This window comes from Amphiprion ocellaris, chromosome 10 (assembly GCF_022539595.1).
Source record: "Amphiprion ocellaris isolate individual 3 ecotype Okinawa chromosome 10, ASM2253959v1, whole genome shotgun sequence".
NCBI lineage: Eukaryota > Metazoa > Chordata > Actinopteri > Pomacentridae > Amphiprion > Amphiprion ocellaris.
Window position 1 is genome coordinate 28,446,546 of NC_072775.1, and position 135,361 is coordinate 28,581,906.

Genomic DNA, 135,361 nt, shown 5'->3' on the forward strand with positions numbered 1-135,361 from the left:
CAGATACTGCATGTTTACATGTGGGAAAAATGCTTTTATTGGACATGTACCTTCAGGGTTTCAAATTGATTGTCAATATTTATTAAATCTAAGATAGATACACACAAAGGGTAAACTTCTCTAACACTACCCCTCTCAAAATAAAATACAAAGTGCTGCTTCATCTGATCAGCTTAAATTAAGTATACTGGCTCTTGTAGCATCAACAAATCAATATCATACTTGAATGTAGAGAAGAGTTTAGTACAGCCTCATATAAAAGCAAGAATAATGATAATAATATTATAGCAAATAGAGCAGTGGTATCGGAATAGTATCAGTATCAGCAGATATCCAAATTCGGGTATCGGGATCAGATTGGAAGTGAAAAAATGTGAATCGGTGCATCCATACTACTAACAACGGCTAAGGACGTTACGGTGCATAATGGTCATGCTCCTGCTGTTCTGGAAATGTTCATTGGACTTCCTCACTGTCAGGCCTCACCTGGCACCTATTGACTGGTAAGCTGAACATAACCACAGCAAGCTTAAGTTCAGCTTACCAGTCAATACTACATCTGGATACCCTGGCTACTCCTGCCTGTGCCTGCTCCTCTCTACTCCCTTGTTTAAACCTCAGGTAAGTTCTTGGACCAGCCCTGGCCTCAGTGCTACCAATCTTTGCTTTAGCCAGAATATAATCCAATGTGTGTATGCAATAACAGGAACTGTACAGTACTTAACATTACAAAGGCATACCTTGTTTCCGGTTGAGTTTGGCATAACCAGCTCCATATCCTCGGCCATATATTGATGAACTGCTGAAGGAGCTGTAGGGGAGAGGAGTGGCCAAACTGTCCTCACACTTCCCTGAACCACAGACAAAAACAGACACAGAGATTGACTTTGGTTACCCTCCTGATTTTTCTTCTCATTATGCTAGCAGGTCAAAATATTAAATAAGTCTACAGCTATAAGTAATACATTGGTTCAATAAATTATTCATTAATAACAGTAAAATTTTTAGCATTCGATCAGCGGTATATTTTTTATAAAATGCGAAAACAAAATGTTTGTATGCTAACTCAGTAGTATAAGATGGTGAATGAGGAAAACAATAAATAATGCCTTTAATTTATAATGCACTTTACATACAAAATCTCAAAGTGCTTCAATAGGGAAAGTACAAAATACATTTCAATAACATTTCAAAAACAGTAGCAACATGTCAAAACTTAGATAAGAACGTCTTTAGCCCTTTTGTAACCCTTTGATGTGTAGACCACATCAGGAGATACCCATTTTCCATTGGATTTGGGTCACTTTTGACCCAGGTTATGCATCAAAGGGTTAAATGACTCCAGGGACTGTGGGACCCTTAGGGGTGGTGGTAATGTGTTCCACAGTTCAGGAGCAGCTGTCTGGAACGCTCTGTCGCTCATTGTTCTTAGGTTTGATCTTGGAGTGAACAGAAGGTTGATTTTGGTGGATCGAAGTTGTTTGGAAATGGAGCGAAGGGTTAAGAGTTCTGAAAGGTAGTCCAGGGCATGTCCATGAATGCACTGGTAGGCAAGTAGACAGACTTTGTACTGGATGCGTTTTGAGATTGGAAGCCAGTGGAGGTTACGGAGAACAGGTGTAATGTGGGCGTGTTTGGGCATCCTCGTCAAGATCCTGGCGGCGGTGTTTTGCACATGTTGGAGCTTTAGGAGGCTTTTTGCTGGGATCCCGACGAGGAGGGCATTGCAGTAGTCCAGCCTGGAGGAGACAAAGGCATGAGCCAGCTTCTCAGCGTCAGAAGGGAAGAGAGTAGGACGAAGTATTGAAATGTTTTTTAAATGAAAAAATTAGATTTTACAAAGATTTTGTATGTGGTGTTCAAATGACAAATGTGGGTCAAAGAGGACTCCCAAATTTCTGACAGAGGAAGAGAGAGGAATGGAGAAATCAGACAGTGAGATAGCAGAGATGGGAGAGGATTTGAGCTGGTGAGGGGTCCCTATGAGAATGGCTTCAGTCTTAGAAGCATTCAATTGCAGGAAGTTGTCTGCTAACCATGCCTTTGTCTCCTCCAGGCAGGCTATCAGGGCTGATGGTGCTGAAATGGAAGTGGGGTGAGTGGGGTCAAACGATGCACTTGCTAAACATCAGCATGACGGCCCCATGCAACTGTTGAAATGACTAAAGATTTTAAGTTTTGCTGCGGATTAAGATTCAATGCCCTCTTCACTTTTAAGATAAGGCGGTAAACTTTTTTGACAAGGCTTATAGTTAGTGCTGTCTCAGGTGAAACCATCCATTAATTATGCTGCTTTTGAATTTTTCTGAGAAAAAGCACAACAGTTACCACAGTCATCTTGAATCTCAAAACATATGACATACCGTATACAACAGGATGTTAATATACACTGCCTGGCCAAAAAAGTCGCCACCTGGATTTTACTAAGCAAATAGATAAGAGCCTTCCACTGGATAATTACTGCAGTGATGAATACATTTCAGCTGGCGACAACTTATCTAACCCTAGCTAGTGCAGTGAGGAGCTTCTCATTTCAAAAACAACCATGTCAGAAGACATATTTTGTGGTCATTGAAAGGATGTTAATCTGTCAAATTATTGGCATGCATCAAGCAAAGAAAACAACTAAGGAGATTTCTGAATCTACTAAAATCAGGTTATGAACCGTCCTACGCATTATTAAAACTTGGAAGGATAGTGGGGAACCATCATCTTCAAGGAACAAACGTGATTGGTCATGTGGTCTGATGAGTCCAGATTTACCCTGTTCCAAAGTGACGGGCACATCAGGGTAAGAAGAGAGGCAGATGAAGTGATGCACTCATCATGGCTAGTACCTTCCAGCCTGTGGGGGTTAGAGTTATGGTCTAGGGTTGGTCAGGTTCAGCAACGATATGTCTCCAAAGAATGATGTCAGCTGACTACCTGAATGATCAGGTCTTTCCATCAATGGAGTTTTTCTTCCCTGATGGCACGGGCATGCTCCAAGATGACAATGCCAGGATCCATGGGGCTCACATTGTGGATGAGTGGTACATGAGGCATCATTTTCACACATGGATTGGCCTCCACAGAGACCAGACCTCAGCTCCATTGAGAATCCTTGGGATGGGCTGAAGAAGACTTTGTGCAGCGGTCCAACTCTCCCATCATCAATTCAAGATCTTGCTGAAAAATTTATGCATCTCTGGATAGAAATAAATGCTGTGACATTGCAGAAGCTTATCAAAACGATGCCACAGCGAATAAGTGCCATACTCAAAGCTAAAGGCAGTCCAACAAAATATTAGAGTGTTCCAATTTTCTTTTTTTTTTGGCCAGGCAGTGTATATGATAATGTTACAGATAGAATAAACGAAATTAGTGCATTATGCTTCTAATTTATGCAGAAGTCTGACATTACTTTTAAATTTTTTTTGTGTGACATTTTCTATATAAATGGACAATCTGTATAAAATTTTGGTTTTGAAAGGAGAGGAGTGCACAGTATGAGTGTTTCAGTGTGTGTGTGTGTGTGTGTGTGTGTGTGTGTGTGTGTGTGTGTGTTTGTGTGTGTGTGTGTGCGTGCGTGCGTGTGCGTGTGTGTGTCTGTGTGTGCATGTCTGTGTGTGCATGTGTGCGCCAACGGCAGGTGCAGGAAATGGTAATGAGCTTACTCATATGCATTACAAAATAAGCTAAGCATGACTTAAGCAGTTTAAAAGAGCAATAAAAAGATTATCTGCATAACAGACAGCCGGGAAGACAAACTCAACACTTCACCAACAGCTTATCCTTTTTAGGAGAATACTTGTTTATTTATTATTTGATCATTTAAGCAGCTTTGTCCATCTGGACATTTTGCTTTTAGTTTTCAGCAAAACACCACATGCAATGTAATGGTGATGTTTTTGGACATTCAGTTAAAAATTTCTTTTAATCTTTATAATTCTGCAAAGGTGAAGGGAAGCTGACCTGTTTGACAAATGTTGTTGCATGTTATCTGTTCAGTATGTATCACCTCAGACCTCTGCTCAGAAGGATATGTCCTGCAAGCAACAGCTCCTAAGGAGGATAGCTGCAAGACAAATTATCCTCACTATGCAGACTGATAACACATATTTACAGAAGAAATGGGCATTGCTTTTATTGTTTAACCATTTTTATTTTTCCATCTAGTACAGGAGCTTTTTCAAATGTGGTATTTATGTTTGGGAGCTGTCACTATCAGTGAAGCAAGCCATCACTAGGCTGAAAAATCAATACAAACCCAACAGAGGCATAGCAAAAACATTTGGCGTGGCCAAATCAACCGTATGGTACATTCCTAAAAAGAATGAACATACTGGTGAGCTCAGCAATGCCAAAAGACCCAGAAACAAACGGAAAACAAGTGTGGTGGATGGCAGAAGAATCGTTTCTCTGGTCAAGAAAAACACCTTCACAACAGTTGTCTAAATCAAGAACATTCTCCAGGAGGTGGGCGTATCCGTATCAAAGTCAACGTATCAGAGAAAACTTCATCAGAGTTAATATCCTAGACGTTATCATACAATAAATAAAAAAATAGAATTTAAAAGTAAAATCAGCTGGAAACTCTTAAGTTATAATTTATTGATTTATCAACCATCTGGTAATCTTCAATTATTCAAAAGTTGTTCATATGTTTAGATGTTTTCAGTAAAAGTAAATTTGTGCTCAGAGTTACAGGTTGACTGCTGCTTATAATAATTTGAGATGTGTCTGTTGCATAACAGGAGTCAAAAAGAGTCAGGTATGGAGGTTCAGTATGAAGAGACTGCTCGGTCAACTTATGGAATGTAACTTTGGCCACAGGTCCTGTCAAGGAAATGGCTTAGTGTCATATTTATATGCTGTTATTTATAAGGAATGCAGAGCTGGAAGTGTTACATGGTATGGATGATTACACAAGGAAGTTTCAAATTACAACCTATTAATATGTTTGTAACCTATATAAATGTTAATAAGTTAATGTTATAAGTATATGTAAAACACTATCCCTATTCTTCTTTGGAGTGAGAGAGAAGTGAGGTCTCTCCAAAATGAAATGAGCCCCAGTGCTAAATTTTACCATAAAATCAATAAGCTTTGACATTAATGATTCTGCTATCAGTACTTTACAGATTAATGTCAATGTTATATTGTACATTCTATCTCACTAATGGTATTGTCAGTGGTGTATTTTAACTTTTCCAATTCAGAAGCGAGTTCTCTCTCTTGGAGCCTGTATGTTAGGAGACAGAGCAGCTCTGAGACATGCCTGCAGCTCATTGCAAAAACTCTGCTCTCAGTGATGATGGAGGAGACTAGTAAACATGTATTGCCTGTTGATGCAGACAACGTGTAACAAATCCTTTGCATGTAATCTTCTATTGTACACCAAAATTTAAGAACATTTTGTTGACTTGTCATGAAGAGAAAATACTGAACATACGCAGTAAAAATAAGTATTTCACATTTGGATATTCGTAATAAATTAGCAGTTGATCTGACATAATAGTATCCTATTAGCCTATAGAGACTAGATGCTGGCTCTCTAAACTAGATGAGACTCTTGCAACAGATGCTTTGAAGTCTTTCTCAGATCATTCTGAAATACAACCAGGTTTCCCAAACTGAGCAGCACATAAGGTTGCTGTTGATCTGCATCAGTGTTCTGAAACACGAGATGCAACAGGGCTGGTGATTTAAAGCAGGCACTACATTTTTCGATATTATGTATTTTGCTTTTCTGAGCAATATCTGGCTAACGAATTTTCTTCTGGATTAATAAAGTCCTTATCTAATTTTAACTTAGGTAACACAGAGGTGTTTAACCATTTAAATGGCTCCGCAAAGCTCTGTCTGACAAGTACAAAACCAGATCTGAATGCCATACAAAGCAAAAAAATATTTTTTGTAGTCTTTGTCAAAGTTACACCATATGAGAGAAAACACTGATGCAGTAACTTTTCACCTTGAAAGACATGATACCAATTAGCACTGTCACCAAATATTGCATGTCAGGTCACTTGATATGCAATATCACCACAAACCAATTTTTTCAGGTTGCCATCCTAGAGCCGTATAAAAAAATCACAAGCTGAAACAGAAGTGTTACAAGTGGAATACTATGCAGCTACCATGGACTTGTGGTCCAGCAAGACAACGGAGGCCATAAGTCTTACTGTCCACTCTATTGATGACTAATAACTAAAAAATCGCTGCTTCCAAAACGTTTAAACGATCATACAAGTGACAAAATTGCAAAGGGGATTAAAGGAACCGTTTGCTGCTTGAGGTCTCAGTGAGAGAAGTAATGTTTGTATAACAACAGACAGTGTAATGAACACAGTGAAGGCTGCCATCCTGAACAAACAGACTACCAGTGCCTGAAACACTTACTGCATCATGCAATTGATAAGTTAGACACATGCAATATCTATAAGGTATTTTACTTAACCTATCCTGGATAACAACAGGATTCATAAATTTAATCAGAAAAGTAAATGGTATTTGGTTGTAGGTCGTGAACTCTCAGAAGTTACCGAAAGGCTGCTGTCATAAGTGACCAGACCCTGAGAGTGCAATGTAACACAACAAGAATGGCATGTCTAATTGTACTGTGTTTTTCATCTTAATGGTTGCTGGAGTTTCTTAAAACAAAAGCCAGCTGTGAAATTGAGCTGTATGCAAAATAGATGAAAGGAAAAAACATTTTAATGAGGTCTGACATGAAAAACTGTGATGGCACCAGTATTAATCACTTTATTTTTTCAAATGAAAATTGTTGCATTCTTCCCCAAAACACACTAATCACATTTTAGGAAGCTACTGTAGATGGGAATTATTTAAAAAAAAAAACTGATCATGACAATATGACAATTTGTGGCTGGATTTCAAAAGGCTGTTGACTCATGATCCCTGTACAATCTGGCAGTTTTGGAAAGAAGAATAGGGTAAAACTGCAGTGTCCAAATATGATTGAGACCTATCCACATGGGCTCAATGCTGCAACTTTAGCCTGAAGTGAGTCTGCTAAATACTGGCTTTTTGAAGCTAAATACTTATGCAATCACTTATTTTACACGCAGCAGGCTTTACATGGACAAAACTACCGCTTAAAGATTGCAGGCCATTTTGATATTTTTAAGTGCGTCAGAGATCCCAGACAAATTGATGGGTCTGTGCAAATCATTTTTACTTTTGTAAAGAAACCATCACACAAAATCTTCCACTATCTGTCAGTTTAAGAAACTGCATCTAACCCACACCAACTTTGATATGACAAATATGTGAACTACAAAAAAAGGCCATATACCACATATGTGTGTATGAACTATGTACATCAGATGTAAACCTTTACATATGTAATGATTCTATTTCTGTACAACTACATTACAGTTGTATAGCAGTTTATAAGCAAATGTAAATGAACCGTGCATGTAAATTAGCAATTCATAAAAGCTTTGAAAAACAGTGAAATCATATTTCATTATGTATTAGAAAACAATTATTGTAGAATTCGAAGAGTTAAAACACCACAAGGCAAGCTAAGTGTTAAAACCTCCTACTATTTTTGGACACATTTGTGGAGCACCCTTGAATGTAACAGATAGTATGGGAGTTACACCTTTCATATTATTATTCTATAACTGCTGTTGTTGTGTCGCTCATAACTACAGTAATAATAGACTGGTTGCTCTTTTTTATACTACCAACTGTTGTGCTTTCTAGAAGTTAGGCAAAATAAAGACCTCACAAATGCATACAACAGCCTACAGATTCTGCTCCTCCTTGAGAAACACGCATGTCTTTTCCCCTTCAATAACTCAAAAACCGTGATAATGACTGCCTTCAATATTTTACAATATTTTATGATCCCCTGCCCTGCAGCTGATCCTGGTTATTTGGCTTCATGCGAAGTCTTGATTCTGATCCACATCCCTAACTGCATAGGCAGCTGGACTGGCCCCGGTAAAAGCAAGCTTCCAAATTAGCCACGACTGCTACTGTGTATGTGTGTTTGCGTTAGCCTACTTACGGGATACTGGGGATGCAGCGCTGGAGATGCTGACGATGCTGTACAGTACTGGCAGCAATAGCATCGCGGTCAGATATGACATCTTCACAGAAACTCACACAGTTAAATAGACAAAGACAATAACACGGGTATAGGCGGGTTGCGGTTCCCTCCCCTGGACTGTCGTTGTTTCAGCGATTCACAATCGAGATGCTGTTATCTTCATTAGAAAAGAAGAATCAGCAATGGCTGGTCGCCTGATGCGCTTTGTGCGTGGCCTTTTGTCTTTTCTCTCCTGTCCTATCAACCTGCCCAGTGACGGTCCAGCAGGGTCTGACCTCCGATAGTAAGCCTGTGAACAGAAAGCGGTCGTGCTGCGTCCGGGCCTTGAGCTCCAGGTGCATGGTCAGAGAAAAAAGCAGACAGACCGTAGCGGCACAAACACTAAACTGCCAGACCAATGAGTACACCCCCACTCTCTGTATAATTTGGTACGGTCCGATATTTACAACAATACAGGAGTCCTTCAACAAAGGAGGGGGCAGAGGGGAGCAAAAGGGTCTGCAAGAGAAAATAAGAAAAAGATCCTAGAACTGCATAAAGCACACATATTTGAAAAGGGAACACAATAGAAATAAAACAGAAATGCACTGCCCACAGAGTTTTGAATCTGTAGGATGCAATATACTACACAAAATAAAAAACGGTAACACAAAAAAAAAAAAATACATGGGTAAAACCTACAAATTGTAATCATTCACAAGAACTATTTGACATTCACTCAGTGTAAAGAATTTATTTCGTTTAAGCTGGATTTTCTTTTGGACCAACCCGGTTATTTTAAGTTGTCCTTAATTAAAATGATTAATTGTCTTAATTTACTTAATGAAAGTGGTCTATTCAGTGTAAGTGGATTGTTTACTCCGTGTAAACCATTTTTGAAGGTTGACAAAATGATTTAAAACATTTTCACATTCATTAAACAATAAATTAGTAACATCATAAACAGATGTACAAACCAATAACAGTCTCCCTCTGCTGAATACTAGAGATACAACGTCCTCAAGAAAATAAATCCTGAAGCTGTTCCACTGACACTGAAAGAACTCCTAAGACATCATGGTGATTTTACTGGGATATCAGTATGATTTCTATTTCAGAGGAGACCCCAATAATCAGCTAAATATATGGTCCATTTGTTGGCCCAGCGGTTGATATTTTCACCCTGCTGAGCACACTGCTCCACCCAAATCTCAGATGTTTCTCTGAAAGTACCAATAAGGTCTGACTATGGAAAAATGAAAGTACTTTCACATAGTGGAGCCAGTAAAAGAATCATCTGTCTTTTTTGTTTGTTTCTTTGTTTTAATAACACTTATTTGGCAGTATTGGCTTAAGCAGAAAATTCTTTGAGCCCCTATTTAGTCAGTAACTAAAATTATCACTTGATGACAAAACAAATTTATGATCAACACTTAAATATTTTTCTGACAACATATTTCTTTTTAGCAACTTAAAAATCTAATTATATTATTAAAACAATATTAGACGTTAGTTTTGCATTTGTAGAATCTCCTTCAGCTAAACACCAATGACTACTGATGATAATAAAGAAAATAGCATACCTATTGCTACAGATACCTTCCAGTGTCACGTGTCACCCCTTCATTCCATTTCCCATGGTTATCCACAATTCTTTTATCTTTTGTTATTTGTTACTGTCTGTCACCCTTGTATTTACATACAGGCCCCTCCCTACCCTCTGACCCACTCACTGACCATTCCTATAAACTATCTACTCTGCAAATGTTCTGGGTTGGCTTACGTTAACAAAAAACCAAACAAACAAAAAAAACAATGATGAGGACAAATCCTGGAGATGCCCCAAAGATATTTGAACAAATGCAAAGACACTATGACAGTGTTTCTGTTCCAGAGCAGTTTCAATGTACTCATAACCAAAGGAACATTGGTGAGGACATAAAGGTGGTGACTTTCAAATGCCACTTATAAATAGAGATAGATGAAATCACAACTTAAGAACATTCTTCTGACTAAACAGAGTTGCTTTGACACCAAAATGTAGACAAATAAATTTCCTTATGAAAACTAGTGTCTTCTGTTCTCAACAGAGAAAATTCCTGGCTCACTCCCTTAATCTGAAAATGTAACTTATTGACCATATAAAATCTGTTCTAACTTTGCAGTGAAAATAGAGTCAGGTCTCTCCGGGTCTTTGAAAAATTCAGCCTATTTCAGTTTGTGAGGTTGACATATTTAAAGACACTGCCAAGGACATGTAGTTATGTGAGTGCAATGTCCAAACACTTTAAAATTAACTTTTGAAGTTTTGATCACACTGGATCTCCGTTGGCCTGTGAGGCTGGTAAGCTCTGAATATGTTTGTAGATACTGCAGTGAACATGCAGTCAGGCAGATACAATTTCCACTGCAGAGTGTGAATACTTATCGCATGTGATATTTAAGAGTTTTATTTGTTAAAAAAAACAAACAAAAAAAAAAAAAAAAAACGTGCAAGGTTGCCTTAAAAAATCACTTTCTAACTATGGGGTATTGTGTATAGAATTTTGAGAAAAAAATAATTTAATCCATTTTGGAATGAGTCTGTAACATAACAAAATGTGGAAAAAATGAAGTGGTATGAATACTTTCTGAATGCACAGTATAGTCACTCCAGTTCACACGGCTAGTGGCCAATAAACAGCAGAGGAATCACTTTCCTGAAATCATGAATTGCTGTGAAACCAGGTGGTCCACCAACAATGACAGCAATCAAACAAACAAACAAAGATTTTAAATCTACTATGTTATGAGTAACTGGAGATGTTAACGATGACACAACTTTGTGGGGAGAGACCTTATCACTGCATTATAGATATTTGATAAGTGGTGTCACAGACCTCCTCCTCTATTTAGAGATGGCTGTTTCAGTTTAACATAAATGGCTTCCTTTACTCCTCTCTCAAACCATCTGTCCTTTCTGTCCAAAATGTGTACGTTGCTGTCCTCAGAGGAGTGTCCCTTATCCTTCAGATGCAGGTGGACAGCTGAGTCTTGTCCTGTGGAGCTGATTTTACGGTGGTGAGCCATACCCTTGTAAAGCTATTGTTTGGTCTTCCCTATGTACAAGTCTGTGCAGGCTACACTGTATTGGATTCCATATTGTCAGGCTGGCTGCTGCCAGGCCTAGATAGTGCTCTCTCCCTCTTTTCTCCGCCTCTGTTTCCTTTTTAGGTTTGTCAGCAGTGCAGTTGCAGCGGCAGGTGTCTCTCATTGACAATCATCATCAGCTGGTGCAGGAGCAGGTGGAGAAGTTGCCAATCAAGCTCCACTCTGGCCACAATATAATCAGACACCACTCACCTCTCAGTGCCGGATCGTGACACAGCCAGTACTGAGTTCTGCATGTTACTCCTGCCACACGTTCCATGATCTCGTTCTCCTGGTAACTCTGTTTGTCCTCCTTTGTTTCAGTCCCAGTTCCACCTGCTCCTATTTTTGCTTAATAGGAGAATCCTAAACAATTAGCAGACCTGCATATTTTAAACACAGCAGGAATATTCTAATTCATACACAACCTCCAGGTAAACTCAATTACATTGGGTTTGTCTCCTGTCCACACTGGCCTGGATCCAGATTCTTATTTCTATTTCTTCTACATTGGTTTGTCATGCTTTCATAAATTTCTCTGTGCCGGTCAAATTTTCAGTTTCAAGCTGTAGTACTGAACTTTTCGCCCCACTGTCATAACTATGCTTACTTCTTACTGCACTCTTCTGAGCATTTTCTCTTGCAATCTCATATGCTTCTTCCATGCCCTGCTTCCACTTCCCCATGTAGCTCTAAAAATTACTGTCACCCTGCTCTGGAGTCAGAATGAAAACCACATCAACTGGCAGCCGTGGCAAGCGTCTGTACAACAGACAGAAGGGTGAGAACCCAGTCACTTTACTATGACTACAGTTACAGTGGCTTGCAAAAGTATTCATATCCCTTGAACTTTTCCACATTTTGTCATGTTACGACCACAAACATAAATATATTTTATTGGAATTTTATGTGAAAGACCAACACAAAGTGGCATCCAATTGTGAAGTAGAAAGAAAATTATACATGGTTTTAATTTTTTTTTTTTTTTTTTTTTTTTTTTACAAATAAAAAACTGAAAAGTGCGGTGTGCAAAAGTATTCAGCCCCCCTGAGTCAATACTTTGTGTAAACACCTTTTGCTGCAATTACAGCTGCAAATCTTTTGGGGTATGTCTCTACCAGCTTTGCACATCTAGAGACTGAAATTTTTGCCCATTCTTCTTTGCAAAACAGTTCAAGCTCAGTCAGATTAGATGGAGAGCGTTTGTGAATGGCAGTTTTCAGATCTTGCCACAGATTCTCAATTGGATTTAGGTCTGGACTGTGACTGGGCCGTTAGAATGGCCAACAAAACAAGTATAGAGACCAATCCATTATCTGACGCTATGAGAAGGTCATTAATGGCTTTTACTAGAGCTGTTTCTGTGCTATGATGCACTCTGAAGCCTGACTGAAACTCTTCAAACAAGCTATGCCTTTGTAAATGTTCACATAATTGATTTACAACAGTTCCCTCAAGAATTTTAGAGAGAAATGAAAGGTTGGATATACAGTAGGTCTTTAGTTAGCTAAAACATCTGGATCAAGAGTAGGCTTCTTAAGTAAAGGTTTGATTACAACAACCTTAAAAGCCTGTGATACATAGCCTGTTACTAGAGAGAGCTTGATCAAATGTAACATTGAAGAATTAATTAAAGGCAGTCTCCTTGAACAGCCTAGTTGGGATGGGGTCTAAAAGACATGATGGTTTAGATGAAGCAGAGACTAATTTTTTTCTCTGATCGTAACAATTTTGTCTGTAAAGAAGCTCATGAAGTCATTACTGCTCAGAGCTAAAGGAATATAAGGCTCAACAAAGCTCTGACTCTGTCAGCGTGACTACAGTGCTGAAGAGAAACCTGGGGTTGTTTTTGTTCTGAATAATACGCAATCCTGGAATTAGGAAGAGCTTTTTTGAAAAATTAATAGACTATTTTTCCAAGCTACATAAACTTCCTCTAAACTAGTGGAATGCCACTTCCTTTCCAGCTTTTGTGATGCCTGCTTTAAAGTCAGCAGCTGGGAATTGTAACAAGGGGCAGGTCTTCTCTGAGACATTGTCTTTTTCAAAGGTGCAACACTATCAAGTGTCATACGCAGTCAAGTTGCAGCACTATTAACAAGATAATCAAAATAATAGTGCAAAATAATAATTTCTGTGGTGCTAAAGTTAGAATAACTGCCCTCATTTTATCAGTAAATGGTGATAAGGTAAATAGTGATGGTGTCACTGCCGTAAATTTGGTTACAGCATTGTCAGAGAGACATCTGCTGTAATTATATTTATTCCCAACTGCTGTACAATCCATTGTTGTAAATTGAAATGTTAGAAAAAAACAGTGAGTCAGAAGAGGGTTCTGGGGAAATACTATTAACTGTTCAGTTTCTATGCCATATGTCAGAACAAGGTCAAGGGTGTGAACAAAATCTATGGGTCGGATTATGCACACATTGAGAAAAGCCAATTGAGTCCATTAATGAATTAAATGCAGTCATAAGGCTGTCACTGTCAACATCCACATGAATGTTGAAGTCACCCACAATAATGACTTTATCTGAACTGAGCACGAAGTCAGATAAAAAGTCTGAGAAATCTGAAAAAGACTCAAGAGTAAGGAGCAGACGGACGATACACAACAACAAATAGAACTGTCATGGCATTGTTGGAAACCCAAGGGAGAAAGTGCACAGCACGATAGAGACCGATGCGAGAATTGCAGGATTTATTTAACAGAATGCAAATAATGCGAACAATTTGAGGGGGGGAGGAATAATAATAACCTAGAATTAGATAATCGCTAGGAGAAACTCAGAGGGAGAGGGAGAAACCGAACTAAACTCACTACGGGCAGGAATGAGGGTCGGGAGGCGGCTGGCTCCTGGGGGAACGGCGATCCAGAGGCCCAGCCGCTGGATGGAGGGAGCTGGCGGCGGAGAGTGGCAGTGGTGGCTCAGGGCTGTGCCAGGAGGGAGTCAGTCCACTGTTGGAAAGTGGGACAACCAGGGGCCGGGCAGGGCTGGATTCTCCAGAGGGTTTGGGCTGGTTTCCTTCCCGGAGGCTAGGCAGGTGTTCTCCAGAGGTTGGCGGGGCAGGACGGCAGGACACACAGGCAGCGTGACCAGTGAGACTGCTGGAAAAGAGACTTTCGTTAGAAGCAGGATTGAGCAAACAGTAAACTGTGCAGGAGCCGATACTGACTGTATAAACAGACACTACAATCTGGCAGGGAGTGGAGAGTGAAGCCGGTCTTTATTGCAGAGGATGATGGGACCTGGGTGCATGATCACAGCTGCCTGGAGTTACTGCTGATGAGATAATTAGTTGCAGCCACCGCAGGGAGTGGCACAGGAGAGGATGAGAGGTAGGAGGCACAGAAAGAGAGAGAGAGAGAGAGAAAATGGAGAGCTGGGATGGAGAGAAACAGAAGAAGGAGGGACAGGGAGAATAAAGGGAGGTCAGGTGGGGGCTGATGCAGGGACCGGAGAGGGGGCCCTGACAAGAACTGGTTTCTGAGCTTTCCAAGCTGGGCGTGAACAACTAAGAGTCAGACTTTCAAATGAGCTGTAACCACGTTTAGGTCTCTGGTTCGTTATTAAGGTGGAATGATAGATTGCTGTCATTCCTCCTCCTTTGCCTGTGATTTGAGGAATATGACAGTTAGCATGACTGGGAGGAGTTAATTCATTCAGGCTAACTTATTCTTTCTGCTGCAACCAGTTTTCAGTCAAACAAAACAGATCAATCTGGTGATCAGTTATCAAATTGTGTACTAACAGAGATTTAGACGAGATAGATCTAGTAATTAACAGACCACATGTAATTGTCCTGTTTCTTCGCTCCGTTGAAATAGTGGTATTAATTTTTATTCTATTTTTATTTATTTATTTATTTAGTTTACTTTTGATTTGTTGAAATGATTGAATTTTGGTGGTCGGGGTACAGGCACAGTCTCAATGGAGTTAACTGTGTGGCGACAGCCAAAATATATTGTATGAACTGTATGGAGAAAAATGTATGGTTATTTTCATTCGCCTGACCTCCATGCCCCGTCAGCATTCCAGCCAGTAGTATGGCTTAAGAAAAGTTCTTTATTTCTCCCCACGCCAGGGGAAATTCACATTGTTACATCAGCTTATGTAGCAATAGACGTAGTAATAGAAATACAATAATAATAGAACAGTAGTAATATTTACAATATGTACTGGGATGAGAAATGAAGTTTTTCCATGCTCTTGGTGAGCCCCTGCGCCTGCGACTTCCCCATATCTGGCCTAATCCACAGCAGTATGGCGGTGTTACGTCAGTGACAGAATGTTTCCTCTGCGTGCCGGCCTCCTCGGGCAAATCAGTAAAGTTATCCGCAGTCCTCAGCCCCCTGTTGCCGACAGAATTCGGACTTCCTCTGAAGGACATATAACTGCAGCATGACGCATTTACACAGCAAAAGTGAGTCGGCTAGGCCAGTGAGTTCTTTGTTTGCTTTCCTTCCGATTTTTTTTTGTTTATTCCTGTTTCTTAACCAGACAGCAACGCTTTGAGTTGGATTATCCTTTTCTCTGGAGATGAACAAACAGCATTAGAGTACTTCCTTGTTTTGATTCTTTTTTTTTTGTTGGATTACTGGAAACCCTGGAGTGAAGTATTTAAGCTGACTGTTCGAACTGCATAAAAAAGGTATCTAAAAAAAAACCCGGACTGGACTTCCTTTCTCTTTGTGGTCATAAATAGATTGTGTTGATTAGTGCAAGGTTTTGTTCTTTTCCTGAATTGCTGTGGTGGAGATTTACCTTGTGGTATTCTGAGCGAATTTTGTGCAAACTAAATCCAGGTTCATGGGATAACATTGAACCTTTGTGGGGTTTGACAATACATTGATTTTGATTGAACCGTGACAACTGAGTTACTATAAGTATTTAATATACTGTCTATAATAGCCCAAAAGTCCCAAGATTGCCCATAACTCTCCAACATTACTTGGTGGCTTCTGTTTCAGGGCTGTTATTGCTGCAGTATCAGCAGGATCCATCCCACTTCTCAAAGCTGACACAATCCTCCCAAGGTACCGCACTTCCGTTTTGAACACATCACACTTTTTCTGTTTCAGTTTGATCCCATGTTCTCTCAGTCACTGCAGTACTGTTCTGACATGGCTAACATGGTCCTTAAACACCAGAACGTCATCTAGATATGGGCACACATATCCCTCAAGCCCTCTAAGCATTCCTTTATGCAGCGCTGGAATGCTGCAGGTGCATTCAGGTTATCTATTATGTTGTGTACTCTGAGGATGGGGTGGCAATTGGGGAATGTCTTTCTGTTGAGCTAGTCGATGCATAGGCCGGACTACCATCCTTATTTCTCAGACAGACAACAGGGGAGGAGTAAGAAGATTGGGATTTTTCAACCCATCCTTGTGCTATCAAATCCTGTAAATAGTCCTTCATCTCTTTATGCAGTGGTTTTGGCACAGAAAGATAGGTTTTTGAAACTGACTCATTGTCTCTTAGTGTGATGTCCATTTGCAAGTTTTCCACACAGCTCATGTCATCATCAGACCTGGAGCATGACCCTGACCCTCTCTTAGCATCTGACTGGCTCTTTGTTTCTGTTGTTCATTAAGATGACCTGAGTCAGCAGGAAGGTCCCAGTGTTTGCGGGTAGGAGTGCTTCCACTGGATCCTCGGGCCTGGATGTAGTGAACAGATATATTAAATGGTCTGTGTTGAATATGCTGATTGGATATACTGACTTCACAGACTGTACAATTCCAATGACTGTCCTCCCTGGGTGTGCGATGTTTTGACGAGTTAAATTTTGCACACTTACAATGATTTTTGGGGCCCTTCCTGCTTTTATAGACACAAGGGTATCATGGAACTCCAGCTCTTCTGGCCACTGCAGGTTCTTGTGGGCCCCAAAATCAGGGTGTTGTCCTCTCTAAAGGGTGGGGCCTGTATTTGACACTTAATCTGAAGAGAGCTACATTTTGGTACGCTGACCCTCACGTTCACTGTCCTCACGTTGTGTTGGCACATCTGTTCTACACTCACAGCACTAATCAGGGCATTTGCTTTGGTTTTCTTAATGTAAGGAAATGCAATTTTAACTGCATTCACAAGCCTGTCTTTGCCCCCATGTTTATGTTTCCATGACTTTAAAGCCAATTTTAACACACTGTTGTTGATTACCTTTTAGCACTAACATAAGGATTAGCATTTCCTCATCATCGGCAGTAAATTTAAAAGTAACTTTCAGCCAACCCACATGTGGCATTTCTCTCCCATTGGTTGCCTCTATCTGTAAGGGATCAGAAGAGCCAATAAGCTCTTTTACATCTCCTAGCTGCACATCTGGTAAGTGGTATTCTTTCCAAACCTCATCTATGGCACAAACTTTGTGCTCTACTGTGTGGTGTTCTTCCTTTCCACCGATGCCTCACTGGACTGAACTATAGTCATATTAGTTACTTGTGATGGAGCTGCGTGTTTCTTTTTGTCCTGTCTCTCCTTTTCATTGGTGCATGCAGTATTCACTTTCTCGAACAACAGTTCATCTGTGGTGTTCATCTATAAGAGGTAAAATCGCAGGTAACTTTTAATGTTGTCATTGTGTAAGCCAGTCAGGACAATATGCATGAATAAATTCTGGACTAAAGCTGGGTCATATTTCACACTTGATTCTGCTTCCTGAGAAGAAAACAGTATTTTCTGCCTCAAGTCTATTGCTCTTATGAGGAAAATCTGAGGAGACTCTTTACTGCTCTGGACCTCAGAGGTTGTTGCTTGTATAATTCTGTGGCACTTCTCTCTTGGTAGCGTGATCTGAGAATCCTGTGAAAAGCACACAGTGTAATGCCTTCTTTCCCTTCAAGATAGTTTTGTAGCTGCAAACCTGGTGTGATGGCACAAATTACAGCATCATTGATGTCTAATTCTGGGTAGCCTTTGATGAGCCCACTTTCAATTTGCCTGGTCAGAAAAGAAAAGGTTAGCTTGTCTTTTGTTCAGGTTTACCTATTCGGCCAGATATCTTAAAATCTTTGCATCATATATAATGTGATACTGCGCTCAAATTACTTACTGAAATTCTGATGCTTGCCATGGAGTTCACACTTTTGTTCACTTGTCTTGCACTGCATCCTCAGTTGCTTCTCATGTCACTCTGAGTGCCTCTACCTCTTTCTGGAGATTCTCCTGTTGGTCAGTTTGGCCAGAAGATTCATCTTCACTTGTTTCTAAGGTCATTTGTATGTTGGCCATTGTATCCTGAACACTAAGTAGGTATGACAGGCCCTCATCTTCTAGAACGGCTAGCTCTTCTCGTTCAAGATTTTTTATAACGTGAAATCAGCTGACCACGGGTTTTACCAGTCACATGCTCTTTAACACGTCCTGAGATCTGGGGTGCATCACAAAGTGCATCTACAGTTAGTGTGTATTGTGCTCCCGTAATTTCAAGCTGAAGCTTCTCTAATTCAGATTCCATCTCTCCCATCAGAAAAAAGATACAATCAGTAAAGCAACTGACTTAGTTGGCTGTTGCTGCTCCCTAGTGGTCACTTTGCTCACTTTAGGACACAGGTTGCCACCATCACCTTTTTGCTGATTCCTCGGTAGTTTGAAGGGATGGTAGATGAGAGGATTTCACTTACAGCTCAGGGACAGTCCTCAAGCCAAACATCCCAGCGATCAGTATTGAGTGCAATTTCTTCATATTATACAGAAAAGAACTCTACTGTATTAAACAAATACACGTAGAAAAACTACACATTTACTCACAAATGAATGCATTTGATCTTGATTCATGTTGTTTAACTTATCTCTTAACTAGCTTACAGACCAACTGAGTTGCTGTAAACTCTTCAGATAGTACAAAAGCACAAAACACAAACTCTAGAGGCACAGAAGACATGTCACAAACACGATTTTTTAAGTTTTACCATTTTGTGTCTAGCAGCAGTTACCTTAAAAAGAGGAGTAGCGAGGGGAGAATGGTAAGAAATACAGCACACTGCTCGTCCGCTTGCTCGTCTGGTGTTGAGAAAGGGAAAAGATGTGCGTTCACCCCCTGCTGAAACCTGAAGGCATTACTAGCAGATCGATGCACATTTCAACCCTATAGTCAGTTACTTGTATAGATATGAATAAGTAGATACGACACGCCCTTTTGAGCTGCGTGCCTATGGCGAGGCTAAGCTATGGGAGCACAGTTTCAGTGCATTCTGTTGATGTAGATGATGTGAAAACGGAAACAAGTATGCCGTCTCACTGTGCTGCATACAGTTACACACTGCATCGTACGATTGAGACAAGGAAACTTGGAATGACTTTTCATAGGTAAGAATAGTTTTTGGCTCTGTTTTCATTATTAAATCTTGAGAGCTTCCAGTCTATGAGAGCTAACTAGTTAGCCACTAGCAAAACACTAATGCGAGCTAGCAGCTTGACGACCAAATACCAGACGATTAATAGTAGCTGTAGTATAGTTGTACAAGCAGTAGTAGTAATACTAAAAGTACAAGCAGCAGTAGTAGTATAAGTAGCTATTAGAGTCGTAGATAGGGTTGCCACCTTTCAGAAATGAAAATAAAGGACACCCACCATGGCTCCTCAGGGCCACAGTTCAGTAAAGTTTGAAAGATATTCACAGTTTCGGACTTCCGGCATCAATAACTCAATAAATATACTTTGTCAAACCATAAACAATGCCTCTTTTCCATTGTTGTAAGGTAGACAATGTGCTACAAGCCCAGTTTTATCAAAAGCAGCTGTCTTTGAAGTTGCAGGAATAACACTGGTGTCAACAGGAGCCAGTTGAAGGCTGCAGTGATTTTGGTGACACTACAGTGTATAAGAGTGAAGTTATTGAATATTTGTGTCTCTTTGTTGTATCTTCTTGTGTAGCGATGATGTGAAGATGGTGAAGAAATTCTCTGCCGACACTGTCTTGTTTATATATCAAAGGTTTATTAAAACAAAGACAGCATCACAGACACCATGGCATGCCTGTGAGAGGATTCAAGACCAAATAGAATCACTCTGCAGAGCAACTGGTTCTCCTAGCTTATATAGGTGGGTTCTTCACATAAACCCAGCAGGTGCCTGGACATATGGTTACTGGTACCGCGGTGTCTGGACAAGCAATAGCAATAAAGCAATAAAACAATAAACTAATTTTAAGAAATCTGGTGTTTAACTTAGGGATTTTTAACATTCCCATCCCCTAACTTAGAAGGCCACCTGGAACAACAGATACCACATCTTCACTGTTGCAGCGGTTTTGCAATTTGCAGACCATACCTGTTCACAGCTGGCTGCTCACAGACACCAGTGTTATTTCTGCAGCTTGAAATACAGCTCATTTTGATAAAATTGGGCTTGTAGCACATTTTCTACAGTACAACGATGGGAAAGAGGCATCATTTATGTTTTGACAACCTATATCTAATGAGTTATTGATGCCAGAAATCCGAATCTGTGAATATCTTTCCAACTTCACTGAATTCGGGGCCACTACCACTCAAGGAGTGGTATGTTTAATTCTGAAAAAAGCATTTAGCCATACTTAAAGCTTCAAGTGCTTTATTAACATGAAACAAAGAATTTTGTATTGTTTTATGATCACAGGTTCTGTCTGAAAAGAACTGGCCTCATTTTAAACAGTGAAACCATACTAATAAAATCTCATGACCAACCAGCGTGCAGTACTGTATTCTGTAAAAACATAAACAACTGAATGCAGAATACTGTACAAAGAAATTCTCTACATACATTTTTTCCATCTAAATCTTAACACAATGAATGTATTAACTTATTTATGTGTGTATGCATGTATTTATTGATTTAGTTGTTTAGTACTGCTAACTTAGATTTCTGAGTGAGTTTTTCTTTAGATAGGCAAAGGCCATTTATTGATTACATATAGGCTATTAAATAAATGTTTATTAAAAACAAAAAAGCATTTAAAATAATAATAAACAACTAGGGCATTTATTTAGTCACTAAAATACTGTACAGTCTATGGCCACATCAGCATGATTATAAACATCCTCTGGTAAATTCACAACCATATCCTGTAGGAAATCTAGTTGATCACATCATGATGTCCCTTACTATATCAACTTCAGGAGATGATTGGGGATGAAAAACTGTGAACTGCTGGTTGGGTCCTGACTATTGTCATGTTTCTTACATGTTGGTCCCCTGATGCTGCCTTACTTCAGCCAGTCCATGAGCAACAGAAAACACGGTTTGCCTTGTACCCATTGCAGGGGTTCCACTCTTCCCACTCACGTCTGTACTTTTGCAAATGTTTTTGCTTCTTTGGACGTGGTGGAGTTTCAGGTGTAGACATTTTTAAACGTGCGGGTGCAGCAGTGTCTGTAACCAGGAAACCCGCGACAGGAACCAGGCAGGACCAGACAGGACCGGGCACACAGAGAATTCTGAGATCTATCTGCTGGACCTCGCAATGGGTCCTTGTTACATAGGTCTAAGGATGATGAAATTGGCTGTCCTTAATATTTCCTGTGTTTTATTTTGTTCATTATACAGTTTTGATGAGTGTGTGACAGACGTGCATGGGACATTTATGAAAATAAGCAACAATTTGGGTCCCGTATTGATTCAATATGGGACGCAACAATTTATTGTCAAATAAAGGACGATTCCGTATTTTAAGGGATGGGTGGCAACCCTAGTCGTAGAAGTAGTATCAGCATTTGTAATAGTATTACAAGTTGTAGTAGCAGTGCCAGTATCAGCGGCAGTAGTTAGTGTACTACCACTACTACTAGTAGTAGTCGCATTGCTATTACTATCACCAGTACTACCAATAGTAGTTATAAAGCCTAGCTCATATATATCCAGATTACCATCTATGTTCTTCCTCAAACCGATTTTATGATTGGGATTACAGGCAATTCTTTAGGACTGCCCTCAAATAATTGAAATGTTACTAAACAAGGTTATACTTATCAAATTAAATAGCTTTGGTCTCCAGTATATTGGCAAATTCAGTTCTTTGTACTTAATTTATTAGCATGATTTCTTTTTAAACATGTTGTTGTGTACATACTTATTTACTTCTCTGTCTACGTTTCTTACTCCATATAGGTTTCCCAAAAACTATGGGCTGAGGAGGAAATGGGGAAGTCGCTCTGAGGAGAGAGGGGTTTGCTGCAAATGACGAGTGGGTGCTCTGCAGTGATCATTTTAAACCTGATGAGTTTGACAGGGCTGGGCAGATTTGCCGGCTTAGACCTGGGGTCCGTTTCACAAAGCAGGTTCAACAAACTCTGAGTGTAACCCTGAACTCTGAGTTGATGTCCTCTGAGATACGAAACGGAGTTTCCGGTTCCAAAACCTCAGAGGGGGTTGGTTTAATCAACTCGGAGTAGTTCCACCCGGAGTTAAGCGCGTGCACCACAACTATAAAAACACAGCATCAGTGGGGCCACGAGTCGATGAGTCACCATGGCAACGGGGAAGTGGAGGGCTGCATTTTTCACCCCACATGAATTGGAAATCTTAATGCACTCATATGGCAAGTTTGAACACCTTTTTAGAAAGAACTGCAACACCACTGCAGCTGCAAAACAGGGAGAAGGCGTGGGAGAACATTGCTGCCCGGGTCAATGCGAGGGAAAACTGTTTGAATGGTAGCCTATTAAGTTATTTAATTTAGGTGCAATCCCGCGGGGGAGAAGTGCATGTGGCAGCCGTTTAAGATGAAATATAAAAACACTCCCTGGGAAATCCTAAAAGAAATTAAAATTACTAATCCCAGTCTGAGGTTGCAGCACAATGTCATTAACAGAATATGATTTAAAATTAATTTAACAGATCTCGACATCATTCACCTGCAATCCTGTGGAACTCCTCCTTGATGACTGACAGGTTTATGTCCAGGGAAAATGAAAAAGATGCATAAAAGCCATTTCAGGGCCAGGCACACTTTTCTGACCGCCCTGTAACTGTATAGTTGCCTTACTTAAGTGCTCTGCATCTCCGACATTATACAAAAAAACTTCCATTTGCGCAACACACAATATCTGCTGGGATGTCAGAGCATGACTGTGGTTGGTAATGTTGCAAATGTAAGGATGGATTAGGTTGTGCAAGTAGATTATGGACTGTGACGTGAAACGGTGCCGCGCAAAAAGATAATTGTCTGGAAATGCAAGAACATCTATGCGCGGTCTGAAAACAATCTCCCAACAAATATTTAACTCTCCATGCAGTAATGCTGCTCCTTCATCCACTGGATCGTTAACGAAAGGACATGACATTTTGACAGCAGAACTAGGCTACGCCAAAACTCGCCTGCTGACTGAATGAATGAATGAATGAGGAAATCAAATAGCGTGTGTGGCTGAAAGAGGGTGGAGACAGAGAGAAACTCGAGGTTTACTGAGAAAAACCTGGTCCCAACCTGGTTAGAGTCAGAGAGTCTGTTACTATGGTAACTGACCGAGAGCTTAAGTTTCCTCTCTTTGTGAAACAGGCTAGAGTTACCCCTCTTTCTCTGGTTTGAGTTACCTCCCTTTGTGAAACAGAAAACTTTGAGTTTCCTTCATTTCAGGGTTAACAGACCCAGAGTTTTCACTAAACCTGCTTCATGAAACGGACCCCTGGTGTCATTCCATCAGTGTTTAACTTCTCGGCTCATCTTTGAAGAGTAGGTGCATCCTTGACAAGGATGCAGCAACTCAGTTTTATTGAGTTGCATTATTTTCATGAAAATGTACAGTTTTACGGTTTCTTTATACATTAGATGACCCACTGTGACCCAATGCACACTTATTATTCACCCTACTTGTGTTTGTATCTAAATAAATAATAAATATCTGCTTGTATCCCTGCTTTCATGCTATTAGCATTTATATGCTCATTATATGTCAATTGTGTGTATGTCTAAGTATTTTAAATTATTTTTGTTACGCTTAATGATTCAGTTCAATGTACCTGTGTCTTGTAATTAGCAATAAACTCTATTCTATCTCCAAGTGATATGTATATAACAGCCTACAGCTGTAGATAGAGAGAGAGAGATAAATAAATATAAATTATTATTTGATTACCTTTACAATTAAATCTTTTGATCTAAAAACATTTTCTATATATGTATATTTTTATCTTTCTCTTTTTTGTTCATATAGCTATTTAAGTATTTACAAAGTGAAGTTTACATTTATACATGTAATGGCTGAACATAAAAGTGTAGTGTACTAAGGAGCAGAACATTCCAGAGAAACACACAAAGATCCAAAGATCCTCTCCCAAAGCTGTAAATTTGGTAAGACCCCATTTCAGGAGACAGCTAACCCAAAATTCACCTCCAAATGGAACATCTGCTGATTGGATGTTTACTACCGAAAGACCACTCACGGCTCTCTTGGAGACAACAGGATGCCTCCTACCTCCACTAGAATCTGATAAGGGTCATAAAGTGTCAACTGTGAGGACAACCACACTTCTGTAGGATTGGCATTCTGACTTTCTGTTCTCCCAACCTAACACACAGAACTTTCTACACAGGAATGAATAGAACAATTTAAATCAGAGCATTAAGGAAATGCACCATCATCGGAATGATGATCTGGACTCAGTTTCTGATACCAGATGATCAGGACCAGTATGGAAGAAGAACACATGGAATCTGAAGTGTTTGTGGAAGATGCACACATGATACACAAACACCCCCTCCTCTCTCTCTGTTACAGACCACAGCCATAAAAGACACAGAGAGACTTTTCACTCTAAGCATATACTCTCCCTATATCTTCTTTTTGTTATTATTAGTGAATGTATATGCTTTTGTGTGAAGTTATAAGTTTAACTTCATGTAGCCTAAAGTCTACAATTTATAAGTTTATTCTTATGTTTACACATTTTATTCTTATCTCAGGAACCATATGAGATAAACGTGTTGTGTTTGGTGTCATTTTAATCATTTATTCGGTGTTATTTCAGATCTGTGATCACCATAAATATTGAACAATTGGAATTCTACATTTAAGAAATGGACTAAGAGTTAGTTTTAAAGGTATTTGGCCTCTGATCTCTCCTGGACAGTGAAGCTTAACACCACCTACTGGGAGGAACACATCCATGATTGATTAGATGCTGATTTGCATTTGGCCCCAAAGCTTTCTATATAGAGGAAAGTAACTGGAATGCTACTTAGTTTTTAGTTGTTTTAAGTTTATTTTTTTTAGTTTTTGGGTTTAGTTTTTGTTTAAGTTCAGGCCTTGTTTTTGACCTTTTTGAATGTAACTTGGGCTTTTAGGGAAAATTCAACTTGGGCTTGTAACTGTTCTTGTGAGAATGGGCTATTGTAACAAAGGATCTTAGAAAAATGCAACTTTTAGAAGAATGCAACCGGACTTAAGAATTACTTAAGAACTACAACAGCACAAATATTTTCTTGATAACTATGAGCTTTGGCTCTTAGTGTTTTTACTCTGGCAGACTTTTGCAATCCACACCTGCCGATGTTTCTTCTGCGTTCCTGAACGAACTCATCCAGCAGCTCATCACAGCTCCACATCATGCAATGGCCTCTCTCTCACTATCACAAAGACTACACAACTATTACTTTCCTTCTGCTAAACGGGTGAATTTACAAATTATAATTTGTTTTCCAATTCCAAAATTCATCACCTTTTCTACCAACTGCTTCCAGTGACAATCACAGTTCATTAGTTTATCTGCATTTATTTGCTGTCTGTTGTTGTCATGTCATTATTGTTTGTTTGTAGAATTAGTTAAATGTTTGTGTATAATTGTCATCTGTTCTACCGTGTATTTCTTTGTTTTGGGAACTGGAGGTCAATGAAATCAGAGTTTACGACTTTCAGAATGAGACTGACCAACTTCATTTAATCAAAGTCCTTTTGAGACTTAGCTTAAATTGATAATTTCCTCAGGCAAGCTGAGGATGGTGCCCCTAAATTAACAAGTGCAATTTTTCATCATAAAGTGTAGTTGCCACACATTCCGCTACAAAAGAGTTCCTGGCCTCTAGACCTAGAGAATAAGATAACTAAAATTGCAGGCTACTTTGGTAGAAAGCCTTTTTGCAGTTTTAAAAATTTTTCGTTAAATGTTCTGTATTAATAGCACATTTTGACATTGACAATAAAGTAAACCACATGAAAATCGGTTGAGAAATGAGCAAATTTTGATTTATTATCAATGTACATGGATTGCTTTTAATGGGAACGTTTCCCCCTCCAAGATGGTCGCCACGTAGGCACGTCTCTTAGCCTGCTGCTACAGCGCACGCGCGAAATCAAACCATGCATAAATTAATCCGTATCACTACTTACTATGTGCCACATATACATAAATTCGGTTTACATGTTACGTTTTCCAGTTTTATCAATGTTAGTACTAGAATCTGATTTAAACATCCTATTCACCTACTTTTAGCATTTGTTCAATCTCAAAATCCCACAACAAAAACCTGAGTGTTATGGTGCGTGTCTACTAGATGCGATTTTCCTGCATGTAAACATGCTACATCTGAAAATCGCACACTTGGTGGGTGAGTCATTAGCAGGCCACAACCTTGTCATGTGACAGCGCTTGAGCTTCAGTGGGCGCTATATGACTATGCGACAACACTTTCAGCTTGACGGTCCAGCAGGCATGTCTGAAAAACACAGTAGCTTAGCCGCAAACTTTCCCCTTTTATTACTAGTGAAGGTCACCAGTGATCTTCGCTTGAGACAATGGACTCGTGTCTGCACTTGTTCGACTGGATCTCAGTGCTGCATTTGATACAGCATCTTATTACAGAGACTAGAACATTGAGATTAATGGAACCACACTAAACTGGTTTATGTTACGAGGAGGGGTCGGAGAACCCAGGCGCAGACAGAAAATGTCAAGACAGGCAATATATAAATGAAAGAGAGCTTTTATTAAAAAAATAAGAACCAAAACTAATACAGAAAAGGGAAAAACAGACTGAGGGGAAACTAAACCAAGCTGACTGTCAAATGGTCTTAACCTCAAATAAAACTTTAACAAAACAGCAGAAAAGTAGCAAACAGGAAATTACTCACAAATGAGAATACTGGTGAAGGAAAACACAGAAGTGAGACTAACCAAACTAAATACAACAGGGGTGGAATTACTAAGATTTCTACAAACAGGACGTAATCTGAAGGGAAACAACCTGAACAAACTAAAGACACACTAAGGAACCAGGGAATACTCACAAAAACAGGGAGACTAACATGGCAGACAGGGTTGGGAAATCTGGGAGCAGAGCTAAAGCAGAGCAGGTGGTAGACAAAGCAGAGGACAATGGAAATCCAGGGGGAAGGACAAAGTCCAAGTGTGGGGGATCTAAATCTAAGTCCAGCAGGGAGTGAGTGAATGAGCTGAGTTTATATATCTGGAGGTGTGATTGGGAACAGGTGAGTTGAGTGAGCTGATTGGCACCCCTGACATTCATCTCAGCAATCATCAGGCAGCAAGAGCAGGAGGGTGAGTGAGAGAGAGACAAGGGAGTCAGGCAGATAGACGCAGAGACAGACAGATGCAGAAAGAGGGTGCCAGAGGGACAAGGACAGAGAGGCACATGCAGGAGAGACAGACACAGGGGAAGAGTGAGGGAGAGAACAGGGAGAGACAGATGACGTAGACAGGAAGAAGGAGGGACAAGCAGGGAGAAGGAAGGAGAAGAACAGAGGCTGGAGCAAAGATCATAACAGTTTAAATCATATTTATCAGACAGATTCCAGTTTGTACACACCAGAATTAGTTATGGAGTTCCATGGGTGTGCCAGGACCGATGTTATTAACTTTGTACATGCACAACAATGCTTAAATTGTCATTGTTGTGCAGATGACACCCAGCTATTTTTGTCTATGAAACCCTTTAAGACCCACCATTGTGCAAGACCGCCAGGACATATGTTTACATTGTTACATGCTGTAGTGCCATTTTTTGGAGTATTTTTATTTGCTTTACATCAAAATAACCCTGATATCCCAAATTTTAATAATATGTATTGACTTACATCTTAACTACTACAAAAAATTGATTAAAAGTGCAATACACCTTAAAAAAATGAAAATCGTTTTTGTTTTGTCACATACATTTCAAAATACAGAAATTGCATAGTTGTATCCCTCAAATTTGTAAATGTAAAAAAGTTGCACAATATCCTTTGGAACCACAGGAAATTTATTTGGAGTCTGTACATCACTTGCTTTTTGAGATATGGTCAATTTTGTAACCTGTAAAAAAAACCGAAAATAAACAAAACTGCAAAATTTGCAAAGAGACAACATTAACATCAAAACAAATTATTTACAATAGTGCAATCACATTTCTAAGTTTGCCAGATACTTACAAACACACATATTTTATGTACAAAACCATGGTCAGACCATAAAAAGTGCATTTGAAAATAAAAGAAAATCGTTTTTACTGAGTTGAATCAGAAACCGGGGTATGATGGTGCAAGAGTTCTGCTAAACAAGATGCCCTTAACCCCTTTAAAACCTTAGAAATAAACAGTAAAATCATAAAAAAAAAATCAATCCTGAAGCTGAGAGGAAGCCAGTGTTGAGAGGCCAGTGCTGGTGTTATGTGATCATGCTTTCTTTTCCCTTAACAAGAGCAGCTGCATTTTGTATCAGCCGAAGTGATGACTGCTTGACACCCACATACAAAGAATTACAATAGTCTAACGGCGTGATAATAAAGGCATGAATAACTAAAAGTCTTAACAGGAGAAAGTTACTTTTGACAACTGAGCTGAGCTGTCTTTCAAACCCCAAGGAGCTGTCAAAAATCACAACAAGGATTTTTTCACAAAATCATTCTTATAAAACCAAAGGACCATATAGATGGAACTAAAATGCAAACTCAGGATGCAAATCAGCCTCTTTTCTGACTTTGAGAAACAGTTCAGAATCTCATTTCTGTAGTTGGGGTTAGAAAAAACGGTTTAATTTGGCCAGTTGTGCACAAAATGTACTTGAGCTGCTCGTCCGGAGACAGATTCTTGACTATTAAGTTACTCTGCTCAGGTGTGGCTTCGAACGGCAGTAACTACACAGCGTGACTGACTCTATAATTTATAATGTGTTTCTGCAAAGGTGAAATCTCATAGAAAAATATTAGGGTTTCATCATCAAACAGTGCAAAACTTTTCTAGTATTTTAATCATTAATGTGTGTCACTCGTCACTCATCAGTCTTTTTCTTCTTCATGGTGAAATTCAGGAAATGTCAATGAAATTCTCTGACCCAAAGCTATAAAATATCATGTAGATGGTTTTGTATTACTGACTTACACTGTGAAGCATTGTGCAGCAGCAGATTGCTTTTAGGTGCCACTCAGAATAGCAGTCAACAACAGTGTTTTGTTTCTAATTTGGTGACATCCTTAACAGTCTGAGTTGAGTTCGGGAGGGTCAATATAAAATTGCGGGACTTTTTTGTAACATAGTTGACATTTTTGCTGTTTTCAGGCCTAAAATCAAAATGGCCGCCTATAACCAAACACCACATGGCATTTTAACAGAAAGATTCTTCTAAAATATCATATATACAATTAAGTAAAATTGAAATTGAAAGTTATTTATAAAGATATTGTAGTAAACCTGTTGACATGCCATAAATCCACACTTGACTCACACACTATATTAAATAACTCAGAAAGCCTTGGAGTCTTTCCAGTCTTTTCTTCAGAAGGAAATGACATCATGTGGAGCAGGTCATGTGATTTGGAATTAACACACTTCCTTGAGAGGTGTTTCTCAGACACAGACACAATTTGTTATTTTCCATATACAATTTGATATATTGCCAAAAAAGAAATATCTGTCATGATTATCTCAACTTAATAAAAAGAACACAATCAAAACAATTTTTGAATAAGCTCATTTTAATATTGTTTGGCTAATTAGAAGGTGGTTGTTACTAAATTGGGATGCTTATTTAGTTAACATTTTAGTGATATCCAGTTATTTTTTTATTAAGTGATTGTTTCCATAATAAATAATTCTGGAATTTGTAAAGACATGATCATGATGAACATCAAAAACATTAGTTATTTTTACTTTTAATTAAAATATATGCAAGATCTATCCCATGGACTTCAAAAGCCCCTCAATTATATATTGAACTGGGAGAAGGCTGGTTGGTTCCACAGACAGATGGATGGTTTTATAACCAAACAGTTCTGGTCTGCTGCAGCTGAAGACCCTGCAAAGCCAAAATTGGAGGCTGCTTCATGTTGTTTGCCTCAAGTAACACGAGCGCATGTCTAATGTGATGAAAACCTTAGTTAAACACAATTTAGATCCTTAGATTTCCTCAAAAGCATTGCTTCTGTTCAGTAACACTTGCAAGTTAATTTGTAATAAAGAAATTTTTAGTTAAATCTGCTAAATGTGCATCTTTGCACTGACATTTTTATTTTCCCTGACCTTTCTGCAACAAATGTGATTCTTTTGATTCCTGTGTGTAAGCAGACAAAGATAAAGAATAACCTGACCAGGTGCATGAAAACATTGCCCTCTCCTGGGGTCCGTTTCACGAAGCAGGTTTAGTGAAAACTCTGAGTTTGTTAACCCTGAAATGAGGGAAACTCAGAGTTTTCCGTTTCACAAAGCGAGGTAACTCAAACCCGAGACAGAGGGGTAACTCTAGCCTGTTTCACAAAGAGGGGTAACTTAAACTCTCGGTCAGTTACCGTAGTAACAGACTCTATGACTCTAACCTGGTCGGGGCCAGGTTTTTCTCAGTAAACCTCGAGTTTCTCTCAGTCTCCGCCCTCTTTCAGTCACACACGCTATTTCATTTCCTCATTCATTCAGTCAACTGGCGAGTTTTGGCGAAGTCTAGTTCTGCCGTGTGTCAAAATGGCATGTCCGTTTATTAACGATCCAGTAGATGAAGGAGCAGCATTACTGCACACAGAATTAAATATTCGTCGGGAGATTGTTTTCAGACCGCGCATAGATGTTTTGGCGTTTCCGGACAGTTATCTTTTTGAACGGTACCGTTTCACATCACAATCCATAACCGACATCCACAACCTAATCCGTCCTTACATTCACAACTTTACCAACCGCAGTCATGCTCTAACGTCCCATCAGATGTTGTGTGTTGCGCTGCGGTTCTTTGCAAATGGGAGTTTTTTATACAACGTCGGAGATGCAGAGCACCTCAGTAAGACAACTGTATGCAGAGCGGTCAGAAAAGTGTGTCTGGCCCTGAAACGACTTTTACCGATCTTTGTCGTTTTCCCTGGACATAAACCTGTCAGAGCCATCAAGGAGGAGTTCCACAGGATTGCAGGTGAATGATGTTGAGATCTGTTAAATTAATTTTAAATCATATCCAGTTAATGACATTGTGCTGCAACCTCAGACTGTGATTAGTAAATTTAATTTCTTTTAGGATTTCCCAGTGTGATTGGCTGCATTGATGGCACACACATCCCCATCACAGCTCACAGCTCCCTCACATAATGAAGCTGATTATGTGAATAGGAAGTCCATTCACAGCATAAATGTGCAGGTAGGTTAGAGGTAGATTGACTACGGTTTCAAAATGTTAAAGACTGCATCATAGTTCAACATCAGTCATTCTCTGCACTGTCAAGATCATATGTGATGCTGCATACATTATTTCCAATGTGGAGGCCAAGTGGCCTGGGTCTGTTCATGACTCGAGGATTTTTCGAGAGTCTAACCTGAGCAACAGACTGCAACGTGGTAGGCATCCTAAAGATTTTCACAACTTAATTCACTTGTCTCCCTCCTTTAATATACTCCAATGTATCCACTATACATTACAGGAGAGTTTGATGGCCTTCTGCTGGGTGACAGGGGTTACCATGCCAACCTAGTCTGATGACCCCATACCCTGACCCTGAACCAGACCCCCAACAGAACTTCAACCGGGCTCACTGCAAGACGAGAGCCCTGGTGGAGGTGACCATAGACCTGCTGAAAGCCTGTTTCCAGTGCTTACGTCACCTCAGGGTGACCCCTGAGAGGGCCTGTGATATTATTGTGGCATGTGTTGTTCTTCATAATATTGCCACTATTAGAGGAGAGCAACACCCTGCCGTACAATTTGAAGACCCAGATGATGACCTCATCCACCTGCCAGCTATCCAGGATGGCAGAGCAGTCAGAGACACTATATGCAAGAATCACTTCAGAGTTTAAGTCTCCATCATCACCACCACAGCAGTCAAATAAACACATGATACACATTTCATTTGGTCTTCTTTATTTCCTACAAATAAAAGAGCTAGTTTAGTTCATGTTCCAGTAGTTAACATAATTCACCTGTGACCTGCACCCACCTCTAACTTGTGCTCCAGTATTTCAATTTCCAGATCTGCCTTCTTAATCTGGTGGTCCAAGTACTGCATTTCTTTATCTGTTTTTTGTATTTTTCTCAGCAAGTGGATTTTGTATATTTGTTTTGCTGGTAACTGGGAATACATAAAGGACATTAAATTATACAGTTGCACATGAATTCCATGGACTGAACCTCTGGTGTTTACTGAACATCCATCTCACTGTGTGAATCTGTGCAGTGGAAGTTGAGGAAGCATCCTGCTGCTGTCCAGCCATGTTCTGTTAAGAAGGATGAGAATGTGCAATACTTCAGTGTAGGCTAAATGCCAGTCTATATTCCACCAGAATGTTCAGAAATGTGAATGGGAAGAGAACTATCACTAACATACCTCTGTATGCCTTTCTGGATCCCCCTCTGTAAAGGCAGCAGACACAGTTTCATCCTCTTCATCCTAGATGAGTGATATGTTTCAGTGGACTTAAACTACCATTTGGCAAAATCTTTGGAGTATTGCCTACTTACAGTTACAAGGTCTGTTGTGGCGTGAAGGGGCTCCACCAGGCAGATAGTACCATCAGAATCTGTTGGGCCAAAAGAAAAAAAGACCCAAAAGAGAAATGAATATTTGTATGAATATGCTTGAAAACATTCCATATATACATATACATGGGCTACACACACACAGACATATTACATTTTATAAAAGCACTTGTGTCTTGGGATGTGGTCTCAGAGGATGAGCTCCCTCCAGGGATTCCCTCAGCCACTGGCCTTCCCAAATTCTGGCTTAGGACCAGCTCCTCTGCCTCCGTTACAGGTGGTGGTGCTGGGCCACCTCCCTTTTTACAGGCATCTCCTTTCTTTCTGTTGGCTGAGTAGAAGTATGTGTTAGTTTAAATAGGCTTAATTGTTTGACAGAACATGATATGGATGCAGACATTTAGGCTATGTGTGGGATAGAACCACTGTACAGTCAAACAGCCACCTAATATTTAGGTTACTGTACGATGTAAAACATGATCAAAATGAGGTAGCTCCATGAGATTATGCCGACTTCTTACCTGTTTGAACAATGTTTTTATATTTCATCTTCAGCTGCTGCCACGTGCGCTTCACCCCCGCGGGATTGCACCTAAATGAATGAACTTAATAGTCTACTATTCAAACAGTTTTCCCCTGTAATATTATTGTGATTTAAACTTACGCATTGACTCGGGCAGCAATGTTCTCCCACACCGTCTCCCTCTCTTTTGCAGCCGCAGCGGTGTTGCACTTCTTTCTAAAAACGTGTTCGTAGTCGCCATATGAACGAATTAAGATGTCCAGTTCAAGTGGTGTAAAAAACGTAGCTCTCCGCTTCCCTGTTGCCATGGTGACTCGTCGAATCGGGGTTCCATTGATGCTGTCTTTTTATAGTTGTGGTGCACGCGATTAACTCCGGGTGAAACTACTCTGAGTTGATTTAACCAACTCAAATCAGCCGTTGTGAAACCGAAAACTCTGAGTTTTCTATCTCAGAGTAGATCAACTCAGAGTTCAGGGTTAAACTCAGAGTTTGTTGAACCTGCTTCGTGAAACGGACCCCTGGACTTCTGTTGTCATTTAGGTGTTCCAGCAGGTCTTTATACAGAACACAGTGCAACACAGTCAGAGGTGAGTTCCCCAAGCGTTAGCACATAAAGCGTAAACTAAGCTAAACTTAATATATCAGCAAAAAAAATTAGAATAAAAAATAAAAACAAATTTTCTAAAAAATAAAAAAAAATGCCTTTCTACCTAAAAGAAAAAAATAATGTGATGTTTATCTTAGAATGATTGAATACCTACATATAAGCAACAATTTAAAAAAAGGAAACCAAGTGTCCTATTGTGGCCCTCGAATCTTGGGCAGGTGTAATTGCTCAAAAACCTTTTTCATTGTAAAAAAGAAAAACATTATCTCTACCTACCTCCTCTGGTTTCAACGCCTTCTTGCAGAATATAAAGGTGAAAGAGAAAGAAATATGCACAGCAGTTAATCATTGTTCCCAGTGGAGTCATAGCTTTTGAAGGTTCAAACAGTCCCAAGAAGAACGGAGCAAAGTTTTTGATTTCATTTCACAGCTGATGCACTTATCTGTGGCCTTATTAATAAAATTAATAATGTTTTCTTCATTATAGTAAAATCAGTTTGTACAGCATAAGACATAGAGAGAAATTTTCGCAAAAAAATTCTCCCAGAAATACTTCCAGCGGTTGACTTGTTACCAGTTTTTACAAACATCAAGACGGTGCAGCTCATGTATCAGAATATATTCATGTTTTAATGCTATTTATCAATTTGTGTTAATTTTAAAGCAACAATAGTGTTTGAAAAGCCAGAGTTTTAACCTGTTTGACTCATCGTGACTTTTCTGTTGTGTTAACTTTCAAACAACAATGTTTATTTTGATTCCTGATACAGTTTTAAATAGTTTTTTTCATTCAGTAGAAAAAATATTGTTTGCCTCTATGTTTAGAGGAGGTTTTGAGGATTTAAGAATCACACTCACAACAGCCCTAAGTGATTTTAGATACTGTTTCACAGTATTTTCCATTTATTTTTCTGATTGTAATATCTGACAAGCAGTACACCTGCCACTTTTCATAACAGACTACAGTTGATAGTTGGAAAAGCTAGAGTGTGCTGTGTGAAAGACATGGCAGCAACAGTGTATTTCAAAAATAAACACCTTTTCTGCTGCTGGACAAAAAGGCACATGTGACATTCTAAAATCCTCCTGATGTCACAGCCAGGTACAATTGTGATGTCACATTCCGACATCATCAGGCAACAGCATAAACAGGGCAGATTCAGATCAAATCAGGCATTCGGTTAGTTAGAAATATCTCCATGAGACACAAACTAAGCCACAGAGTTGAAGGACAACGAACCTCGAGACAGACTAGTCTTCTACAGACCCAACATTTTCACAGATCTTCAGAGAATCTTTGCTTGTGCATCATGGCTCAAAGATTCAACCAAAAACGGCAACAAGGATACGCTAAAAATCCTCGCCACGGTGCTCACCAAAACCAAGCTCAGGAACTGGCTGAGCTGCGAAAAGCCTTGGAGGCATGCCAGGCTGAAAACCAGCATCTGATGGAGCACAATCACCACCTGGAAGAGCACATCAACATGCTTGTGGATGATAATAAGAAGATGAGTGAGAAACTGAACCAGAACAACACCCTGTTCGGCATTAAGGATGCTCTTGTGACAAACAGGGAGGTTTTGATTAAAGAGCTGAAAGAGCTGCTGAAGGCTGAGAGGCAAAGATTCACCAAGTCCAGCAAGACCAAGGATCAAGAGCTGAATCGGCTGAAGGAACAGCTCAGACAGAAGGAAGAAGAGATGGTGAGACAGCAGAACCAAGAGGAAGTGAAGGAGACAGTGCAAGAGTCAAAAGACCTGGAGGACAATACTGTACTGCAAAATGAAATGATTGAGGAAGAAAGAGTGCAGGAAGTAAAACACCTGCTGGAAGATGAAAACCTGCAGGAAGGGGAAAAAGTGCAGGAAGATGACAAACTGCAGGAAGTAAAAAACCTGCAGGAAGATGAGAAACTGCAGGAAGATGAGAAACTGCAGGATGACGACAAACTGCAGGAAGAAAAACACCTGCTGGAAGATGAAAATCTGCAGGAAGAGGAACAAGTGCAGGAAGATGACCAACTGCAGGAATTAAAAAACCTGCTGGAAGATGAAAAACTGCAGGAAGAGGAAAAACTGCAAAAAGACGACAAACGGCCAGATGAGGACAAAGACTCAGAGGAGGAGATAAAAGAAATTGAGGAGGAACAGGAAATCCCGGAGGTGGACAACCAAGAGGTCCCTGTCAAAACCAAGAAAAACAAGGGATTCTTTGGTTTCTTCAGAAGACTGATGGCAGGAAAGACAGAGGAAGAGAAAAGGAGCAAAAAAGAAAAAAAAGAGAAACATGGCCGTTGGAGTTGGTTACACTGAAGTTCGACCATGACAGCAAGTTGAGGAGGCTGCTCTTTCATCCTCCTCCCCTCTTCTCCCTCTCCTCACCCTTTCTCTATCCTCCACCTCTCCATCCTCCACCTCTCTATCCTCCACCTCTCCATCCTCCACCTCTCTATCCTCCACCTCTCTATCCTCCACCTCTTCCATGACTATCCACAACCATTTCCATCTCCTCCACCCTCATCCCTCCTCTTCTCTTGGATCCTTCCACCTACTTCTTTCTCCATCCTCACTCCCTGTCTCCTCTCCATCACTCCTTCTCTACCTTTCTTTCTTTATTCCACCCCTCTTCCATCTCTATTACCCCATCTCTCACTTTCCTTTCACCCTCTATCTCTCTCAAAAACATTAAAAAAGCCAATAAAAAAGAAAAAAAATAATTCTAATTGTAGTTGTTTGAAAGTAAGAACAATATCAATTGAAAAGAAAGCAACAAGTTATCTTTCTGCATGTTTCTGCTTCACTGAACAAACATGACTTAATCACAATTCTAGCTGTTGTTGTTCAAAAATTCACAATTCACTTCATGCAGTTTGTTGGCTGAACAAAAGTTCATTAAATTAAATTCAAAAAGGTTGATGCAAATAGTTGTGTTATATTTATTTATTTTTCAAACATTTCAAACATTGCTTTCTAGAGTGGATGGTGCTCAGAGTTAGAATTAGATTATTGAGAAAACTTTCACACCCATGAGAGTGAGTGGAGGAAATTCTCAAAAGCCTTTTACATGTCTCTGTTGGTCTTTATGTCAAGTTTGTACTATCCTTTCATTCATAATAAGCTTTTGTTTGTCATCTCCTCCTCCTAGTAGTTGGAGTTGGGATGGATAACATCTAGTCCAGTTACTATACCAGTGCTTTTCAACCTTTTTCGAGCCAAGGCACATTTCTTTGGTTGAAAAAATCCCGCGGCACACCACCAGCTGAAATGTTAAAAAAAATGCTTATATTAACAATATAAGTGTTATATTGTTAATATAAGCATTTTTTAACATTGAAGAATGACGTTATAACGTCTTGAATAGGAATCAAATAAACACTAAGAAAAAAGTATTTTATAATCTTTCATTATTCACTCAGTGTGAAACCTGGGCCTGTTTGGATGAACACAGAGCTGATATCCTGGCAGGAATCGATGAAAGACACACACGAAGCTCTTCCTCCACAGCTCTCAGTCTTTCTCTGTTTTTAGTTTTTACAGCAGTCAGGCTTGAAAAGCTCACCTCACACAGATATGTTGTGGAAAATGGGAGCAATGTCAAAATAGCTTTGTTGGTCAGCATGGGGAACTCCTTGGCAGCTGCCAACCAAAAACTGTCCAAAGGTAGATCAGCAAAGCTTAGCTTGAGGCCACGATCTTGTCTCAGTTCAGTTAGTTCCTCCTGCTCCTGTAAAGTCATGTCCTTTCCAACAGCTGATGCTGAGCTGAATGGGTGCCTAACCCAGTCAAGGCACTCTGTGGAGGCTGAAGAGAAATAAAATGACATCTTCTCCTCAAGAGTTTTCAAATGTTTAACTATTATCTCACACAGTGCAGCAGTATTAACATCTTGCCATTTATTGGTGAGTGGGAACATTTCAAGATTGCCGCTTTCCACATGTTGCAGCCAGAGTTGCACCTTTGAACGGAATCCATTTATTTTATCTGTACTTGTAAGCAGGTTTTCATTTCGGCCTTGCATTCGTGTGTTCAGTTCATTGAGATGATGAAAAATATCTGCCAGGTATGCCAGCCTTGCACACCACTCATCACTTGCAAGTAGCTTTACGTAATCGGACCCCTCATTTGTCAGAAACACTTTAAGTTCCTCTGGCAGCTCATACACATGGGCCAGCACCTTGCCGCGCGGCAACCATTGGACCTCCGTATGAAACAGCAAGGCTTTATGCTCCGCTCCCATTTCCTCACACAAAGCCGCAAATATGCAACTTTTCACAGGTTGTGACTTTACAAAGTTTACCGTGCACAACATCATCCAACACAGGAACGAGGTCTGCTGGTAAAGTCTTGGCTACGAGGGCTTCGCGGTGTAAAAAACAGTGCGTAATGATCACATCCGGGTTTTTTTTTCTTCGCTCTGCTTACAAAGCCTTTGGTCCGCCCGACCATGGCTGCAGCTCCATCTGTGCAGACACTCGTACAGTTTTCCCACTTAAGTCCTCCTTTTTCCAGATATTCTGATGTGACCCGAAAAATTTCCTCTCCTGTTGTTTTTCCTGGCAAAGCCTTGCAAAATAGAAAGTTTTCTCTGATTGTGTCCCCATCCACAAAACGCACATTGGACAGGAGTTGAGCATGCCCACTTATATCAGTAGACTCATCGAGTTGCAACGCAAATTTATTACTTATACGGATCTTGTCCAAAACCACACTTTCGATGTCTGCAGACATCTCATCAATGCGTCTGGAAATTGTGTTATCTGAGAGAGGGACTTTGGCTATTTCTTTAGCCGCTTCGGGTCCGAGCATCTCATTTACAATGGCTTTGCAGGCGGGAAGTATTAATTGCTCTGCCACAGTGTGGGACTTTTTTGATTTAGCCACAAGTTCAGCGACATGGTAGCTAGCTTTGAGGGCTCTCTCGTTTACCTTTGCGGTTTTTCTCATGAAAGTTGCTTGTTTCTCCGTGTGTTCACGCAGGCGAACAAAATACTCCACATTTTTGTTTTGAAGTGAAGGGTGTTTTGTTTGGAGACGGCGTTTAAGCTTACTTGGGACCATAGCACTGTTGGAGAGCTTTTCATCACATACCAAGCACAACGGAGTCGGTGCCGTTGCATCTCCGGTAAAAGTAAATCCAAATGAAAGATAGCTTTCGTTGTATTGCCTCGCGCCAGAAACTTTGCTGGACGTCTTTGCTTTCTTTTGACCTCCACTCATACTAGGGCCTTCATCTGGGTCCAGATTTTGTCCAGGGTCCAGTTCAGAGTCAGCATTTTTCCTCTTCAAAAACTTATCCATCACTTTCACTGTCGTCCTGCTATCCACAATGCCACCGTCAATACCACCTGTCGCTGCATCCATGCGTCACTAATTCGCTTGTCTTCAAGCACAAGGCAATTAGCTACCTGCTGCTGCTGCCACCTACTGGTATGGAAGAGTACTACATGATTACTCTGCCAGGCGCGAGACCGCATAGGCACACAAATTGGATAATTTCCCACGGCACACCTGACAATATCTCGCGGCACACCGGTGTGCCGCGGCACAGTGGTTGAAAAACACTGCTGTAGGACAACTGTAACTGTAAAGACATGTGATACAATTAGAAATCCTATTTCTTCCCTAGTCTATATTCAAGTGGCCTTGAGCAAAACTGACATTGACTTTTTAGTTTAAGTTTTTCTTTGATAGTGTTTTTATTTTTGAATATGGTTTTATTTTATTTATTTTCAAGTGTTTTATTGCCCTGCTCTTTTAATATTCTTCTTGATAGAACTATGTTTATGTGTGTATATGTGAATGGTACGTGTATCTTATATACATACCTACTTTTATTTATAACCATTCAGCACTTTGTTCGCCCGTGGACATTGCATATGTGCCATATAAACCAAAACTGCAGCATTCTGGTGGATCACCACATTCCATTGGAACAAGCAAACCCCTCCCATTGGTGGGTGAAGGGTCTGCTTGAAACCACCCTGGAAGGTCCAAACATCAAGATTCAAGATTATTTATTTGCATGTCCCAACTGGGCATGTAGGGACATGGTTTATATGGCACATATGCAATGTCCACGGGCAAACAAAGTGCTGAATGGTTATAAAAAAAGCAGGTATGTATATAAGATACACATACCATTCACATATACACATAAACATAGTTCTATCAAGAAGAATATTAAAAGAGTAGAGCAATAAAACACTTGAAAATAAATAAAACTATATTCAAAAATAAATACACTCTTAAAGAAAAATTTAAACCAAAAAGTCAATGGCGGCTTTGCACAAGGCCACTTGAATATAGACTAGGGAAGAAATAGGATTTCTAATTGTATCAAAAGTCTTTACAGTTACAGTTGTCCTACAGTACATGAGAATAGGCAGTGTGTGTTATTACAAAATCATGTGGGTATCCCTTCACATTTTCTGTTGGGCTGATGCTGATGTTTGATGTTGTGTGTGTGTGTGTGTGTGTGTGTGTGTGTGTGTGTGCGTGTGCGTGTGTGTGTATATATTGTTGGCTGAGTAGAAGTCTTTGTTAGTTTAAATAGGCTTAATTATTTAACAGAACATGATATGGATGCAGACATTTAGGCTATGTGTGGAATAAAACCACTGCACAGTCAAACAGCCACTTAATATTTAGGCTACTTTACAATGTAAAACATGATCAAAATGAGGTAGCTCCATGAGATTATGCCGACTTCTTACCCGTTTTAAAAATGTTTTTATATTTCATCTTAAGCTCCTGCCACATGCCCTTCTACCCCGCAGGATTGCACCAAAATGAAATAACTTAATAGTCTTCCCCTGTAATATTATTGTGATTTAAACTTACGCATTGACCCGGACAGCAATGTTCTTCCACGCCGTCTCCCTCTCTTTTGCAGCTGCAGGTGTTGCACTTCTTTCTAAAAACGTGCTCAAACTCGCTTTATAAGCGCATTAAGATTTCCAATTCAAACGGTGTAGTCCTCCGCTTCCCTGTTGCCATGGTGACTCGTCGAATCGGCGCTCCATTGATACTGGCTTTTCAGAGTTGTGGTGCACGCGCTTAACTCCGGGTGAAACTACTCCGAGTTGATTTAACCAACTCAAATCAGCCGTTGTGAAACCGAAAACTCAGAGTTTTCTATCTCAGAGTAGATCAACTCAGAGTTCAGGGTTTGTTGAACCTGCTTCGTGAAACGGACCCCAGTTCTTGGAGATAGAGAGGTGCATGGCCTGGGATGCATTTATGGGTCGGTAGCAGGATTTTGAAGTCAATCCGGAATGAGACAGGGAGCCAGTGTAGGGAATGGAGAATTTGGATTACGTGGGCATATTTACAGGCACTCAACAAGATCCTGGCAGTGCAGTTCTGGATAAACTGAAGCTTCAGGATGTTTTTACCAGGAATCCTGATGAAGAGCCCATTGCAGTAGTCCGACCTTGAGGAGATAAAGCACTAGCGGGCTACTGGTGGGTCACATCACAGGCACTTATCCTTTAGTCCTGTAGAGCTGTTGGGCCAACATAGTGGCTTGGTCACAAATGTTCTCTTTTATTACAAAAAAAACTTCAATGAAAAGTATTTCTGACAGCATTTGAGGTGAGAAATGCCATGCAGTTGCATAATCTGTCCTAATTTTAGTTCAACAAAGGCTAGATTAGAGGTTTTATGAAAGTTTTACGAGGCATTGGACTGCCGCTCGACGCATCTCATTTGCATGAAGTTGAGGTCAAGGCTACTTTATGCAAATGAGGTGAGGGCAGCTCGTGGGCAACGTGATGCCCTGTCGCTTGCATGTGACATGACGCTTTCAGAATGCAATGTGGGGCATGTCACATTGAGACAATGAATGGAAAACGTTAAACTTACAGATCCTGTGCACACATATCATGATCCTACCCACAGCCTGCCTGTGCCTGTCACCGGCCATTCCATGGCATTTTCAGTTTAATACCCCTGTCCTCAAGTTTTGTTAGTGTTGCTTAGTTTATTCTTATTAGTTTTCCTGACATCCCTATTCTATTGTCGGAGTTTTGATTGATTTGTGATTACTTTTTAGGTCAATAAAACCTTTCGTTTATTCTCTACCTGTCTCCACCTCTTGGGTTCAGACACCTGCCGTGACACAATCTTAGTAAACTGACAAATCATTATGGTGATGATATGGTCAACAGTATGTTAATTTTGAACGTAGTTTGATCTAGTTATAAATTAAATTTTCATTGCTTTTGGTAACATATTTAAAATTTCTGCAGATTATGGTGTTGTGATTTTACGATCAAATAAGTGTTTTATGGAGGAAAAGATTACCTGCAAATATTTATACAGCAGATATTTTTTCATATGTGTCTATATGAGAAGAGGAGGGTTTCTATACAGGAATACATGACAAAACAAGAGTCATATCAGTGCTGGTATAGGGCATAGTATCAGTAAGACTTTGGACTCTGCATGTATCACTCTGCTTTACAGTTGTATTTAGGCAGTAATATGCATTCTACCAGACAACCAAACAGAGCTCAACAGCATCAGCTGCTACATGGACTTTGGGCTGGTTTAAACTGTTATGTCAACGAGCCTCTGGTTAGCCACTCATGGTTAATATTGCAGTACATGCAATTCATCAGTTATTACTGTTTTAAATTGTGTTGTAAAAGACATCAGACGACCAGTGAAACTTAAAATATTATTAACACTAATTTCAGACAATTTCAGATAATTAAAAAAAGATATATTTATCAAGGGTAAGTGTGATATGATGCTGTAGTCTAGACACAGAAGCAAATAAAGAAATCAGGATCTGAAATCTGACTCATTCATTTGCGAGTGACAAGGATCAAGGAAAGTTTTTCATGTTCAATAAAGAAGTGTTCAATAGTGAGAACATGTAAATTCCACACAGAACGATCCCAGACTGAGACTCGAACCAAGGACCTAACCACTGCAGCTCTGTGCAGCTCAAACAATAATGTAAACAAAAAAATTCTTAATGTTGCAGGTCTGAAAGCCTGCTGAAAAATCACTGGAGACTATCCATGGAGAGCAGGAAATGATGGAGCAGTGAGTTGTTTAATCAAGCTGTTAACGCAATATAGTTGCACATGCAGTGAAAACTGTCAGCAGATTCTCAAACCATGATCTGAGTGACCTAAACTGCAGACACTGACGACGGGGGTAAAATGAACAAAAAGCAAGCTTTAATCCAAGTTGATTGCCTAAAAGCAAGCCAAAATTCAGATGTAAGAAAAGCCTAGGGAACAGTCAAAAGTAAATAAAAAAATCTAAAAAATAAAAGCATGGAGTAGACAAAGGCAAGTGATGAAGAAACATTGCAGGCTGTCTATCTGGGCACACAGTTAACACAATGAAGATCGCACAGAGAAAAAGGGCTGGGACACTGGCGGGACAGCACAAAAAGAACTGGGAAAGGGTGGGTACATATACACTAGGGCAAGGAAGACAATCACACAAAAGCGTAGCAAATAGGGTAGAGCAGGTGATCACACAGGTGGGAAACACGTGTCTTTGTCACAAAAAACAATCATGCATTCTTTCATAAACCAATTATTGGCCTTCTGGAAACATGACAGAATCTGCTAGGTCAAAAATGTACATGCAACAATTTCAATTATTAGTTTTGGTGATATAGAAATCTGTGTTAATGAGATGTTTTTAATAGAACAACCTCCTAACTCCTCATGAGTGATTATAACTGACTGCAGCCGATGACTCCTCTGAGCCAATTTAAATACGATTTGATACCAACAATGCTAATATTTGGTTAAATGTCCCCTGACAGTTTTCACTTTAGTGAGGCACTTTTATTAGTCACCCACAAGCTTCTAGTTAGTTTCTGGTGGTAAAGTTGATCACTCCCCTTGACAGAATTTGTGCAGTTGAGCCAAATTTGTTGGCCTTCTTGGTTCTTCAGCACAGTTCACAGGTTCTCTGTGGGGTTTAAGTCAGGACTGTGGGGAGGCCAGTCTAAAACCTTAATTCAAGCTTAATTCTAGGCCAACTTTCAGGCAGATAATGCTGGCCAAAAGCTCAGTTCTTGCTTCTTCTGACTACAAGCTCTTCTCCAGAAGGCCTTTTTGTAATCCATATGATCAACAGTGAGCTTTGGTTGAGTCTTAAGGGGCCTGCTTACTCTCAGCCAATGGTATTGTAAAACATACTTGACTGTGGAAATTGACACCTGTGTCCCAGCAGCTTGTAATTCATTACAGAACTGTTTTTTGTTGTTGGTTAACTCTTGACCATCTGTCTCTGGCAGCCAGTGATAGCTTGCATTTTCTTCCTCGTCATGGCAGTAACACAACTGTGCCATGCCCTTAATACTTGCAAACAATGGTTTGCACAGAAGATTTTGTTATCTGTAGCTGGTTTGAAATGGCTCCAAATACCTTTGCTGATTTGTCCAAGTCAATGATTTGCTTTTTCAGATCTGTGCTGTTGTCCTCAGACTATCCCACTGTAGAGTTTGTGGCTGAGTGAACAAATCTATCAACTTGGCCCTATTTAAATTGGCTCAGAGAAGTCTGTAGTCAATCTTAATCACTCACAAGAAGTTAAGATGCTATGCCACTAAGAAAACTGAAATGACAAAACGTTTTACATCACCAAAACAGATCATTCAAGTTGCTGTATGTATATTTTTGACCTAGGAGGTCTTGTTATACTTTCAGACAATCTGTACTAAATTTGGGGGGGAGGGGAATGCATGATTGTTTTTTGCGACAAAGACACATATTTTTATTATCCGTCATAGAAAGAATTATAGGAATCATTGGAACCTCAAGGATGGCATGATGTGCCAGATCTTTAAAAGTGTATGTAAACCTTTGTCAGTAGCTGCCTTTTGTTTGATGTCCAGTAATCTAGCATGAACTTATTTAAATCAAAGTTAGTTTTTTTTGTCACAAACTAGCTGCTGGGGTCCTTACCTGATAGTCCCCTGACAGTGAATGACAACTTCTAAGTGGTTCCAGTGAACATGTCTTTCCACCATTCTAAATGAATGCATTCAACTTATATTTAAAGTGGGTAACCATAACAACCAGGACACTCCATTAGTTAGAAAAATGAGTGGATATCATTTCTTTTAATCTTCTTGGAGAAGATGATAACTTTGACTGGAACGCATCTGTAGCAAGAGAAACTGAAAAGCAAAGCAAAAAACAGCACATGGAATTAAAACTGCAAGAATAAACACAAATAGAAGATACTGCAGGAGTTTTATACAAATGTCCAGTCTATCAAGTTAGAGGGAGAATCCAGTGTTGTCAAAGTTTGCTGAGGGCTGGTATTGAGCTTCATTTAACTGAAGGTAGTATAATGACCAAGTGGGTAGTAATGAGTTAAATTTACTCCATTACATTTACTTGAGTAACTTTTTGAAAGAATGTAATTCTAAGAGTAGTTTTTCTCTGCCATACTTTTTACTTGAGCTGATTTGTGAAGATGAAATGCTACTGTTACCCTGCTACATTGGACCATTACCATTTAGATATTTACCAAATTAGATATGCTTTATTTGTGCCAGAGAGATGCCCCCAGTGGATCTACCTGTCAGGGCGTCCTCCTCTGTCCCACTTCAGCCTCCACCTGACCTCCCTCATCCTCCCTCTCCCCCTCCTTTCTCCTCTCTCTCTCTCCATCTGCCTGCTGAAGCCTGACAGAGCTGCTCTGCCCAGCTGCCATGCATCTCTAATCACCCATCAATGGAACTCCGGGCAGCTGTGGTGCAGCACACCTGTGATCCATCTCCTCAATAAAAGCCGGTCTCACACTCCACACCCTACCATGCAGTCAGTTCATCTCGTCTTTGCACATTGCTGTGTTCTCTTTGAAAGAGTTTTCCCCCGTCTAATCCTGTTCTCCTTGTTTAGCTCTGCTGGCCCAGCTGCCTGGTCCTACCAGTCCTGCCTCTCGTTTCCTGTACTCCGGATTCCACCCTGACCAGCTGTTTTATTCAATGTAGCAAGGTTAGCACAAAGTATAGGATAAAAAATCTAAGTTTCTGAAATTTGTTCTGCTGGATGAGTAGTTCCAGTTACAATGCACAGACCTAATTCTTTTGAAAACTATTTATCTTTCCACAGGCCTCATCTTCATCACCCATCACCTAGACACAGATGTGGATGATATCAGCACAAACAGCAGCCTCTCTGATGAAGATGACTTCTTTGGATCCATGGGGTCAGGAAAACCAGAAGCAGGAGAACTGGAGAAATACCTTGTCCATCCAGTGGAGCTATGGATCTATTGCATATCTTCCCTCACATCAAGCAGCTGTCACTTAAAGTCAACACAGGTCTTCCTGCGTCTGTGACCCGCAAGAGACTTTTTAGTCATGCAGGACTATTGTTCACTGCTAAACGGTCACAGCTTCATCACAAGAACTTTGAGAGCCGACTACTGCTGAAACTTAATCTTCACTTCACCGAGTGCAAGTGTTTTAACCAAACATGCACACACACCCACACAGTTTATGGTAAAGAGAGACTTCTTGTATGTACACAACCTGCCTTGTTGTAATGTTATTTTGTATCTACTGAGCCTGTGCCATTTGGAGAGAAGTGAAATATAGAAGTTTGCACTGTTTCAACATACAAACCTTACTTACTACAGGTATTTGATTTGAAAATTTGTGTTTCTTGTGCCTTAATTTGTTATTTTGTAAAGATGTTCTTTATTTTTGCTAATTTCTGATTTTATTTTTTGGAAATGCGAGAATTGGCACATTATTTCACATTTTTGTCTGATCACATCATTTCTAAAAAAGAAATTGGACATTACAATCAAACAGTTACTCAGTACTCGAGTAGTTTTTTCACTAAATACTTTTTTACTCTTACTTGAATGATTTTTTGGATGACTACTTTTTACTTCTTCTTGAGTGATATTACTCTGGAGTAATGTTACTCTTGCTTAAGTGCAATTTTGGACTACTGTACCCACCTCTGATACTGACTAACATCAGCCTCAAGATGAGACCCTCAAGTGGTTAAAATCTTAATCTGGCATCTGACATATGACACAGCTGGGAGCTGAGGGGTATGCATGACCTCAGGAACTGATGAAAAGTTCTGCTTCTTGTATATCAGATAAAAAAAGACATGATAGTCTATTCTTTTGGTATGAGGCTACATTTTGTATCCTTTAATCTCTAAAATACAATGAATATCCTTATGAGACCTTTTGGGTTTTTCTTTAGTGGGTCTTCAGAAATTACAGTCTTTCAAACATTGCTGTCAGCTCATCAAGTAATGTCATGTGGGCAGCCTGTCAGGGCTCCAATCTGTGGAGGAAAATGAATTGCTGACATGTTCCTTTACATTATAAGCATGAATTATTGAAATCATTTGACAAACCCATGACAACAACGAAGAAAAGCAGACTACATGCAGTCAGCCTATCTAAAATGAAGTGGGCAAGAGCATATGTTAAATGTTAGAAGCATCATAGAAACAGTTAAGTTAAAATAATGTTGCACTATACTGTATCCAGTCTGGCTTTCAATTTGCTACTTCAGGCAGTTGAAATAATATTTACTGCTTGTTCACCATACAGAATTATATTTTTTGAACCTTGCTAGCATAAATGCTAGCAAGGTTCAAATTTTGGTTGAGCCATCTCAAATTAAACAATTTCTGCTTGACCATCTCTGATTTTTCAGAATATTGTATGGCATAAAACATTGATATTTATAAAGCCGTTTGTGGTATTTATGTTATTTGTGAAATTATAGATTAGAATATCAAACACTTCAGAGATGGCATTAACCCACATATATATATATATATATATATATATATATATATATATATATATATATATATATATATATATAAATTAAATATCACGCTTTTACATATGACAGTATTTGTATTTTTGTAGTGCATTTTTTGAGTATGTTGTTCATGTACTCAGCCAAAAAAAACCAAGCAGTTACTCACTATATGTTGGCCCATTGTACAGCTTCTTCCATCACACTGTTTCAACACACTGTTGGGCACACTATTTCAACATATTACCACCGTCTGCGTTTTTTCATGTTGTCCAGACATATTTGAACTGATTTACTGGAGGAGTGTGCTTAGCTGACAGGAAACAGCTGTTCTATCAGAGAAAAGGGAAATGATCCACAGAAGTCATTGCTTAACCACACACACACACACACACACACACACACACACACACACACACACAAACAGTTGCACTAAAAGCAGAGATGTCACTGGGGAGCAGCTTGATGTAAGACTTTATTTCAAAACTTTAAAAGTTTGTAAGCGCAAGCACGAAGAGTGTATAACAGTATGTTTGAATATTTCTACAAATAAACTAATACACAATAAATCAACAATAAGGGATTACTACCACTGAATCACTAAGTTCCTTGAGAAAGGCAACCTGTTATTATAGTTTCCCAAAAACTGTTTGTCTGTCACAGAGCTGCTGGCTTAACTTTCATGTGGCATTAAAGCTCCTACTGGCCGGTGTTTGAATAGTGCTGCCTAAAGGCCAAATGATCCAGTAGTTTAGGCTAATACATTCAAGGCTTTTTAAACAATAAAAAATAACTATGGTGAGTTTTTGAAGATATATCTCTCCAGTGGGAACACAAAGGCTTGGGACTGAGAGCTAGAAAGTAACAAAACACAGAGAAATACATTGTTGCTTTTGGCCTTGTCACTCATGTTGATGACAAGAAAAGTATAGAATCACCTTAGTCCTAGCCTTGCTAATGCATATTGTGTGTGATGACAAATGATTAAAGGATTTGAATGTCAGAACTAGATGATTAAGTAGTCTGGATAGTGACAAACCTATCTAACATGATAAAAAGAAGATTTCATTGTTAAGTGATTTTACAGTATTGAGGCGTCTGACAGGAAACAAGCATTGAGAAAACAAGAATCAGATTTAACTTAGGGTGAGGCTATGGGTTTGCATTAGGCATTTAGTTGTGATAGTTAGGGTTAGGGTAAGTGTTAGAGAAGGCCTTACATCAATGAGTGCCTCCACAACAATAGTAAGACCAACATGTATGTGTGTGTTTAGTATTCATAAGCAGAGTGTGGTGACCTCTGTGACGTAGTTCTGGTGCTCTGGCTGCTGAGGTTAATGTGTCTCTTCAGACAGGGAATCTTCTTTGTCATTAGCCTTTTAAAATGACTCTGGAACTTCTTCCCCACAAATGTGTAAAACACAGGACTGATACAACAATACAAATAAGCTATGTTTCGGGTCACATACAAGGCATAGTCCAAGTTGTCTGACTCAGAACATGATACTTCGTCACTGGTGCTGGAAATCTGAATAGCTCGAAGGAGGATGACAACATTGTAGGGCGTCCAACAGGTGAAGAATGTGAAGATGATGACAAATATTAGCTTAATGGTGCGGCACTTTTCCTTCATGCGGGTGGACAGGATGCGCACTGTGATGCTGATGTAGCAGTACATCACCAGAATTAGGGGGAGGAGGAAGAAGAGAAGAAATTGTTGGTAGTAACTGACAAGGTGCCAGCGGTCCATGGTGCTCTCAGGAAATCCAGACTCTTCACACATCAGTCCATTTAATGGATTCTTCCACACATTTCTAAGAACCAGCTCTTTTACACTTGCTGCAACACTCACGCACCAAACTGTCACTGAGGCAATGAAGGCATAAGCCTTTTTCCTGCTTTTGGCAGCTGCCACTGCATGTACCACTGCAAGGTATCGGTCAAATGTCATGAGTGTGAGGAAAAGGATGGAGCTGTAGAAACCAATGAAGTATGCACTACTGACCATCTTACACAGAACCATGCCAAAAATCCACTCAGACAGATGATATGTGGCCCAGAAAGGGAGACTGGAGGCAAACAGAATGTTGGAGAGAACCAAATTCAGGAGGAAGATGTTTGTCACTGTATTCAACTTCTCATACTTGTAGATGATGAAAAGGACAAGCCCGTTACCAATGTAACTCAGGAGGAAGTTGACGTAGTAGAAAAACGGGATGAATTTTGCACCAAATTGGTTGACAGGCGTCTTTGCACATAGCTGGACAGTTTTACTGACCACGTAGCTTGAGTCAGTTGTGTCATAGGTTTCATTAAATAAATCCAGGAAGAGCTGATATTGGTCTTCATCATCACTCATGGCTGAGATTTGTCCTGTGGGACGAGACACATTCGAGGCCCATTTTAGTCTGTTTGCCTAAAAAGATTGCTCATAACAACATTACAACTAGTCTTAATCAAATAAACTAAATGAGACTTTGGCTCAGCCTTTTTACACAGCAAACCAACCAGATGTATTGTGTATTCTCCACTATATTCAAGATCGGTCTCCAATGCTGGCGTGGCAACATTTCACATTACACAACTGGAAACATATTGATAAAGGCCAGAAAACTGAGAATGTGTGTTATTGTTTAATAATCTTCAATAAATATTTCAATTTTCTTTGTGCTGTCCTGTTCCTCAAACTCAGATGAAGTTATGTGCCTGTATACTACTGTATTCTGTGTTTTTAATGTTGAATTAAACCAAAATGTTTTTCAGGGGCTCTCTCTCTCTATATATATATATATAGAGAGAAATTAAATAGAGCCACTGAACTGAGTCTTAAAGGCCAAAGAAGAGCCTTCGCTGTGAAAACACTGTTGTGTAGTAAAAAAAAAAAAAAAACTCCCTACTGATAGATATAACAGAATACTGTTATGAAATAACTGACTGTTAAACCAGTGATGTTAGCATACTTCACCATACCGCACTGATGTTTTTTCTGATTGTTTCAAAATTGGGAACCAAAACTGCTGACTGAGCAAGTAAAAAGCCCTGACTCTTCCCAGAAATGATTCCTTCCCCGCTAAACATTTTTAGGTTTTATACATGTTGCGGAGTTACCCCTCTTCCCCTCTACCTCTGTCCCTCTACCTCTACCTCTACCCCTCTATCTCTATCCCTCTATCTCTACCTCTCTACCTCTTCTGTCCCTCTCAACCCGTCCGGCCAGCAGGCAGATGGGTCCCCCCACATTAGAGCCGGGTTCTGCTCGAGGTTTTTTCCCTGTTAAAAGGGTGTTTTCCTTGCCACTGTCGCCTTTTGGCTTGCTCTGGGGGTCAGGCATATGGGTTCTGTAAAGCGTCTCGGGACAATTTGACTGTAATTGGCACTATATAAATAAAATTGAATTAAATTGAATTGAATTGAATGTTACATATTAGATACATACATATTGGGCAGGTTGCAACTGACACTTTTCCCTTCAGGCCTTAGTTTCCTGCCAGACTGCTGCTGATACTAGCATTTAAAGCAGAATTGATGCCCTCCACACCTTCTGTATATTCTGAAATGCAGCATGTACATCCAACAATACCTAACAGACCACTTGGGGCCTGCGGGTCTCACCTCAGTCATTCATATAACAGAGTCATAGTGGACTCGCCTGTAGATACTTTGCTAGACTGCATACCAGTCTTTGTCAAGATTTTCTGCTGCAGTTTGGTTAATTTAGATTTCTCTGAAATTTTAGTGCCTGTTCTGTATTTTGATTAAAACACTTAAAAAAATATTTTCACGATACATATGTACTTTTTGCATTAAAAGAATCGCCCTACAGAATTATCACAGTAAGTTCAACGAAAAATACTGTTTACATGAAGAAAATGATTCTTGCACAGAAAACAGTTTGGGAGAATTTCACCCACATTTAAATGAGTTATAATTTCTGCTAATGAACAGTACAGCACATCTAAGGTAGCTTCCTCTTTTCAGCAGCTCTCTTTCTCTTTAAAGAAATAGGTCAACTGGTCAACATTGTCAAGAGAAAATTTGCTTGTAAAAATAAACCAAATCTGAATTTCATGTGGAACATTCGTGTGAATTAATATTGTGCCCAAGAGTTCATTTGAATTAATAAATTTCATTGTAATATTTTGCCATTTTAAAGATGGGACCAGGCCTCAACTCATTACAGGAATGAGGAAGCAGTTCTTCATCTTTCTCTCGCTCTCTGTTTCTCCTGAAAGAAGAGCTATGTAAAACTCATATTCAAATTCTCTTTCACTTCTGTTTTTACCCTCAGAAAACTGTGCATTTATTTACTTATATATCTTGTCTAAAATATAATATTATTGCAAGGGCAGTTTGTACTAGTAACTGATGAAGTTGGGTTGCCTTATGTGACTGATGCTTGGTCAGCCAGTGGTTTGCTCTTAGTTAAGTGTGGACTTATGAGTTGAGAGTTAATGGAAATTAGATTTTTATATATATATATATATATATATATATATATATATATATATATATATATATATATATATATATATATATATATATATTAGATTTCCATGGTATCACTTTGAAAAGAGCATGGTGGCCTAAGGTAGGGGCTATTTGCAACATCATTAATATCAGTTTTAATCAAATATTTCTGTATTAAATATCTGTTTCTACATAGCTGTAGATGTTGACAATCCATTCATTAATACTATAATAAACAATGAACAATAAATGTTATTCATGTAATTAACCTTGCTACCTGTCAAGATTAATTTTTCCAATTAATAAATCAATAAATATATTTTGGACTTGTTAAAAGAAACATAGTATATAGTATATATAGTACAGTTGTAAGATCTTAATATCAAGACATTTATCATTTCATAATGCCATTGACTAGTGTCAACTGCGTCTTATTATTCACTATTCAGCAATTTAGTTTCTTTGCATTTAAAGGTCCTTCAGTGTTTTATATTTACTTGTACTGCACTGCAAATATAATCACAATGTATTAGTGTTACTATTTTCACATAAAAGTAGGAAACTCAATTTCTCCAACCTGAAATTAGCAGATGAGACTGTAAAATTAGTTTGATTCAGGTTAATAGGACTGGCACTTTGATTGCTCATATTTTCATGTATTAAAAAAACAATCCAAAACAACGGTGAGATAGGTCCCTTGACATGAAAATAACCTACGAGTCAGTATTTTGCACAGAATTAATCTCACTGCTCTGTTTGGTCTGATGAAAAGTCCCCTTTAAAAGGACATTTCATCTTCATTGTGTATCTCGTATATCACAAAATCCCCAGTTTCAAATCAGAATTAACAAGCAAACACCATATGTACCTTTCATAAAGAAGCACAATATGTTAAATGCAGGAAAAAAATAATGGAAAGAATGATCTTTGTTGTCAGTGTTCTAATGGCTGATTAAACTCACCAGTGTAGATCTTGAGGCATGCAATGGAAGAAGCACAAGTAAGGATACAGGAAAGCAATGACTGACTCTAGAGTGTTCGCTGTGGCTGACTGGGTTGATGACAATAAGGCCAGCGTCAAAGGAGGCAGTCCTACAAACAGACTAATGTTCTTCAGTATATGTGTTGTTTGTGTTGAGGTAAGACAGTATTGCTAGAGAGGGAGCAGTCATTTAAATTGTAGCTTTAACTGTACTGTATGTTTGCCTATAAACAATGTTGACTAAAAGCACTGCTAGCATACACAAAGCTTCATCTTTACAACTTGTCATGTGCCTTTGTAGAGATGAAATGGTGTGTAATAAGTGTAAAGTGCAAATGCTTGATATAAATGACTGGCGATTGTTTCAGTTTCCTGACAAAAACATAAATATGGCCAAAAAAGTATATATATATATATATATATATATATATATATATATATATATATATATATATATATATATATATATATATATATATATATTAATTAATCGGAATTAACGCGTTAATTCCGATTAATTAAGCGAAAATAACGCGTTAAAATTTTTGTCGCAATTAATTGCACCCTCCTCAGTTCCCTCATTTCTGGCACACTGGTAACTCTGATGAACACTCCAGCCCAGTAGGTGGCGGTAATGAACCTAAAGTCTGTTTGTAGCCATGAAGAAGAAGCACAGAAAGCACTGAGTGAAGTCAGGCACTGGTGAACAGTGAAGGAAGATGAGACTGAGCTTGTTGGGCAGAAAGTTTTCTATTAAAAATCTTCCTGATGGCAGCTTGGATAAAAGCCTGGTTGTGTGTAAATTGTGCAACAAAGAGTTTTCTGATCACTGCGTCACTTCAAGCCCACAGTATCATCTCAATGTAAAACATGTTGCTGTTAGCACCAGAGCTAACGTTAGCTACGAGTCATGCTAACGGCTAACGGTGTAGCCATCCCATAATAGACCACTTTTCTAGACAGTGCTTGAGTTTACAGAAAGTCTTAAAATGTTAAATAAAATCGCTATAATTGCACTTAGATTTGCAGTAATCTGTGAATGTAGCAGACAGATGAAAAATGCAGATAAATAGAAATGAAACATTTTTGTGGTTTAAGTTTTTACTCCGTCGAGGCTCTGCCTCCTTGGAGGAGGAATAACCTAAACAACAAAAACATCTCTTTTAATAACTTAATTATAAAGTTTTTGTTTATAAAAAAATTACATAAATAAAAATTTTATATTCTTATAAAAGGAACCATCAAAATTACACCATTTATCAGACCCAGAAAAGATGAAAACAGAATGAATCTCTGGATTTTCAACATTCTGAAGCTCCTTGAACTACTTATGCTGATTTTATGTGCCATACAGTGGAAAAAACAACTAAATTCAGGCTTTAAGTCATCAAAATCACTTTTTTCTATATGTCCCATTTTCCTTTTTTAAAATAAAATTTAAATTATAAACACGTATATGTCTATTCATTGATTCAGCTCTCAACCACAATTTTATTTGAATTGAAAAACTTTACTTATTGTGTCAAATATTGCTATTTGACAAAACTGCAATTAATTACGATTAATTAATTACAAAGCCTGTAATTAATTAGATTAAATTTTTTAATCGCGTCCCACCACTAATTGTTTAGCAACCAATCAGTAATTGACATGGAAAAGTACAACTGGGCAAACAGTTACAGTGTGTGGGATTTCTATGATATTTCTAAATGGAGTTCTTATACTGTTTTTATACTAACTGCTTGCTTTTGTAGAATCATATGTTTTTATATTAACTGCTTGCTTTTATAGAATCATATTCCTAATGTTTTACACTGTTTATGATGATATTTTACACTGTCTATGAAGAAGGAAAAATAGTGGATGACGGAGGTATGCAAGAGTGGAAAAGAACTAGGTGAAAATTTATGATGGAGACTCTGTTTCAAGGTTGTGCTGGAAGACTCTATTTCACAGATAAGAACAACTGCTGAGGTTTCATCCTCCCCCACAAAGAGGCTGTGAGGTTCGGAGCATCCAGATCAGGACATCACAATGGCTGCTCATACGCAAAGGAGGGGGTCAGATGCGCAGAAGACACCCAATCAGAAGAAAGACACACCCTGAATGCTTATGCACCTGTGAAACTAGATATAAGGCTGGGTCAGGGGAAGAATAGTGTGTCAGACTTCGTGAACTGACAAGAACTCTGTTGTTGTCAGGGATAGAAGTTTGGACCCAGAGCTCTGTATGCTATATTCAATCTATTTGTAATAAACATACTGAATGAGACCTAAATACCTTCTCCTATCGCTTCATTCAACGAATGCGCGGGAGCTATCTCACACATAGTCTGTTTTCCCGGTAGAATGAGATTGTGCTCCAACAAGTGCAAAAAATAAAAAAATAAAAGTATAGTTTATAACAGCAAACTATAGTTCAGTTCAAATAATAACAAAAACATTAAATGCTCATTTCTAAAATGCTGGTGCTATGCCATGTGTATTTATGGAACCAACATGCTGACATGACACAGAGAGTTTTGACAAAGCATTTTTATCTTCAGTCAGTTATTTACACAGATTAATGAGTGGCTGAAATTTGGTGAATGACAAGCTGTGTTTTGCAATGAACGAGCACACACGTTTTTAAATCACAAACCCAGTCAGTCTGATGTCGGTACCTCAGCGGTGGCTGTTGCTTCCGAAAACCAGTTGTGAGTTTCAGAGCAGACAGCAGCTCTGTGGGTCTGACTCATGACATGACAGCACTTTTTGCCACTAGTTGCGTACATGAGTTTTTTTTTTTTTTTAACACTGGTACAGAAGCAAGCACCAGGCTAATTCAATTTTTTTGCACCAGCAACCGAAGGGCTTGGCGTCTCTGTTTAACTCCTCCAACCTCAGGAAGCTCCATTTATTTTTATTCACTCTGCCAAGGAATGCGACAGAGTTATGTGACGATCGGCGTACGTTTTACTTTCTATGTATTTGTCTGTGCACAACATTACTCAAAAAAAAAGCGGAATAACGGATTTGGATGAAATTTTCAGGGAAGGTCAGAAATGACACAAGGACCAAGTGATTAGATTTTGGCAATGATGCGGCTTATATCGCTTTGTCACTGTAACCATGATAACAAGGGTGGATTTCAACTTCATTCTAAGACCTGCCCCTACTCTACTTCCGATTGGCAAGTGATATTACTTGGGTTGAGAGCAAAAGCTGCGTTCCCCTCATTCCATTGGTAGACGACCTCGACTGGCAATGTAGTCCTATCTTTTTTTTTTTTTTTGAGCCAAATGCCGGTGCAGCACACGGGAAATCCAGCACGGTTGTTTACATGCAGTTTGATGATGTGATATTTGCGTGCCAGTAAATGCCGGCAAAATCCAGGCATTATTTTATCGGTGTTCATGATAGGCAAAAAAAAACCTGATAACGATATTGACCGATAATGCATTTTTATGCCAATATCGGTGGGCCAATATTATCAGACATCCCTAGTTAAAACATAACTGAAGTCTTGGTGACACCTCCAAATCAGCAGCACTTCTGTGACAGACTGCCACAGCTGTGGTATTTTGGTATTTTTTTCCCCCCTAATATATCTGTTTTATTTGTAAAGAAAACCATGAAGCCAAGAGCAGTAATGACATTAGCTTCTTTAAAAATAAAACTGCATATATATATATATATATATATATATATATATATATATATATATATATATATATATATATATATACATATTAGGGTGGTCCTTAAAATTGAAAGTCGTAAAGTCTAAGCTCCAACCCCCGGAATTCGTTGGAATAGTCGAAAAAAACTCTCCTGGTGAATTTTTTCAAATTCCAACATCATTTACTCCTGCCTCATCGACCTTGAACTTTTGATCCGTCTTTGCTGAATTTTGAAAGGCTCGTGTATTGTCCAGTCATCTCTTTTAATGTCATACGTCAATCTGTGTGTTTGTGTGACGTGCATAGCTCGATCTTCTCACCACCCGGGGGCGCCAGGGGCGGTGAATCCTGGTGAATTTTTTTCTCATTTAGACAATATTCACTCCTCCCTAATCAACCTTGAAGTTTCACCCTGAGGATCCCAAGACAATTTTTATATGGCAATAAATAAAGCGTATAGTGCCGCATAATGATTGAAATGAGAATAAATATAAAAATGAATCAAAACACCAATCCTTGAAAACAAATTTTAATGTCAAGATCAAATCAGATTTATATAATTAGTCTGCTTCAGAAAAATAAATTTTTCTCTTCAAAAATTTCGTTAAATTTTTGAAAAAGTCTAATATTAGGGTACATGCATCCTGAACCTCAGGTTGTTTAGAGCCAATTATGCAACATTGTTATCTGACAAAACATAAAAATGCATTTCCCTAATACGTTACAAAAAGGTTAAATAAAACATTCCAGAGTCTGTTATCCCTAATAGGTTTAGAATTGTTTTCTCAGGTATATAAATCCTAGATACATTAGGACTCCATCTGACCAAACTAAAGCTTCTGATTTCTGATTACAGCGGAACAAAACATCAGATAATTTTGTTAATAAATAACGAAAAATTACATAGTTTGTATCGGCTGTAGAACCAACTTAAAACAACTGTAACAGCAGTATATTTGGCCGCCTCCCGTACAGACTTCTTCTCGGCCTCAATTCGATATATCAACAGTCCCAGCACTTCTTCTTCCGAGGGAATTTGAGACCCAGCAACGTTTTGCAACGGAGCAATCAAATAGCGACGGTTCAATGCTGCCATGCTTGATAGATTGATGACTCAACCTGACAAAAAAAATGGAAAAAAATGTGAGGGGGTGCCCGGGGCGGTGAGCAGAACGAGTCATACACATTATACAAACACATAGATCGATGTATCACATTAAAAGAGACGACTGGACATTACAGGAGCGTTTTAAAGTTCATCACAGGCCAATACGTAGTCGTTCTAATGCCAGCCACCCCGAGGTCAAAGTTCAAGGTCGATGAGGCAGGGGAAATGTTGTTGGAATTTGAAAAAAAATCACCAACACAGTTTTCTTGACTATTCCAACGAATTCCGGGGGTTGGAGCATAAAATAAATGAATTCGAAAATTTACCCCTTGCGAAGGACCACCCTAATATATATATATATATATATATATATATATATATATATATATATATATATATATATATATATATATATATATATATATCTATATCTATATCTATATATATATATATATATATATATATATATATATATATTATATATATATAGATATATCTACACACACACACACACACACACACACACACACACACACACACACACACACACACACACACACACACACACACACACACACACACACACAAAAGGAAACTCTGTCCAACAAGCTCAATCTCGTCTTCCTTCACTGTTCACCAGTGCCTGACTTCACTCAGTGCTTCCTGTGCTTCTTCTTCATGGCTACCAATAGACTTTAGGTTCATTACCGCCACCTACTGGGCTGGAGTGTTCATCAGCGTTACCGGTGTGCCAGAAATGAGGGAACTGAGGAGGGTGCAATTAATGAGGGAACTGAGGAGGGTGTAATTAATTGCGGCAATAATTTTAACGCGTTATTTTTGCTTTAGTTAATTAATCGAAATCAACGCGTTAAAGTCCCAGCCCTATAAACAATATATTTCCATGATGTTGTAGTCAGATGGAGAACCTACCACCACCTACTGATCTTTTTAGTATTACTATGATCTGCATTATGAGTTTGTGAAGGCAGATATCTTAATTTCTTATTCAATAGCTAGATTGTACCCTGACCCCACCCAAAAGGAAAAAAGTTCAGGTTTAGAAATATTTTTCACTTTAAGCCCTGCAAGTGTGGCTGCAGTACCAAGCTTGCTGTGCCTGACTAACAAAACGTCTGTGGTTTGGAATTATTTGCAAACTCACACATATCGGTATCGGTTGATATCGGTATCGGAAATTGAAAGTTGGACAATATCGGATATCGGATTTTGGCAAAAAGCCAATATCGGACATCTCTAGTTTTAACTGCTGCTTTCCTATAGCTCTCTGAGCCAATGTCAGACTTGACCTAAATGATCAGCATATTTCCCTGACCCCGTCCAAACTGACTGCTGAAAGATATTTTTTCCTTAACTAAAACTTTGATATTCAAACTGATCAATCCATCTTTATTCAAAAAGTATATTCTGCAGGATTTTAGGTTTGTGGTAATTAAACCTCTACTCTCTCCAATTTTATTCTTGATCAAGATGTTTTAGACAGCTGTAGACCTTTTTTTCCTCTAATCTTTCCTTTCGTTCTAAAGTTTTTTGAAAAAGCCGTTGCAAATCAATTTTAATGCCTATGAAAAGTATCTGCTTAAATTTGAAGAATTTATTGCTTTTAACATTGGATCACAGTCAATTTAATTAAGCTTGTTTGACAGTTTTTTTTTATAAAAAATTATTGTGCAAAAGGCCATTGATCTGGTCTTCCAAGATGAGGAAGCTGGAAGTGATTTTGAGGAGGATATGTCAGACAACACAGAGGAGAAATCTCATTTTAACCCCTCTGGTGAAGTTGATTGAGTGGAGCAGGTAGCAAGGGAGACATTTATGTTGAAGAACAACATAATTTGCTGTTCGCCACTTCCACATCAGGTTGCAGGCAAGAAGGCAGCAGAAAATGTAATTGAGATGACTCAAGGACCCACAAGACTTGTTACTTCTCATGCCATTTTTAGTTTAAGTAAAATATAGCTAAACAATATCAACAGTTATGCTTTCAGGTTTTGTCACAAGAAGGACATGATACTCTGTGATCGTAGATATTTTTTGTCCAAAAATGAGTGGTGTAACATCTAAAACATATACTCTTCTTGCTCTCCGAAACACTGAGTAAGGATTAATCATCCACTGATACAGAGACTTGTTATATCTGTTCATTTTCTATACATTGCCAAATCCTGTAGAGGGGGCTGGCGCCTATCTCAGTTGACACAAGTTGAAAGACAGGATATCCTTGGACAGGACTCCAGACCATCACAGGGCCAAAACAGAAAGACCACACAGGCATACTATGGATGATTTAAAATTACAATCAATTTCAGCATTGTAGCTACTCCAGTCTGATGTAAAGAAGGCCACACTTCATACAGATGTCTTTTGACTTTTATTCCCTGCAGTCTGCCGACACCGTGAAAACTGACACAATAAAAAACATACAAACATGTCAAAAATATACAAAATTTCATAATTTCACGTTTACAATTAGACACACTCCAAACTAGCCTTCTGTTGCTAGGTCCCACACACCAGTACGACAGTGCCAAACAATGCATGTGAACAAATAATAGAAAAAATATAAAAACAAACAAAACCCAAAAGTCACTTCACCGTGTGCGCCTCTCAGACTGTAGAATGCCGTCTTCTGAAGCAATAATGCCGTTCTGTGAAGCAACAATGGCGTTCTCCTCTGTAGCCGTGCTGCTATGACCCACAACCCCACATGAGTGACCCCGCGCTAAAACGCAGCCATGTGACCTCTTAAAGGTGTACATTCACCTCTCCCATTATGAACAATTATAATACAAAATTCAAACATATAAAAAATAAACACAAAAAACAACCAACTTGAAATTCCAAAAGTCACTGTCTTTGGACAGTTACAAGCATGTCTTTGGACTGTAGGTGTCAGGCTGGCTGCTGCCAGGCCTAGGTAGTGCTCTCCCCCTCCCTCTCCATCTTCTTTCCTTTTAGGGCAGTCCAGCAGTGCAGAAGGAGCGACAGGTGTTCCCCATCAGTCAGCTCAGGAACAGGTGGAATGCAACCAATCAAGCTTCACCCATTCTGCAATATAACCAGATGCCACCCATCTCTCAGTGCCGGATCGTGACGCAGCTCGTAATGGTTCACAGCCTGATTTACCAGCCATTCTGCTTGTTGCACTACAAACCATTTAACCTCCATTGTCCTCCTCTATTCCAGTTCCGGACACACCTGCTCCTGCCTTACACCTGCCATTCTGCCGTCAACACCAGATCCTGGTATCGCTCCTGTGAAGGGGAAACACTCACCTGTGCCGACTCCCTCCTCCTGGCGTCCTTCCCTACTCACCTGTCGCTGCTTCGCGCCATCCAGCATTAGGCCCAAAGCACGCTGCTTCAGACCTTGGCTGCCACCGCTGTGAACCAGTTCTGAGCATCTCTAGTAGTATTCGTGAGTTAGTAGTTCTGTCGTAGCAATAGCTCTCGTTAAGAGCACCGTTAATAGAGAAAACCTCATTCATAGTTATTTTCCTCGAACCTCGTAGAAGTTGTTTTGTGTCTAGTTTTTTACTTCAGAGATTGGTCTTTCTTGCCTAGGTGTTACCTACCGCGAGTTAGTATTACTATTTAGAGTCTAGTTACAGCACCTCCTGGCCACTAGTTGCCGCAGTTTGATTCGGAGCCTATTGCTCTCTATTTCCGTTTCCCGTTGCAGTCCTAGTTTTTGCTTGTAGTCCTAAAACCTTGTAAATAAAAACTGTGTTGCAGTCAAAGACCGTCTGTTCATTTCCTGCACTTGAGCCACCTTGAACCCAGGAACAGTAGGAAGCTGGAACACTCAAGCAGGTACAGAGAAAACATACAAATTCCACAAGACAAGCATCATCATTGCCACTCAATCTAAATAAACTAAATGCAGTGCTGAGGCTGTCATTCTTAGCATCTACATGGATATTAAAGCCACCCAAAATAATGACTGTAATGACTTGTGAAAATTCAGATGAAAACTCAGAGTAATGGGCTGAAAATCGCATGGACAGGTGTGTGTGTGTGTGTGTGTGTGTGTGTGTGGTGGTGGGGGGGGGGGGTGTATGAGTGAGTGTACATATACACGACCAGTCAAAAGTTTGGACACACCTTCTCATTTAATGGTTTTTCTTCATTTTCATGACTATTGACATTGTAGATTCTCAATGAAAGCATCAAAACTATGAATGAACACATGTGGAAGTATGTAGTTATGTTTTTATGTGGTTATTATTATGACCAATCTCCATCGTATCTTAAAGACCTTATAGTATCATATTATCCTAGCAGAAGTCTTCGCTCTCAGACTGCAGGCTTACTTGTAGTTCGCAGAATTTCTAAAAGTAGAATGAGATGCAGAGCCTTCGGTTACCAGGCACCTCTCCTGTGGAACCAGCTCCCAGTTTGGGTTCAGGAGTCGGACATCCTCTCTATTTTTAAGACCAGGCTAAAAAACCTTCCTTTTTGACAAAGCTTATAGTGAGGGCTGATTCGGGTGACCCTGAGGGCATCAGTTGGAGTCTGCATGTATGGGGCACAACTGACTTCTTTGACATCCGTTAGTTATACCCCTAGTTATGCTGCTATAGGCCTAGGCTGCTGGGGGACCTCTCTCGATGCATTGAACCCTTCTCTCATTACCTATGTATTTAATATATACCATTATTGCATTGCATTCACTTTGTTTACATCTTACTACCAGCTATATACAGTCATGGAAAAAATTATTAAACCACCCTTGTTTTCTTCATTTTCTTGTTCATTTCAGTGTCTGGTACCACTAAAGGTATAGTACCTGAAGAATACACTGAACACGACAAAAAAATGCAGCTGATTTCATAGTATTTTATGTCCTATTTGACATGCTTAAGCTTAATTGTATTCCCAGTGTATACAAGAGGCCATTTCATCTCATGAGCATCATTGCACATGCAAAGGCCTAGAGTGGTTTCCTGCTTACATTCGATCCGTAGCACAACTCAGAAGTTGTCAGCTCTCACATAATGCCTAAAGCAAAAGAATTATATGAAGCCACAAACACAGCCATGTTGGCACTGCTGGAGATTGGCATGAGTGAGAGACAGGTAGCGAAAAAACTGAAGATCTCTAAGACAGCTGTTCATTACACCAAGAAAAAACAAGCCAAACATGGTACTACCAAATTGCTAGCTGGTTGCAGTAGGAAACGTAACCTTTTCTACCCCACGAGATGACCGTGCATTCATCCGGTCCTGTGTCAGGAATCGTCATCAGACCTCCAAGGACCTTAAAACTGAGTGGGTACTGTGGAGAAATGTGACTTGTTCCGCAAGGAAAGTTGGAAACTGACTTCTTGAAGCTGATCTGAATTCACACAGGGCACAGAAGAAGCCCTTCAGCAACGAAAGGCAGAGGAAAGCCCGCTTACTCTTTGCTGGGGATCACAAGAATTGAAGTGTTGATGATTGGGCTAAGGTTCTTTCCAGTGATGAATCCAATTTTCACTTGATGCCCACTCCAGCCAACTTACTGTCAGTAATTGTATTGGGTTCCTCCTGAATAATTCCCAAGGTACTCATTTCCCTCACTATCATTTCCATTTCTTTGACTGCTTGTTACGGTGAGTGCAAAGGCTCAAGTGCAGGGAACAGATTACAGACACTGTCAACATTATAGAATGCTTTTATTTACAATATATAATATAACAGAACAAAAATCCCAATAAACGGAACCGGAAGTAACTAACCAGAACCTATGAATTGGAGATAACCCTCTAGTAGGCGGATGGAATAATGACAAAAACTAAAGTAATACTGAAACCCACGATTGGTAACACCAAGGTAGGAATCCTAAAAATAATACAAAAAAAAACCAGAATCAATACTATCACAGTAATCCTAAACCCGAAACAACTATAATTATATACCAGAGAACATTACAGGATACGAAGAACGAACTACTGTAATACTAACATTGGTTAATGATAAACAGATACTACGTGGGAACAGAGACTCAACTGGCTGTCATGAAGGAACAGAGTTCGGGACAAGGAGGAAAGTTGGGTCTGGCCAGTCCAGGTAAGTGAATCCTCTTGCAGGTGTTTGGATCAGCGATGGAGCGGCTGGGGCAGAGGTATGGCCACGAGGCGTCAAAGCTTTCCACTAGGTTGTTATCCACCTGGATGTTTTTGGCGTCTCAGGTGGTGAGGTCTGGCTGACAACAGATGTTTCTTCCAGGAAACTCCGAGATGGAAAGGAGGTAGGAAACCAGGTGGAGGATCCGGGAGCAGAAGCAGGCAGAAGTCGACATGTTCGTTGTTCATGGTCCCGCGTCCAAGACAGAGTGGCGTTTTTCTGCATCACTCAGGATGTTCCTGATTTTCACAATATTTCTCAGGTGAAAAAAGGAGGTCCTACAGATTTGTTTTATGTGTGACCTAAAGGACATGTTCTGGTCAAAGATAACTCTGAGGTCAATGTAATGCCATCCAGAGTAACTTGCTTTGAAAGTGAGTTTCTAAGATGTTTGGGGCCAAATACAATCACTTCAGTCTTGTCTGAATTTAGTAGTAGGAAATTACAGGTCATCCACGTCTTTATGTCCTCAAGACAATCTTGCAGTCTTGCTAGCTGATTAGTTTCATCTGGCTTCATAGATAAATACAATTGAGTGTTGTCAGCGTAACAATGGAAATGAATACAGCGCTTCCTAATAATGTTGCCTAAAGGAAGCATGTATAATGTAAACGGTATTGGTCCTAAGACAGAACCCTGAGGGACTCCATGATTAACCTTAGTATGCTCAGAAGAGTCATTGTTGACATGCACAAACTGGAACCTGTCTGATAAGTAGGATTTAAACCAGTCCAGTGCTGTCCCTTTAATGCCAATAGAATGTTCTAGTCGCTGTAATAAAAGTTTGTGGTCGATTGTGTCAAATGCCGCACAAAGGTCCAACAAAACAAGTATTGAGACCAGTCCATTATCTGACGCTATGAGAAGGTCATTAGTAACTTTCACCAGAGCTGTTTCTGTGCTATGATGCACTCTGAAGCCTGACTGAAACTCTTCAAACAGGCTATTCCTTTGTAAATGTTCACACAATTGATTTGCAATTGTTCTCTCCAGAATTTTACAGAGAAATGGGGATGTTGGATATTGGTCTATAGTTAGCTAAACATCTGGATCTAGAGTGGCCTTTTGAAGTAAAGGTTTGATTACAGCAACCTTAAAAGCCTGTGGTACATAGCCTGTTACTAGAGAGAGATTAATCAGATCTAACATTGAGGAATTAATTAAAGGTAAAGCCTCCTTGAACAGTCTAGTTGGGATAGGATCTAAAAGACATGTCGATGGTTTGGATGTAGAAACTATTGAAATTAGTTCAGAGAGATGTATGGGAGTGAAAAATTTTAAATATCCATCAGTCTTACAGCCAATTCTCAAGCAACCGTACAGACGATACTTCTGTGAAATTTGTACGACTAGAAGGACGAGATAAATTTTTCCTCTAATCATAACAATTTTATCTGCAAAGAAGCTCATGAAGCCATTACTGCTCAGAGCTAAAGGAATACAAGTCTCAACAGAGCTCTGACTCTTTGTCAGCCTGGCTACAGTGCTGAAGAGAAACCTGGGGTTGTTATTGTTTTCCTCTATACACTCTGACCAACCATCGAAGACATTCCATTGACACTGCTATAAACTCAGAACTCGCGGAGTGAGACTTCACACCAAGAGATGTGAAAAACTAATTAGCATCTGGTCTGCCTGTCTAGCGTTATTCAGGACACCCACTGGATGAAACAAGACATGGCAACAAAAAAAAAACTGTGTCATGATTGGTTTATAGATCTGTTGCTATTGGTCATCCCCTGGGCGATGAAATTCAGAGTCAGAAAGTTTAGAGCAATTTTAAACAGGATACTTATATAGAAGGACGTCTGTCTCCACATCTTCCAAATCTGGACTTGCAGCCAGACTTTTTATTAAATGTGTAGTGACTGATTCATTGTGCGGCGAGCCCAGTCTGTGAAAACAAATCAGAACATTCATTTACTACTAACGGCAGAATAACTGTGGAGTATTTTTTTAAAGTCATTTAAAAGAGTTTTAAAGTAGCAGGCACAATTTGAATGAATGAATGAATGGTTTATTTCTGTTACAATCTAATGTACAGAAATTGAATTGTGTGCATTCCCATGCTGCTGGATTTCCCTGCTGACGTCTGACGTTACGGTGAGCGTATTGCGTCACTTCCTGTTGTAGCGCTGTGTGGTGTTCTGTGACTGTTGTAGCTTATCCACTCCATCTAATTTGATATTCATTAAATCTGTGTAGCGGTAATATTTGAATCGTAACATACACTCGTTTTCTTCACGCACCCTCTCAGTACTTAATTCTAAGTTAATCTGTTATCTCTGTCCGCTAGCCTAGCAGTTAGCATGGCTTCTCCCTCTTCCTCTCCTTCTCTTTCCTGCTCAGTGTGTCACATGTTTAGTTACTCCTCTGCCTCCTTTAGTGATAACGATACCTGTAATAAATGCAGTCTCTTTGTAGCTTTGGAGGCGAGGCTCTCTGAATTGGAAGCGCGGCTCCGCACCATGGAAAACACCCTGCTAGCTGTTAGCCAGGCCCCCTTAGCCGGTGCGGACCGCAATAGCATAGCTGCTAGTGTAGCTTCTGCTAGTGTAGCTTCTGCTAGCCGTCCCCTAGCAGCTCCCGAGCAGCTGGGAAGTCAGGGTAGCTGGGTGACAGTTCGTAGGAAACGTAGTCCTAAGCTCAAGCCCGCTGTCCCGGCACACCACAAACCGCTTCACGTTTCTAATCGTTTTTCCCCACTCAATGACACACCCGCTGAGAAACCAACTCTGATCATTGGCAGCTCCGTAGTCAGAAACGTGAAGCTAGTGACACCAGCGACCATAGTAAAATGCCTCCCAGGGGCCAGAGCGGGCGACATAGAAGCAAATTTGAAACTGCTGGCTAAAGATAATCGTAAATACAGTAAGATCGTTATTCATGTCGGCGGTAATGACACCCGGTTACGCCAATCAGAGGTCACCAAAATTAGTGTGGCATCGGTGTGTAACTTTGCCAAAACCATGTCGGACTCCGTAGTTTTCTCTGGACCCCTGCCTGATCTGACCAGCGATGATATGTTTAGCCATATGTCATCGTTTCGCCGCTGGATGTCTACGTGGTGTACTGCAAACGACGTTGGCTTTATAGACAATTGGAGCTCTTTCTGGGGAAAACCTGGTCTGATTAGGAGAGACGGCATCCATCACACTTTGGCTGGTGCAGCTCTCATTTCTAGAAATATGGCTGATCTTATTAGAACTCCTAAAGCATGACAACCCAGAGTTCAGGCCAGGATGCAGAGTTGTAGTCTTCCACACCTCTCTGCAGTTTCCTCTCAGCTGTCAACCTCCAGTAATTCAGTTAGCTTAGTTATTTATTGAGACTATGTCTGTCCTCCGACCACCAAAATTCAATAAATTAAGCAAATCAAAAATAAACAAAAGACATAGTAACCATAAAAATCTAATTAAAATTAATACCACTATTTCAACTGAGCGAAGAAACAGGACAATTAAATGTGGTCTGTTAAATATTAGATCTCTCTCGTCTAAATCTCTGTTAGTAAATGATTTGATAACTGATAACCAGATTGATTTGTTCTGTTTGACTGAAACCTGGTTGCAGCAGGAAGAATATGTTAGTCTAAATGAATCAACTCCTACTAGTCATACTAACTGTCATGTTCCTCGAATCACGGGCCGAGGAGGAGGAGTGGCAGCAATCTACCACTCTAGCTTAAAAATGAACCAGAGACCTAAACCTAGTTACAGTTCATTTGAAAATCTTACTCTCAGTCTCTCTCATCCAGATTTAAAAGCTCAGAAACCAGTTTTATTTGTTGTTGTATATTGTCCTCCTGCTCCTTACTCTGAGTTTTTATCTCAATTCTCAGACTTTTTATCTGATTTAGTGCTCAGCTCAGATAAAGTCATTATTGTGGGTGACTTCAACATTCGTGTTGACGTGGACAGTGACAGCCTTACGACTGCTTTTAATTCAATATTAGACTCAATTGGGTTTTCTCAACATGTAAATAAACCAACTCATAGTTTTAATCATACCCTTGACCTCGTTCTGACTTATGGCATAGAAATCAGTTAACAGTATTTCCCCGGAACCCTCTTCTTTCTGACCATTTTATGATAACATTTCAATTTACAACAATAGATTGTATAGGAGTTAAGAATAAATATCATTACAATAGATGTCTGTCTCACAATTCGGTGACTAAATTTAAGGAAATAATACCCTCTCTATTTAGTCCAGCACCACTTACTGATATAATGACAGGGAAATATTATAATTTTACCCCCACAGAAGTGGATTATATTGTTAATAATGCTGCAGCCTCACTGCGTACAACACTTGATAGTGTTGCACCTGTAAAAAAGAAAGTTCTATCTCAGAGAGGACCTGCTCCTTGGTATAATTCCCAGCTGCGGACTTTAAAGCAGGCGTCCCGAAAGCTGGAAAGGAAGTGGTACTCCACTAATTTAGAGGAAGTTTATGTAGCTTGGAAAAATAGTCTAGTAATTTATAAAAAAGCTCTTCGTAATGCCAGGACAACATATTATTCATCTTTAATAGAGGAAAACAAGAACAACCCCAGGTTTCTCTTCAGCACTGTAGCCAGGCTGACAAAGAGTCAGAGCTCTGTTCAACCTTGTATTCCTTTAGCTTTGAACAGTAACAACTTCATGAGCTTCTTTACAAATAAAATTATGTAAAATTAGGTAAAATTACGATTAGCGAAAAAATTAATCTGGCCCTTCCTGCAAATGTCACAGATGTATCATCGAGTACAGATACTTTAGAATTGGCTGTAAGACCAGATGGATATTTAGAATTTTTCACTCCCATACATCTCTCTGAACTAATTTCAATAGTTTCTACATCCAAACCATCGACATGTCTTTTAGATCCTATCCCAACTAGACTGTTCAAGGAGGCTTTACCTTTAAATAATTCCTCAATGTTAGATCTGATTAATCTCTCTCTAGTAACAGGCTATGTACCACAGGCTTTTAAGGTTGCTGTAATCAAACCTTTACTTAAAAAGCCCACTCTAGATCCAGATGTTTTAGCCAACTATAGACCAATTTCCAACCTCCCATTTCTCTCCAAAATTCTGGAAAGAACAGTTGCAAATCAATTATGTGAAAATTTACAAAGGAATAGCTTGTTTGAAGAGTTTCAGTCAGGCTTCAGAGTGCATCATAGCACAGAAACAGCTCTGGTGAAAGTTACGAATGACCTTCTCATAGTGTCAGATAATGGACTGGTCTCTATACTTATTTTATTGGACCTTAGTGCAGCATTCGATACAATCGACCACAAACTTTTATTACAGCGACGAGAACATTCTATTGGCATTAAAGGGACAGCACTGGACTGGTTTAGATCCTACTTATCAGACAGGTTCCAGTTTGTGCATGTCAACAATGACTCTTCTGAGCATACTAAGGTTAATCATGGAGTTCCTCAGGGTTCTGTCTTAGGACCAATACTGTTCACATTATACATGCTTCCCTTAGGCAATATTATTAGGAAGCACTGTATTAATTTCCATTGTTATGCTGACGACACTCAATTGTATTTATCTATGAAGCCAAATGAAACTAATCAGCTAGCTAGACTGCAAGATTGTCTTAAGGACATAAAGACGTGGATGACCTATAATTTCTTACTACTAAATTCAGACAGGACTGAAGTCATTGTACTTGGCCCCAAACATCTTAGAGAATTGCTTTCAAAGCATATAGTTACTCTGGATGGCATTACATTGGCCTCCAGTACTACTGTGAGGAACCTCGGTGTTATCTTTGACCAGGACATGTCCTTTAACTCGCACATAAAACAAATCTGTAGGACTTCCTTTTTCCACCTGAGAAATATTGTGAAAATCAGGAACATCCTGTCTCAGAGTGATGCAGAAAAACTAGTCCATGCATTTGTTACTTCTAGGCTTGACTACTGTAATTCCTTATTATCAGGTTGTCCCAATAGCTCTCTGAAACATCTACAGCTGATCCAAAATGCTGCAGCCAGAGTACTGGCGGGAGTTAGCAAGAGAGATCATATTTCTCCTATATTGGTTTCTCTTCATTGGCTTCCTGTTAAATCTAGAATAGAATTCAAAATCCTTCTTCTGACATATAAAGCTCTTAACAACCAATCTCCATCATATCTTAAAGACCTGATAGTACCATATTATCCTAGCAGAACTCTTCGCTCTCAGACTGCAGGCTTACTTGTTGTTCCTAGAATCTCTAAAAGTAGAATGGGAGGCAGAGCCTTCAGTTATCAGGCGCCTCTCCTGTGGAACCAGCTCCCAGTTTGGGTTCGGGAGGCGGACACCCTCTCTATTTTTAAGACCAGGCTTAAAACCTTCCTTTTTGACAAAGCTTATAGTTAGGGCTGACTGGGGGACCCTGACGGGGTGAGTTGGTGTTTTCATTTGAAAAACATACTTCCCCTCTTGACGTCCCTTTAGTCTGCCTCTAGTTATGCTGCTATAGGCCTAGGCTGCTGGGGAACCTCTCTTGATGCACTGAGCCCTTCTCTAACTACTTATGTATTTACTATATATACCATTATTGCATTACATTCACTCTGTTTCTTTCTGTGTCCTTTCTCCGAGTGTCCCTGGTCCCAGAGCTGGATGCTTCAGATGTGTGGCTGTGTTTTATGGTCCTTGTGTCCCACCCCCCACCTCTCTATCTCTACCTCTACACCTCTATCTCTACCCCTCTACCTCTTCTCCTCTACCTCTACCCCTCCATCTCTATCCCTCTACCTCTTCCCCTCTATCTCTATCCCTCTATCTCTACCTTTCTACCTCTTCTGTCCCTCTCAACCCGCCCGGCCAGCAGCAGATGGGTCCCCCCACATTAGAGCCGGGTTCTGCTCGAGGTTTTTTTCCCTGTTAAAAGGGTGTTTTCCTTGCCACTGTCGCCTTTTGGCTTGCTCTGGGGGTCAGGCATATGGGTTCTGTAAAGCGTCTCGAGACAATTTGACTGTAATTGGCGCTATATAAATAAAACTGAATTGAATTGAATTGAATAATTGTGACCAAAGAAATGTTTGCAGTTATAATCAGGCCTGACGTTTAGGATATACTAGAGATGCAATAAATAATCAATCAGTTCATCAACTATTAAATTTGTTACCAACTTTTTGATCATTTCTTATGTCACTTGAATATTTTTTGAGAAAAAAGTCACAATTCTCTGATACCAGATTTTAATTTTATGGAGAAAACAAGACATATGAGGATGTCATCTTGCGCTTTGAGAGACTCTGATTGACATATTTCCCCATTTTACAAACCAAAGGACTAATGCATTCATCCAGAATATAATCAACAGATTAATCAACAATGAAAATAATGAATGAAATCAAGTCATTTTGATGCATTACCAACATTTCAGTCAAAACGTAAATGCTAAAGTCAGAAAATGCAGTGCAGCATATTTCAAAAAATAATTGTCAGTCTGCAAAGGTCAGCGAACTCTTTGTTTGACTGGTCTTCTTTTCTCCTCTCTTCATTTATTCATTTACCTATTAACCAAATGTCGACATTTGTGTGTGGATTTTTATTAAGCTACTACATACAAAGTGCATAGTAAAAGGTGAGTGCACTTACACAATCATTGCAAAAGTTTGGGGTCACTTAGAAATGTCCTTATTTTTGAAAAAAAATGCAGTTTTTCCAATGAAGATAACATTAAATTAATCCCAAACACAGTCTAGACATTGTTAATGTGGCAAATGACTATTCTAGCTGGAAACAGCTTTTTAATGGAATGGATATGTGCATAGCGTTCAGAGGCACACTTCCAGCAACCATCACTCCTATATTCTAATGCTACATTGTGTTAGCTAATCGTGTTGACAGGCTAATTGATGATTAGAAACCCCTTGTGCAATTATGTTAGCATATGAATAAAAGTGTGAGTCTTCATGGAAAACATGAAATTGTCTGGGTGACCCCAAACTTTTGAGCAGTAGTGTATTTCTATCCACTGAGCCAACCATAATGGCACACCTAAAACCTAAGTGCTGGTGCAGTGTGAACATACAAACCAAGCCCAGGAGTATGCAAGAATTTTACATGTGGCTCCTACACACTGCATCAGTCGAATTTTTGCTTTCTTTCTGTTAACTGTTCTGGCTGCAAACAGGATCATGCTTGTCCTCAATGAACAATTGACAGACACTATGTGAATTTTCAGGCAGAACTAGTGATAATACAGGCTTTATGATGCAGACACATGTGCTTTTCAATCTATTCTATGTAGAATATCCTCTCAATCAAGTATTGACTCAGTGACTCATTACTCTCGATCAGCCAGGGAAAGTGGCAGATTTATTTATTTATTTAAATATTCACTTCATCATTTGATAATATCCTGGGGTAGTTATTTGGGGGGCTGCACAGTGGCGTAGTGGTTAGCACTTTTGCCTTGCAGCGAGAAGATCCCTGGTTGGTGTCTCGGCTTTCCCGGGATCTTTCTGCATGGAATTTACATGTTCTCCCTGTGCATGCGTGGGTTTTCTCCGGACACTCTGGCTTCCTCCTACAGTCCAAAAAATATGCTGAGGTTAATTGATGATTCTAAATTGCCCGTAGGGGTGAATGCAAGTGTGATTTTTTTGTCTGTATATGTAGCCCTGCGACAGACTGGCAAGCTGTCCAGGGTGTCCCCTGCCTTCGCACCAAGTCAGCTGGGATAGACTCCAGCTTCCTGCAACGCTAATGATGATCAAGTGGTGTATAGAGGATGGATGGATGGATGGATGGATGGATGGATGGATGGATGGATGGATGGATGGATAGTTATTTGGGTATTTGGGGCTATCAGCACCAGGGCCCAATCTAAAGGAATGTGGAAAGAGTCATAACTGCATTTTCAATGTTCACTTGGACACCAAGGATCACAAGTCAAATTTGATGAAAACCATTTGAAAGTTTGGTAAGTTTGTCTCAAAGTAAATTTTTTTCATGCTGGTTGTATATGCATGGTAATATACATTTTTATTTTTAAAGCAAATTACCATGAACAGATATAACAGTATCTGTTTTTATAGTAATTTACTGTAAACAACAATTGCTTTGAACTATAAAATTTACAGTTGCGAAAAAGCTCTGGTAACCAGAGCTGCCAGTATTTTACTGTACATTATACCTTTTTTCAGCATATAGCTAGAGTGAATAATTGTCTTTTGTATGTTGTTAAATTGTAAAATATGACCAGTTGTCAGCAGTGTCTCTATGCTGACACAAAGACTTCCACTTGTAATTGTATAAATGTGTTTTAGACATTTTTTTCTTCTATTCATTTTGTTTTGTTCTTAAAGTTGCTGCCATCTGAGGATTAGCCCAAAAATTGTGTTGTCTTACATATAATGGCAGTTGTGTCTGTTATATAACTCTGTGATTCATTAGATTTCTAAATTAACAATCATAGCCTTCTATGGTTTGATTGGTAATGGGTACAAAAATTTGCGTATATGCATTAACTTTGTGTGCCATTGCTGTTTTTTAAATAGTATTTTTATTCTAACATTAGACTGTTCTTTAAACAATTAGTCTAAATAATTTAGGCTAACTGGTTTATTTGCATTTCTTTTTTTTTCACTGTTGATCAAAGAGCACTCTCCCTCTGAAATAAATGTTGAGCTGCACAATCGTGTTGGGGTGACTGTTTAAGGTTTTGATGAAAGCTGTAGAGCACGGAGTTCAAGATACCGCAGCAGGATCTGTCTGTGGTGCTGAAAGTCAGTCTGGAAACCGCAGGACTTCAGGCTGCTTCAGGTTATGTATTTACTGATTCCCGTGGCAGGCAGCATTTGCACATATGTGTGCCCTCTGTAAAGTACTTTAACAAGAAATTTTACTTCTGCTGTCGCAAAGCTCAAACCGTATGCATGACCGAGAGACGGGCAGAGAGAGGGAGTCAGATAGACGGGGAAGGATGATGTCATAGATTTCAGTCTGAGCCATGAAAAAAGCAGGTGCCTGCAGCGTCCCTTCTTTACTTTCACTACGGTCTCTAGCTCTTTACCAAATATCAGCGTCAGCATCAGGACTCTTCGAGGGCAAAGAGTGACAAATTGCAGACGCAAAAACCGTTCAGGTAGGCTGGAGTAAACAAAGCGGACCTCCCACCCCCACATCACGTCGGCTGGATTTCAGTGGGTCATCAATCGACGTTATCGTTAAATGAAAGGCATGGTATGAACCAAAATATTGGAGCAAGCACGGAGCTACATTCAGTCTTCATTTTTGCCGTTGTTCTGTAGTATGAGCAGACGGCAGTGTGGAGAAGGTAGTCCTGCCCAGAAAGGAGGAGGAGTAGGAGAAACACGCAAAAGGGTGTCGACGGAGATAGGCAGGAGTGGAGGAGAAGAGGAGGGGAGGAACGGAGGATAAATAATAGAGTAGGCTAATATTTCAAGATTCTAATAATGGCGGCTAAATCAGACGGGGTACTAAAGATGAAGAAGAGCGACGTGGCCTTCACCCCCCTGCAGAATTCAGAGCACTCTGGCTCGGTGCAGGGACTCCACCCGGGCGGCCAGCCCGACTCTGCGGGCACTGGGGACGGTGACTTTGCCAACGGGGAGTCGCGGTGCTGCGGCGGTGGAAGCTCCAACTCGACGTGCCTTCGACTAGGAAGGGAGCAGCAGAAATACACGGTGTGGGACGGCTTGTGGATCGTAGCGGCTGTGGTAGTGTATCTGGCAGATGTGGGCACCGACGTGTGGCTATCGGCCGACTACTACCTCCGTCGCGACTACTGGTGGTTCGGCCTGACGCTTTTCTTCGTGGTGCTGGGCTCCTTCTCGGTGCAGCTCTTTAGCTTCAGATGGTTTGTTCATGACTTCAGCACCGACGACAGCACCGATTCTGTCGCGGATTGCTCCCACATGGATGGGAATAAGCTGCTGAGCGGCTCGGCCTCACATGGGGACGTTACCTCTCAACATCACCCAGCCACGCCGCAGAGACAGGCGTCGACCGCTAGCAAGAACACCACGACCAACAGCACCGCGAGTACCGCCCTGGGCGGCAGATACAGAAAACGATCAGCCTACTACTCCTTCTGCGTCTGGTTCGGTCAATCCGTCATCCACATCCTTCAGTTGGGCCAGATATGGAGGTAGGCTGGAGCCTGGAAGGCTAGTCTTTGGACGATTAACAGTAATGTTGTGTGTGGATGCGTTTGTTAATGTGTGTGCGTTTGTGTGTGATGGGGGAAAAATATGAATGAATGAACAGAGAACTGCTCTGACCCACAGTTGGCACTGCTGGCACTGTTGGCACTGTGGTGGCCTCTGGATGATGCCAGCTTCTACAGCATAGCTACCAGCTGCCATCTTTAGCATGCTTCCCCTATACAGTTCCAATAAATCAAATACTCTGTTTATTTCGGTTGTCCGTACCATTGAGTCACAGAAGTGAAAGCAAATTAAACATAAATCACATTTTACATCTTGTGAACGCCTTGACCTGTGCCTCACCTGGTGTCAGACAGTGAATGCTGCTGCAGTTGTGGCTACGGTTCCTTTTTGTGCTATTGGAAAAAACTTCCATGGCTGGCCTGACAGTTTCAGGGTGTCATGAAGCCGAAACATGAATGAGAAAAAGCATTCATTCAAGATACACATGATCTGACAACAGCCAGACCACATTCCTTTATTTAAATCTCTATAAGTATGGAATGCCATCAACAGAGTGCAGTCTACTCTGGAGTACACAGATGGTGGAGTAAACATTCAGATTCATGAGTTCAGTAAAAGTAACAAAATACAGACAAAATAATAAGCTACTTGAAAGTCACTTGCTATGAGAGTCACTTATGACTATTTAGATACCATCTGTCAAACATTTTGTATGTACATAATGCTTTACTGCTAAAGCTGATGGATGTGGCGCTAATGAGCTCTACTGGGTCTTTCAGCCTGAAACAGTAATAATAACCGGAACAATAATTCACCCTTAAAGAGACAGGAGTGCATTTGCATTAGGTTGAAACGACTAAAAAAAATAGTGCTCTCCTTAGTTCCTAGTTTAAGTCTCCTTCAAAATAGCATGGCATTAATTTTGAAAATTCTGGTACTGTTTAGGTAAAAATAGACAAAAACTAGAGTATGTTTTAGAGCACGGCTACCCTGTGATTGACAGACTGAATGGGCATGTGTAGAGTTCTCATTCAGATCCATGTTAAGGTTTCAAAACAGTAGTCTAGGTCTGTGTTGTCCCTGTATCTGCACGTGTTCCAGCTTTCTTTCACAGCCCAAAAATTCTAAGTTGGTTGGGTATGAGTGTGCTTGGTTGTCTGTCTGTGCTGGCCCTGTGATGGACTGGGCAACCTCTCCAGGGTGAGCCCTGCCTTTTGCTGCCTTTGTCAGCTGGGATAGGCTCTAGCCCTTCACCTGTGATCCAAAGAGGATGAAGTTGATATACAAAATAGATGAAAAATGGAAACTGCCAACACCTACAGTTTACCTACACTACTGTTTCATTAAAACAACTGGCTAGTGTAGAATAGTGCTGTTTTTTTAAACTGAAAAAAAAAAATTCAAATGATCTTTAAGTCCTTTTAAATTGGTTGTACTTTTATTAGCCATCATTATTTATACAGGACATTTTAAATACCATACACTGAGTCAAAGTGCTTTCAGTAGAGAAGACAGATTGACTTTACAAATTTAGTGACCAAGTTAAAATATGGAACTACAGACCTGTTAGCAGAAAAAATTAACTATTAAGGTTAAGACTCTACCATATTATTCATAATAAAAGCTTATCCAACAAATTTAAACATTAAGGTTAAGATCCTGAAATATAATAAAGTGTATATATTTACTGAATTACAGAAACTTTTAGCTCTGCTTGTTAAATTGGTGGTTGGACACTGGATGATGTTAAAGAAGCTGAGCCTTTTTATGACAGCTGTTGGGAAATATATGCTCAAATTAGATTTGAATGCTTATGCATAATTATTACACAATCTAACTGATATTTAGCTCGAGAAATATTTAGATTAGGTTAAGGTAACTAACCAGCATATGAAGCACTTCTTGTTATTGTGTGAAGGAGAGCCTCAGGGGAGCTGAAAATTATTCATAAATTTCATAAATTTATGAAAGCTCGGTAGCTGGAATCTGTACAAATAAGGGATTGAAATGTAAACAATAAAACAGTGGAGGCACTGAACTTACATTCATGTACATGTATTAAACTAACAACATTTAGCAAAATAACAACACAATAACAGCTAACTATGACACAACAATAATACCCATTAAGACGGACAACAACCCAAAACAATACTGTAAAAGAGGAAAGAGGGAAAATTAGAAAGTTGCACCAAGTTTCAGCGACTGACTCTTACTTGCAGGTTGCAATGCTTTGGTGGTGCTTCTGCTGATGATTAGTCTGTCGGCCTCTGGGTGCGGGTCGGAACAGCAGTGGACATTGTGATTCCTCCGAATTAGTCTTGAGTAGAAGTCAGATAAAACTCTTAGGAAAGTGGATTCTTAGAAGAACTCTCATTAACTCAGAAGGGGGAATGGCACAACCTCTTTTGGGGAGAGCTGATGTCCCTCACAGAGTTACTTTTTCATATACTTTTTCAAAAAGTTTTATGATTTCTAAACAGTCCAATATTGTGACTCATAATTTACATATATTAGTACTCCTGGTAAATAGACAGTGAAAACAAACCTTAACATATATATAACATCAAACATTGTTAAACATATAGTTTGACAGCTAAACAAGTAAAATAAAAGATTTAAGGAAAACACATGGTGTAATGGTGATCATAATGAGATTATTGACAGCACTATTCAGCAGTTTCATTAAATGTATATTCATAAAGGATGGTTTAGTTGAAGTGGTAGAATAAATGTCTTTATTGGTCTTAATGTAAATCTGGTGTTCCTTGTGACATTGTCAGTGGAGTGAAATCCTTTGATGTTGTTATCAAAAATTTTGGCCCCCCACATCCTGCAGGATCAGACGTCGGTCAGAGAGTTTCTGGCAGTCATTTGGTCCTTTGAAGGCCCCAGTGTCTGGCGGCTTGAGTGACTGGATTATACTAGGCCCAATATGCAACTTGGATATCTGCAGGTGTGTGTTGAGGGATCCTTTGAAAGTCTGCTTTCTCTAACACAAACTTCACACCATCTTGACAAATCTGGAAGGTGCCTTCCTTTAAGGTTGCCATCTGAACTGGTGCCTTGGTGTCTCTGCTCTGTTGATCACAATGTATGATGTCTCGAGTTTGCTGAATTATGCTTAATCACCGCAGTGCAAATGGTCTGGGAATTTGGATGTGTGTATGGCACATGAACAATCAATCAGTCATTATCAATCTATGTATATATGCACTCACCAGTCACTTTGTGGCGTAGGCCTTTGAAACTGCTTGTCACAAGAATTATTTAATAAGCCAACCATGTGGCTAAAATTCAATGTCACAATAACAGACAGAAAACATTAGGGACAGGGAACATTGTATTTATGCGGCATGCACTGTGACCATTTAGCTACTGAGGACCTCCTGTCCATACTTAGTTTCTAAGCTCAGGGCAGTAAAGTAGCTTGCAGTACTGCCTTTAAAGAATTGAAAGGAGGAGGTCATTGGATTTATAAGTGTGTTTAGAACAATGAATGTGGTGACATTTTGTATTTAATCACCCCAAACAGCCAATGGACCAGCTATATAGATGTTACCAGTAGCTAGCTTGAGTGTTGCTCTGTGTTTGTGTTTGGGTTCAGGCTCATCTCAGATCTCATCAGAACTCTATTTTTTTCCTGTGATTTTCCCTTAATCTCTCTAGTCTTCCTATCCTCTCTGTAAGCAGACTAATAACCCCAGGATTTTTAGTTGAAACATTTTCAATTTATGCTAATGTCAGTTTGTGCTGCTTTTTACTGTGAGTTTGATCCGGATACCTAAAAATCTGAGCAAATATGAACAAAATTATCTGAATGAAAAAATACCATAAAACAGCTACTATGTATTTATTTGTAAATTGTTTTACATTTGTTTCAATTTTTTGGTAACTGTTTGTTGATTTGACAGTGGATTTCTGAGCATCATAAATTACTCACAAATGACACACATTTGCAAGTCTTGTATTTAATTCATATGTGAGGTAACACACATTTGTGACCATTATTCAGACTATACAGTAAAGAGCAGCTCTGAGAAGCAGTGTTACTGTCTGTGTTGCTTAATCTTTTTTTGGCCTTTTATTGGCTTTATTAGACAGGTTAGTCAAGAGGTAGACAGGAAAGTAGGGAGAAGAATGCAGGGGAAGACCTGCAGCAAAGGGCCATGAGGTGAAATCCACCCCAGGCCACTGTGTCAGGGACTATAGCCCCTGTTTATAGGTTGCCCGCTGAACCAGTTGAGCTGTCTGGGCACCCATGTTGCTTCATGTTTCATGCACATATGTTGGAAAGATGATAAGCAGTAATATGTCTGTTTTGGACTAGAAACAGTAACAGTAAAGGACAGGTTTTAAGTTTTCATATTTATTTGGATATTCATGCAAAAATGTATTTTTTAAAACTCTGTAATGGTTAAATAATATATGCAATCTGGACACTAGGGACTTTTTTCACACGTCACACCTGACCAATTTTGGCTCGGGGTCAGACTAACCAAGCAAAGCTATTTGAAATTACTAGAAATGCTAGTAATTTGACAGAAAGATAGAGGATGCAAAATATTAAAAAAAAAAAACTTTTGTCAAAAATTCTTTTACATTTACTTAAAAAAATTGTATGTGTAAGGGAAAAGACATAATCTGGAGTTGATCCTTGAATGCTATGATTACATAGATGCCAAGTACTTTTCATACCACACATCACAATTTTCCCAGGAGAACACTCTCTTAATGTGTTTGATCAATAAACTAAGGTATGAATGCAATTCAGGTTTTCTTTTGTAGAGCCACAAGTTTTTTTAGTCAGTATTTGGTTTCATAGCTTCAAGGTTTTGGCTGTCACTGGTTCCACACTAGCTGTTGAACATATAGTGCTGTGAAAAAATATTTGCCTCCTAATGTCTACTATTTTTGCATATTTATCACACTTAAAAGTTCCATATCATCAAACAAACATTTAGATTTATTTAACATTAGACAGAGACAGATAACCCACAAAACACAAAACTGTAGTTTTTTTAATGATGACTCATTGAAGATTTATTAACAACATATGTCACACTTGTGAAAAAGTTATTGCCCCTCTAAACCTAATCACTGGTTGAGCCACTGTTGGCAGCAACAACTGCAGTTAAATGTTTTCGATAGTTATCACATTGCTATGGAGGAATTTTGGACATTCTTCTCTGCAGAATAATTGTAATTTGGCCACATCTGATGGTTTTCGAGCGTGAACTGCTCTTTTGAGGTCTTGCCACAGCATCTCAATTGGACTTTGACTCAACCACTCCAAAACCTTGAATTTGTTCTTTTTTGAGCCATTCAAAGGTGGACTTGCTTCTATGCTTTCGGTCATTGTCATACTGTGTACCCCATTTGCATTTGAGCTTTAGGTCATGAACTGATGAGTGGATATACTCCCTGGGAGGATTTTCTGATAGAGAGCAGAAATCATGGGTCCATTAATTATGGCAAGTTGTCCAGGTCCTGTGGAAGAAAAGTAGCTCCAAACCATCACGCTACCACCACCAGGTTTCACTGTTGGTATCATGTTCTTCTTGTGGAATGCATTATTAGCTTTACACCAGATGTAAGGTCTTGGGGCTCATCCAGATTTTTTTTTTTTTGCAAACGGCAGACAAGCCTTTATGCTCTTTTAGTTCAGTAATGGTTTCCTTGCAACCAGAGGTGGGTAGTAACGAGTCACATTTACTCTGTTACATTTACTTCAGTAACCTTTAGGAAAAAAAAGTGCTTTTGATAGTAGTTATACTCTGCCATACTTTTTTTACTTTTACTTGAGTAGATCTGTGAAGAAGAAACGTTACTCTTACTCCGTTACACTGGGCCACACTCGACTCGTTACTTTTTTATTTACCACATTAGATATGCTTTATTTCGCCAGAGAGATGCCCCCGGTGGATCTACCACATGACTGTGTTTCACCAATCAGACGAAGCAACAATCATCATGTGACTGTGTTTCACAAGATGTCACCCTGCGGTCACATGACCACATACGAACTGTGGCGGCATAGCGGCCCAAACTCTGCACAAGTAGCAGACAGGAAATGAAAAAATGGGGGTGTTTTCGAGACGTTAGATCTTGCTTCAGAGTCCGACAACATTAGCATAGCATTAGCATGGATATCTCCGTCTTCAGCTTTTGTCTTCTAGCAAAAGCCGAAGACGGCTACTAACATACTAACATGGGCTAAGTGAAGCATGACGTTAGGTTGGTAGGTCCGCATAATACAGCGTGGGCGGGGGCACAACCACCGAATATTTGGCTATTTGGGTCCAGCCATACAGTCTATGGGTCCAGCCCCAGTTGTATTGTTATTTTCTATCTACTGAGCCTGTGTCATTTGGAGGGAAGTGAAATACAATATATTTTGTCACTGGAAGTAGTTTGCACTGTTCAAACATAAAAACGTTACCTTACTACAGGTATTTGTTTCAAAAGCTTTATGTTGTGAAAAACAGAGATTTGGAAATTTGTGTTTCTTGTGCCTTAACTTGTCATTTTGTAAAGATGTTATTTATGGTTGCTATTTCTTATTTTATTATTTGGAAATACCAGAATTTGCACATTATTTTACATTTTTGTTTGTCTGATCACATCATTAAAAAAAAAAAAATCGACCATAACAGTCAAACAGTTACTCAGTACTTGAGTAGTCTTTTCACCAAATACTTTTTTACTCTTACTTGAGTGATTTTTTGGATGACTACTTTTTACTTCTACTTGAGTGATATTATTTTGAAGTAACGTTACTCTTACTTGAGTACAATTTCTGGATCCTCTACTAGGGCTGGGCGATATGGCCTAAAAAAAAAAAATCTCAGATTTTTTCACAAAAAATCCTGATTCACGATTTATCCGATTTTTTTTTTTAACCCGCTACCTAATCTCCGCACGTCAGAGTCCAGTCTACTTTATGCAAATGAGCTGCGGCCCTCTCCAGGTAAACACACCAGATCGCAGCTGAAAACGTGCTGCATGTGGCATGCTGGTCCGGTTGCGGTGCGTTTCTCGCTGGGATCCGATGCATTTAGTTGGAGAGGGCTGCAGCTCATTTGCATAAAGTACACTGACTTCTACTTTATGCAAATTAGATGCAGCGTGCGGAGATTCCACGCATCATCAAACTGTCCTCAAACTTCGGAACTAGACGTCAGTGACCTAAAACGAGGACAGATTCAGCTGCTGCAGATTATTTCTCGCCTCAAATGCTTTCAGAAATACTTTTTGCTGACGTGTTTTTTGAAATAAGGAAAATTTGCGGCCGAGCCACTGTGTTTATCTGACTTGTCTGCAGGACTGTCCAGCTGAAAGCTCGGTCATGTGACCATGTAGCAGCCTGCTGTTGCTCAGCGCTGTCATGTGACCATGTTGTGGTCCGCTAGTGACCGCCGTCCGTGCCATTTTCAGATGTGGTGTGTTGCCGTGTGGGAAAATAGCATCTAGTGGACACGCGCCTTTAGATCTGCACCGCTCGCCGCCATGTTGTTTGTGTATCAAGCATGGGGGGGAGGGGGGCGTGCACTCTGAACTACGGGAGCCCAGCGGGAAGGCGTTGGTCGCGGATGTTGATGAGAAAATCGATTTTCATTAAAAGAAATCGACATTAAGTACAAAGTCAAATAAATGGATAAAATCGATTTATCGCCCAGCCCTATACTCTACCTACCTCTGCTTGCAACTCTCCCATGGATGCCATTCTTGCCCAGTGTTTTCCTTACAGTGGAATCATGTAGACTCACCTTAATTGAGGCAGGTGAGGCTTGCAGTCCTTTTGATGTTTATCTGGGTTCTTTTCTGACCTCCCAGATAAGATATCGACATGCTTGACAAAAATTTTGGTGGGCTGGCCACTCCTGGGAAGGTTAACCACTCTTCAATGGTTTTTTCAGTTTGTGAATAATAGCTCTGACTGTGGTTCCCTGGAGTCCCAGAGCCTCAGCAATGACCTCGTCACCCTTTCCACACTGATAAATGTCAATGACTGTGTTTCACATCTGTTCTTGAATCTCTTTAGACCGTGGCATCATGTGCTGCTTTGTAAGGCCCTTTAGCTACTTCACAATGCTAGACAAGTTCTATTTAAGTGTTACTTAGATTTAATAAGCCTGGTAGTATTCACACTGGGATGCAGCTGTTGAAAATAAACCAAATTGCAAAGTAAATTTGCTAATTTATTAGATTGGTGGCTAAGGGGCCAATTAATTTTTCACATAGGGCAAGGTGAGGCTGGACAGAATTTTTCTTTCAATAAATAAAATCATCATTTAAAAATGGCATTTTGTGTTTTCTTGGATTACCTTCATCTTAAATTAAATTAGTTTGATTATCTGAAACATTTAAGTGAGACAAATGTGCAAAAATTTAAGATATCTGTACTTGCAAATACTTGCACAATGCTGTATACACCTTTCAGGTGTGCACTCTCTTAGGCAACTGTAAATTACTCAGATTTGGAGAAAGGGTCGATCAGGATACAGCAGCAGGTCATTCTGTGTACTTTTCTTCACTTCAGACAGGTGAACTGTTACACAGAGTTACAGATTATCAGTGGAAGTTTACTATTTTGTTACATCTCTGCCGTCCTCATGTTGAATCCTGAGCTTTCAATTTAAGAAATCTGAACTAAACTGGGCTGTTAGTTATTTGGACTTTTTGACTGGCTGCTATTAGTTTAGTTTTAGTCTGTTAATACAGAATTATGTATTATTATGTATTTTACATCATTAAGTGTATCGACTAGACTCGAGTAAATTACAAAGCCTGTGTGTGTAGTAGGTATGTTGAATACAGCCATGAGGAACATGAATGGAAAAGGGACCTACTGTATGTCTGAAAGTCACTGAATTACAGAATGCTGTCACTTAAACTGATTGATGAACCCAGCAATGTTTCATGTCCCATGTCTGACAGGGGCTAAAGTGAAATATTTTGCGGCAGAGAATACAGATATTTTGTTAGGGACCAAAATCTCAACTATTATGACAGTGAGTGTGAACTACATCATGTAGAAATAAATTCCTATCGAAATATATAAATATATTAGTTTGCTGGATGTATTAATAAGCAACTGGTTGCAAACATAATCACAATAATAAATATGTTTTAATTCCACTATCTTGAAAGTACTTTGGGTTAAAAAAAAAAAAAACAAGGCTTGATGGGAAATTTACAAGCTTTGCAGTTTTTCGTAACAGATGGCATTTCTTGAAACTCTCCCCTTTATAGTCCAAACACTAAACCCAATTTTCTGCTGCATTCAGGCTGTTTGGTTCGGGCCATTTGGGTTCTCAGGAATTTAAGGAGGTGTTTTCTGTCAGCTAAAAACATGCAGCTGAGAGCACTTTGGAGGCTTTTATGTCATTTAAGATGACATGTTTGGTTGCTGGATACAAGTATAGGCAGAATACAATGTAGGGAGAAGTAGTGTGTTGCAAGTATTAATCTGCTGGCTGACTCTTGCTACTGGGTGAGTTGAACTACTTGCTATTTTTCATATTCACAATGAGGCAGATGGATGCTCAGCAGTCCAGCAGTATTACATTTTTCCTCTATTGTTTTTCAGTCATTGTTCAGAACTTAATACAGTACGTAATAGTTGGACAGTATGGTATGGTATTTGTCCTGCCCTACTTCTATTGTGATCAGATGGCTAAGTAAAAAGTGACATTGGTGAGTGAAGTGTTTTAATCAAAGTTGAACATTTTCTAGCTCCAGAAAAAACAGCAAGTGCACAGAATTCAGAGAATAGATGTGGAATGAATGATCAATACATGGCTCTCCCGTTGCAAGCAACTGAAAAAATCTGCTGATCTCAAAGCCCTGTAGAGAGAGTATTAGTGTCAACCCTCTCTCACCAGTGCTGCTTATACCTTACAAGATGGCAGTTATTTAGAGTTTTTTGTTAACCTTTTGGCAATCCCATGCTGTCAGTGTTGAGTGAGGAGTAGCTTAGAGGAGTGGTTGGGCCTGGTGCTGTCCTGGGGTGGGTGGGGTCTCGGTGGCGCTGCGGGATGGGCGCCCTGCATCCTGGACTTGCCGGCTTCGGGGTGGGTGTGGGGGCTCGTGGCCCTTGCTTCCTGGTGGTGCGGCCTGGTCCCCCCTCCGGGGCAGAGTGCTGCGTGCGGCCTGGTCTGTGGTGGGGCTATGGCGTCTGCCGGGGCGCTGCTCTGGCGCTGCGGCTTCCGGCGGTTGTACTATAGTTCAATCAAACAAAAAATTAAAGCTATTTGCCACTGCCAGGGCATTAACTTTTTATCTAGTTTGTCAAAGAAAAACTAATTAGAATTAGAGTGAAGTGGTTGAGCACAAAAATAAAGTACACAGCTTGGATTTACTGTGCAGGGGGCTTTTCAGTCTGTGTAGTCCATGTTTGTACTGGATTTCCTTCTCAATTAAAAAAAAAAAACAAAAACACACTTTCAGTAACGCAGGTTGAGAAAGTACACAATGACAAAATTCAGTGCATTTATCCATTCCTTTGGCTTTACATTTTCTTACTCTTTTGCACCAAGCCAGTTGCTCAGACACACAAAGTAATTTACATTTTCAGATGATAAAGAAACTCTCTTCTTCTGTACAATATAACCAGCAAGGGAAAACAACCTTTCACAGGGTACGGATGTTGCAGGTGTGGCCAAGTACTTCTGTGCAATGGAGGCCAGCTTGCTGTGTGAGCCTGCATGTTTGGACCACCACTCTAATGGACAGTCCCCTGTAGTGATGGGGGGGCTCTGCTCTGTATCGACACACAGTGTTCTCAACTGAGTCTTCCTCCTGTTCAGAATCGGACTCTGATGAAGCAGCCAGTAGAGCTAACTTTTTCTTTGGTGGCTCAGATGTTGTTGCTTCCACAGGTTTCTCTGCAGCAACGTGTCTCCAGGTCTGTTCTGAATGTAGTCTTGAATTTGATCACATAGGCAGGGTCATCGTCTGAGTTCTCCATCACCCCAGAGAGATGGCAAAAGGCTGGCAGAACCACAGAGCACGAAACATACTTTTCTCCTCCCAGAAGTTTAGTAACATACCTGCAACAGAAAAAAAAATCCAACCGATTTCAGTCAAAATGTATTGCATTCATTTACTTATGTACACACACAAACAAACAATGTCCTCTACATATTCATGATACACACACACACACACACACACACACACACACACACACACACACACACACCGTAACCGTTTGATTGTCCATCCATCCATCCATTATCTATACACCGCTTAATCCTCACTAGGGTCGCGGGGGGGAGCTGGAGCCTATCCCAGCTGACTCGGGTGAAGGCAGGGGACACCCTGGACAGGTCACCAGTCTGTCGCAGGGCTACATACAGAGACAAACAATCACTCTCACATTCACACCTACGGGCAATTTTAGAATGATCAATTAACCTCAGCATATTTTTGGACTGTGAGAGGAAGCCGGAGTACCTGGAGAAAACCCACGCATGCACAGGGAGAACATGCAAACTCCATGCAGAAAGATCCCGGGAAAGCCGGGACGCGAACCAGGGATCTTCTCGCTACAAGGCGAAAGTGCTAACCACTACGCCACTGTGCAGCCCATTACAAATCATTTTCTCCATTAATTGATTAATTATTGCTTTATCCATACGATGTTAGAAAATGTTACAAAAAAATACCTGTATTCATTTCCAACAGTGCTAAATGCCTTGTTTTATTTGAGCAACAACTAAAAACCACCAAAAACATGAATATAAGAAACCAATGCATTGAATTTCCACATCTGCAAAGCTAAAACCTCAAGAACAATCAGCATTTTACCTTGAAATTATGAAAATAGCTGCAGATTACCAGTACTCTTTACTTCACTGTGTTAATTTGATCATTTGAATCAGTTTTTTAGACTTGTATTAATGATACAAAACATAATCAACACATACATTAGAATGTGTTAGCAAAGCATTCCTTGGCTCTTCAGGAGAAATTTCAGTGAATACCATATAGTTCAGTAATATGATTAAATGGGCCATTGTGTAACAACGTGGGAGGTTTTCAATACAGGTCTTGTAATGGAATATTGCTGCTGCTTTTCTCAGTTTTATAATTCAATTTTCAATTTCAATTTTATTTATATAGCGCCAATTACAGTCAAATTGTCTCGAGACGCTTTACAGAACCCATATGCCTGACCCCCAGAGCAAGCCAAAAGGCGACAGTGGCAAGGAAAACACCCTTTTAACAGGGAAAAAAACCTTGGGCAGAACCCGGCTCTAATGTGGGGGGACCCATCTGCCTGGTGGCCGGGCGGGTTGAGAGGGACAGAAGAAGTAGAGAGGTAGAGATAGAGGGGTAGAGATAGAGGGATACAGATAGAGGGGTAGAGATAGAGAGGTGGGGGGGTGGGACACAAGGACCATAACACAGCCACACATCTGAAGCATCCAGCATCCAGCTCTGGGACCAGGGACACTCGGAGAAAGGACACAGAAAGAAACAGAGTGAATGTAATGCAATAATGGTATATATAGTAAATACATAGGTAGTTAGAGAAGGGCTCAGTGCATCAGAGAGGTTCCCCAGCAGCCTAGGCCTATAGCAGCATAACTAGGGGCAAACTAAAGGGACGTCAAGAGGGGAAGTCAGTTGTGCAAATGAAAACACCAGCTCACCCCGTCAGGGTCACCCAGTCAGCCCTAACTATAAGCTTTGTCGAAAAGGAAGGTTTTAAGCCTGGTCTTAAAAATAGAGAGGGTGTCCGCCTCCCGAACCCAAACTGGGAGCTGGTTCCACAGGAGAGGTGCCTGATAACTGAAGGCTCTGCCTCCCATTCTACTTTTAGAGATTCTAGGAACAACAAGTAAGCCTGCAGTCTGAGAGCGAAGAGTTCTGCTAGGGTAATATGGTACTATCAGATCTTTAAGATATGATGGAGATTGGTTGTTAAGAGCTTTATATGTCAGAAGAAGGATTTTGAATTCTATTCTAGATTTAACAGGGAGCCAATGAAGAGAAACCAATATAGGAGAAATATGATCTCTCTTGCTAACTCCCGTCAGTACTCTGGCTGCAGCGTTTTGGATCAGCTGTAGATGTTTCAGAGAGCTATTGGGACAACCTGATAATAAGGAATTGCAGTAGTCAAGCCTAGAAGTAACAAATGCATGGACTAGTTTTTCTGCATCACTCTGAGACAGGATGTTCCTGATTTTCACAATATTTCTCAGGTGGAAAAAGGAAGTCCTACAGATTTGTTTTATGTGCGAGTTAAAGGACATGTCCTGGTCAAAGATAACACCGAGGTTCCTCACAGTAGTACTGGAGGCCAATGTAATGCCATCCAGAGTAACTATATGCTTTGAAAGCAATTCTCTAAGATGTTTGGGGCCAAATACAATGACTTCAGTCTTGTCTGAATTTAGTAGTAAGAAATTATAGGTCATCCAGGTCTTTATGTCCTTAAGACAATCTTGCAGTCTAGCTAGCTGATTAGTTTCATTTGGCTTCATAGATAAATACAATTGAGTGTCGTCAGCATAACAATGGAAATTAATACAGTGCTTCCTAATAATGTTGCCTAAGGGAAGCATGTATAATGTGAACAGTATTGGTCCTAAGACAGAACCCTGAGGAACTCCATGATTAACCCTAGTATGCTCAGAAGAGTCATTGTTGACATGCACAAACTGGAACCTGTCTGATAAGTAGGATTTAAACCAGTCCAGTGCTGTCCCTTTAATGCCAATAGAATGTTCTAGTCGCTGTAATAAAAGTTTGTGGTCAATTGTATCGAATGCTGCACTAAGGTCCAATAAAATAAGTATAGAGACCAGTCCATTATCTGACGCTATGAGAAGGTCATTAGTAACTTTCACCAGAGCTGTTTCTGTGCTATGATGCACTCTGAAGCCTGACTGAAACTCTTCAAACAGGCTATTCATTTGTAAATGTTCATATAATTGATTTGCAACTGTTCTTTCCAGAATTTTAGAGAGAAATGGGAGGTTGGAAATTGGTCTATAGTTGGCTAAAACATCTGGATCTAGAGTGGGCTTTTTAAGTAAAGGTTTGATTACAGCAACCTTAAAAGCCTGTGGTACATAACCTGTTACTAGAGAGAGATTAATCAGATCTAACATTGAGGAATTAATTAAAGGTAAAGCCTCCTTGAACAGTCTAGTTGGGATAGGATCTAAAAGACATGTGGATGTTTTGGATGTAGAAACTATTGAAATGAGTTCAGAGAGATGTATGGGAGTGAAAAATTCTAAATATCCATCTGGTCTTACAGCCAATTCTAAAGTATCTGTACTCGATGATACATCTGTGACATTTGTAGGAAGGGCCAGATTAATTTTTTCTGTAATCGTAATAATTTTATTTGTAAAGAAGCTCATGAAGTCGTTACTGCTCAAAGCTAAAGGAATACAAGGTTGAACAGAGCTCTGACTCTTTGTCAGCCTGGCTACAGTGCTGAAGAGAAACCTGGGGTTGTTCTTGTTTTCCTCTATTAAAGATGAATAATATGTTGTCCTGGCATTACGAAGAGCTTTTTTATAAATTACTAGACTTTTTTTCCAAGCTACATAAACTTCCTCTAAATTAGTGGAGTACCACTTCCTTTCCAGCTTTCGGGACGGCTGCTTTAAAGTCCGCAGCTGGGAATTATACCAAGGAGCAGGTCCTCTCTGAGATAGAACTTTCTTTTTTACAGGTGCAACACTATCAAGTGTTGTACGCAGTGAGGCTGCAGCATTATTAACAATATAATCCACTTCTGTGGGGGTAAAATTATAATATTTCCCTTCCATTATATCAGTAAGTGGTGCTGGACTAAATAGAGAGGGTATTATTTCCTTAAATTTAGTCACCGAATTGTGAGACAGACATCTACTGTAATGATATTTATTCTTAACTCCTATACAATCTATTGTTGTAAATTGAAATGTTATCATAAAATGGTCAGAAAGAAGAGGGTTCCGGGGAAATACTGTTAACTGTTTGATTTCTATGCCATAAGTCAGAACGAGGTCAAGGGTATGATTAAAACTATGAGTTGGTTTATTTACATGTTGAGAAAACCCAATTGAGTCTAATATTGAATTAAAAGCAGTCGTAAGGCTGTCACTGTCCACGTCAACATGAATGTTGAAGTCACCCACAATAATGACTTTATCTGAGCTGAGCACTAAATCAGATAAAAAGTCTGAGAATTGAGATAAAAACTCAGAGTAAGGAGCAGGAGGACGATATACAACAACAAATAAAACTGGTTTCTGAGCTTTTAAATCTGGATGAGAGAGACTGAGAGTAAGATTTTCAAATGAACTGTAACTAGGTTTAGGTCTCTGGTTCATTTTTAAGCTAGAGAGGTAAATTGCTGCCACTCCTCCTCCTCGGCCCGTGATTCGAGGAACATGACAGTTAGTATGACTAGTAGGAGTTGATTCATTTAGACTAACATATTCTTCCTGCTGCAACCAGGTTTCAGTCAAACAGAACAAATCAATCTGGTTATCAGTTATCAAATCATTTACTAACAGAGATTTAGACGAGAGAGATCTAATATTTAACAGACCACATTTAATTGTCCTGTTTCTTCGCTCAGTTGAAATAGTGGTATTAATTTTAATTAGATTTTTATGGTTACTATGTCTTTTGTTTAGTTTTGATTTGCTTAATTTATTGAATTTTGGTGGTCGGGGGACAGACACAGTCTCAATAAAGCTAAGTGATTTACTGGAGGGTGACAGCTGAGAGGAAACTGCAGAGAGGTGTGGAAGACTACAACTCTGCATCCTGGTCTGAACTCTGGGTTGTCATGCTTTAGGAGTTCTAATAAAATCAGCCATATTTCTAGAAATGAGAGCTGCACCAGCCAAAGTGGGATGGATGCCGTCTCTCCTAATCAGACCAGGTTTTCCCCAGAAAGAGCTCCAATTGTCTATAAAGCCAACGTCGTTTGCAGTACACCACGTAGACGACCAGCGGCGAAACGATGCCATACGGCTAAACATATCATCGCTTGTCAGATCAGGCAGGGGTCCAGAGAAAACTACGGAGTCCGACATGGTTTTGGCAAAGTTACACACCGATGCCACACTAACTTTGGTGACCTCCGATTGGCGTAACCGGGTGTCATTACCGCCGACATGAATAACAATCTTACTGTATTTACGATTATCTTTAGCCAGCAGTTTCAAATTTGCTTCTATGTCGCCCGCTCTGGCTCCTGGGAGGCATTTTACTATGGTCGCTGGTGTCGCTAGCTTCACGTTTCTGACTACGGAGCTGCCAATGATCAGAGTTGGTTTCTCAGCGGGTGTGTCATTGAGTGGGGAAAAACGATTAGAAACGTGAAGCGGTTTGTGGTGTGCCGGGACAGCGGGCTTGAGCTTAGGACTACGTTTCCTACGAACTGTCACCCAGCTACCCTGACTTCCCGGCTGCTCGGGAGCTGCTAGGGGACGGCTAGCAGAAGCTACACTAGCAGCTATATTATTGCGGTCCGCACCGGCTAAGGGAGCCTGGCTAACAGCTAGCGGGGTGTTTTCCATGGTGCGGAGCCGCGCTTCCAATTCAGAGAGCCTCGCCTCCAAAGCTACAAACAGACTGCATTTATTACAGGTATCGTTATCACTAAAGGAGGCAGAGGAGTAACTAAACATGTGACACACTGAGCAGGAAAGAGAAGGAGAGGAAGAGGGAGAAGCCATGCTAACTGCTAAGTGCTAGGCTAGCGGACAGAGATAACAGATTAACTTAGAATTAAGTACTGAGAGGGTGCGTGAAGAAAACGAGTGTATGTTACGATTCAAATATTACCGCTACACACAGATTTAATGAATATCAAATTAGATGGAGTGGATAAGCTACAACAGTCACAGAACACAACACAGCGCTACAACAGGAAGTGACGCAATACGCTCACCGTAACGTCAGACGTCAGCAGGGAGAAACATCCAAGAGGCAACCAAGGCTGCAGGCAACCAAGGCTGCTGCTATAAGGCGTTGTTTAATAGTTGTTAGCTTACCAGCGGCTAACCTGCTAGCAAACAATAGTTCAACGCCAGCCTCTAATCACTGTTACTGTGTCCGGACCACGTTAGCTGGCATAACGTTCATAATATTAATGTGGGACTGTTGTAGCTGGCGTATTCATAGTAGGCTAACAGCAAAAACTTACCAGGATCAGGATCGCTGGTCTGCATGGCAGACTCCTCGTGCATTGCACTGTTTGATTGTCTTTATATTTTAGGCCGATTTCAAAATAAAACTCAATAAAACTCTTGTCTGGGTGGGTGCCCTCCATTGTCATTTCTCCATATTGCCAAAACGACCCAGGAGTATATATATATATTAATATATATATATATATATATATATATATATATATATATATATATATATATATATATATATATATATAATATATATATATACACATTTTAAGGTATTTTCTCATTCTACTGTGAACTAAGATGTGCTAAAAAAAAAGGAAGTTTTAAAGAACATATATAATAAAATTGTTTTATCTACTGGATTGGTTTAGGTACCAACACTTTGGTTTTCAGAAGTCCCACTATCATCCCTTTCTGGTTTTAAAGGATACTATTTTATCCTAGGTAAATGATATTCTGGTTTCAACTTGACTTCTATTGGTTGAGCTGATTTAATCAGTCCCACATCTGTGCCATGTTATGACCATAGCTGTGGTGCAACAGCAGCCAGCCTGTCATCCTTCAAACGCTCATCTTGACTAGGACATTGAGAGATCTGTGGAAGCAATACTACTAGGGGTACCTGATACCTGAAATCATCATTATGATGTCATTTTTATCCTTGCTATGCCAGATCCACTTATTTTGAGTTGGAAGCCATTTAGTTTGTGGGGTTTCTCATCACTGGCCCTAAATGTCCTGGATTGACGTGTTGCATGTGACATGGGGACATCCCTTGTTTTTACATGCAATTCTTTCTCTCAGTATGGGGAGTTATCTTATTAAGCTGCTCCCTGTTTGCCTAAAATGATTGCTGCAGCATCCAACTGTATTGCTGGAGGCTGCTCAGGTATCCACTTCTCTAGCTGTGCCAGATGTGCGTCTTTAAAGAACTGTAGGGTGAAACATCAGCTCAGCTGCCAGTGTTGCTGGGGTCAGGTTGGCTTTAATACATTTCTCCTATTTTTCTTCAGAAAATTTTACTATCAACTTTTGAAGCAAAAAAGCAATTTCCTTTTTTGTTTTTTAATGCTCTTGGACTGCTATCATTCCTCAAGATAGATGTTCATTGTCTTTTTTCGTCAGACATTCTTCAGTACTACACAAAATGGTGCAATGCAGTTTACTCAATGCGTTGCATCCAAAACGATTCAGTTGAAATTAGTACAGGGAGATGAATTGTCTTGCCTTGGTAGGTCAGAGGGACAGGTTTGGATGTTGGCATCAGCTGACTTTTCCCTAAGAATCTGAAAGTTTCAACATATTGTCCAGATCATGAGAAGTGTCTGGCATCAGTTTCTCTTACACAGGTAAATGTTGTCCTTAAATCAGCAATCCCCTGGATAGGTTACTTTACCAGGGGAACCTGCAGCATTGGTTCTTCATCAGGGTTATTTGTTCGTCCAGCAAGCTGATGACCTCCCCTCAGATTCTCTGGACAGCCCTAGTATCCGGTGGTCCTTGCCAAGGTTGACAGGATCTGCTGGAGTGGCATTCACTCCTTGCTATTGATACTGGACTTTGCCTGGGGTCATGTTTTCCCAGAGATTCTCCTAGCAATCTCTTCATTGGTGTCCTAACCTTCCACACCTCCAGCAACACTGTCTGTCTTTTATCTTTTATCCGGTTCCGGTTGAATGAACGCTGGCGCGTTTGGCTGCCGCTACTCACCGGCAATTTTTAAGTGTTTTTAGCGGTTCTCCGGCCCATTCCAACCTACTCGACTGGGAATCTTAAACCTCCTCTATCGCCTGATGTTCCTCACTGCTGCTGTCATAGCCCTATAGTGCTGTGATTGCAGGCTAACTATTGCCTACCTGCTCAGTTCACCTCCCAGCTCCACGTCTTTGGCATTCTCCACCGTTTCGCTATGTGGACTGGCGGGGCTTTTGTGTGGTCCCTACTGGTCTGGACTGTCCTGGTTCTCCTCCATCTACCGGTTGAGGGACTACTCCAATATTCGCCGGCGGAGCTTCTCAGGCTCCGTTTCCAGCGGTCCAGATCTCCTCCGGCAGCCCTGCATCTCCACCCGGACATCGGCGTCCAGCAACGCCCGAGGTACATCCACCGTGGTTCTCAGCGGGGTTTCCATTTCTCCGGCTCCAAAGGGATTTCCTCCTTCTGGTCCTCCACTCGCCGACCACCCAGAAACACTGGCCGGTCTGTCACCCACAGTGTGTTAGCCCGCCTGGCTAGGTCGGCTAATGCTCCTCTCTCCAGCGACAATACCGGCGTCAACTTCGGTCTGCTGAACATCCGCTCCCTCACGGGCAAAGGACATCTCATCCAGGATCTCCTTACCGACCGTAAGCTTGACTTTCTTTGTTTAAATGAGACTTGGCAAGTACCTGGTGACTTCTGCCAGCTTAACAACTCCACTCCCCCGGGGTTTGTTTACATTTGCAAACCTCGCGGCTCTGGTCGCGGAGGTGGTCTCGCGATACTGTATCGCGAGAAGTGGAAGGTCGTTCCAGTTTCTCTGCCTCCTCTCTCTACTATAGAATGCCTCGCCTGTCAAATCTCCGGACCCACTCCCACAATCATCGCCACAGTCTATCGTCCCCCCAAGCCTCACACTGACTTTTTAAATGAATTCTCTGGCCTTCTCACCCACCTTTCCGCTCTCTCCCCAAATGTAATTCTGCTGGGAGATTTCAACATACACATGGACAATACTGCTCTCCCCCTCACCAAAGACTTCTCCTCATCACTCGACAGTTTCGCCTTTCAGCAGTTCTCTGACTTCCCCACACACATAAAAGGACACACCCTGGACTTAATTTGCTGCTCCGGTCTCACCCCTTCCAACTGTACTGCTGATCAACTCCTCATCACGGACCACTTCCTCCTCACATTCGATGTCACCCTCCGTCTCTCCATCTCTAAGACCCCCCGTACCATCTCATTCCGCAACATCAAGGACATTAACATCGACTCCCTCTCCTCCTCCATCGCCACCTTGACATTAGACTCTTCCTCCACCCCTGACGACCTGGTCAACCTTTACAATAACGGCCTCATGAACATTCTCAACTCACTCGCTCCTGTCAAAACGCGCTCTGTCTACTTCACTCGGTCTGCTCCCTGGTTCACTCCCGATCTCCGTGCCATCAAATCTAAAAATCGCCAGCTTGAAAGACTTTACAGGAAATCTGGTCTCACCATCTACAAAGACATGTATACTGCTCAGTTATCGCATTACAAGGACTCCATCTCTCAAGCTAAAGCACAATATTATTCTGGACTCACTTGCTTAAATGCGGGCAACACAAGGACTCTCTTTTCCGTTTTCAATAGCCTCACCCAACCCCCTGACTCCCTACCCCCCATCTCTACTCCCACGACACCTGTAATTCTCTCCTTCAGTTCTTCAATGAAAAGGTTATAAAAATCCACCAACATCTTGGCTCCACAACCTCACCCCTCCCCTCCTCTGAACTTTCTCCCCCCTGTCATCTATTTTCCATTTTTGAACTCCCGGGTCCCTCAATAATTTCTGAGTTTATCACCAAGTCCAAGCCTTCCACATGCCACCTGGACCCCCTCCCCACAGCCTTGGTCAAATCCTGCCTCCCCTCTCTGCTCCCTCTCATTTCAGCCATCATCCATTCTTCTCTGTCTTCTGGTTTTGTTCCCACTCCCTTCAAATCTGCAGCGGTCAGCCCCATCCTTAAGAAGCCTGGTTCAGATCCCAATAATTTTAATAACCTCCGTCCCATTTCCCACCTTCCCTTCATCTCCAAAATCCTAGAAAAAATTGTTGCCTCTCAGCTCCACACTCATCTCACACGAAACTCCCTCTATGAACAATTCCAGTCCGGTTTCCGTCCCCGCCACAGCACTGAAACAGCCCTGATTAAGATCACAGATGACCTCCTTATGGCAGCTGACTCCGGTTTACTCTCCATACTCATCCTCCTTGATCTGAGTGCGGCCTTCGACACTGTTTCTCATCCCATCCTCCTCAGTAGACTTTCCTCCATCGGCATCACTCACACCCCCCTTCACTGGTTTCACTCCTACCTCACTGGCCGCACTCAGTTCATTCAGCTCAAGTCCTTTACTTCACAGCCCTCCCCCATCACTTCTGGTGTGCCCCAGGGCTCCGTCCTGGGGCCTCTCCTCTTTATCATATACCTCCTCCCCCTCGGCAATATCTTCCGTAAATATGGTATCCATTTTCACTGCTTCGCGGACGACACCCAGCTCTATCTCTCCAGTAAACCTAACTCCACCCTCCCTCCCTCCTCCCTCACCCACTGCCTTTCTGACATCAAAGTTTGGCTCACTGCAAACTTCCTCAAATTAAACAGTGATAAGACGGAACTTCTCCTTGTAGGCACTAAATCCACCCTATCCAAAGCTGACAGTTTCTTTCTCACCATTGACAGCTCCACAGTGTCCCCCTCCCCTCAGGTAAAGAGTCTGGGTGTCATCCTCGACAGCTCACTTTCTTTTCACTCCCACATTAATAACATTACTCGGTCTGCTTATTTCCATTTACGCAACATTAATCGTCTCCGCCCCTCCCTCACCCCTCATACCACGGCCATTCTAGTTCATAGCCTCGTCACCTCCCGTATTGATTATTGTAACTCCCTCCTCTATGGTGTCCCCCACAAATCCCTCCATAAACTCCAACTGGTTCAAAATTCTGCAGCCCGCATCATCACCCGTACTCCCTCCTTTCACCACATCACTCCCGTCCTCCAGCAGCTTCACTGGCTCCCGGTCCAATTCCGCATCATTTTCAAAATCCAGTTGTATACATTTAAATCCATCCACAAACTCGCTCCCCCCTATCTGTCTGATCTCCTCCACATTGCCACTCCGTCTCGTTCCCTCAGGTCCTCCTCCTCCCTTCACCTCTCTTTACCTTCTGCCCACCTCAGCACCATGGGGAGCAGAGCTTTCAGCCGCTCTGCTCCCCAACTCTGGAATTCTCTCCAACCAGACATCCGTAACATTGTTTCTTTACCCCAGTTTAAGTCAAGACTCAAAACTCACCTGTTTAAATCCGCATACTCATTGTAATTTCATTGTTTCTTTTAACTGTTGTGTTACTTTTGTCTGCTGTTTTGTTTTATTTATTTTATTGTGTTTTATCCTCTGTAAAGTGACCTTGGGTGTTTTGAAAGGCGCTGCTAAATAAAATGTATTATTATTATTATTATTTTTATCAGTGACAATGGTTCTAGGGGTGGTGGATAGCCAAAGGACCAGCCTCCCCTTGCAAGACCCCCAACGTCTCTCCTGGTCAGCAGAGCCCAATACCCAGTGGGGTTTTACCTTTTTGCTCTTGATGTGAAGCTTATTTTTAATAATTGTTAATGACTTATTGGTTTGTAGAGGTTTGCCCCCCCCACCTCTCTACCTCTACCCCCTACCTCTATCCCTCTATCTCTACCTCTCTACCTCTTCTGTCCCTCTCAACCCGTCCAGCCAGCAGGCAGATGGGTCCCCCCACATTAGAACCGGGTTCTGCTCGAGGTTTTTTTCCCTGTTAAAAGGGTGTTTTCCTTGCCACTGTCGCCTTTTGGCTTGCTTTGGGGGTCAGGCATATGGGTTCTGTAAAGCTTCTTGAGACAATTTGACTGTAATTGGCGCTATATAAATAAAATTGAATTGAATAGAATTGATTGCTTCACTTTGTTTTCTTGTAAATCAGTTTGTAAACAAATTGATGCTCATATTGTCTATTTGGTATTTATCAGTCCCTCTTTTAAATGAGTTTGACTCTCCTTTTCTGTTTTATTTGGCTTCAGTTCTGACATGGGTTAAAATTGATCATCAAAATCTACCCATCCCTATGTTTATATTACTTTACCTCTGACTTCCTGCCAAACTCTATTGTTTCCTCAGACAGGGTAATCATTTATATTATACATTGTTTTACTCTTTTTATTATTAGTGTGTGCTTTACAAATGGCTACAGGATTTAACTGTGCAAGCATCTGCTTGTACTTCTTCCAGCAAAGCCCTTTCACTTTCCTCTGTTAAACACGTCTTCTATTTCTTTTGGTTTAACAATTCTTCACGAAACAAGTAAGGACTGAATTGGTGATGAATTGGTGATGAATGACGCATGTTGTTCACATGCAAACAGACACTCCCTTATGCCCTATGGCTACCCTAATGGCAAGGGAAACAAGGAGATAACTGTTAGCTGGCTGGTCTTAAGGAAGTACATTTGTTCTCTCCATTCTTTATTCTTTGTCTTTCTCTTCTTTTCTTCAGTAGAACATTCAAGCTGTTCACAAATGGCCCACACAAATCATCATTATTACACCTTGCATGTGCCACTAAGGTCCTAGATGAACCAGCTACTGTGACCCAGACACACAGACATTTTGTGTTCATGTTCAAGAGCTTTCTCTTCTTCCCTCAGCCTGTGAGTGTGCATGTGGAAGTGAATGATGCTGGAACAGGTGGAGCTCTCTCACTGGTGTACGTAATGGAACAGAAGCTCCAGGATTGGACCAGTAAAATAAAGCAGCCTCTTTAAACTGGAACAAACATCCTTCTTCCCTCTCCTGTCTTCCAGTATCAACAGACGTCAGCATACTAGTGTGTCAATGTTTGTGAATTTTGGATGTGAGTAGCCAGGGTCAAATCAACACTGTGAACTTTGTGTCATGAGACAAATATTTTTTTTGATTAGAGAGAATTGTTCTGTTTAGTCTCTTTATTATGAACAACTGTAAGTAGCATCTGTACATATGAGCACTTCAAGTCCTTCTACACCTGAGCATGTAAGCAACAGTGTAGGAGTGAGGAAGCCTTTTTTAAGTTTTTCTCAATTTTCTCATGTTTTTTGGTTTTGGCCACTGCTTAATCTCTCAATAGAATAAAGCCTGCTTTGAACAGTGATTTGTACTGTCTATTTGGCCTTCCTTGAGAGTGGGAAGAATGGAAAAGACATGTTATACCAGGTGTCCCCAAGACTTGGCAAGTAACACAGTAGAATCATGGTGATCAGAAATTTTCTAGGCACAGTCGAAATAAACGTGAGCATGGAGATTGGTCAGTAGGTATTCTGATGAGAGAGCTTAGGGGTTAGCACAACAGCTTGGTTCATGAGCTTAGTTACTTGTGTAGGGAAAATGTTTGCTCAAATGGATTTTGAATACTTGCGCAGAATTATTACACTAACTGACATTCGACCAGTGAAATAGGTAAAGAAAGGTAAAGACCATTTAGCATTTAGCAAGTAGAGTAACACAGAAAGATCCAAAGACTCTCTCCCAAAGCTGTAAATTTGATAAGACACCATTTCAGAAGACAGCTAACCCAAAATTCACCTCCAAATGGAACATCTGCTGATTGGGTGTTTACTAATAAAGGACCACCACCAGCTCTCTGGGAGACAACGGGATGCCTCCTACCTTCACCAGAATCTGATAAGGGTCATAAAGTTTCAACTGTGAGGAAAATCATACCTCTGTAGGACAGGATTGGCATTCTGACCTTCTGATCTCCCTCCCTATCACACAGAAATTGCTACACTGGAATGCATTAAACAGCTTGTATCAGAACATTAAGGAATGCAGCATCACCAGAGTGGTGATCTGGACTCAGTCTCTGATACCAGGTTGATCAGGACCAGTGTGGAAGAAGAACACATCAAATCTGAAGTGTTTCTGGAGAAGCACAAACGAGACACCAACACCCCCCTTCTCTCGGTCATAGACCACAGCCATAAAAGACACAGAGAGACTTTATTTACTCTAAGCACATATACTGCATATGTCTTATTTTCCTTATTATTGAATGTATATGCTTGTGTTTGAGCTATGTTATAAATTTGCTTCCATGTAGCCTGAAGTCTACAATCTGTAAGTTTATTCTTGTTTACACCTTTTATGTTATGGTTTGCGGGAAATGTGAACCCAAAATGAGTGCTACACAGAGCAGGTGGCAGGCAGGGCGACAACTAAAACAGGTCTTTATTCATGAAACTTATGCAAAGTAACTACTATGCTAACTATGGCCAGAACTCACAATGTTAAGGGAGAGGGGAGTCAGGCTCCAGGAGAGCGACAGTCCTGGGCTCACGCCGGCCAATCAGGGTAGTCCGTGGGGGGGGAAAGTTCCATGCCCTCTCTCAACTAGGGTGGCAGGGGTTCACGTCCTTGCACTAAGGATGGTGGGGGGAAGCAGGCTGCTCCAGTGGCTCAGCGTTGCGGTGGCATCTCTTCGGCTGGAGACAAGGCAGTATAGTCACCACGTCCCCTGCCGTGTGAAGCCGGTCTTTATAGCAGCAGATGGAATGAGCTACAGGTGTAAGGCTCTCGCAGCTGCACCTAATCCACTAATCAGCAGCTGCAGAGAGCCTCACAGACGGCGACACACCGTCAGGGGAACGGATGGCCAGACGGGGGCGGGGCTGGGCTAGGCCTGTGACATTTTATTATTATCTCCGGAACAATATCAGATAAACATTTTGTGTTTGGTGTCTTTCTAATCACTTATTTGTTGTTATTTCAGATCTGTGATCATTGTAAATGTTGAGCAATTGGATTTGTACATTTAAGAAATTAAGTAAGAGTAAGTTCTAAAGGTATCAGGCCTCTAACATCTCCTGGACAGGGATGCTCTACACCACTCCTTGGGAGGAACACATCTATGATTGGTTAGATGCTGATTTGAATTTGGCTCTAAAACTTTCTATATAGAGGAAAGTCACTGAAATGCAACAGGGCTTTATGAAGAACACTGGGCTTTTAGAAAATTCCACTTGGGTTTGTAAGAAGTGGCTTGTAACAATGGGCTCTTAGAAAAATGGGCTCTTAGAAGAATGCAGCTGGGCTTAAGAATTGGACCTCTGCCACAGCAGTGCAAATATTTTTTTTAATAACTATGAGCTTTGACTCCTCGTGTTTTTTCTTTGGCACACTTTTGAATGCAAACTACTGCCTTCTTGCCTTTGCATTCCTGAACCAACTCATCCAGCAGATCATCACAGCTCCACATCCTGCAGCGTTCTCCCTCTCACTACTACAAATGTTATGCAAGTATCATTTTCTTTCTGCTGAACGGGCGAATTTACCTTTCACAATTGGTTTTCCAATTTTCAAAGTCATTCTAAATTCATCACCTTTCTACCATTTGCTTCCAGTGACGATCATAGTTCACTAATTTATCTGCGTTTATTCATTCATTTATTCACTGTCTGTTGCTATTCATTGTTTGTTCGTAGTATTAGTTAACAAATGTTAGTATATAATTATCGGTTCTACCATGTATTTCTTTGTTTTGGGAACTGGAGGTCAATGAAATCAGAGTTTACAACTTTCATAGAGACTGATCAGTTTCTTTTTCATCAATGAACAAGAAACCGAAGAAAACAAGGGTGGTCTAATCATTTTTTCCATGACTATATTTACTGGAATACTTTTTATAGAAGTTTCTAGCTCTGTTTTTTTAAATTGATGATTGGATAAAACAAAACACTGGATGATGTTAAAGAAGCTGAACCTTTTTATGACAGCTGTAGGGAGATAGATGCTCAAATTGGGTTTGAATGCTTATGCAGAATTATTACACAATCTAACAGCTATTCAACCAGAGAAATATTTAGATCAGATTAATATAATAATGCAGCATATGAAGCACCTCTTGTTACTGTCAATAAGAGCGTCGGGAATGATCGGGGAAATTATTTAAGCTGAAAGTTATTCATGAAAACTTGGTAGCTGGAATCTACAAGTTAGGAACCAAAATGTTAAATTAAACTGACAACACAATCACAATTATGACACAACAATAACATACATTAAGACAAACAACAACACGAAACAAACAATGTGGTGAATGTGAGTGAGGGAGAAAGGAAGGACAAGAAAATAATATTGCAATGTAATATTCAGATCAATATTAGGGTGTAATGTGATGTTTTCAGAAGAAGGGATTAATTGATGACACCTGAAAGCAGTCGCTAACTTGATAGTAGGCCAATTTGGAGACTTATAGGAATTTACATTTGGCAATGAAAGAGAAGTGAGAAAGTTGCACCAAGTTTCAGTGTCTCAAAGCTAATTGTGTACATGTGATGCTGCGATGGTGCTTCTCTTGATGAATGGTCCGTTCAGCCTGTGGATTCCAGTCGGAACAGCGGTGGACAGAGTGGTGCCTCTGTGGAATCTCTAATGCCCAAGAGTGCTTTTAGGGTTTGCATTGCTTGGTTCATATGGCCAGATTTTTCTTTGATGGCTAACAGTGTTTTAAAATCCTACTGCAGAACACAGTCAGTTTCAGTTTTAAAAGGTTTATTGTTGGTTCATATGGTTATACCTTTCTGTTTGATGTACTGTATTGTAATGTTTTATCCTGTCGGCTTGAAGTTGAGGCATGGTATTTATTGTTTGTTTTCTCCAGGTATTTCCATACTATCTACCTGGGCATTCGGAGTCGTCAGAGTGCTGAGACAGAGCGTTGGCGTTACTACTGGAGAATGGTATATCAGTTTGCAGATGTGAGCATGTTGCATCTATTGGCCACCTTTCTGGAGAGCGCTCCACAACTGGTGCTGCAACTGTGCATCATCATACAGACACACAAGCTTCAGGCTGTGCAAGGTAACACACAGAAAAACTACTGCTACAATTGTATAATCAATGTGATGCCATAAAGTTTATAATTTAGTATCAGTCATTTTTCTTTCTTGTCTAACATTTTGCCAATTTAAGCCAGTGATACAACTAAGCAATTCAGTTTTTTTCTATTCTGATGGAAAGATTTGACTATATATTTTCAAAGTGATCTGTGTATGTAATTATCAGATCCTTTTTCCTGTAAGAAGACAATGTAGTATACAGTAGTCTGTTGCTACTATTGCAAGCAATGGCTCTCTCAGTCTACTGAACTTGTGGTCCACTGTAAAGATCAATTCAAAGCCATCTTTCAATAGCAGGAAAAGCACATGTGTTACTAATAACTTTGAAGAGTGAGTGGGCTGGTCATCTCACTGTCAGTAACCCTGAAGCAGCTGGAATTAAGAAGTACTTGAAATGTCAAAATGGTCTGTCAGACTGATAGGGAAATTCTTTCCATTATGCTACTACAGCTTAATTTCTGACCAGCAGCAAATAGTTCTCAAGCTTACCAGTTGATGGAAATCTTTACATGGCATACTGTTGACAGATGTCCCTAAAATAAAGCATATGGTTGTGACGAAATGTGAGTGTTTCTGTAATCCTTGAGCCAAGTGTCTTTTGCAGGTATGACAGCAGCAGCCTCTCTCGTCTCTCTGGCCTGGGCTTTGGCCTCTTACCAGAAGGCACTGCGAGAATCTCGGGATGACAAGAAGCCCATCAGCTACCTGGCTGTCATAATTCAGTTCTGCTGGCACTTCTTCACCATAGCAGCCAGAGTCATCACTTTTGCGCTGTTTGCCTCTGTGTTCCAACTCTATTTTGGCATCTTTATTGTTCTGCACTGGTGCATCATGACCTTCTGGATTGTCCACTGCGAGACAGACTTCTGTATCAGCAAGTGGGAGGAGATTGTGTTTGACATGGTGGTAGGCATAATCTACATCTTTTCCTGGTTCAACGTCAAAGAGGGACGAACAAGGTAAAGATACTGTGTTCCAATCAGTATGAATCAGTTTAGCTTCAGTGACTTCATTTTAGAAACCTTTCTTCAATTAACCCACTGATCCGCAAGCAATTTCATTTTTTTCTGCTCTTGTTTTATATATATATATGTGTATATATATATATATAATATACATATATTTATTTAATTTTTGTACAAAGTAACAAACGTATGATGCCGCAAACCATAGAAGAATTATAAACATGTAAACATGGGAAGGGGCTAGTCCCCGATGCAGCGGCCTGGGTTCGATTCCCACTCACGGCCCTTCACTGCATGTCCTCCCCCCACTCTTCTCCCTACTTTCCTGTCTGCCTCCACACTGTGCCTGTCTAATAAAGTCAAAAAAAAACTTTAAAGAAGAATTAAAACCACAAATCAACAAGTACATCATGTTGTGCTTACAGGTGAAACATTTTTCTTCACTAATAGTAGGAAAAAATGTCACTTTGGGGTTTAGAGGGTTAATGGATTCAGTCATTTTTCATTTCAAAGACACTTGGTCATCTGAAATTCATTCAGCTGCCAAATGTATGGCTCTTCAAGACAAACAAATCCCTAATGTGATAGAAAGGAAGTTGGGGCTTGAGGCTGCAATTTTTTACATTATTAACCAGGAGCATATGAAGAAGCTGATTTGAAAAAATGGTTTATTTTGGACTAAAATTTTTAGGTTTAACTCTTATTATGGAAGCAACCATTTATATTTTATTTAATCAAAATATAGTCAAATATATGTGAGTGAAAGAATGTAAAATACATTTTTTTAAAAATCCTCAATCCAATATATACAATCTGAAATGACATACCCACAAAAAGCTGGTCTGTATAGTAGCTTAGTAGTAGTGCTTGGTCAAAAGGAATTGTTGGATGGTTGTTTTTGACCCTACTTCTGTGAACTACCCAAAATGGCTTATGTCAAACTGTGGTGTTCTGTAAATAAAGCTGAATCAAATGATACAAAGTTAAAATGTACAGGGGGCACAGAAGAAGGAGAGATGTGAGCCACAGATACAACATCAGGTAAAAGGGACAAGTGGATGTAAAAACAGCAGGACACATGAGAGTTGACCTCCATTTTAAGAGAATATCATTATCTCTGATGTAGAAAATAAACTGTGACGTTTGACCAAAAGCAGAACACTGAGGGTAGTGGTAGAATAGGGGATTTATTAAACAGTCTTTAAAAGGGAGCATAGATGGGTGTGGGCTGACCGGAGGTAATCGGCTGAAGGTGGCATGGTGTGCCTGAAGATAGTGAGTTGGCTGAACATGAGGAAGGTTGGACCACATGTGATTGGAATTAGCTGCTAGCGGTGAAGCTCAAAGGATAATCTAGACATGAGAACACAAGAGATGAGTGGAGTTGCCAGTGAGAATCACTTGAGAAAACTATTCAGTTTGTGTCAGTGGAGGTGGCCAGAGAGTGGCTGTACCAAAGTCACAGAACAATTTGGCACCGGAGAGCAGGAGACCCAGGGTTTTATGTAGGTCTTGATAAGGTGAGATGTAGGTGTGTTTAAACAGCCAGCTGCAGTGAGTCAAGTCACAATCCCAGCTACACCCTGAAAGGGAATGATGTGAACAGGAACAGGAAGGAGTGGAGGGAGCAAGGAAAAACAAAAACAAAATCATGAACCATGACATAAACGTTCAAAAAAGTGCTTAGAAATCATAGGAAAAAGTAGCTACTTGTCAGACTTTGTCAGTTCAGACATATTTCAAGAAATATGCTCCTCCACTGTCTAACAATTTGTCCAGTGTTCACCTATTTGTTACTTGGGACCCAAAATTAATCTCTGAAATTTTTTTTGTTGAATTTAGAGAATTTCACATGAACATATTTTAACCCTCAATGAAATATCTTACATATCAAGACATTTTATTGGTACAGTATCTCCAGAAATATAACTCCCACCACTGTGAAATTTGGTGAGGATAGCAAAAAAACTTGTTTCCAGCAGTTTCAAATGACTGAATAGCTCCAGCAGAGGATTTTTTTTAAATGACTGGTCCTTGGATGATGGATAAAAGTGCAAAATCTTAGAATGTGGGTGGTAATGGGGCCCCAGAAAGTCCCTGCAACTTTATAGATGTATCCATGGTTTCCACTAAAGATACAGTCTTTGGGTGACATTTTACCAACTTTTGAGATCTCTCGCATCAATAGAATTTACTGTCTGGCAAATAGGGCAAGTCAAGTTTCCAGTCTTTTGCAATTTTGACATACTAAAAAGGGGGTCTATATATTGTCATCATATGTCTAAAATTACGAGCTGCTTCCATGATGTCTTCAAGTGAAATTTAATAACATATTCAGCTTCTTTTGCTGAGTTGAAAGTGCCAGTATATGAGCTTGAAATGAACACTGAACAGAGGAACTGATGATAATTCAACCTTAATTAAGTCTTTTGTTTATTGAACATATCATGGCAAGGGCTATAACAACAATACAAGTGAAACATGATGTTGATGCTGTACCAAAAGCAGTAAAAGAATCCAATGCATCAGTCATCATTCCACACTGGATTTACATTTAATTTATTTACAGAAAGGAAATTCTCAGACAATTCAACTTCTCTGCTGGTCTTAATGTCTAATTTGCAGTCTTCCTCTTACTGTAGTTGGAGCTGATGGAAGACAAAGCATGTACTATTGGCATCCAACAGATATCATCAGAAGCCACTTGAATGACTCAGCTGGTCTACTCAGGAGCATAAACATTACCTTCACATTATCCTCACTGGCTAGGAAAAGAAGGAATGTGCCCTCTTATCCTAGCCAGTTGTGATTCCCAGCCATTACTAAAGTCATACACATGAATTGTGACATTGTGTTCTGTCACCCAGCTCACCTCCAGCTACAATGACAGAAGCGGAAATGTAAATCCATGGAGAAATTACTCTTTTACATTGTAATATCCTGTTTCACTTGTATTGTTATTATAGCATTTACCATACTGTGCTTCAATATCCATGAGATTTATAATTGGGATATTTTTTAATTAATATCAGGTATAACAAATCAAATCAAACTTTATTTATAGAGCACTTTTCATACAGTTAAAAATGCAACGCAAAGTGCTTTACAACATTAAAAACATTAAAAACAAGAAAACCCATCTCTCCCTCCCTCCATATATACATATATGCGCACAACTGCAGAAGCACACACACACGCACACACACATACACACGTCCACACACACACACACACACACACACACACACACACACACACACACACACACACACACACACCCATACATACACAGACACACACACACACACACACACACGTCCACACACACACACACACACACACACACACACACACACACACACACACACACACACACACACACACACACACACCCCTACATACACAGACACACACACGCCCACAGACACACACTCCCACCACTGACAGTAGGGAGACATGGCATGGCACAGACGATTGTGGAAAATGCCTCCATTGGGGTCGTCCACACTGGGAGGAGTCGCAGACCATGACCACTGGGGGCGCTGGCACCCAGACCCCCCGACCCCGACAGACAGGGGGACCCCCACACCGAGGTGGGGAGCCCCCCCCAACCAGCTGGGCCGAAGGGACCCATGGACAGCACCCCCAGCAGCAGACCACATACAGCCCCCAGTGTGGAGGACCCCCCTGAGGAAACACTGGAGTTAAATAACTAAAAATTTAAAACTACAAGATAGAATAAAAGACCTATAACATAAGTAAAAAGGTGAAAGGTTAAAAAAAGTAAAAATATATAAGAAAATAAATACAAAATGATACGAACATAAAGATTTAAAAGGTTAGTTAAAAGCCTGATTAAAAAGGTGAGTCTTTAACCTTCTTTTAAAAATATCGACAGTCTCTGCAGTCCTGAGGTTCTCTGGCAGGCTGTTCCACAGGTGGGGGCCATAGTGGCTAAATGCCGCCTCACCGTGGGTTTTTGTCCTGGCTTGTGATATGGATAAAAGGCCACTGCCAGAGGACCTCAGGATCCACGAGGGTCGATATGTTAAAAGGAGATCAGATAAATAAGAAGGCACAAGGCCGTTAAGACATTTAAAAACTAATAAAAGAACCTTAAAACTAAATTAATAAAAATAAATAAAAATATGTATTAGAACATCTGGTATGACAGAATGAGTCTTGTTAATTTTCAGCATGAAGACATGTAAGCAATATATAACTTTCCTCATGTCATGACAAAATATAGACCCTATGAACACAGTTTTTTTTCTCCTACAAATGAGTCCACACCACCATTTTGGCTGAAACATTGACTTGCCATACTTGCCACACATTAAATAGACTGTATTTACAGCAGAAATACATTTATACACATATACACTACCAGGTCGGTTTCTGTGGCCACGATACCACACCCATTCAAAAATTTTGCAGTTTCTTGTAGTTTCAAGAAGCAGTAATTAAAAATTGACCTTTGATGGAGCCACTCCATTATTTGGGAGTGCTGGAAACAAGTTTGCCTGTGTTTGCATCCTTAAACAGTTTTACAGGTAAAACATTTTTGTTTTTTAATTCCCGGGTCTGAAAACATATGAAATTTTTAAAGTTCAGTCAAAACATCTTAGTTTTGAGAATGGCATAGGAAGAGGAAAGGTGAATAGCAAATTCGGCATCTTTTATCTAGTGTTAAAAATCCCCTGGAATGTCAAGAATGAAAGGGTACATTTTTGCCACCTGAACAGCACACTTGAAATGTTTAGGGGCACTCATTGATATTTGGACTTGCCTTGACTCAAGAAAAAAAAAAAAGAAAAAAAAAGAAAAGATGGTCAGCAGTATTGGAGGCATCAGTTTTGGACAGATGGACCAATCAGTCCTTACAGTTCACTATCAAAAGACAATAGAAGCACTTCCAGCCACAAATTTACATAGTTTGATGATACTGTAGAACACTGCAAGTTATTTTTTTCTTTCTATTAAATTTCATATCTTTTTGCAGGTGTCGGCTTTTCATCTATTACCTGGTGATCCTGGTGGAGAATGCTGCTCTCAGTGCATTGTGGTATCTCTACCGATTACCTCATACCACTGACGCCTTTGCTGTGCCAGCCCTCTGTGTCATTTATAGCAGTTTCCTTACTGGTGTGGTTTTCATGCTAATGTACTATGCCTTTTTCCATCCCAATGGGCCCCGCTTTGGACGTTCACCAAGTGTCCAAGACCTCGACCTAGACCCCACTGCTCAGTTCTCCACACTACCATCTGAAGGGGCCACCAACTCACTGCGCTCCAACCGGGGTGCCATTACAACCCTGGAGCGTGACATGGGAAAGTATTCTGAGCGGGACGGCTGCATGCCAGTGTTTCAGGTCCGACCCACAGTGCCGTCTACACCATCGTCTCGCGCTCCACGCTTTGAAGAGACCGTCATTAAGATTGATCTTTGTAGGAACCGCTACCCTGCCTGGGAGCGTCACGTCCTTGACCGCAGTATACGCAAAGCAATCCTGGCCATAGACTGCTCCCTGACTCCTCCACGGCTGCAGTACAAAGATGATGCTCTGGTGCAAGAGCGGTTGGAATATGAGACCACACTATAGGTCTGCTCTGCTCTCAGGACCCATACATGGATGCAGCATCAGAGGGTTATCCTGATATCATAAACAAAAACAGGGACTATGGCAATAAGAATTTATTACTAGCAACAATGTCACTCCTCAACTTATATTTCCCTTTTTCTTTTTTTATTACCCAACATTAGTGCCCACCCAGGAGCATTCAGGACTGTTGATAGTGACTGGAGGAGTGGTTTGGCACTAGTTTATTTTATGTCACAGATGTGTTTGAATTGTTTGTTGTGTTGTTGTTACTAGACAAGAAAATCCTGTCAGGGATACCAGAAAGGGACACCAGAATAGGTATTTTGTCCATGCCTGCCTGGTATGAACTAAATGCAGAAAAGTAGCAGAGTGCTTTGAGATTCTGCTCAAACCCAACAAAAGACTGATGCAGGATTAAGGATAAAATAAGATGTCCATTATTAGATATTTTACTTTACCCTAAATGACACCTGAATTACATATACATTGCTCCAATGTAATGTGGACAGGAAGTGATTCCTCATTCACAAACAGTAGAAACTTGAAATTGTTGTATCCGTATTAATGTGTTAGGATCCTACTGCTTGGAAGTACTGATGATGTGATCCCATACCAGCCACAACCGGGTATGTACTTCCATTACTTCCATCAATATCTCCATGCTAAAACTCATCACTCCCACTCTCATTGTGCCAAAAAGATTCCTTGGAAACTTCCTCTGGTTCTGATGAACAACTTAAGGATGACAGGTCCCAAAAGTTCTTCTTTGGCCTAAACCATTCATTCTCCTTGGATAATTCTTATCTACACTGAAAGTAGGTCAGGCAGAAAGTGGACTAAGAGGCCAAAGTAGCATCTATACGCATTCTGTCAGTCAATTGTGTTTGGATTAAATCTACCAAACCTGGCAGGATGGAAGAAAAGGGAGCAAGAAAAATGGAGTGGAAATTGAACAGACACAAGCTCACAGTCCTACTCCCATAATGAAAAAGGTCAAAATCATACAATGCCAAGAAAAAAATCTTCCTGGCAGCTCAAGTCAGGTATGTGCAGTCCAGCCTCATAAACCTGACTGTGGAATGATAATGATCTTGGCTTGTCCATGGAGGAGAATCCAGAGCAAAGAGCAAAAAGGAGAGGAAATTGCCAGACAATGAATAGGTGAAGACAGGAGAGAAAGATGCAGGAAATGGAAATAAGTTGAGGATAAAGAAGAAAGAAAACACAGACAAGCAGCCATCTCAGCCAAACTAAATCAACCGCCAGGATGTGTACAGTGCTCTGATACAACATGCAGCATTTTTTTTACTTTAGCAATTAAGTAGAAGGTACGGAAATCATTGTAATTCTGTTTCTTTTGTGGATAAATGTGTATGTATTGGCAATATGTTGTGTGTGTGTGTGTGTGTGTGTGTGTGTGCATGAGTGTGGAGTGGTGTGTGGACAACAGAAGTAGCTCAGGAGGAAATGTGGGTGGATGCTTGAATATGCACTTTACTGTAATCAGTCAGTGAAGGTACATGTTGACACATCAACTTCTAGGAAGTGTTCCTGGTTTTGTTGTCCATCTGACCCAGTGACATCTTTTAACGTTTTAACACATTACAGCCAAGCCACACAACACAGGTGTGTCACTATGAAAGTTGAGACAGGATTTTCATACCACATAACATGGTTTGTCAATGGAAAAACAAACAAACAAAAAACAGTATTATGCAGAGGTAGGTTTTGCCTTTCAAAAAAAGAATTAATGCACATGATGGGAGATAGAAACACCTTTTTAGTTAGTTACAACATAGCAAACACTGGCTGATATACACTACCAGTCAAAAGAATGACAAAGTGTGTCCAAACTTTTGACTGGTAGTGTAACTGATCTTGTTTTTTTTTTCACATCTTACATTGTCTTCTTTGTGGGAAGCAGGAAACATAATCAATGCCAATAGACATAAAAGAAGAATTGCAATTGAAACTACTCCTAAAGAGCTCTCTCCATTTTTATTGTGTATAGATGGCCAAAGTTTTGTTTGTTTCTTCTTTGAGGAAGACATCTAGCTTCTCATTTACAACAGGGCACTGGAATAGTGTTCACACAGTTTTCTATTTATTACTTCTGCCCCTCAGACACAGAATGTTCAGATTTGACTCCAACCTGTCAACAGCAAATGACCCAAGCTAGAAGAGACAGTCAGATGTTTCAAGTGTGACATCTGATCAGGACAAGTTCAACCTGTTGTCTTGATCAGGTGTCACACTGTTTAGCCACAACATATAAACTGCATGCCATCAAGCAGTTAAGACATGGACTCTTATGGCATTAGGCAAACTGTTAGCAGCAGATCTTTACAGTTCTGAAGTTGCAAGGCGGGGCCTCAATGAATCAGATTTGCTTTTCTGGTATACCCCCAAGGATTTTTATCAAACTGAGATCTGTGGAATTTTGAGGCCAAGTAAACATGTTAAACACCTTGTATTCTTCCCCAAACCATTTCTGAACAATTTCCTGCACATTTTTGCACTGTGCGGGTGCAATATCCTATGTAAAGAGACCACTACAAAGAAAAGGTGTACAGGTACAAGGCTGGCTTGCCTTCTTCCCATAGTAATAATGCTTACAACTTTTTCCTAGGTAAATGGCACATAGACATCCGGCCATTCACATGGTGCAAAACAAATGGATTCCCCAGACCAGGTTACCTAGCAGGTCACAAAGTCACAACTTGGCCAAAAGCCTTAACATCCCCAGTTATCTGATTCAGAGAGACTGAGATGGCAGAAAGAATGGAGAGCTGTGCCATCTCCAGCAGCCCCACCCTCCCAGCCCAAACAACTTGATTTCAAGGAATACCTGGAGACCAGAGGCCATGACATCCTCACACAGATGAGCTGTCAGCTAAATCCACCATATTAAGAGTCAAGGCAGTGCTATTCAGATGGTAACAGTGTGTCTGTTCCGGTTAGCTTTTGTAATTTGTGATGTCACAAGTGCATGTGTTTTATTTCTTTATTTCTATGAAGGATGGAAAGAGAAAATAAAAGCACAAAGCAAGTGAAGGTAATTTTACAGACACCTTTCCATCCTGCTCAACCAAACAAGCCCTGTGTTTGAATTCTAAATTATGTTTTGTTGTGTTACAGAAGAAAGCAGAACAGAATATTATATATGGTTCATAATAGAGCGGAAGCATAAGTCACTTTAAACTTTAACTTAATTTTTTACTTACTGCTTAATTATCATGTTTTTCACCGCACAGCTGAGTGTGTGAATGTATGCTCTCATCAGAGGTGCATGCAGTGTTACTATTCTGAGGATATTTTAGTAGACAGTTTAAATAACAGCTGCTCCAGCAGTTTATTTTTATTTTATTTACCTTTTATGCAAATTTGAATTTTTGGTATATTTAAAAAGGAGTTGCACTGATTTTACACATCAGTGTGTTTATAGGTGTTTGGATGTAACAGTGTTCATGTGAAAAAACTGTAAACATAAGGTCTTTTGTGACTCCAGTGGAAGCAAAATATTGGAGAAATATCCTGAAGGGATGTCACTTGAGTCAATATTGGACTGATGACTAAAAGTTTGAAAAATAATTAAATCATGGATTTTGAAAGAGGAGATATTTTGAGACTTCTGTAGCCTGCAGTTTGTCTCTGTTGCAGGCTCTGTTATCTATTGCGAACGTAATATTTGTAAAGTTCTAACTGAACTGTCAGTGGTTGAGTGTCATTGTGGGTAATATAGACAGCAGAGGGTTTTGTTGTACATTTGTTTGGATTCCTGTGTGTTCATTTTCAAATAGAAAAAGCATGGGTTTCAGAATGACACAATACTGTTAAAGTTAACAAAAGGCACACACTGCATAAGTCTGCATTTAAAAAGCTCTTTAGGAGCTGTCTGCCTGTTAGGCAACAGACCAAGTCCACACCGAAAAAAACCCATTATCACTCAGTCTGAATTCATTATTTAATCGACAAATTTTGACATAATACATATTGCTGATGACAGGAGGTAAAGAATTTAGAGCACAATGAAAAGTGTTAAGGTCAGTGGCATCACACTGGACTAGGACATTCTTCAGTAAAATAGATCCAGCAGGAGATAGTCTCTATTGTTAGCTAAACTGACAAGGATTTGTGGGGGAAAAACATGTTTTAAATGCTTCAGGTCTTTATGAAAAGCATAAATGCAATGGCATTATTTTATACACTTATTTATTCACTTGGTCTGTTTCTTTGTAAAACAGATGCTAAAATGAACACACGTGGACAAAATAGTTGGTACCCACCGGTTAACCAAAGAAAAACCCACAATGGTCACAGAAATAATTTGAATCTGACAAAAGTAATAATAAATAAAAATTCTATGAAAATTAACCAATGAAAATCAGACATTGCTTTTGAACCATGGTTTAACAGAAATATTTTTAAAAATAAACTCATGAAACAGGCCTGGAAAAAATGATGGTACCCCTAGAAACGACTTAAAATAATGTGACCATAGGGACATGTTCCATCAAGGTGTGTCCTCTAATTAGCATCACAGGTGTCTACAAACTTGTAATCAGTCAGTCAGCCTATTTATAGGGTTACAGTAGTCACTGTGCTGTTTGGTGACATGGTGTGTACCACACTAAACATGGACCAGAGGAAGCCAAGGAGAGAGTTGTCTCAGGAGATTAGAAAGAAAATTATAGACAAGCATGTTAAAGGTAAATGCTATAAGACCATCTCCAAGCAGCTTGATGTTCCTGTGACTACAGTTGCACATATTATTCAGAAATTTAAAATCCATGGGACTGTAGCCAACCTCCCTGGACGTGGCAGCAGGAGGAAAATTGATGACAAATGGAAGAGATGGATAATACAAATGGTAACAAAAGAACCCAGAACAACCTCTAAAGACATTAAAGGTGAACTCCAAGGTCAAGGTACATCAGTGTCAGATCTCACCATCCGTCGTTGTTTAAGCCAAAGTGGACTTCATGGGAGACGACCAAGGAGGACACCATTGTTGAAAACAAATCATAAAAAAGCCAGACTGGAATTTTCCAAACTGCATGTTGACAGGCCACAAAGCTTCTGGGAGAATGTCCTATGGACAGATGAGACAAAACTGGAACTTTTTGGCACATCAGCTCTATGTTCACAGACGCAAAAATGAAGCATATGAAGAAAAGAACACTGTCCCTACTGTGAAACATGGAGGAGGCTCTGTTATGTTCTGGGGCTGCTTTGCTGCATCTGGAACAGGGTGTCTTGAATCTATGCAGGGTACAATGAAATCTCATGACTATCAAGGTATTCTAGAGAGAAATGTGCTGCCCAGTGTCAGAAAGCTTGGTCTCAGTCGCAGGTCATGAGTCTTGCAACAGGATAATGACCCAAAACACAGCTAGAAACAGCCAAGAATGGCTAAGAGGAAAACATTGGACTATTCTGAAATGGCCTATGAGCCCTGATCTAAATCCTACTGAACATCTGTGGAAGGAGCTGAAACATGCTGTCTGGAGAAGGAACCCTTCAAACCTGAGACAACTGGAGCAGTCTGCTCATGAGGAGTGGACCAGAATACCTGCTGAGAGGTGCAGAAGTCTCACTGACAGTTACACAAATGGTTTGATTGCAGTGATTGCCTCAAAAGGTTGTGCAACAAAATATTAAGTTAAGGGTACCATCATTTTTGTCCAGGCCTGTTTCATGAATTTATTTTTTAAAATAATTCTGTTGAAACATGGTTCAAAAGCAATGTCTGATTTTCATTGGTTAATTTTCATAGAATTTTAATTTATTATTACTTTTGTCAGATTCAAATTATTTCTGTGTCCATTGTGCGTTTTTCTTTCATTAACCGAGGGGTACCAACAATTTTGTCCACGTGTGTAGGTAACTGAATAATGGACAACAAAGATGTCTGAAATTTGAAAAACAGATTTCCTATGTAAATGGTCTGTACTTAAAATGTGTCTTTTTTAATCTTTGCTAGGTTTCACAAAACATTTTCCAATGTGTTTCTCATTCACCCACACACAGACACACCAATGGCAGCATAGCTGTCATGCAAAGTGCTTACGTATGTGTAGCCTACTCTGTGTAAAAGCAACCTTATATTATTTTAAAGATACATCAAAACATTTATCGACATTTATTTTCAGGAACTCCTAAATCCAGTGTAGCCTTTGTTATGCATCACCATTTCCTGAATTAAATCATGATATATACTAACTTGTGTTGAGCATAGAGCTACCTCAGTTTGTTTCATGAACAGAATACCCATTCATTGGCATTACATCTTCTTCTGTAACACAGATGACAATAATAATACCTTGCCCAAAATAAAATTGAAAGTTCAATTGACAAACCATATTCAGTCCTCCAAAGACTGATGTCGATGAAAAGGTAGTTTCCCCCTTACTGAATGGGCTCACAATTCTTTTTCAATTTGGCAATAATTATAAAGCCTGCATAAAAAAAATAAATTCTTCTTTTATATGTCATGCATATTACAGTACTGAATTACCGTGCAGGGTTTTACAGTACTGAGTCCTTGGATTAGAAATTTAGTGTTTAATAAAAACAACCATTGCAGCAGGGGGACTGGTCTGGCTTGTTTCTATATTTAAAGCAATGATTTTGTTTAATTTCACAGTTGAAACAAAAGAAATGGGATGAGGTGCTGTCATAAAAGGGAATCTTCCATTAAGGTTTCACAGGTGCTTATCTAACATCGGACTGGTGGTGGGTATCTTGCTAACTGCAGGAAGTGTATCAGAGGCAGGATATGACACATCAACAGACCTCTCTCACTCTGGTCATAACTCTAAAAAGCTGCTTTCTATGTTTTGTTTGCCTTAAAGAAAATATATTTCTGTTTTTGACTTTATTTCAAACACATTACTCATATTAGGATATTGTTTGTCTGAAAGCACTGCTGAATTTTCTGATTAGCTTGGTTTGTGTGTGTGTGCACGTGTGAAATGATGTGTATGCTGTTTCTTCACAATCGTGTCAACAGCAGTTACTGTGCTTCTACTAGGACTGCACCACTGCCCAGTTAGGAGGTTGTATAGACCTCAGTACTCTGGGTCTAATGAAAGGCTTTGTGTCCAGCATGGCTGACTGCTGATTCTCTGTGCTTGTCACACAAAGCATCAGCTGTGACTGTAATACAAAAAAGTGCAACCAATGTAGAGAAGCACAACACATAAAAAAAACATTTACTGTTGTGTTCCTATTGTTCATTAGTTGCTGTTTGAAAAAACATTATCAACCAGTTAATTTACATCTTGATTGATTTTGGATCATTTAATTGTGTTTGGGGATTACATAATCACCTCTAACCATTAAGGATATAATAATACGTGGGTAACACAATATTAAAATAATCTTAGCACAAAGTCAAAACCTTAATTAGTTTCATTATCCCAAAAATAGCTACTGATGTAAAGAAAGATAATGGAAAAAACAATGTGCATGGAGACATGTCCCACATCCAACAAAACTAGATGGGTTTGGTGGTAGGAAACTAGTGAAGGATCATGTCCTTGTTTCACGTCTACTGCTCACTTGGGCGAGGGTGGTATAGAGGTATAACATGCAACAACAATGACCCACCAACAGTCAACATTGGTTCCTTTTTATAATGACCAAAGACAAACAGTTTTAGTTACCTAAAAGTAACTACAGTTCAGACAGATCAGAAATTGTCATATGTATTATTTTTTAAGGTGCTGAAGTACATCTATATCTCCACAGGAAAACTCTAGGTAGCTAGCAATGACAAAAATTGCAGTTATTCCACAAGCACACCACTCTGCTAAGAAAGTCAGCACACCGCAGTAATATCGATACCCTTTGTACCTCCCTGAGATGTGAATAGGCAGTGTTTCTTGTGAGCATCTTGGAGGTCAGCCTATGTCTGTGCATCACCTGTAATGGATCAAAGCTCTGCTGCAGCAGTCTGTAGTTTTACGCCAAACAGGCTTTGTTGTCTAACTAGACAAAAAAATGTTCTTTATTTGGATAGTCAGGTCAAGATCTAAAAGAGTTTCAGACTATCCAGCCTTAGTACAAGCACAGTAACCAGCAGATGAATAATGGTAGGATTTCAGTCACACTTGTATAATCATTCTGTACAGATGTATGTTTAGAGAATGGGTTGATTATGGAGTACCATAGACATTGATCTGATCAGCTCAAATGCTTATCTGTAAATAAATGTATGCAAAGTGTATATGTCAAAAAAGAACATTCCTCTCTTTCTGAGTTCTGACTGTGAAGGGTGTCTTTAGAGGTTTGATGCCACTGTGATGGCTGTAACTATGACAATATACTACAAATAAAAAAGATATATGTGGTGTATGTGGTGTATTTTAAAAAAGATACAGATGTTTAACACAAAAAAACATTGGTCTTTTCAGTAAGTGGCATTGTGTGATGAAAGTCTGAAACGCTAAGCATTCAACATTTTAGTGTAAAAACAAAGAGTGATAAAATGATGAAAATTACATTTTTGTATATATTGGATTTTTGTAAATTTTTATTTGAATTTAATGCAACACAAACTACCCAAATTCATTTAATAAAGTACACTGTGGTCATTTTTCTGGTCTCATGTTTGTTGATTTCTTCTTTCATTGGGGGCACTACTTTGCTTACTACCATGGCACAAGCCAGCAAAGGACAAGTATATCACTCAAAAAGAGGGAAAACATTTGTTAGCAGGAGGCTGACAAATGTGACAATAGGATAACACTGATGATCTCACAAAACGGGCAAGCACTGAAAATGAAAAATGCCTACCTAGAGGATAGGTTTGATGACACAGAATATAAGTTGGTCTTTCAACCTTTGTTTTATTAATGTTTCTGAACAAAGTGACGTAAGAAATCTCATTGCCATCTTAAGCAAGCTGATCCCACTTCTTCTTGTCGAAGAAAACTTTCCTTCTGTGCCAGTCATTGAAAGGACGCACTGCTCTCCCAGCTTCAGTTCCAGCTGTAGGTTTGCTCCTAGACACATCCTTGTCAAGTTGTTACATTTCCAGAACAAAATGAAGATTGCATATTTGCTAAGGGTGAGAAAGGAATTCATCTATATGGGTGCTCAAGTGTATATTATCCTGATTTTGTGTTGTCCTGCTCAAGAACTGTGGGTAGTTTGATGCTGTCAAAAAACTTCTCCATGCCACTGATGTCAAATACACTGCTGCATCCTCATATGCTGAGAGTGATGTTGAAGTAAAAATCTAAACTGTTCCACTCACCTGCTGGTGACAGCAAGAAGGTGCTTCATTTGAATCTTGGCTGGGAGTTTACACATTTTCCATGTGCCTGCATGGGTTTTCACTGGGTGCTCTGGCTTCTTCCCACAATCCAGAGATATGCTGAGGTTAATTGGTGATTCTAAATTGGTCATAGGTGTGAGCAGGGCCGGAGTGGGACTCGTTTTCAGCCCTGGAGTTTCATGCCTCACACCGGCCCACTTTAGATCACAACCTATTATTATTAAAATCATGTAATTATAACCTTACATGTTAAATCTACATGTTAAGCATTTTTCTGTAAAGCCTTGTAATTCAGTGTATTTTTCTAGAATAGTTCCAATTCAGTGCAGTGCAAGTCAGGGTTGCTTCACAATGTGGATTTATTTCAACATAAGTGCACATCTCCAACATTATTCTTTACAACACATCCTTTTCTACAATATCAGAATCTATATTCTGTTCAAATAAGTGTTCACAGATATCCAAACCCTAACATGAATTTAAAAAATAAATAAAAATATTTAATTTTAAATTTAAAAAATAAAATAAAAAGTGTTGCACTTTCTAATAACACTATCATCTCTTTTTCCTCTGCAAAGGAAACAGTTCCATCACAACTTACATTTCACAAATATGAGAACATCAGTTAAAGGGCAAATCTCCAACACTATTCTTTACAACATCAGAATGTATGAATGTACATCCTGTGACTGAGGGTGAGCAAAGTAATCAAAACTATCAACCAACTCATCTTCATCTGTCTCCTTCCTAACTTGTGATTCAGGTTCTGCTTCTGTAATCAGTCCCTGAGTGACTCTGCTCTCCCTTTCACACTTCCTCCAGTTTCCCTAGACTCACCTGCACCTGTATCACAATAAAAAATAATAATCTGTACACACATTTTGACTTATCCAACTAAGATATTTTCAATGGCAAAATTTGCAGGCTTATTTCATATTACTTTCATTCTATTCGCGTTCAATTGTGGGCTTCGTTTATTTACTATCTTAGTTTTAATGATTAAAAAATAAAATGGGTCACTGCTATTTTTTGGGCATAGAAAGTGGTTATATTGGAACTAATGCTTGCTTATTCACACATTCTGTTACAACAGCTCACCTGTTCCTTCCATACTGACAGGAGCAATCCCCTCATTACTACTGGTTCTGCTTCTGACACTAAATCACATTTTAAAAATGGTTAAAATTCTCAGCACAAATCTCCCCTTTTTTCAAAGCCTTCTGATCAGTTCAGGTCAGTCTCATTAATGTAGTACTGAATCATCTCATAACATCTCAGGGCACTTCTCAGGTAGAGCAGGTCTACACTATACTCTTCATTATATTAATTCTAATAATATCCACTCAGTGAGCTCCTACCTCCCACTCTGGACTTGTGGACTCATGGCTGCTGCTTGGTGCTGGATTTCTTCAGACTCTGAGGGGCTACAAGACAAAGTTTCCCAGTTATGTGGCGTCGCATCATACTATTATTTAAATTATATAATGTTATGTTATTTGCCACAACGCCACACAGTTCATTGACTTGATAATTAATTAACTTGAATGGTGGTTTGCAGGAAAAGTTGAACATCTTGTCGTCCCCGTTTCATCGTCCTCATTTGACGTTTCAATCCACGGGCTTGTTTTAGTGAATAAATCTACAATTTCAGCACATTTGGCTGCATGTGTTTCCAGAGCTTTCCTCTTTTTAATTCTTGCCTTCTTCGCGCCACCCTTGCTCGTTCTATTTTCCATCTTTCAAACACCTATGACCGTGTGCACGGACGTGACATCAGGATGCGCCTGCAAAAAAAGAAAAAGAGCTGCCAGTGGAGGTGGCCCAGGGACCGCTGTAGCAGTATACGTGATCGGCCCAGTGCTATAACTGAACACTGGCCCAAAAAAACTAAACAAAATAAAAAGTGAACACCGGCCATCGCGGCCCAAACATCAGACCGGCCCACTGGGAATTGTCCCGGTCCTCCCGATTAACCACTCGGGGCCTGGGTGTGAGCATGTAGTTGTCTGTTTTTCAGTATTAGTCCTGTGATGGACTGGTGACAACCTGCCTCTCAGTTTAAGTCAGCTGGGATAGGCTCCAGCCCCAATGCAACTGTTTGTAAGATATAGCAGTTAATGATAATGGATGGATATCATTTACAGACATCCCTCTTTTCTGGCTCACTCACCAACCGTATTTTGTCAGCTATTGATTTTCTTAAGAGACACAGAAATTATCATTCTGCTGTCAGGCCTGCAGCTGCAGGCTCTGGATAGGGCTCCGCCTTCCTCCCGCCTTTCTGTTTCTTTTTAGGTGTGCTTGGCACAGAGGCTGCGGCGGCGTCTGCAATCCTCATCAGCAGAAGCACGAGCAGGTGGAGCAGGATCAATCAGGATTCTCCATTTCTACAATAAAGCCAGACACCGCTCATCACTCTGTGCCGGACCGTGAATGATAAGTAGTCAGTCTACGAACCATTCTCTCCAGCCACTGTTCCAGAAGAATCCTTGTAACCTGTATTTCTGTTTCTTCCTAGTCTGGACTGCCGCCCGTTTGTGCACAACCTGCTCCTGTACCCCGGACTCACCTGACTTCCTGGTCACCTCAGTTTGCCTGTCTTCCATTACCGCCTCTCAGCCTGTGTTCCCCCCGGATACTCACCTGGTTCATCTTCCTCACGCCACCACCATTCCGGATGAAACCCCCTCCTTCACATCTGTCGTCGCAGCATCCGAACACCAGCCCCACACCGAGCCTTCCCAGCCATTCCACCCTCGACGTTCTCCCCCTTAAACTCGCGTTCTGTTCAGCTAAGTCTCAGTCCGTGCTCTCCAGACTAGCTCAAGTTCTTGTTTTGTAGTCTTCTGTAGGTTGGTATAGTGTGAGTGAGTGTAGTCACTCCTTTTGGTGTAGTCTTCTGTAGGTTAGTATAGAGTATTTTCACTCTTTCGATTATTGCTTCATATTCCAGTCTAGTTCTGACTTTTGTCTTCTGTCCCTGTATACTGCAGGATTAGTGTTCCTGAGTAACTCCAGTGAGTGTAGCCACTCTTTTGTTGTGCTTGGCACAAACTAGTTCTAGTAGTTCAGATTAGTTATCTTCTGTATATTGAACTCCGCATTTTCTTTTGTGTGTAGTTCACTTTCCTACCTAGGTGATACCTGCAGTGGGTTAGTTATCTTGTCTTGGATATTACTCTTCGCATAGTCTGCCATCCTCTAGGGGCTCTCGAGTCAGTCCGCTTCTGTACTTACCAGTAACTCAGTATTACTTCCGGTTGTAGTCTTCTAGTTAGTTTTGTAGTTCTTGTGCCTATTTACCTTTGTAAATAAAAGCTTTTGATTTGACTTGTTCATCTCCATCTCTTTCCTGCATCTGAGCCTCCCAGAAACTGTAACATCTGCTTGGCTTTAAAAATAATGAGCTTCATGTTTTTTCCTTCAATGACAGAAATGTATTTCATAGTGTAGTGTAAACCTTACTCAGTTAATGAACCTACTAGAGTGGAATATTAAACCTCATCTTTGTTGGATTGGATTGGCCCTCCCTGGCCCACCAACTATCTAACCCTTCTCTCTCTGTTCCTTCTGCCAGCAAGTAGTGTAGCGTAGTTATTTCAAACTTGTAGCGCTAAATGATTTTGTAGCTACGTGTGTTAAATGAGTCTTTTGATTGCCACGGTTGTGTGGTTCTGCCAAGAGTAATTCTGTGATTTACATAACTTGTATTTTTCACTTGTGAGTGACTTGACGTCATTCTCATTATCTGTCTCTCTTGAGTTTGTAGTTGTGAGCATATCAGTCTGTAGCCTGCCCTGAACTGTTCCTAGCCTTGTGACACTTGGTTCTGGTCTTTAGCTCCTTGTTTATCTTAGCATTTAGTTGTGTTATTATTCTTCAGTGTTATCTCTGGTCTTTCCAGGTTGCTTATTCCTGCCTTGGTTTGTTTGGACATTTTCCCGTTCACACAGAGGTCGCTGTGGGACCTTGATTAGCATTAACATTACCCTTTACATAGTTTGTAGTTTTGTTACCTTTCCCTATAGTTGTTCCTACTCCCCTATTCCCCCTCTCATATTCTCCTTGTTGTGAATATAAAATAAACACTGCAAATAAACGCTTCATTCTTTTTCTGCTCTTGGGTCCCTGATCTCCACTTCTCATAGCCTCTTTTCATCCTGTGACTGACTGACAACAGTTCCCTTCCTCTGCACCTATTTAAATGGGTCCCATTTACTACACAGCAAACTCAGCTACAAACTCTACAATAGGAAATAGTGAGGAGATCTGAAAAAGCATGTCAGGAAAGTCACTTGGAGCCATTTCAAAGCTTAAAGATCCCAAAATCATCTGTGCAAACAATCGTTTTTCAGTATAAAGTGCATGGCACAGTTGTGTCACTGCCACATATGGAAGAAGACATAAGCTGTCACCTACTGCTGAGAGAAAGTTGGTAAGGATGGTCAAGAGTATACCAAAAATCACCCAAAAGCAGGCATATCAGGAGGAGGTTGGGTCTCAGACCCAGTTGGGTGTTCCAATGAGACATTGACCCCAAACACATCAAATGTGGTAAACAAATAGTTAAATCAGGCTAAAAATAATGTTTTGTTCCCCAATGTTCTGACATTAACCTCATCAAGAATCTCTGGACTGTGATGAAGGAACAAATCTGTGTCAGAAAGGTAACTAATTTATTTGAACTGCAAGAATTTTGTCAAGAGGACTAGCCAAAGATACAACCAGAAGCTTCCAGATCTTGGTTTGTCTAGTCTATAAACAAGAGAAAGGGACACTTTACAATGGAGTACTTTGTTAGACATTGCTGGAGTTATTTGATTGCTTCCTGGATATTGGATTTTACCTTGCGAAAGACAAACCCTGATCGGACAGCAGTTTTACTTAAAAGAAACAATGTATTTTTTTCCTACTCTATGGGAATAACGGGATATTTTTTTATTTTAGTCAAAGGGAATTATGAAATACTTTATTTGTTCTACTCAACAGAATTAACGGAATTTCAAAGATATCCTTAACCTTCTAAAGGAATAATGAAGATGGTTTATTCTTTTTAAACCAAATCAAAAAAGATTATTGTAGCCCAAATTGGAGTTGGGACTTTTACTCCCTCAGTAAAGGGTGATATTACTATGGACAATGACTCCAAACTGGGTTCTTAACCCTTCAGTAAGGGATTCTCCCTAATCAGGGTAGGACTGAGTTAGAAAGCTGCCTGCACTCTCCCTCCAAATGACAACTGTTCGGCAGTTTTAACAGAAATGCTCAACTCCACCTTTTCAACCAAATTATATAACTTTAAACATATTTGAAAACCTTTGTGTAATTTATTTAGAGCTGTTGCTTTGCCCATGCTATATGTTTGGGATTTTAATTCGCTACTGCAATTGTGTGTATAAGATTTGCAATGGTTCTTAAAAGTTGTTTTTGTCAATGTGAACTACAAATTTGTAAACTTATCCCTAGTGTTTTTATTTTAACCTCTAACTATAAGCTAGCAACTTACCAAGAACCCAGATAATTTAGAGGAAAGCTGTCATTAACAAATGTGGCTGACAGGTAACTCAGCTAAAAGGGCTGCCTACCTGGGTTAACTATCAGAGTAAGCGGAATAGGATGAAGGCAGTCAGAAGCCAGACACGTTTCCTCTACTCTAGCTTAAGCTGTTCTTTAGGCTGTTCTTTAGAGTCCCTTTAGGCAATAAAACATAACCCTAGAAATGGAGAGCTGGACCAGTACCCCTGTTACAGGGTTTACTGGGGTTTAACAGGTAATGCCCAAAGTAGGGCACTGAAAGGAATTGTTGGGCTCAAAACAAGAAGCCCAGAAGCTACTAGAGGCCCCTGTACCCTGTGGGATGACCTGGAGAAAGACGACATAGGGGAAAGTGGTTCTACTTCAGCTCCAAATGAAGGCATGATCAACAGAAAAAATGCTGGATCACAAGACATGCAGAAAGGTGCTGAGAGCCTCACAGGAGGAAGAAGTTGACACTGAGGGAGACTTGACCAAATCCGGACAGCATTGTAGCCCAACCAAGCCTGTTCTCTTCCCTGCTCACGGCACTATAGGAGGCGACTCGAGAGATGACTTGAGATGAAAAGGGCTGAAAGTGAAGAAAGAAACATGGATACAAGTATGCACATGGATAAAAGCCACCACCTGATATCACCAGGGACAGCTGGAGACAATTCTCTGCCCCACCCCCCAGCTCACTGGGTGGCTTTTGGGGCATGTGACTGATAAAAGAAAGGTCAAGGCGAGCTGCCTCAAGCAGCAAGACCCAACTCCTCACACCCCTCATCCCTACTGTCACCCCAACTGATTGAAGAAGATGGCCGCTGAGATATCTTAAAAGCTGTTCCTGATTTGCTTTGTCAACACAAAGTGATTTGATGGAACTAAATCAGGCAATAGGCTGTATTAGCAAAATATATTATTTTGTACTAACCATGAGTTACTTCTAAATTACAACACTTGCAGTAATTTTGTATTCACATTGATAGGCTATTATTAAAACTCAGATTTTTATTGACCCTTTGTGTTATTATTAAGATGTTAAAATAAATGTTACAGAAAATGTGTTACAGATTTTTTAAAATTTTTTTCAGATCTCACACTGTTACATTAAGACAGCCAGTGTCTACATGCTGCACAAGGTGCCCTTTTTTTTCCACTGAGCACTTGCCCCCCAAAATATCTGTGCACGCCACTGTTTACAGTTTTGTTTTTGCCATCAGTCTTACTGTGGCAGGGGAAAAAAATGCTTTAGAAATGTGTTTTGTGTTTGATCATACTGTCTGCTCTACAGTGTCTGAGGTTGTAGGAGCAGTGTTTGTGTCTGAGCAGAGGGTGAGCTGGATGGAGAGAGTCTCTGATGATGCTCTGCGCTTTTTCGGTAATGCTGGGTGTATATGAAGTCCATGGATAGAAGCTTAGTCCCAATAATTCTCTCTGCAACAGAGACCTACAGACCAGAATCACCTGAAGGAGCTCAATGAAGCTATCCAGGGATTCTTAAGGCTAGAACCTAGGAGTCTAAGTTTGAAGCTTGTAGCAGATACCAGCTGCAAGTAAGACGATGCAGTGATGAAAGTTAGCAACAAAAGAACAGGGGTGGTGGCTCTTTGGAGCTACACCCTGTCATTGGTGAAAAAGAATTATCCCCCAGAGGAGAAGGGTGAAAAATATTTAAGGTGCTTACAGACTCCATGTCAGGATATTTGGTTATCAAACCAATGAAAAAGGCAAATGGCAATAGTGCTAGTGTGCTGGATCAAGTCTGGGGCAACGTCAGAGTCTGTATGGCGCTCAGGACTGACAATAGGATTCATTTTTGAAATGTTGAAGTATATATATATATGGTGTCAGCAGCACGGGATAATAAATATTTATTCCCCACTATAAACATCCCAGGCAAATGGGCTGATGAAGCGCACCATTATTTTGGTGAAGAACTGAATAGTAATTAACTATCCAGCACTCACATCTAACCTCATGACTATATTGTATACATGTTTAGAAATTATTATATTCAGTTTAATACTCGATTCAATATACTGTCATGGATAACAATATACACGTGGACAAAATTGTTGGTACCCCTCGGTTAATGAAAGAAAAACGCACAATGGTCACAGAAATAATTTGAATCTGACAAAAGTAATAATAAATTAAAATTCTATGAAAATTAACCAATGAAAATCAGACATTGCTTTTGAACCATGGATCAACAGAAATGTTTTAAAAAATAAATTCATGAAACAGGCCTGGACAAAAATGATGGTACCCTTAACTTAATATTTTGTTGCACAACCTTTTGAGGCAATCACTGCAATCCAAGCATTTCTGTAACTGTCAGTGAGACTTCTGCACCTCTCAGCAGGTATTCTGGTCCACTCCTCATGAACAGACTGCTCCGGTTGTCTCAGGTTTGAAGGATTCCTTCTCCAGACGGCATGTTTCAGCTCCTTCCACAGATGTTCAATAGGATTTAGATCAGGGCTCATAGAGGCCACTTCAGAATAGTCCAATGTTTTCCTCTTAGCCATTCTTGGCTGTTTTTAGCTGTGTGTTTTGGCTCATTATCCTGTTGCAAGACCCATGACCTGCGACTGAGACCAAGCTTTCTGACACTGGGCAGCACATTTCTCTCTAGAATACCTTGATAGTCATTAGATTTCATTGTACCTGCACAGATTCAAGACACCCTGTGCCAGATGCAGCAAAGCAGCCCCAGAACATAACAGAGCCTCCTCCATGTTTCACAGTAGGGACAGTGTTCTTTTCTTCATATGCTTCATTTTTGCATCTTTGAACATAGAACTGTTTGTAGACACCTGTGATGCTAATTAGAGGACACACCTTGATTGAACATGTCGCTATGGTAACATTATTTTCAGTCTTTTCTAGGGGTACCATTGTGTTTGTCCAGGCCTGTTTCATGAGTTTATTTTTTAAAATAATTCTGTTGAACCACGGTTCAAAAGCAGTGTCTGATTTTCATTGGTTAATTTTCATAGAATTTTTGTTTATTATTACTTTGGTCAGATTAAAATTATTTCTGTGACCATTGTGGGTTTTTCATTCATTAACCGAGGGGTACCAACTATTCTGTCCATGTGTGTAGGTCTGCACACTCCTCTCTGCATTGGACTGCATGCACAACTTGCTCAGCTTGCGTTTGGGTGTTTCATTCTTGGGGTGAACCAGTTTTTGTCTTAGAGTGTTGCTGAGTATGAAGTGCACCATTATCTCAGTTTACATAAAGGATGCTATTACCCCTGTTCTAAGATTCGGCTTTAGATGTAGTGCTGTCTTCTTCTTTTTTTAAGACACCCATTAACTTGACTGGATACACTGGCAATGCAATTTAACTGATATAAGACAAGTAAAAATAAAAAATAAAAAAAAAATGGAAAAAAACTGCAGCAGAAAGGAATGCACAAACATTTTTTTATAAAATAAACCAAATACATATTTGAAGTAGGTCTCAATATTTAAAAGTGCAACATTTATATTGTTTATTGTATTATATTGTATTATTTATATATTGACATAATTTTACAATTCAAGTCAGATCATCTTTAAATAATGACTTAAATAAAGAAAAAGGAAACCAGTTCACAGAGGTACAGCATCAAGATAGACATCACTTAGGCACACATTTGGTTTGTACAAGGTTCTTAAAAATTTGAGTTGGCAGTGACACAATGTAAATTCAAAATTTTGCCGACTTACAATATTTACAAACTGGTACATGCAAATACACACAGTCACACCGTAGACTATAACACATCTTCAAACCAAAAAATGTAAATTGTACATGATGATGGGGAGCCTATCCCAGATGACTTAGGGCCAAAGCAAGGTATACCATGGACAGGTCACCAGTCTATCGCAAGGCAACACGGAGACAAACAACCAAGCACATTCATGGACAATTTAGAATAATCTATTAAACTCAGCATGTCTTTGGACAGTGGGAGGAAGCTGGAGCACCCGGTGAGAACCCACGCAGGCACACACAGAACAAGAAAACTCCACACGGAAAGACCCCAGGCTAAGATTCAAACCAGGGACCTTCTAGCTGTGAGGTGACATTGCTAACCACCACTTCACCGTGCCACCGCACACTTAAGATCTAGGAATGAAACAAAACTTACCATATAACATTATTATTATTATTATTATTATTATTATTATTATTATTATTATTATTATTATTATTATTATTATTATTATTAATATACACATGCACTACAAGTATGTGCACTGATCTAAATTTTGTAGTCAGATGATTTGAGTTTCGTGAGGGGGGCACAGTTTTATGAACAGCATCTGTCAAGGCGAAGGGTTCACTTTTGTTAGTCTGTTCCCAGCCTAGTGGAGCATACAAACATATGTACTCTTATCTTTTTTGGGGACACGTCATTAACATAATGCTTTCTATAGCATCTAATGTATTTTAGCATTATTTTGGTCATCACAAAGCTGTCCCATATCACACATATAGTGAATTCCTAAATCAAGCTGTCAATTGTCCATTCTATTTGCAGTTCTTCAGAACTGGAACCTACCCATCAAAACTGATATGAAGTGACATTATGGTGATGATTTCTGTAAGAACAGTCAACACATAATCAAAATAGAACATACAGTTTTTCTTCTTTTTTTCAGAAGAAATAAGAGAAGAAGGGGTTCTGGGTAACTAATTCAAAATTTAGCTGAGCTGTGAAGCCCCTGCCATCGCCAATTTGAAATGCCTTTACTTATACAGTATGTACCTTAGAATGATTACAAAACCTTTAGTAAGGCAGCTTTTACCTCTAATTATCGAGTTATTCATTCATCTTACAGGTTATTTATATCTTTCATCTATTTTATCGTTTTCAATTATTTTGCTCAATGTATGATACCATTTTGACTCAGTTTCAAGATGGTGCACCAACAGACGTAGTGGCTTGGTATTCGCCATCTTTTTGTTTGTTATTGATTGGTTTGTGTGTTTTATGTGTTGTGATCAAGGCTCACAAACAGTATGGGTGAGCTGATATCCTTAGACTGGAAAGACAGTATTGGCAGCAAAACTCCACTGAAACACTGGACATTAATGTCCTGCTGGAGATCCTGCACTCTGGCGATGCCACTCTCAGCCCATCTCTGACGCGCTGTTGCCAACGCCATTGCCAACTTGGCAAAGGGCATCAGAGAAGCCAAGGACAAATACAGGCAGCAAATAGATGGATACTTTAAGAACACTACAGCATGTGGCAGGGTATTAAATCCCTGACTGACTATAAAAATAACAACATACAAGTCAGTCAGGACAGAGATCTCCCCGACACCCTGAACCTCTTCTTTACTCGCTTTAACAAGCAACAGGGAAGAGCCCAGCCTGCTGAAAGAACCCAACACAGGGGGGAGCCTACATTCACCTTCCAGCAGCACCAGGTGAGATCCACTCTGAAGCGGAACAACACCCCAAAAGCAGCAGGACCAGACTGAGTGACACGTCACCTACTGAGGACCTGTGCTGACCAGTTGGCTGAGGTGTTCACGATGATCTTTAAACTCTCCCTACAACAAGCTGCAGTCCCCACCTGCCTCAAATTGACCACCATCGTCCCTGTGCCCAAAAAGTCTGCCATCACAACCCTCAATGACTACTGCCAGTCGCCTTCACCTTGGCCATTATGAAGTGCTTCGAGAGGATGGTGCTGGCTCACAATCAAGAGAAGTATCCCTATAGATCTGGACAGCCATCAGTTCACGTACCAGATGAACATATCTACAGAGGATGCTGTCTCGGTTGCACTTCATACAGCCCTAACCCACTTGAAGAAGCCAAATACCTATGTGAGGATGCTCTTTTTGGATTTTAGTAGTGCGTTCAACACTGCAATCCCCCATAAACTGGTACACAAACTCACCAACCTTGGACTCTCTACCACACTATGCTCCTGGATTACAGGCCTCAGAATGTCAGGATGATGAACCTGACATCCAGCACCTTAACCATGAACATAGGCACACCGCAGGGGTATATACTTAGTCCGACTCTCTACATCGTCTTCACCATGGAGTATGTCCCCACCCACTCCTCCAACACATTGATAAAGTTTGCTGATGATACTATTGTAGCAATAACCACTGAAGTAGTTATGTTTGCACTCGTTAATAAAGGGGCACCATCCTCAGTTTGTCTGAGGAAATCATTAATTTAAACAAAATCTCCAGGAGACTCTGATTAAAATGAAGTTGATTAGTCTGATATCTGAAAGTCTAGAATTCTAATTAAATTGACTTCAGTTCCCACACAAAGAAATGCACGAGACCGTGAATTGGTCTAAATGAAAACATTTATTAACTATTCTACTAAGACAATACAGGCGAGCTATATATATGTGTGTGTGTGTGTGTGTGTGTGTGTGTGTGTGCGTGCGTGCGTACGTGTGTGTGTGTGTGTGTGTGTGTGTGTGTGTGTGTGTGTGTGTGTGTGTGTGTGTGTGTGTGTGTGTGTGTGTGTGTTGAATGTGTGGAGTCAGATTTACAGGTTCAAGGAAGAGGGTTATGGTGACAGGAGGATAATTAGCGGACGATCTAACACAATGAATCAGTAATTTGGGCTACAATCAATATGCTAAAGAGTGACTAAATTTAAATCATCAAGTTATTAATGACATCAACCCAAATCAGGAACAGATAGAGGTTAGCTCATTCCTACTTTGTACAGCGCTGTGCAGATTGGAGCCTCCTTTGGCCAGAACGCAGTGGAAGGCTGGAAAAGTCCTCAGAGGCGCCCAAGCTCTCTGTCTCAGAGCGTCGTGTGGTCGCTAGGCAACAAGTTCTGCCGTCAGAGCTCTCAGCACAGTGTCGGAGGTCTGCCAGCAGACGTCTGATGATGGCACGCAGAAGATGAGCGTCAGGTCGTCGGTGTTCAGTGTGCCTTGTGCGCAGTCTTTCAAGGTTGATGAAAAATAACTAAACGGTGGCTCTCCTTATGTTTTCTGTTGGCGTTAGCCAAGTAATAAAAAGGATGGTGAAAACTGAGAGCGGAGACACAGTGAAATTTAGAAAAAGGGAAAAAATGATTTCTATTATTTCTTATTGAAAAGCAGATTAAAACATATAAGCTCGGGCTTGTAATGAATGTGAGCAGTGTCTAAATATGTCGCAAAAATAAAAAAGGCAACAAAAATGAGCTAAAGAAAAGAATGCCGAGACAAAGGAAATTTTTAGAGGATGAAAAAAGTTAAAGAAAACGACGTGTCTAGACAAGAAAAGGACGGAGACGAGGCATTGAAGCGGCTGCGTTCAGGAAGAGAGGAAGAAGCTAAGAGAGAGAGGAAAGATGTTGTCCGGCTTTTTATTCTCTGAGTTGTCTTCTTTAGGGAGGAGGGAAAGTTTCCTGCGACTTTTAGTAATCTGATTACTCTTTCTTTGTTCCCCAGACAGAGGACAAACTGCATTTGGCAAATCGAATCGAAACATATGATATTATACATGCAAACACGATCTGTCCGTCTCTCACCATGATCCATCAATAGAACATAGGCAAAAATCAAGGTTATACATTTTAACAAATAAGTGGTGGGCAGTGGTGGCACAACAGTTAAGTCTCTGGACTCCTAATCGGAAGGTCAGAGGTTCAAACCCCGATTTGGCCACTGTTGGGCCCTTGAGCGAGGCCCTTAACCCTTCCTGCTCCAGGAGTGCTGTACCGTGGCTGACCCTGCGCTCTGACGCCCCCCCCCAGACTATATATCAAATGTGCTTTAGATATAAAAAATATATATTGTAGTTACATGAAAATGTACATTAATATGAATTGTCCCATTTTAAAAATAAATGAATAACTGAAATATAAAAAATATGTTATTGTGAAGATATGTGTTACATTTCATGTGTACAGTTATGAATGATACCAACTTCACATTTTACACTCTTAATCAGTGATGATACAATGGTTATTATGGATTTTGTCCCGACATTGTTGCGTCCTCTGACGTCGCTAGGTGGCACTGTGGGTCCATGCAAGAAATGTGATTATTTCATTAAAACTTTAACTTTGTCCCCATATCACCTTAAGATGTGAATTTTGGATATGTGATAAAGGAACTCCTTACTGTGATTTTGGTATGCATGAAAACACAAAACAGATATCAGAAAACAGTGATTGAGTCCATGTACGTTTCAGTGTAAAAATGTGAGTCTCAAACCAGGCTCTTCTCAGATATGTGGCAAAACGTTTATGGCTTGTCTTATCAGATGGCCTCCTTGCAGAGGAGGCTAGGGTGCTTGCATTCCTAAGAAAAGGGGGGGTTGAACATGAGTAAAGTGTTGATCAAGAACATTCACAGCTGCACGAAAGTCACTGTGTCTTTTAAGTTATGTTCCTCCAAAGTGTTAATGTCCTGTATGAAGCTTCATCCCTCTGCAGGAGGTCTGAGACTCACACTTATGCATCAAAAGAAATAAATGTTGCAGGTTTGCTCCAGAGGACTGTCGATGGTGAGGAGAAATCACAGCGGTCCTGCTGTAATTCACTTCTGACACTAATGGAGTTTCTTTCCTGGGAATAAGAAGGTTTCTCATTTTGTGTAGCGTCCAAGATGGCAGCTTTATGTGGGCTCTAGGTCCACAACCTAAACAAAAAGGATTTGTTATCTGGTTTGGCCTCTCCCTTGGCATTCCAAAGAAAGCCAAGCCATGTCCACTACACTATGGTGGTAGGCCTTATCAGGGACAACAACGAGACCTGGTACAGGCAGGAGGTCTAAAGTCTGGTAGGGTGGTGTACAGACAACGACCTGGTCCTCAACACCACCAAAACAAAGGAAGTCATCATAGACTTCAGGAAGACCCGGGGAGTCATACAGTCCCCAACAGCAGAGAAGAGGAGAGGGTGGACTTGGTCAAATTCCTTGGCATGCACATTACCAAGGATCTGACATGGACACTAAACACCTCCAGCCTGGGGAAAAAAGGCCAGCAGAGAATGCTCTTCTTGAGGAAGCTGAAGCAGGCTGGCCTGGCTCCACAACTGCTCAGAAACTTCTACAGACGTACCATCAAGAGCATCCTCTGCCAGTGCGGTACAGTGGCTGCACAGCAAAAGACAGAGAAGATTTGTCTCGGGTGGTAAAGGTGGCACAGAGAATCATGGGCACTGAGCTCCCAGACTTGGACTCTGTGTACGCTAAGCGCATGCAGAGAAGATCACGGCCCATCTCCATGGACATCAGCCACCCAAGACACTCCCTGTTTGTCCCACTGTCATCAGGGAGAAGGTACTGTGCCAACAAAACACTAGCAGGGTGAGGAACAGCTTTTTACCCAGAGCTGTAGCCTCCATTACACCAACTTCTTCTGAAGTGGATACTATGTCCCAAATCTTGGGTCTAAGATTAGTCTGTGTTCAAATGTTAAAGATCTTCAAAAAAAAATCACCAAGAGAAGTCAGCATTTGGAGGCAGCAGGATTTCTTGTAGATAAAAATCCAGGAGTAGTTCTGAGCAGTGATTAACACCCCAAGAAAAACCACAGATGCTGAGCTGTGCATCATCTTTTATGCTGTGAGAGTTGATCATCTTTTCATGGATATAAGGCCTGGAAAAGTTAAATTGAAGCTCTCTGTCAGAGTCCCAGTCTGGTTCCCTGTCTTTCTTCTCCTGTCTCTCTCCCTCCTTTTCTCCTCACTTCTCGCTTCCTCATCTTCTCTCCTCTCTCTCCTCCTGACATCTCTCCCTTGCATTCTCTTTCCTGTCTCCTGCTCTCGCTCTCGGTCCCAGCCTCCTCTATGCTGCGTCTCTGCCTGCGTTGGTGATCAAAGCTCATGGACTCCAGCTGCGGAGGGAGCGCAGCTGCATCTGATGCGTCATCAACACCGGGTAAGAGCCTGCTAGAATATGGCTCGTCCCTCCGGTCTGCGCTAGATTCTAGCGTCAGCTACGATGCCCAGTGGGTCTGGTCTTTGGTGCAATTTGTCACTCAGTAACTGGTCGAATTACGTTTTAATCCGCGTGTATGCTGTGTTTACAGTTTCTGTTGGCTGCACTACCTGGGTCGCCTAAGTCCTGCCGCTTCAGCCGCGGGCCTGAACCTCGGATCCCCCTGATCTTCTCTGTTCCGCCCGGCCGATCTGCCGAGCAACCCGAACTCCTGTTCCGCGGCGGCTCCCCGCCGCACGAGCTGCTGTGCTGGCGCGCGTCCTCCAGACCGCCAGTATCGAGCCTGCTCGCCCCCCACCTCTCCCCGCTGTTAGGCTTTTGAGCATTTTAAGTCAGCCGTTTTTGTTTATCTTCTAGCTGATCACCCTTAGTTTCAATTTCGGCCAGAATCTTAGGTTTGTCTTGTGTGATTTCTAGTTGGCAGTTGAATCTTGGTTTTTGTGAATTGAGTTTGGTTTGGTTTCGCTTTATGTTTGTACGTAGCCTTTTAAATAAAACTCCTTCGTTAATTTAATCTGCCTTGCCTGATCTGTGTGCCTGTGCTCTGGGTTCTAACCTGCCTGCCCCATGACACTCTCAGTCTAAGGCCTTGTCCACACGTAGCAGGGTTTTTGTAAAACCGAATATCCTGCTCCCTCCGTCTAGAAAAAAACTTACGTACACACCACCTCGTTTTTAGAAAAAAACTTCATCCACACCTAACCGCATAAGTGCGTTTTTAAGCACATTCATAAGCATGCCGGACCTTTAGGTGGCAGTAGTTCACCAAATCCTAGCAAGGTGGTGGAGAATAAC

At 40.3% G+C, this 135,361-nt stretch overlaps 3 protein-coding genes and 2 long non-coding RNA genes across 6 annotated transcripts in view; 2 read left to right on the plus strand and 3 right to left on the minus strand.

Annotated features, from left to right (window-relative positions):
* The window catches only part of LOC111577504 (contactin-associated protein-like 2), a 90,032-nt gene extending 81,565 nt beyond the window's left edge, over positions 1-8,467 (minus strand). Inside the window, exons 1-2 of the mRNA XM_055014851.1 lie at positions 8,024-8,467; positions 741-851 (exon numbers count right to left, since the gene is read on the minus strand). Of these exons, the coding sequence (XP_054870826.1) occupies positions 741-851; positions 8,024-8,105 (193 nt within the window). The 5' untranslated portion in view covers positions 8,106-8,467. The remainder of the gene's footprint in view (positions 1-740; positions 852-8,023) is intronic.
* Positions 8,468-31,012: 22,545 nt separating this feature from the next.
* Positions 31,013-32,410, plus strand: LOC129349866 (uncharacterized). Of its 2 annotated transcripts, XR_008603045.1 has the most exons (3): positions 31,013-31,482; positions 31,585-31,901; positions 31,985-32,410. It is a non-coding gene; the product is annotated as an uncharacterized LOC129349866 (long non-coding RNA). The 2 variants fall into 2 exon arrangements; XR_008603044.1 differs by having other exon boundaries at positions 31,585-32,410.
* Positions 32,411-32,804: 394 nt separating this feature from the next.
* Positions 32,805-33,616, minus strand: LOC129349867 (uncharacterized). The gene is made up of 3 exons (XR_008603046.1): positions 33,561-33,616; positions 33,194-33,370; positions 32,805-33,080 (listed from the first exon to the last, which is right to left on the minus strand). It is a non-coding gene; the product is annotated as an uncharacterized LOC129349867 (long non-coding RNA).
* A 14,798-nt stretch (positions 33,617-48,414) lies between these two features.
* On the minus strand, positions 48,415-53,500 carry ccr12a (chemokine (C-C motif) receptor 12a). Its single transcript, XM_023283741.3, has 2 exons — positions 53,387-53,500; positions 48,415-50,330 (listed from the first exon to the last, which is right to left on the minus strand). The coding sequence occupies exon 2, from the start codon at positions 50,314-50,316 to the stop codon at positions 49,228-49,230; it is 1,089 nt and encodes a 362-aa protein (XP_023139509.1). The 5' UTR covers positions 50,317-50,330; positions 53,387-53,500; the 3' UTR covers positions 48,415-49,227.
* A 20,721-nt stretch (positions 53,501-74,221) lies between these two features.
* On the plus strand, positions 74,222-118,432 carry xkr4 (XK related 4). Its single transcript, XM_023284088.3, has 4 exons — positions 74,222-75,416; positions 103,026-103,225; positions 103,868-104,222; positions 109,231-118,432. The coding sequence occupies exons 1-4, from the start codon at positions 74,722-74,724 to the stop codon at positions 109,829-109,831; spliced, it is 1,851 nt and encodes a 616-aa protein (XP_023139856.1). The 5' UTR covers positions 74,222-74,721; the 3' UTR covers positions 109,832-118,432.
* Positions 118,433-135,361: the final 16,929 nt, after the last annotated feature.

What these genes read in the sequence shown, in the direction of transcription:
- ccr12a (XM_023283741.3), bottom strand. Translation starts at nt 50,316, where the DNA reads ATGAGTGATGATGAAGACCAATATCAGCTCTTCCTGGATTTATTTAAT.
- xkr4 (XM_023284088.3), top strand. Translation starts at nt 74,722, where the DNA reads ATGGCGGCTAAATCAGACGGGGTACTAAAGATGAAGAAGAGCGACGTG. An exon ending in CAAGCTTCAGGCTGTGCAAG is followed by an intron (nt 103,226 to 103,867) that starts GTAACACACAGA and finishes TGTCTTTTGCAG; the next exon opens with GTATGACAGCAGCAGCCTCT. An exon ending in GTCAAAGAGGGACGAACAAG is followed by an intron (nt 104,223 to 109,230) that starts GTAAAGATACTG and finishes ATCTTTTTGCAG; the next exon opens with GTGTCGGCTTTTCATCTATT.